The sequence below is a fragment of the Mustelus asterias genome, chromosome 6 (genome assembly GCF_964213995.1).
Source record: "Mustelus asterias chromosome 6, sMusAst1.hap1.1, whole genome shotgun sequence".
Classification (NCBI taxonomy): Eukaryota; Metazoa; Chordata; class Chondrichthyes; order Carcharhiniformes; family Triakidae; genus Mustelus; species Mustelus asterias.
In genome coordinates, this window is record NC_135806.1 from 43,203,738 (window position 1) to 43,347,916 (window position 144,179).

Below are 144,179 nucleotides of genomic sequence, written 5' to 3' on the forward strand. Positions count from 1 at the left end.
TTGCAACTCATAAAGATCTTTTTCATTATAAAAGATTGTCTTTTGGAATAACATCCACACCAGCCCTATTCCAAAGATCAATGGTGCAGATTTTAAGTGGTCCTTCTGGTGTACGATGTTACCTGGATGATATTCTAATTACAGGGTCCAGTGAACATGAGCACTTGAATCATTTTGAAGCAGCCCAGCAATGTGGAAAATTGCCCACATATGTCCTGTACACAAAGCAGGACAAATCCAACCCGGCCAATTACCATCCAATCAGTTAAGTGATGGAGGGGGTCATCAACAGTGTTATCAAGCAGCACCTGCTCAGCAATAACCTGCTCAGTGAGCCCTGTTTGGGTTTTGCCAGGGTCACTCAGCTCCTGACCTCATTACAGCCTTGGTTCAAACATGGACAAAAGAGCTGAATTGCAGAGGTGAGATGAGAGTGACAGCCCTTGACATCAAGGCTGCATTCAACCGAGTGTGGCATCAAGGAGCCCTAGTGAAGCTGGAATCAATCGGTATCGGGGGGAAAACTCTCCGCTGGTTGGGGTCATGCCTGGCACTTAGGAAGATGGTTGTAGTTGTGGGGGGTCAGTCATCTCAGCTCCACGACATCTCTACAGGAGTCCCTCAGCATAGTGTCCTAAGTCAAACCATCTTCAACTGCTTCATCAATGACCTTCTCTCCATCATAAGGTCAGAAGTGGGGATGTTCATTGATGATTGCACAATGTTCAGTGCCATTTGTGACTCCTCAGATACTGAAACAGTCCATGTTCAAATGCAACAAGATCTGGACAATATCCAGGCTTGGGCTGACAAGTGGCAAATAACATTCGCGCCACACAAATGCCAGGCAATGACCATCACCAATAAGAGACACTCTAACCACCGACCCTTGACATTCAATGGTGTAACCATCACTGAATCCCCCACTGTCAACATCCTTGGGGTTACTATTGACCAGAAACTCAACTGGACTCACCACAAAAACACAGTGGTTACAAGAACAGGTCAGAGGCTAGGAATAACTCACCTCCTGACTCCCCAAAGCCTGTCCACCATCGACAAGGCACAAGTCAGGAGTATGATGGAATACTCACCACTTGCCTGGATAGGTGCAGCTCCAACAACTCAAGAAGCTTAACATCATCCAGGGCAAAGCGGCCCGCCTGATTGGCACCGCATCCACAAACATCCACTCCCTCCATTACCGATGCTCAGTAGCAGCAGTGTGTGCTATCTACAAGATGCACTGCAGCAATTCACCAAAGATCCTGAGACAGCACCTTCCAAACCCACGACCACTTCAATATAGAAGGACAAGGGCAGCCAGATACATGGGAACACCAACACCTGCCAGTTCCCTTCCAAGCCACTCACCATCCTGACTTGGAAATATATCACTGTTCCTTCACAGTCACTGGGTCAAAATCCTGGAATTCCCTCCCTAACGGCATTGTGGGTCAACCACAGCACGTGGACTGCAATGATTCTAGAAGGCGGCTCACCACCACCTTCTCAATGGCAACTAGGAAGGGGCAGCCAGCGACGCCCATGTCCCACAAATAAAAAAAGACATTGGAACGTCTTCAAGCACATGGTTTGCGTATCAAGAAAAAAAAGGTGACTTTTCCAGAAGCCAGTCCAGTATTTGGGTCATGTTGTTGATAGAAAACGCTTACATAAAGCACCTAAAAAGATGGATGCTATTTTAGAAGCACCATTTCCAACAAATGTGATGCAGTTGAGGTCCTTTCTAGGTTTGGTACATTATTATGTACTATTCCTCCTGATCGACTCTCTTATTGAATGTGTATAATGATTAATGATGCCAGTCTTATATCTAGAGTGTTATTGAGCCTATGTATAACATCGTAGCAATTTGTTCTCATGACCACAGAAGGAAAAGGGGAGGGTTGTTATGTATTTAAGAAGGTTGCAGGTTGCTTTAAGAGCTGATCACATGATTTGATGGTGATGTAATCAGGCTGTTTGCAGAGGCTGATGTTTTGCTTTCAGTTTTGTATTCTGTCATATCAGAGAGCAGCACTTTCGATAAAACCTGTTGTGTATTAGTTTGAATCCACACGTGCAAACCATATTCTTTCCTTTCTGTTAAAACCCACAACCTCTAACATAATTAGGAAATTACAGAAGCACTGTTCTTTTGTATTATATATTCATTACCTTCTCATGTGTATGTAGGGTATAATTGTAAAGTTTGCAGATGATACAAAAGATGTGGAAAAATTGTTTCTAATTTTGTGGGTGCAGAGGACAATAATATAAGATAGCCTGAATTTCAAAGTTTGCAAATGATACATATCTTGAAAATGTAGTAAGGAGGATAGTGGAAGACAGAAAGAGGACATAGATAGGCTGCTGAAATGGGGAGACACATAGAGATGATATTTAAGGCAATAGAGTCTGAAATGATCCATTTTAGAAGGAATGATGTGGTGATGCCAGCATTGGACTGGGGTGGGCACAGTAAGAAATCTCACAACACCAGGTTAAAGTCCGAAAGGTTTATTTGTAGCACAAGCTTTCGGAGTGCTGCTCCTTCATCAGGTGAGTCACCTGATGAAGGAGCAAAGCTCCAAAAGCTCGTGCTACCAAATAAACCTGTTGGACTTTAACCTGGTGTTGTGAGACTTCTTACTTTTGGACGGAAGCCAGAAAATCAGTCATATAAATTTAATGGTGAAATGTTAAATGGGCTGCATGATCTGTGGTTCACATGTAAAAGTAGACAAATGCGGGCCTATGGGGAAAAAGCATGGAAGTGGAACTAATTGGATAACTCTTACAAAGAACCTGCACAGGCCTCTTTCTATGTTGTAGGATTCTATGATTTGATGAAGTAGGAGAAGTGGCAAGGTACATAGCCACAGGCAACATGTCACTGAAGCAGAATAGGTAAAAATTTATTTGTATAGTGCTTTTCCCCTGTTAATGAAAGTCTGTACCTGAAAATGTAATACTACTCAATTGCTCTACAAGTGAGAGGCCTACTGTAAACTACATATACAGTATAGAAGGATGTTTCTTGTTGCAGAAAATGCTTTTCTTCCATAGCTTTAAATGATGTCATGTTCTTCACCGAGTTATTACAGGTGAGGGGTCCACAGATCATCCAACCAGGTCTCTCCTCATCTCCAGACTCCTGCTTTGGGAAACACAATTTAATGAAAAGGATCGTGAAGTGATGCATTTTATTAGACAAAATGAGGAGCAGCAAGATAAACTAAACGGTACAATTTTAACGAAAACGTATGGACAGAGAGACCTGGCGATGTATTTCCACAAATCTTTGAAGATATCAGGACAAGTTGAGACAGTTGTTAAAATGAGCATTTGTGTCCTGAGCTTTATATATACAGTAGCATGGAATTCAAGTTAAGAAGGAAGCTAGTCTAAACTTTCACAGGTCATTGGTGAGTCCCCAGCTGAAGCAATGTGCTCATTTCTGACAACCACATTTTCTGAAGAACGTCAAGCTCTTACGGAAGGTGGAATGGTACAAGAATCATAGAATCATAGAAACCCTACAGTGCAGAAAGAGGCCATTTGGCCCATCAAGTCTGCACCGACCACAATCCCACCCAGGCCCTACCCCCCATATATTTACCCGCCAATCCCTCTAACCTATGCAAGTCAGGACTCTAAGGGGCAATTTTTAGCATGGCCAATCAACCTAACCCGCACATCTTTGGACTGTGGGAAGAAACCGGAGCACCCGGAGAAAACCCACGCAGACACGAGGAGAATGTGCAAACTCCACACAGACAGTGACCCAAGCCGGGAATCGAACCCAGGTCCCTGGAACTGTGAAGCAGCAGTGCTAACCACTGTGCTACCGTGCCGCCCTAATTCAAGGTTATTGCCTTCGTCAAGGATCATCCAGACTCGAAACGTTGGCTCTATTCTCTTCCCACGGATGCTGTCAGACCCACTCAGATTTTCCAGCCTTTTCTGTTTTTGTTTTGGATTCCAGCTTTTATTTAACACTGACCTCCCCACACGGATTCTGGAAATGTGTCCCTCCCTCGCGGAGATCTGCAAGGGGAGTGCAGTCACTTTCTGAATGCAAAGCTGGGCTCAGTTCAGATGGACCTTAACTAACACCATCCAAACAGATTAGCTGATCACTTACCTGAGCTGCTGTTCGGGGAGCCTTGCTGTGTGCAAATTGACTGGCGTGATTGTTTCGAAAATAGTATTCTGCTAAAATAAAATACCTAATTGGTTGGTATGTGCTGTGCTGCACCCTGAGGATGTGAAATGTGCTTTAGAAACATACATTTTTATTAAAAACTGCAGGAACAATAATCTCAATGAACAAGTGGTTTGTCTGAGGATTAATTAGATCATGGCTCTCGTGTAAGAATCAATCAAAATTGGATCATTTCTGAAAGTGGATGAGGGGCAACTGAGTGTTAACACATAGAATTGACAGCAGAAATGTTTAAAGCAAGACCCAAGCTGATTTTTTATAACCTTGTTTTATTCCTGGGAAGCAAGAATGCAGATGACCTAGCCTGAGATGCTCTGCTGTGCAGAACGCAGCAAATCTGATGACCTATATAGTAATTATATTTATAGTACGTGGACACACTACAGTTAGATCAGTTCCACCATTCACATAGGTCAATATTCATGGAACTGTCACTTCATATTGTAGCTTATTTGTCTCACTGCTCTTACATTTCAGAACATGCAAATTGCAGCACAATTAATTTGCAAATACAAATACGACACTAATTATACTCGCAATCCAGTGTAAGCCGTAACTTTACCTCAACACAAGTCAGTTCAACAAGAGTTTATTTGACATGCACACCCAAATCTAGTTTTTTCAGATTGCTGATACCTTAAATGTCATTGAGAGATCACAGGTTTTACAATCTCTGTAGAGACCAGTAATTTTTAAAAAGAGATGAATTTCCCGGCAACTGAGGAGAGAACTGAAGGGCAAGATTCCACAGTTTAAGATTTTTACTGTAACAAGCAAACTAAAATCAACATGGATGAAACATTACTTAGGCCACTAGTGCATTGAACTGAAGAACAAGGTCATTTGCATTAACTAAACAATGCTCCTGAAATATGTCTTACAAAACAGTTTTCCACAACTTCTCATTTCTGGCAAATATGAAGCACCACAGGAACTATCCTACAGTCACTCCTAGCTCGCTGGCAGGTCTGCTTCTCCCGAGCTCGCCAGGTCAAACCGTCCAGTGTCCTTTGACAATTGCTCCACCCACTGTTTGAGTTTTGTAGAACCAATTATCCCAACAAGGCGTGCTCTGGTAACTCTCCATTGTTAAACTTCAAGAACGCCGATTGCTCTGTTCCCTTCCTTCTGAACAGAATCTGAACTACACCAACATCTTGCCTGGTTGATCGCATTAAAAAAATCCACCTGTTTTCCCCACAACAGTAACTTCTTTGTTTACCCGTCTCAAATCATCGGCCCTGCTTTTACTGTGAGATACTGAGTAACGGTGTTAAAACCGGAATCCAACATTTCAGTGGGTGTGCATTCAAATTTCACTCTCCATAGCAACTGGATCACGTGGGCTTGTTTCTGAGCATTGGTGTTCACCATCCCCCTTTTAAGAACATTCTATTTACCTGAAATTAAAGGGGACATTTTCAAACATAACGTCCTGTAAAATCCAGCATTTATAACACAGGTTCATTCAGTTATCACTAAAAGGCGAATGTATGGACACAATAGTATAGACAAAATCCACACAACCCCATTAGGTTACTGAAGCATTTTAGCAGAATGGATCAGTTGCATTGCAGCTAATAGAATTGGAAATTCAGGGCTAATGGAGTAAAGCTTCCACATGGGCACAATTGAGAAATTGCACCCAGAATTGTGCTTGGTAGGTTCCACTAAGATTCTACTAAAATTCATTGACCCAATCACTAACATAAAATCTTCCATGAACTAGCGCAATCAGGCAGCATGACAAAGTGCAATAGTCTCTCTTTTCCCATTAAAATGTGCTCCTTTACATGTTTGGGTGGTAAAATGGCACACTGATGAATATAGCTGAAAATTGCTTCATCCTTCTGATATGAACATTCAGTCTCCCACAGATTTAAAATCACTGAAACAATTTAAAAATCTATACTCAATCATTTAATAGTTTTATTGGTGAACGCTAGTCAGTTTTAATGGGAAAATATTTGAACAGTGCTTACCAGTGCCTGCATAAATAAGTAAATGGGCGCAATTTGAAGAATCTGACTGAGCCAGTGCTCAGAAACTTGTAAATTTGACCTCAGGCTTGGGTGGGGGGGGCGGTTGGGGGGAGGGGCGCGGTTGGGGGGAGGGGCTGGGGTTAACAAATGGTGGAGTCTGATTCAGGCAAAGTGAACCTGGAGATAGCGTAAAAAGGTAGCGGACATGCAATTTCTGAAGAACTCATTTCACATTGAACCCCAATTTCAGAAATATCCTTACAGTTTGTAAAAAATATTCTGGGTTTGCGTCAACTCTTGACTGGCCATTGTCACATGGGCAAGCCATCCAGTCAGTGCAGGATGGAAACAAATTGATAGAAAAAGATTCCTGATATGGATAGTCGCTTGTTCCAGTAGATCATTTCTCACAAAGCTCTGGCTATCGTCTGGAGCTGCAAAAGAAAGAAATTTATATAATGTTTTTCATGACTACTGGACATCCCCAAAAGCTTTATAGCCAATGAAGGACTTTGTAATGGAGGAAACACAAGCAGCCAATATATGCACAACACACAGCAGTGAGATAATGATCTGATAATCGATCTCTCGTGTTGTTGATTGAAGAATAAATATTGACCAGTACACTACGAATAACTCCCATTCTCTTCTTCAAAATAATGCCGTTCTTTTCCATCCACCAGAGCAGACAAATGGGGCCTTGCTTTGACTCCTCATGCAATCAGCAGCACCTCGAGCAGAGCAGCACTCCCTCAGTACTGCACTGGAGTGTCACCCTCAAACAATGAAACAAAAATGATGGATTTCTTTGTAACTATTCTTCACTCTATCCCCAGTTGCATTTGGATAGGAAGATTCCAGACAGCCAGCATAATTAAGGACCCCACGCACCCCGGACATTCTCTCTTCCACCTTCTTCTGTCGGGAAAAAGATACAAAAGTCTGAGGTCACGTACTAACCGACTCAAGAACAGCTTCTTCCCTGCTGCTGTCAGACTTTTGAATGAACTTACCTTGCATTAAGTTGATCTTTCTCTACACCCTAGCTATGACTGTAACACTACATTCTGCACTCTCTCGTTTCCTTCTCTATGAACGGTATGTCTGTGTATAGCACGCAAGAAACAATACTTTTCACTGTATACTAATACATGTGACAATAATAAATCAAATCAAATCAAATATAAGAACCATAGAATCCCTACAGTGGAGAAGGAGGCCATTCGGCCCATCGAGTCTGCACCAACCACATTCCCACCCAGGCCCTATTCCCATACGTTTACCCTAGCTAGTCCCCCTGACACTAAGGGCAATTTAGCATGACCAATCTACCTAACCCGCACATCTTTGGACTGTGGGAGGAAACCGGAGCCCCGGAGGAAACCCACGCAGACACAGGGAGAATGTACAACCTCCATACAGACAGTGACCCGAGTCGGAAATCGAACCCGGGTCCCTGGCGCTGTGAGGCAGCAGTGTTAACCACTGCGCCATCCACCACGATGTAAGCACCACCATACTAACATAGTTATTTCATAGGTGAACTACATGCATCGTGCAGTTACCACTCTCAATGAGCAAGGTGTCCAAAAATAAAACTGAGCATTTTAATGAATTGTACTTGAACTGCACCATAAAACTCAAAATATACAACAATTGGCTGAGATTCAAAGGAACTAAATAGGAAAGTTGAGGAGGTTTAAATTGGTATTATGGAGCGGGATGGGGGGCGGGGGGGTGGAAGGAGACAGGGTATAGCAAAGTAAGAAAAGAGAAAATGAGGGTAAGTTTAATCATTTTACATGCCAGGCACAGAACTATGTGTGACAGGAATGGTGACTGCCAACTTGGGAGAAAGGGACAAATATTCGGTGGTTTTCATGATTTCTGACAATTAATTGTAAATGGAAGGAAAACCGGGCAAACCCTGATAGTTTATCGCGGACTTCAGTTTCTGATTCCTGAAGCCTGTTCCTCCCCCGCAAAGCTTTGCAACCAGATCGCAAAATTTATCACACAATCACATCACTGGCAGAAAGAACAAATATAAAAAGGAATGCTTTAAAATGTTTTTGTACAAACACAAGCAACTTCAGAAATAAAGTGCCGGTGTTAATGGTACATAAATGAGAACATTGATAATATTTGCATCCCTGATACAAGGCCTGCAATGATCACAGAAGATGCCAGAAGCTAAAACTGAGGACACAAAATATTTGACAGATATATCTACAAAAGTGATTTATCCTTAAGTAAGGATGTAGAAGGTGTAGAAAGATTGGACATAGCAACAAATGGGATAAAATTGTAAAAATATCAATAGAACTAAATGGTAAGGTCGCAAATGATTTGGTAGCTAGAATATAATTAGCATGATGTGAGCAGGTGGACAGGCTGTTGTTTGAGAGAACAACAAGTCAAGGCCAGAAACAGTATGATGGCGGAACACTTTGGAAGTGGGACAAAAGCCTTATGGAGAATGGGGAAACTTTAATCAAAGTCATCCTCATGTGTTCTGCCCGAATGCAGGTCCTTGGCTCACAGTCAGAAACATAAAGTGGCAGCAGGAGTAAGCCATTTGACCCTTTGAGCCTGCTCCGCCATTGGGTATGATAATGGCTGATCCTTTATCTCAACACCATACTCCTGTGTTCTCCCCACACCCCTCGACGAGTCTAGAAATCTATCTATTTCCTTCTTAAATATATTCAGTGACTTGGCCCCCATAGCTCTCTCTAGTCTCTCTGCCCCATGCCAGTCTTTTCATTTTCCATTAACTTCTTTCCGTTTCCAAGCTATCCAGCATTGACACCCTCTTCCTTCCACTTTTTCCTTGAAATCTTCCCTCCATAACTTTCCTTTCTAGTCCATTTCCTCTGAAGATGTGCCCTGCCCAGTCTCTCTGTCTTTTCCGAATCAGCTTCAGCTGATTTGTTCACTATCCTTCAGCATTTATTACTTTTTCTGCCCAGCAGATCCTTCCCATTCACTTCCAAACTCACATTTCAAAACTGTTTAGCAAGTTGGTCTCCTCTTTCGATAAGATTCAAGACTCACACTGGTCCAGATCATCTGGACTCCCAATCGCCAGCGACCTGGTGTAGTCCCCAAGATGTGCTAAGGGATCCCTCAGAAGTCCCAATGCACAGACTCTGCAGGAATTGCCTGCAAAGTTTGAACTTCTGATGGGCAATTTCCCAAGATCCTCTCTGACTCCAATCAAGGGGGCGATTTTACCGGCTCATCACACCGGTCGATCAGTGCGGCAAGCTGGTAAAATCACAAGCGAGGCGAAAAACTGGATTCGCGCCTGGTTTCTCACCTCTCATGATCTTATGGGCCCTGGATTGCCAACGTGATCAGCCTCGTGCCCAGGAAGGGTGTGAGGCTGATTTTAATATGTAATTTAAAAATATATAATTAGTGAGTCCTGGATGGAATCGTCCAGGCTCATGTGCCTAACGTCCTCATCAGTGGAGCACCTCGTCAGTGAGGATCACGTATGGCCCCCAGCAATGGGGACCTGTCGTGATGGCCTCGCTGGTGGGACCAGAGACCACTGAGGCCCCCGAGGGCCAGGGGCAGCCAGTGCACCTTGGGTAATGCCAGCCTGGCACTCTGGCACTGTCCACTGAGCACCCTGGCATGATGTGGAGATGCCGGCGTTGGACTGGGGTAAACACAGTAAGAAGTTTAACAACACCAGGTTAAAGTCCAACAGATTTATTTGGTAGCAAAAGCTTGTGTGGCTTTTGCTACCAAATAAACCTGTTGGACTTTAACCTGGTGTTGTTAAACTTCTTACCCTGGCATGGCCAACCTGGCACCCTGGCAGTGCCTACTTGGCACTGGGCACTGCCAAGGAGCAGGGCCTAATGGCAGAAGGCGGGGCCATGTTGGGGGCCATGATGGGAGTGGGACAAAGGTGGGAGAGGTAACTCTGCATCGGGGATCAGCCGGGGCAGCGATCATCCGGGGTGGGGGGGGGGCGCAGTGGTATTGGGTGCCAATTGCCAGGGAAGATATCAGGGCAGCATAAAGTCTGGGGGCGATATTGGGGTGACAATCGGCCAGGAGAGGTTTTGGGGTAGCGCAGTAGCACCCCTCACAGTTAGCAGCCGGCTTCCCAGCAACAATAGACTCTATCCACTCCACTTACTGGCGTGAATCTCACTTTGCCTCTTTTTTGGCACTAAGTGCTGTATGGTTGCATCTGAGATCTCGCCCAAAAAAAGGATGTGATTCTCTTCCATTTTCACACTTGTTCAGCACAATTGTCCCCGGAGTCTTTGGGTGCTTCCAACGTACTTTTGTGTATAATTACCCAGGAGATGTTAGATAGAAAAATCCTAGTGTACCTTATGGGCAACTATATGGGAGGTGGTGGCATTATGGTATCATCACTGGACTAGTAATCCAGAGACCCAGACTAATACCCTGGGGGCATGAATGTGAATCACACTACGGCAGATAGTGAAATTTAAATTCACTAAAAATCTGGAATTAAACGCCTAATGATAATGATGAAACCATTGTCAACTATTGTAAAAACCCATCTGGTTCACTAATGTTCACTTTAGGCAAGGAAATCTGCCATCCTTCTTGATTTGGCCTACAAGTGACTCCACATTCACAGCAATGTGGTTGATTTTTAAGAAAATGCCCTCTGAAATGGCTTAGCAAGCCAATCAGTTGAAGGGCAGTTAGGGATGGGCAATAAACGTTAGCCCAGCCAATGATGCCCACATTTCCTGGATGAATAAGAAAAAATACAACTGACCCATCTCCACCCCCTGACTCCCCTTCAACCTCCCTGACTAATCCTCAGACCTGACCTGACTACCCCCACCACCCAACTACATCCTGAGCTCTGTCGCTCCACCTAACCCCAACTCCTCCTGCCCTTTCCTAAGCTCACTATCCTGTACAGCTGTCACCCTGCCCAGCTGCCCCCTTACCCTCTTACCCACTAATCTCACCACCTGACCCACACGCACACCTGCACAATCACTAACATACTTTGAAGCTTTGGGACATAAAGTCTTACTAGAACATGGCAACTCGTGCTGCACAGCTTCTCTCCGTTGGCCCCTCCAGAGTTTCCTGTGCTGAGTGAGTTCTACAGGATCCTCCATCAGATTTATGGGTGGCATGGTGGCACAGTGGTTAGCACTGCTGCCTCACAGCGCCAGGGACCAGGTTCGATTCCTGGATTTGGGTCACTGTCTGTGTGGAGTTTGTATGTGGAGTTTGTACGTTCCCCCTGTATCTGCGTGGGTTTCCTCCAGGTGCTCCGGTTTCCTCCCACAGTCCAAAGATACACAGGTTAGGTGGATTGGCCATGCTAAATTGATCCTTAGTGTCAGGGGGGCTAGCAGGGTAAATGCATGGGGTTATGGAGATAGGGTTTGGGTGGGATTATGGTCGATGCAGACTCAATGGGCCAAATGGCCTCTTTCTGTTCTGTGGGATTCCATGATTCTATGAGAAGATTGGCCAGAAAGATTGGTAGATGGTAAGTTTTTTGCTGATCAGGGTCGGAAACGGGTTGTGACCCTGATCAGAAGTTTCGGGCTAATAGTATAAAACAACACTCCAAATCAAGCTCATTACAAGTCACTTCTTGAGTTATTTATTCCGTTTTCTGGTTAATAAACGTATCTTCTTACCAAATACAGCCTTGCCCATTGCTGTCCTTGTTCTTAGTTCTTTGCTCCATCTTTAATCTGCAGGTATTATGCTTTTTAAATACATGAATTCTTGCACCTGTTCTAGGTCTTTCCCAACTATGAACATCTGAATATTTGTTGGTGATTTTGGAATATGCATCACTTTGATTTTGGTTTTAATTCCAATAGAAATCTGCAGCTGAATGTTCGAATTTCCTTACAAGTCTTAACACACTATATCCCATGCTCAAATTCACCTTTGAAAAGGAGTAGAAATCTGCCAGGTTCTCAACTGCTGTCTATCACAAGCCAGCATCACTAGTTAATATATCTGTTGGGATTCCTACAGTTCCACACAGTATATTGGCCTTATCAGCAATTACGTAAATAAGGCCTGGGTCACTCCTCCATTTTGCTAGCTTGAAGTTGAAATAGGGATGCATCAACACTATCTTGTGAGATAATGACTATCCCAATCAAGTTAGGTAAGAAGTCTCACAACACCAGGTTAAAGTCCAACAGGACTTTAACCGGATGTTGTGAGACTTCTTACTGTGCTTACCCCAGTCCAACGCCGGCATCTCCACATCATTATCCCAATCAAACCAATGCTCACTGCATATTGGGCATACTCACAAATGGGCCTAAGGCTTTTGGACCTGGATAGTGCCCAGACCAACTCAAATTACCTTGGAAGCATAAGGAATTTTCAAAATTTGTGGGCAATTTTGTGCCCTGTATCTAAGGAAGGATGTGCTGACCCTGGAGAAGGTCCAGAGGAGGTTCACAAGAATGATCCCAGGAATGAAAAGCTTGACACAGGGAGCATTTGAGGACACTGAGTCTGTACTCGATAGAGTATAGAAGGATGAGGGGGGATATCATTGAAAGTTACAGAATATTGAAAAGCCTGGATAGAGTGGACATTGAAAAGATGTTTCCATCATTCGGCGAGACTAGGATCCGAGGGCACAGCCTCAGAATAAAGGGACGATCCCATAGAAATGAGGAGGAATTTCTTCAGCCAGAGGTGGTGAATCTATGGAATTCATTGCCACAGAAGACTGTGGAGGCCAGGTCATTGAGTGCAAGTAAGACAGAAATAGATAGGTTCTTGATTTATAAGGGGATTATAGGTTACGGGAAAAAGGCAGGAGAATGGGGTTGAGAAACTTGTCAGCCATGACTGAATGGCACAGCAGACTCAATGGGCTGAATGGCTTAATTCTGTTCCTATATCTTAAGGTCTTAAAATTTGAGCAACAGATGAAGTTAGCTGTTTCATGCTGCTGCTATTTCCCACTAACAGGGGTTGCTGTCAAGCCAAAAGGATGTTCTGCCTACCACACAAATGAGTAATGTGGCATATTACATTCAGTGCCAGGTATGTAGGCCGTTTTTCCCAATGACTGGTGGCTAATATCAAACAGCACATCCCTTAGTCTGTTTGCAATAGACAGAGCACTGACTGTACTTAACCAACCTGTGCTTGAAAAACTCAAAACATAATGTCTAATGTTAGATGTGATTCTATGATTGGACAGCACTTACTGAACAATACAGAGTGTGCTAGGAACCTACGCTAACAACCAATTGAAAGTTATCAGTCAGGTTCGCAACGTGGCTCACTTACGCTTGCTGGGAGGTATATATTCACATGCAGTGACCTGTCCTCTGCAGACCAAAGGGAACATGTCCAAGCATTGCACCTTTTCTGAATTAAACAAAAGCTTGGGGGAGACAATAGTTCCCGATGCTTTTGTTTCAGCCAATCAGAATCAACTTGTCACACAATATAAATTGCGCCCTTCAGCATAGACTTTTCCATTCTTCTATTTGAATAGTTCTTCAATTCTATCAGACATTTCTATCAATCTCCTCATTTGGATAGTAAGTAGTCTCACAGCACCAGGTTAAAGTCCAACAGGTCTATTTGGTAGCACGAGTTTTCGGAGCACTGCCCCATCATCAGGATGTGGGCATATACTTGAATGATGGCAACATCCATTGGTTTCCCCTTTTGTTTCACCAGCATCAGTCTGTCTGACTTGCATTTCACTTCACTCACACATGGTTAGCAGATTTTTATCTAGCATTATTGCTGTTCTCTGTTTCTTTCCTTCTCCTCCTGAGTTTATCTTTCTCATTGCATCATTCCTTTTCTGATCCACCTGTTCTTCACATAACTCTACAGTCTGTAATTTCTCCTTTTCCATTTGTTGCATTCGGTTCTTGAGCTTTCCTTTCCTGTTCATATATTCCACATTCCTATTCCTATGATACGGAAAAGGATATGAGAATTTTGCTGGGTGTCAATTTGGAAGGCCTCATTCCCTTCCGGGCTTGACAGCACCAGTTCTTTGTCAGGAACATCCATCCACCCTGATGGCTGGTGCCATCTGGAGCCATTTGCTTGGCTCTGGATGGCACCAGCGGTGATTCATCATTACCTTCCATTGTGGTGTTGGTTTAGTCATCAACAATTTGACCATTGTGATAGGTAGTTCTGGACTACACTGATAGGAGGAACAGAGTTCACATGATCGACCTGACGGTCAGGTAGGAGAAGAAAAAACTGGAATTTATTTAAGGTGGCTCGAAATGACTAAACAGAACCTCAGGTCAGTTGAGTGTACATTTCTGGTGAGTGGATGCTACAGTGAGGTCAGTCAGTTTAGATGCTTTGCAGGTTGCAAGCCAGATCCCAGGACGGGCTTTTTAAATTCATTCGTGGGAAATGGGCGTTGCTGGCTAGCCAACATTTATTGCCCATCCCTAGTTGCCCTTGAACTGAGTGGCTTGCTTGGCCATTTCAGAGGGCAGTTGAGAGTCAACCACATTGCTATAGCTCTGGAGTCACATGTAGGCCAGACCAGGTAAGGACGGCAAATCTTCTTCTCTAAAGGGCATGAGTGAACCAGATGGGTTTTTCTGACAATCAACAATGGTTTCATGGTCATCAGTGGATTCTTAGTTCCAGATATTTTTTATTGAATTCAAATTCCAGCAGCTGCCATGGCGGGATTCGGGTACCCAGAACATTCACTAAGTTTCTGGATTAATAGTCTAACGATAATACCACTAGGCCATCGCCTCCCCAGTGTTTGGCTTCTAAATGTTTTTTTTAAGTCACAGGCTACAGGAATTCCTGCTCCTGTGTCCTATTTAAAATGATGGTGAGGTGGCAAGCCTCTGTACATTGTAAAACATTGTTTTCAAAAAAAGAAAAACAGGCTCGAAAAAGATATTGCACATGACTCGGTGACAAAGTGTTTTCCCCAATTTGTTGACAGAAGTGTGACATAGGAAGTGTGATGCTATGGACAAGAAATGTAAAGCTACAGACTGTCTCATTTTTTAAAGAGTTACTCCAGGCACGCAAACAAGCTACACCACAACCTGCTGCAGAGACTACTCAAGATCAGATGGCAAGACAAGGTTTATTATACTGAGAGTCTCTCCGTGACCAAAATGCCTGGTATCCAGTGTACTGTAGAGAGCTCAGATAAGATGGGCAGGGCCTGTTGCCAGAATGCCTGATGAGCATTTACTAAAAAAGCTCTTCCACAGTGAGCTAATTGAAGGGAAACATTCACATAGAGGCCAGAAAAAGCACCTCAAGGACACTCTGAAGGTCTCACTTAAGAGTTTTGACCTCATCCCTTGAAGCAATTCATGTTCAAATGCAGCAAGATCTGGACAAAGCCAAGTTTAGGCCAACAAGTAGCAAGTACCATTCATGCCACACAGGTGCCAGGCAGTGACCATCTCCAACTAGAGATAATCCAACCATCACCCCTTGACATTCAATGGCATTACCATTGCTGATTTCCCCACTATCAACATCCTGGGGGTTACCATTTAACAGGAACTGAACTGTGGCCACAAGAGCAAGTCAGAGACCAGGAATCTTGCACCAAGTAATTCACCTCCTGACTCCCCAAAGCCTGTCCACCATCAAATCAGGAGCATGATGGAATGCTGTCCATTTGCCTGGATGAGTGCAGTTCCACCAACACTCAAAAAGCTTAACAATATCCAGGATAGAGCAGCCCACTTTATTGGCAGTCCACCGATGCAGTGGCAGAGTGTACACCATTAACAATATGCACTACAGTAACTCACCAAGGCTCCTTCAACAGCACACAGCTGCCAAATCATAGAATCATAGAAACCCTACAGCGCAGAAGGAGGCCATTCGGCCCATCGAGTCTGCACCGACCACAATCCCACCCCACATATTTACCCGCTAATCCCTCTAACCTACACATCCCAGGACTCTAAGGGGCAATTTTTAACCTGGCCAATCAACCTAACCCGCACATCTTTGGACTGTGGGAGGAAACCGGAGCACCCGGAGGAAACCCACGCAGACACGAGGAGAATGTGCAAACTCCACACAGACAGTGACCCGAGCCGGGAATCGAACCCGGGACCCTGGAGCTGTGAGGCAGCAGTGCTAACCACTGTGCTACCGTGCCGCCCTGCAAGGCCTACCACCTAGAAGGACAAGAGCAGCAGGTACCTGGGAACACCATCATTCAGAAGTTCCCCTCCAAGTCACACACCACCCTGACTTGGAATTATATTGCTGTTCCTTCACTAATTAGGTCAAAATCCTGGAACTCCCTCCCTAACAGCACAGTGGGTGCTCCTAAGAAGGTGGCTCACTATCAACTTCTCAAGGGCAATTAAGGATGGGCAATAAATGCTGGCCTTGTTAGCGATGCCCACATCCCTGTACAGAAACATCTACTTTCTTTAAAAAAAGTGTTGCCTACCTTTAAATGGTGTCAGAGATGCTGGATTACCACTCTCTGAAACAGGCACATAGACAGCGAAGGGCATGAATATGGCCAGCAGTACACCCAACTCATTTTTGGTCCCATACAATGTGCCATCTAGGACCACATGTCTCTGCCCAATCCCTTATGCAGCTATTTGTAGATGTGATTGAATCTCAAGGCCATTTGATTCAGATTTGGATATTATACATCCAGTACTGTATTGTAGGAATGTAAATGGGGAGAATGCAGAAGGATTCCAGTGGTACAGGACTTCAATTGTGAGGCAAGTGGAGACGTTGAGGCTTTTTCATCGACACAGACATAAATGGCAATCTGATGCAGTGATTCTTAAGTTTGGAAATTGGAAAATACTATTTTTGATTGGTGAGTGCCTCAGTAACTAAATAGCAGAAATATGTCGGGGGCAATTATGAGCCTGCACGCTTGGTTAGCAGGAATGGCAGTGCATGTTCAAAATCCGGAGAGCACTATTCGCGTCAGCAAGTTTCGTATCTTACCGGCACCTTGCTGTTGGAGTGGCTTGAAACATGTCGCAGGACTGCAGTTAGCATGGCATTAATGAGCACTCGCTCTGTGACTTCCCCCTCCCCTGATATTCAGAGAGCGTTGGTGCAACATCACACTGGCACTATTTACACCAGGTCTACATAAACGCTAACCTGGCACTTTCACCTCCGAGGGGGATTTCGGAACCAGCAGCCACCACCGCATGCACTGCTCAGGGGGCACCAGAGATGATGCGGGGCACACAGATAAGTTCAACTTGGGGCTGGGAGTCCACAGGGGGCACTTGCAGGCCTTACCTTCCCTTCATGTCAGGGCACCCCTTACTTTAAAGGGGTTGTGAAGGATGGTATACAGGCAGTGCTTCCCTTGTCCAATTTCCGGTTTCTGTCTATATAGCAGCTGAGGGAGTGCCCTTCCTTAGTGTGGACTGGCAAGAGAATGGGATGAGGTGCCAGGTGAGCATGGTGGTTCCAATGGTTTCTTAATCTTCTCAACCCTCCCACTATGTCTAGGTGTATCCCCAGAATCCACAGTTGAGGTTGAGGTGGCCTACTGACTTCCACACCCTGTTGCCTGAGATAACCTTGGCAGGTGTCCCCTGGGTGGGGGGGGGAAAGAGGAGAACCTTGAGGGTCCAGGCTTGCTTTCAGGCAGCACGGTAGCACAGTGGTTAGCACTGCTGCTTCACAGCTCCAGGGACCTGGGTTCGATTCCCGGCTTGGGTCACTGTCTGTGTGAAATTTGCACATTCTCCTCGTGTCTGCGCGGGCTCCCTCCGGGTGCTCTGGTTTCCTCCCACAGTCCAAAGATGTGCGGGTTAGGTTGATTGGCTATGCTAAAAATTGCCCTGGGATGCGTAGGTTAGAGGGATTAGTGGGTAAATATGTAGGGATATGGGGGTAAGGCCTGGGTGGGATTGTGGTTGGTGCAGACTCGATGGGCCAAATGGCCTCTTTCTGTACTGTAGGGTTTCTAAGATGGTGTGTGACTGCAGGAGATGGGAGCCATTTATATGGAGCTTCCTAGTTCTTGCAGCAGTTGAGTCATTGCAGAGTAGGCAGATCAGAGAAAAACTCATGGGGATAAAAAATTAATACTAATGAGGCATAAGATACAGCCTGAAAAACACCCCGGCGCCATTAGTGGGAATTACTTTTTCACGCCGGAACCAACAGAGTCAATTTTTGGTAAGATATCACCCATCATCTCCAAAAGTAGAGAGGGGGAAGGTTAGAATTTTATTCTGAACAGAATTGGGTAAGACATGGAATGGCCCTCCAGAGATAATGGTGGAAGCAGACTCTATATTAGGTTTAAAAAACATATGCATTGGCATATGAGAAGACACATTTTAGAAAGAATGTGGAGAAAGGAACTAGTGGATAGCTCTACTGAACAGCTGGCAAAGCTGCAAAGGGTTGAATGGATTCCTTCTGTGCAGTAAAAATCTACGATTCTAAAAAGATATCAGCACAGGATAATTAAAATGCTATTAAAAACAATTCCAGGATATTTGTGGATTAAAACCCTTTTCAGGCCTTCAAGTTTAAATAGCTGGTGTTCACAAGTGTATCATCGGTTTTCTACAGTTTAAAACGAGAAAAATTGAAGACTTTTGTAAGCACTGGATTTCATGAGAACGAGAGGAAATGCAAACTTCTCGACTAACCCAAGCTGCTGACATCAAAATTGTCACGATGCTTGATAGGTGTCAGCCGATTGTACACAAAAAGGAGGGCGAGAGAAAGGAACCAGTTTGGAAAATGTGAGTTAACCTCGGGAATAAAGTCAAATTGTTTGGGTGGGGAGAAAGAATGTGAGGAGGAGAAAGAGGGTAATCCAAATTTATACTGCATCGACCGAAATGTGCACTTTTTACCCTTGTGGAATTAATGCTACATTATGCAACACAGCATAGTCTCGAGGAACTAAATATTCAGTCCTATTGGATATTCATGCCACTGCTGGGAACTGTCACACACTAAATGGCCTTGTGCTACATGTTAAATATATGTAAATCGGTGTGCTCATTCATCACTTCATTGATTGTCATAAAAATCAGATTTATCTTAACTTTATAGATGCACGATTAGCTGAAGTGTGCTTGAGCACTGTAAACAGATCTCAACACCGTAAATTTAATCAGACACTTTGATATCCTCACCGATTGCCTCAAGATCTTAACTGTTTTCAAGAATAGTGCTCCCCCCCCCCACCCACCCAATAAGTCTGCCAATGTATTGTGCATAGTTTCATCAAAACAAAGTGAAAATATTACCAGTAACAAGGAATATTTAAACAGGCAAAATAGAAAATATTCTACAGGTAAATGTGCTACGCACATCCTTATTGTGTGACCGAATAGTTACTGTCACAACTCACTGATAAGCTGGAAACGCACATTGTTTCCAGAGGCAATTTCCTCATGTCACGTCAGTCCATTTTAGATCATTAGTTTGTAAATACAGAATTTCATTTAACATTCAGAAAGAGGCGCAAGTTATTTAAATCAACTTAATTTTATGCAACATACTGAGTGTATAGTTCAACTGTGGTAACCGCAGCTGTGACTCTTTTAACGATCCCAATAAATCCTCTTTAAATCACAGACAGGAAGAGAATTATGCAAATGATATATTAAGCAATCTTTGACTGAATGCAATGCTCTGTGAATACTGGATTCTCAAAAAAAGGATAGTCACATCTGAAAGTTAATTTTTAATTTTCTAATTAAGATTTAGAATTACAATGGTTTATTAAAACAAAAAAATATTTACAAGTTTATAAAGGAATGATACCATAGTCACTTCATACAGATGAGTGCACTATTTACAAATTACACAACAAGCTACATGATGAAAAAAGTATACTGAAATAAAAATGGAGAACTGAATGTAAACACAACTATTACAGCTATCTTATACATTTATTCATGAATTTTCTTTGTAATGAAAAGCTAATTATGGCCCAATTTTCAGACAGTGAGGTTGTAGCTATGACATTTTACAATACAAGAGAACACTCCATTCTAAACTTCTATGATGATCCCGAATTACTCCACATATAAATACTCCTATTTTATCCTTCATTATATTTTGTATAAATGAGTTCTTAAAACTTACTCACTTGTGGATAATTCTAATCTGGAAGCTACACTTTAGTACTTCAGGTTTGGAGAGCTGGGAACAGAAATATCTCAGTACCTAGCCTAACCCTTCCTTGACTTCTGTAGTTTATACATTTAAAACAGCAACTTAGCTGAGTCTCCTAAAGCTGTGTTAAAGATCTAATTAGCAGTCTGATTTTAACAGAATCACTATAAAGTGATTTCTCTCTATATATGAACACATTTCTGAAACACCATCCAACATATTCACATGGAGTCGATGCATCTTGACCTAGTCGGACCCGATTAGATTAAACATATTTTTATGTGGAAGTAAAACAGACTTTCTAAAATAGGGAATACTTTGGAGTAAAGCCATTATAACAAAGGATTCCTTCAATAACTATTAAGCTTTGTTATAAAAGCTATATTTAGGCCAGTTTAAGTTTTCAATGCAACACTGATTAGATGTGGGAACTGGATAAAATATCTTCAACCAAACGCTTGTAAACCCAGGCATCACCCTTTAGCCGCTGTCTTCTGATTCCAATCACCTCAGGCTTGCTGAGCTGACATATCTCCAGTTCAAACTGCATGGTGACCTTTCCAAAGTCTGACCTAGTCCGACATTTTAAGGTATAGCTGTTGGAAAACAAGGTCAAGATTACACAGTATGAATATGGGATCGTAAAATGCTGATTATTGTAACATTCTATTTGTTATTGCAAAACCCAGGCAGCTTAAGGAAACTGATTTTTGCACACAGTATGACAGATCACCACCCACGGTGTGAATATCAATCTTTTCTTGACTGCACATACACAAACTCGGATCTTGTATGCTATTACCATGTGAAATTTAATAAAAACTGAAGGAAGGGAGATCTTTAAAGACTGTGATCTTACCTCATGGTCCATATAACAGTAAAATTGACTGATACGGTTTGGGACTCATGAACCACTCATTAATGCTTGATGATCACTCCCCAATTAACCATACTTGCTTTAAAAAAAATCAGAATTCTCCATATTTGACATGTTAAACATGACAAACACCGAAGCCCGTTAATTGGTAAACAAGGATTCTATTTTACACATATAGATAAATTGAAGACTTGTCTAAATTAGTAAGCTAAGAGTTTTTGTTATAGGCACAATATCCAATTCTGTCACAAATCACACCCTTTTTGAAAAGTGTAGTAGTCCCCCCACAATTCCCCTGCTCAGTTGCAGCTCAAACTCATTTGCATACCAAATGCAAAATCTGCACAATTGGGGCCACCATATTAAAACAAATATATAAAGAATTTTAAAAATACATTAAGAGTGGCAATATGGTGAAGTTCGGTTAAAACAGGTTTATCACCAAAATAGCTTCTTAAATCTGTGTCAATCTGCCACCTCTGTGCAACCCAATTTAAAATAAAAAATTCACTTTTGAAACATCTGCCCAACTATTTTCTAATTATACAGGGGTACATCAATCAATTTCTCAGTAATTTAAAACACAAAAAAAAATCACACGAGAACAGCTTTTAAAACTCATATTTAGTGTCTTTGTAACCAAAAGAACAAGCTTAATTTTTAAAGCTTGTTGAAGGGCTGTAAATGAAGGCAATCTGTGGAACTTCCCAAGTGATTAATTCACTCCATGATTAAATTTGTTGTTGGGACCCTGTTTAAAGTGTGATGTTTTTAAAACTAGTATAAAAGGTTGCAAAAACTTAAAATTCCACAGTCTTTTGTGATTATTACATCAACTTTGGCCGAATTGCACAGGAGACACTAGATGAGGGACTTTTAATTGATAATTAAAGGGGAAAAGGTAGGTTAAATCTTAATGTTCATGTAGCACAAGCATATGTGCACTGGGTGGCAGAGAGAGGAGATTTCTAAAACATATTTAATAGCTGTCAGGTACTGACTGAAGATTCAAATTTAAAAGTTGCCTCTGGAAACCTGAACGTGCATGTTTGGAGTTTTGAAGTGATGTGGAGATGCTGGCGTTGGACTGGGGTAAACACAGTAAGGAGTTTTGAAAGCAGAGATAGTTTACAACTACTGGGGCACAAGTACTCCTATTCTTGAACTATGGAAGGATGAAAATTACAAATGAGCAGAATGGTGTGTAATTGGCAAATGAATTTGAATATAGATTAGTGAGAGGTTGTACATCTTGGCAAAAAGGATAAGCAGCCCACACACTGTTTGGATGAGTCTAAATGGAATAGAGGAGCAAAGTATTGAGGCAGGTTAATGAAGCCTAAAACAGCAAACCAAGTACTATGGTGCATTTCTTGGGGGAAAGGTGAGAAAGCAGAAGTTATTTTATACTTGCATAGAATCGTTTTAGGCTATGCTTGGAGTGTTGTGCACAGTTCTGATTTCTATTTTACAAAAAAAGATATAGAGGCATTGGAGAAATGTGAAACAGATTCACAAGGGTGATATCAAAACCGAGAGGATCTTCTCATCAGGAAAGACTCATCAGGCTGAAGCTCTTTTCTCTAAAATAGAGAAACGAGGAGGCAGGGCAGGTAGGACACAGAGGATTATGAAAGAGTAGATGTGTCTCGGGCAGGCTGGGGGGGGGTCTAAACTAGAACTCATAAGACAGTCACAATAAATCCGAGGAGGAATTCAGGGGAAACCTATTTATCCAAAAGAAGAATATGGAACGAGCTACCACAACGTGGTGAATAGCATAGATGCATTAAGGGAAAACCAGACAAGCATACAAGTGATAAAGAAATAAAAGACTATAGAGGGATGGGAGGAGGCTAGCGCGGAATAAACACTGGCATCAACCAGCTGACCTGAATTGCCAGTTTGTGTGTTGTAAATTCTTTGCAAGTCTGATGCTGACAGACATTCTAGAGTGTTTCTTAAAGCTGCGTCAACCACGCGTTGATGTGTAACACACAGCCAGTGCTTTAGAAAACCATTGTCAAGCAAGGAAAAGGCAATGCAATTTGCATGGGGTTCCATTTATCCAGCCAGGCATGCTAATGGTCTACCTGACAGTTTCAGCTCAGTACTTCCTCAATAACATTTGGGACATCGAAGAGCTTGCCACAAAATGTCCACAGGTAGAAGTTAATAGAAGTAACGAACATAGGCAGCAGGTATTTGGCATAAGTACTTCCAACAATGTCAGCCATTAATACAACAGCACCATCTAGAGGAAACAAATCTAACTGTATGCTGGAAAGTGGAGGAATGGAAGGGAAAATTAATGACGTTTTTAGATGGCTATGTGGTATGTTGAAATTATGCAAGCAAAAATGAAATACCAAAACATGCTTTCCAAGCATGAGCAGGTTAATATAGAATGGTCAAACTTTCCATTCTCCACAATTACTTTGCAGCGTCTATGAAACAAAGCAGCTTCAGCCTTTTCTGGATCTGTGATGCATTTTATGGTATAAATATCTTTCAACAACTTAAAATGAGCTCAAAGGAGATCTAAGAGGAGATACCAAAAGGATATTTTCTGCAGTGATTATGCTGACATTTCAGAAACATTATGTTTTAGGTTACAATCTAGATATAGTTTGAAGAAAATAACTATTCCAAGTCTTAGCTTTCCCAGTAGAGGGAGATACAATTGTGCTTTTGTCCATCTGTGAAATATGTTTATTTTAAAATGAAGCAATGACACTTAATGCCACAAAATGATGGTAATTTACCCATCATTTTTAAATGAAATAGTTGCAGGTTTTAGAGTAGAAATGAAAAGTTATGCAATCAGTTGCTTTTCATTTTTGCTAAAAATCAAAATAAATTCCTTTGTGCCTTCACCATCAGTGATTATTGATAGAGTGAATCAGGCTTATAATGTGTGACCTCTTGTGAGAGTGTAGAGAATGTATGCAAGGATGAAACAAACACACAAGGTCAGATGGAGTTGGAGCTCATGTGTTTAATACCATGTGAATCTTAGTTATACAATATCCTAAACTCCAATCTACTGAAGCAGAAAACTTTACAAAAAGCACATCAACACAGATGTCTAAATTTCTGGTGTTTAAAATAACTAGCGGAGAATAACCTACAATACCATTTAAATAGTTAAACACAATATAAAATCATGCCAAGTTGAAGACAATTCAAACTAATCACCAAAACTACACTTTGCCATCAAGTTACAAGAATCACATCAGAATTTGGAAAAGTATCAATTTTTTTTAAGTTTGGTGAACCTTTCCCTGGATGTGCTTATAATATAGGAAATTTAACTTTCAACTCCAAACCCAAGAAGAGTTCATGGCACCATGTCAAAATAAGTGACCAAAGACAATTTAGTCCTCTTCTCCACAAGTTTGCCTAACTGCTACGTCAAAGACGCTTTCATCAAGTGTTGAGGAGCCCACGTTCCATAAGGTAAAGTAGAGATGGTGCAGCAAGCAGAATTCAGAAGTAGGGATAATGAATCACTGATGTACAAAATCTTGTGCTCCCCCAGTCTTGTATGCTATTTGATAGCTCCAATTTAATTGTTTTTTAATAAAAACATAGAGGTGTCTCGGATCAGATAGTATTAACCAAGGAAACCAAGTCGTTGAAATATTATTCACTGTACTTTCTACCAAGGTCTCTTGTTACCCAAAGAGCTGGGGTGATCTCCAAAAGTGGCCATGGTATTAATCAGGCAGCAGGCAGGAGTCCATATTCAACCACAGACTTTTACAATAGGGAAGGAGGGATGCAAAAAGCTGAAGCTATCTACCAATAGCTTCAGCTGCTAGTAGATTCTTATCAACATTGTGATAATATTTTATTTTTTCCATATTAGGCCATTTGCTCTTTATTAATCTTCATATGACCCAGATGTAGGTGCTGGGATAATGAATTGCAAGCTTGTGGACAATACCAAGGTATGTGCGGCTGTCAAGCTTGGAGGATGCTCAACTCCTGCAAGAAAATCTTTTGTTTGGTGAATGGAGAGTGATTACCAACCAATAACATGTTAAAATATATTTATATCCTGCAGGGAACGGAACTGAAACTAGTTGTGAAAGTAAAAGATCTGACTGCTATATTGAATCACGCTCAAAAGATCATGGCCAATACTGTGAAGCTATAGCTAAAACAAACATGGTTCCAGGTTATATTCACAGAACAAGTCATGACAAGCTAAAGCCTATAATACTGTCCTTATATAACACCTCAGTTAAAATACTGCATCTACTTTTGGCCCACTCATATGAAACATAGAAACCCTACAGTGCAGAAGGAGGCCATTCGGCCCATCGAGTCTGCACCGACCACAATCCCACCCAGGCCCTACCCCCACATATTTACCCGCTAATCCCTCTAACCTACACATCCCAGGACTCTAAGGGGCAATTTTTAACCTGGCCAATCAACCTAACCCGCACATCTTTGGACTGTGGGAGGAAACCGGAGCACCCGGAGGAAACCCACACAGACAGTGACCCGAGCCGGGAATCGAACCCAGGACCCTGGAGCTGTGAAGCAGCAGTGCTAACCACTGTGCTACCGTGCCGCCCATGAAGATGGATATTGAGAATTTTGGAAAGGGTGCAGGGGAGATTCACAAGATTGATCCCCAGTTTAAAATAACTTACAGAATTAGAGGACTGTATAGCATGGAAAGGAGCCATTCAGCTCATTGTGTCTGTTCTAGTTCTTAGCTACAATAATATCCTCAAAGAACAGCTTTGTATACTTTACATGATAAGGCTGAAGCATTTGCAAGAATCTTCAGCCAGAAATGCCAAATCAATGATCCACCTTAACCTCCTCCAGAGCCAATTCCATTCACCCTACGGGATATCAAGAAATGGCTGAAGGCACCGGATACAGCAAAGTCCAAGGGCCTTGGTGACATTCTGGCTGTAATGCTGAAAAGACTTGTGCTCCAGGATCGAGTAATTGAGCCAGTGCAGCTTCAACACCAATATCTACTCGAAAGTGGAAAATTGCCCTGCTATGTCCTATCTATTAAGAGGACAATTCCAATTTGGCTAATTACCATTTTCTATCAGTTTACTATCAATCATCAGCAAAGTGATGGAAGGTGTTTGTTGACATTGTTTTCAAGTGCCACTTGCACAGCAATAACCTGCTCAGTGATGCTCAGTTTGAGTTCTGCAAGGAAGTTCTTGAGTTTGAACAAAAGAAGTGAGGTGAGAATCCTTGACATTGAGACAACATTGAACTGAATCAAGCAGTCCTAGCAAAATTGAAGACAATGGGACTTAATGAAGAACTATCCACTTGTTGGAGCCATATTTAGCACAAAGAAAGATGGCTATGGTTGCTGGAGGCCAATCATCTCAGCCCAAGAGCATCACTGCAGGAGTTCATCAAGGTAGTGTCCTAGGCCCAATCATTTTCAGCTTCTTCATCAATGAGCTTCCCTCCATGATCGGTGTTTGTTGATAATTGCAGTTACCATTTCCATTGTAACTGCACAGATAATGAAGCAGTCTGTGTCTGAACAAGACCTGAACAACATTTAGGCTGGGGTAATAAGTGCTAAATAACATCTGTGTCACACAAGTGCTGGGTAATGACCATCTCCAACAAGATTGAGTCTAAACACTTCCCCCCCGCTCCCCCATGACATTCATAGAACCAGAATCCCTATAGTGCAGAAAGACGCCATTTGGCCCATCATGTCTGCATCAACTTTCCAAAACAGAGTCACCCAAGGCCAGATTCGAACCCGGGTCCCTGGCACTGTAAGGCAGCAGTGCTAACCATTATGCCATCCTTACCATAGATGGCATTATCATCACGGAATTCCCCCACTATCAACATCCTGGAGGTTATCACACTGTAAGAGTTTTAACGACACCAGGTTAAAGTCCAACAGGTTTATTTGGTAGCAAATGCCATTAGCTTTCGGAGCGCTGCTCCTTCGTCAGATGGAGTGGAAATCTGCTCTCAAACAGGGCAGAGACACAAAATCAAGTTACAGAATACTCAGCGGTCACGGACATTCAGCCTCTGAACTTCGGGTAAGCGTTCTCCAAGGCGGCCTTTACAACACATGACAGCGCAGAGTCGCTGAGCAGAAACTGATAGCCAAGTTCCGCACACATGAGGACGGCTTAAACCGGGATGTTGGGTTTATGTCACACTATCTGTAACCCCCACAGCTTGCCTCCTGGACTTGCAGAATCTCAGTGGCTGTCCTGTCTGGAGACAATACACATCTCTTTAACCTGTTCTTAATGCTCCCTCCACTCACATTGTCTGTATCTTTAAAGACCTGGTTGGCTGTAGAGATTTGCATTCTAATCAGTATTCTGTAACTTGATTTTGTATCTCTGTGCCCTGTTTGAGAGCAGATTTCCACTCCATCTGACGAAGGAGCAGCGCTCCGAAAGCTAATGGCATTTGCTACCAAATAAACCTATTGGACTTTAACCTGGTGTTGTTAAAACTCTAACTGTGTTTACCCCAGTCCAACGCCGGCATCTCCACATCATGGTTATCACACTGACCAGAAACTCAACTGGATCAGCCATACAAATACAATGGCTGCAAGAGTAGGTCAGAGGCTGATAACTGTGCAGCGAACAACTCACCCCACCTCCAAAATCCTGTCTACCACCAACTAGACACAAATCAGGAATGTGATGGGACACTCTCCACTTGCCTGGACGAATGTAGTTCTAAAAACACTCAGGAAGCTTGACACTGGTGCCCCATTGATCATCTTAAACACTCACCCCCTTGACTACTGCTGCACCTTGGCTGCAGTGTAACCCACTTACAAGATGAACTGCAGAAATTCGCCAAAGTTAATTTAACAGCACTTTCCAAACTGCGACATTCATTGCTAAGACAACCAAGGGCAGCTGGAGCAAGGAAACACCACCCACCTAAATGTTCCTCTCCAAACCATATGCCCTCGTGGCTCATAAACATATCACTATTCCTTCATTGTTGTAGAGACAATATCCAGGAACTCCACCCCCCTAACAGCATTGAGTGTACCACATGAACTGCGGCTGCTCAGAAAGGCAATAAAAGTTGGTCCTGCCAGCAAAACCCACCACCCACAAACAATATGTGAACATACTAATTAGGAGTAGGACATTTGGCCCCTCGAGCCTGCCCTGACATTCGATAAGATCATGGTTGATCTGATATTGCCTCAAGTGTACTTTATCTACCCCAATACACTTCTGATTCTCTGTCAAACAAAAATCTAACTCAGCCTATTCAATGACCCTGCTTCTACTGCTTTTTTCCTTTTGCCTTCTTAATCAGTTGCTGTACCTTGCTGTATTGTGTGCAGATTTATTGTCCTTATCTAAGGAAGGATGTCCTCACTATAGAGGGAGTACAGCGAAGGTTTACCAGGCTGATTCCTGGGATGGCAGGTCTGTCATATGAGGAGAGACCAAGTTGGTTAGGATTATATTCACTGGAGTTTAGAAGAGAGAGGGAGGAGATCTCAGAAATTTATTAAATTCTCACAGGGTTAGACAGGGTAGATTCAGGAAGTATGTTCCTGATGGTGGGGTAATCCAGATCTAGGGGTCATAGTTTGAGGATAGGGGTAAACCTTTTAGAACTGAGGTGAGGAGAAATTTCTTCACCCAGAGAATGGTGAATGTGTGGAATTCACTACCACAGAAAGTAGTTGAGGCCACAAATCTAAGCTCTGCAGTCCTTCCACATCCAGTCGAGAATGGTGATAGACAATTAAACAACTCACTGGAGGAAGGCTCCACAAATATCCCTATCCTCAATGATGGAGGAGCCCAGCACATCAGTGCAAAAGATAAGGCTGAAGTATTTGTGGCAATCTTCAGCCAGAAGTGCTGAGTGGATGATCCATCTCGGCCTCCTCCAGTGGTCCCCAGCATCTCAGATGCTAGTCTCCAGCCAATTCGATTCATTCCACGTGATATCAAGAAACAACTGGAGGCGCTGGATACTGCAAAGCCAATGGGCCCTGATAACATTCCAGCAACAGTACTGAAGACTTGTGCTCCAGAACTTGCCGCTCCCCTAGCCAAGCTCTTCCAATGCAGCAACAACACTGGCATCTACCCAATAATGTGGAAAATTGCCCAGATATGTCCTGTACACAAAAAGCAGGACAAATCCAACCCAGCCAATTACTGCCCAATCAGTCAACTCTGGATCATCAGTAAAGTGATGGAGGGGGTCATCAACAGTGTTATCAAGCAGCACCTGCTCAGCAATAACCTGCTCAGTGAGCCGTTTGGGTTTCGCCAGGGTCACTCAGCTCCTGATCTCATTACAGCCTTGGTTCAAACATGGACAGAAGAGCTGAATTCCAGAGGTGAGGTGACAGTGGCAGCCCTTGATATCAAGGCCGCATTCGACCGAGTGTGGCATCAAGGAACCCTAGTGAAATTGGAATCAATGGGTATCAGGGGGCAAACTCTCCGCTGGTTGGAGTCATACCTGGTACATAGGAAGATGGTTGCTGTTGTGGAGGGTGAGTCATCTCAGTTCCACAACATCTCTGCAGGAGTCCCTCAGGTTAGTGTCCTGGGCCCAACCATCTTCAGCTGCTTCATCAATGACCTTCCCTCCATCATAAAGTCAGAAGTGGGGAAGTTCGCTGATGATTGTACAATGTTCAGCACCATTCACGACTCCTCAGATACTGAAGCAGTTCATGTTCAAATGCAACAAGATCTGGACAATATCCAGGCTCAGGCTGACAAATAGCAAATAACATTCGTGCCACACAAATGCCAAGTGATGACCATCACCAATAAGAGACACTCTAACCACCGACCCTTAGCATTCAATGGTGTAACCATCACTGAATTCCCCACCGTCAACATCCTTGGGGTTACCATTGACCAGAAACTCAACTGGACTCACCACATAAACACAGTGGCTACAAGAGCAGGTCAGAGGCTAGGAATACTGTGGTGAGTAACGCATCTCCTGACTCCCCAGAGCCTATCCACCATCTACACGGCACAAGTCAGGAGTATGATGGAACACTCCCCACTTGCCTGGATGGGCACAGCTCCAACAACACTCAAGAAGCTTGACACCATCCAGGACAAAGCAGCCCACTTGATTGGTACCACATCTACAAACATTCAATCCCTCCACCACCGACGCTCAGTAGCAGCAGTGTGTACTATCTACAAGATGCACCGCAGCAATTCACCAAAGATCCTTAGACAGCACCTTCCAAATCCACAACCACTTCCATCTTGAAGGATAAGGCCAGCAGATAAATGGAAACACCACCACCTGCAAGTTCCCCTCCAAGCCACTCACCATCCTGATTTGGAAATATATTGCCATTCCTTCGCAGTCGCGAGGTCAAAATCCTGGAATTCCCTCCCGAATAGCATTGTGGGTCAACCCATAGAACATGGATGCAGCGATTCAAGAAGGCAGCTCACCACCACCTTCTCAAGGGCAACTAGGGATGGGCAATAAATGCTGGCCAGCCAACAACACCCATGTCTCACGAATGAATAAACAAAACACCAATTTCAAGAAGAAACTAGATATAGCTCTTGAGGCTAAAGGGAACAAGGGATTTTGAGGGGGTGGGAGATCAGGATATTGAATATGATCAGTTATGATCATAATGAATGGTGGAGCAGGCTCGAAGGGCCAAATGGCCTACTCCTGCTTCTAGTTTTTATGTTACCTGCATACTAACTTTTCCTGATTCATGTTCCAGGACGGCCAGATCCTTCTGTACTGCAGAGCTCTGCAATCTTTATCTATTTAAATAATTTACTGCTTGCCAGAATGGACAAGTTCACATTTTTCCACATTATATGCCATCCATCATATTTTTGCCCACTCACTTAATCTATATATAATCCCTTTGCAGACTCCTTATGTTTTCCTCACCACTTACTCTCCTACTTATCTTTGGGTGATCTGCAAATTTAGCAACCATACATTATTCCCCCTCACCCAAGTCATTGATATAGATTGTAAATGGTTGAGGCCACAGCACTGATCAGTGACACTCTGCCAGTTATAGCTTGCCAAGCAGAAAATAGCCCAATTTATCCCTACTTACTGCTTTTTGTTAGCTAACAAATCCCCTATCCATAGCTCTTGGTGGCACCTTTTCAAATGCCTTTTGGAAATCCAAATACACTGCATCCATCCATCTTTCTTAATATTTCATCAAAGAACTCTAATTAATTAGTCAAACACGATTTCACAACACCATCTCAACTCTGCCTGAATGCATCAAGATTAAATATCTTGCTAAAACTTGCTTACTAATAGCTTCAGCATTTTCCCTATGACGGATGTTAAGCTGACCGGCCTGTAGTTTCCTGCTTTTAGGGCAGAATGGTAGCACTGTTGCCTCTCAGCACCAGGACCCGGGTTCTATTCTGGCCTTGGGGGAATGTTTAGTTCTAATTTTCTCAGTACCCCTTCCCTAGTGATTGCAATAGTTTTAAGTTCCTCCCTTCCTTTCGTCTCTTGATTTATAAGTATTTCGAGAATGTTATTTGTCTTCGACACTGAAGACAGACACAAAATACCAGTTCAGCACTTCTGTCATTTCCTTATTTCCCATAATAAATCCCCTAGATTCTCTCCAGAGGTCCCACGTTTACTTTAGTTACTCTTTTCCTTTTTTAAATACTTCTACATACTGTTATGTTTTTATATTTCTAGCTATCTTTCCCTCATACTCGAATTTTGCCCTTATTAATATTTTAGCCATTCTTTGCCGGTTTTTAAATTATGTCCAATCTTCTAACCTAACCACTAATTTTCCACACAATTGAATATTTTTTTGCTATTAATCTGTTGTTATCTTTAACTTCCTTGGTTAGCCACATGTGGTGCATCCTTCACCAGAATGCATCTTTGCCGAGTGTTGCCATAGAGGGAATGCAGCAAAGATTCACCAGACTGATTCCCGAGATGGTAGGTTTGTCATATAAGGAGAGATTGGGTCAACTGGGCCTATACTCACTGGAATTTAGAAGAATGACAGGATGGGGCGGCACAGTGGCAGTGGTTAGCACTGCTGCCTCACAGCACCAGGGACTTGGGTTCAAATCTGGCCTTGGGTCATTGTCTGTGGGGAGTTTGCATGTTCTCCCTATCTCTGCGTGGGTTTGCTCTGGATGCTCCAGTTGCCTCCCACGCTCAAAGATATGCAGGCTAGGTTAATTGACCATGTTAAATTGCCCCTTAGTGTCAGGGGGACTAGCAGCGTAAATATGTGGGGTTATGGGGATAGGGCCTGGGTGGAATTGTGGTCGGTGCAGACTCGATGGGCCAAATAGCCTCCTTCTGCACTGTAGGGATTCTATGATTCTATGACTAGACAGACTGGACTCGGCTGTTATTCCCTCTGGCTAGCAGGGTCTGGAACAAAGGGTCACAGTCTCGGAAAAAAGCTAGGCCATTTAGGCCTGAGATGAGGAGAAATTTCTTCACTCGAGGGTGATAAACTTGTAAGTTTTCTACCACAGAAGACTGTGGAGGTCAAGTCACTGAATATATTTGAGCAAATAGATAGATGTCTAGACTTTACAGGTGTCAAGGGTGTGGGAAGTATGCAGGAGTATGGTGTGGAGATAGAGGATCAGCCATGATCATATTGAATGGCAGATTCGGCTCGATGGACCGCTCCTATCTTCTATGTTATGAAATATTTATTTATTAATCACAAGTAGGCTTACATTAACACTGCAATAAAGTTACTGTGAAATTCCCCATGTCGCCACACTCCGGCACCTGTTCAGGTCAATGCACCTAACCAGCATGTCTTTCAGACTACATAGAACATAGAACAGTACAGCACAGAACAGGCCCTTCGGCCCACGATGTTGTGCCGACCTTCATCTGAAACCAAGATCAAGCTATCCCACTCCCTACCATCCTGGTGTGCTCCATGTGCCTATCCAATAACCGCTTAAATGTTCCTAAAGTGTCTGACTCCACTATCTCTGCAGGCAGTCCATTCCACACCCCAACCACTCTCTGCGTGAAGAACCTACCTCTGATATCCTTCCTATATCTCCCACCATGAACCCTATAGTTATGCCCCCTTGTAATAGCTCCATCCACCCGAGGAAATAGTCTTTGAACGTTCACTCGATCTATCCCCTTCATCATTTTATAAACCTCTATTAAGTCTCCCCTCAATCTCCTCCGCTCCAGAGAGAACAGCCCCAGCTCCCTCAACCTTTCCTCATAAGACCGACACTCCAAACCAGGCAGCATCCTGGTAAATCTCCTCTGCACTCTTTCCAGCGCTTCCACATCCTTCTTATAGTGAGGTGACCAGAACTGCACGCAATATTCCAAATGCGGTCTCACCAAGGTCCTGTACAGTTGCAGCATAACCCCACGGCTCTTAAACTCCAACCCCCTGTTAATAAAAGCTAACACACTATATGCCTTCTTCACAGCTCTATCCACTTGAGTGGCAACCTTTAGAGATCTGTGGATATGGACCCCAAGATCTCTCTGTTCCTCCACAGTCTTCAGAACCCTACCTTTGACCCTGTAATCCACATTTAAATTTGTCCTACCAGACTGTAGGAGGAAACCCACGCAGACACAGGGAGAACGTGCAAACTCCGCACAGACAGTGACCCAAGCCGGGAATTGGACCCGGGTCCCTGATGCAGCAGTGCTAACCACTGTGCCACCCAAATATCTCAAATATTTGTGGCTGGATCTCTGATGTCCTCTCTTTTAAGCTAATTTCCCAGATAATTTTAACAGACTGTGTCTTCATGCCCTTGTATTGTATTTAAATTTAAAATGCTAGCCTTAGACCCACCCTTCCCTCCCTCAAAGTGAATGCAAAATTCAAACATGTTATGATCAATGCTACCTAAAGGCTCCTTTGTGGTTCAAATCCCACCACCGCATATAGTGAAGTCTGAATTCAATAAAAATCTGGAATTAAAAATCTAATGATGACCATGAGACCATTGTCAATTGTCATTAAAATCCATCTGGTTCACTAATGTCTTTTAGGATAGGAAATCTGCCATCCTTACATGTGACTCCAGACCCACAGCAATGTGGTTGACTCTTAACTGCCCTCTGGTTAGGTGCTGAGGGCAGTTTAAAGGCAATTAGGAATGGGAAGTAAATGCTGGCCCAACCAGTGACGCCCATATCCCAGGAATAAATAAAAACACTGAAAGCAGCAATCTACAGCAGAAACAAGCATTCCTCTCACATATATAAGCAAAAAGTAACATGCTCAATGGATCTCTTATTAGCAAAATATGATTTGAAACTCAGGTAATCAACTGCAATACAAAAGCTTTCACATACTTAGATTCCTCCTGAGCCAGTGTGTCTTCTACTCAACTTTATGGGGCTGCCTTTCTTGATTTCACTTTTGTCCATTAGAGGCATCTTAACAGAACTAGTGAATTTATATTAAACCTATTTGAAGCAACAAGAATTAAACTCAGAACCCTTAAGTGTTTAGGTTACCTTGCAAATATTGCCAAGCAGAGGGAACAGCAGCTCTCTACATGTTCTCTCCCAAACTCTAAGTGGAAAGAAAAACTTTCCCACTAAAAAGGATAACCTCCTGAAACTTCTAGGTGCTCGGATATCACATTTCTATTGAGTGGATCTTACTATAACCCTTCTACATGTGGCTACAAACCATCAGCCCCCACCACCGCCCCCCCCTCCTCCCCCGCCCCACTATAAAAGTCCTTGTAACCCGGTTTGACCCGAATGCTGCAAATGGTCTCAACATCCTACATGTAGCATGACAGAAAACTGACTGTTAAATTAACTTACCCCTTTTGCACAAAGTCAACCCGTTTGGTAGGTAGAACCAGAATGATTTCTTTCAAAACTTCATCTGCATTCAGCATGGTTGTTGTAGTTACATTGTAGTGAGCCTGCAAAAAGATGAACAGAACTTTACCTCTTAATAGGGGTAACTTAATGAAGTTTTTACATTAAAATTCATTTGTATGGTACTGTTGGAGTGCTTTTATAAGTTTGTACAATGGCAATCATGTAATTGTCCACCCTTTAACCAAGTAGAGAGGCCATTTCTAAGGTTACAATCTATTTTTAAAATAATTTACAAATTAGAATTGCACCTTCAAGTTTCTACAAGCAAAGAATGAATAGTTTTGATGGATAAAGTAAATATTTGAGATCCTAGATGGGTGATACAGCTCATTAAAATTGAAAATGTTCAGGTTGGGTTTATTAGCTCACTTAAACAAAAAATTAGGATGTGTGTACACTTTGTATCAGCAGAGTGTCAGGATGGTGAGGTGCATCATTGTATATCAGATGCAGAATTGAATAACCTGACTGCATAGACTGGGGGAACCAAACAGTCTATCAGTCAGCATTTCACAGATGGAGTAGAATCATAAAATCCCTAGTGCAGAAGGCCATTCGGCCCATCGTGCCTTCATCAACAACAATCCCACCCAGGCCTTATCCCGTTAACCCCACATTTACCCTCATTCTCCTGAAGCTGAGGGGCAATTTAGCATGGCGAATCAACCTGACCTGCACATCTTTGGACTGAGAGGGGAAACTGGCGCACCCGGAGGAAACCCACCAGGTACAGGGAGAATGTGTGTGGAGTTTGCACACAGTCACCTGAGGCTGGAATTGCACCTGGGTCCCTGGCGCTGTGAGGCAGCAGTGCTAACCACAGTGGCACTGTGTCGCCCCAAGTAGTCGGTAGTCAGATAAAGCTGTGCATTTCCACTCTCATTGTCTTGAGTGTATGCAATCCTACAAAGGCTATTTTAATACTATGCACGAGTTACAATAGCATCAGATGGAGTAAGCATTATATCAAGGATATAGTGCTGTTTGTTACAAAAAGGCTACAGCTACAAACATTTACAGTTTGACTTAAGTAACTGATATGAATAATGATTCCACCTGCTCTGAAGGCAATTCAATTTTAGTTTGAATGAAACTAGGTTAACCCACATGAAAAAAGTGAAAGCTACAGGTTTTTCAACACTTGGTCATGTTGTTTACGATCCTCGCTGCCTCTCCAGTTTTCCAGCTTGCCTTTGCAAACCCTGCCACTTGAAGTTGCTCTTCCCGCCCCGTGAGCCCTTGCTCATAGCAAGCATTTGGGAGAGTCAAGTGGTGCACAGGAGGCTCGGCAAGCTGGACATTTGGGGCGCATGGGAGGCGGTAAGCCGGAGTGTTGGGCATCCAAGCATAAAGACTCAATATTTTAAAAAATTTCTTATACAAATATAATAAATTAATGTAAAATATTTCAACCTTGTGTTTAATATCTTAATTTTGTTTTGATGAGAAATTCTGCAGAACCCAACTATAGCTTTTATATTGGTTATGATGGGAAAGTCTGACGGACTTAATATTGTTTATTGCACTTTTCAGGAACGCAACCACAATGTTAAGCAAGGATGAAGTATGTCCGTTTACAGAGTCTGACATTTCTAACATCTTTCTAGGAGTTTGGAGGCTAACAGTCTATCCACCTTCATCACAGAGGCTTTGGTCATTGTTTACAGATATGAACATCAAGTATTTCTTCCCAGTAAAACAACCTGGCCCCCATTAATCTTTAACACTGTCAGCAAAACTCAGGACAGGCCACACGTTTCCCATCATTCCTCCATTTTACCCTGTATTAAGGGATAGTTCCAAAGATGAAAAAAATTATAAAACAACATGCAAGAAATCTTCCACAAATTAGAATTGCAAAATTAAATCTCCACCAGCAGACATTTCATAGCATTCCGGGCCAAGGTGAATGTTAGAATTTAGTGCACTAACACTAATGTTGACAAAGTAATATAATTTTATTATCAGCTGCGGAGATGGTCATGGACACATGGTTTGATGCAGGAATTGAATTCAGGAAATCACATGGGAAAGTAAAGGTACAGTCAGCTGGGAAAATTGCACTGAAGGGTGGGGGTGATGGCCTGAGGGCATTGTTAGGGAAGTTTTAAGCATCAAGAAGTGCCAAGAGTCCAATGAAGTTGTTGGGGAGACAGAGTCATAGAAATCATAGAAACCCTACAGTACAGAAAGAGGCCATTCGGCCCATCGAGTCTGCACCGACCACAATCCCACCCAGGCCCTGCCCCATATCCCTACATATTCTACCTGCTAATCCCTCTAAGGGGCAATTTTAGCGTGGCCAATCAACCTAACTCGCACACCTTTGGACTGTGGGAGGAAACCAGAGCACCCGGAGGAAACGCACGCAGACACGAGGAGAATGTGCAAACTCCACACAGACAGTGACCCAAGCCGGGAATCGAACCCAGGTCCCTGGAGCTGTGAAGCAGCAGTGCTAACCACTGTGCTACCATGCTGTCCTAAGTCCAGACAGAGGTTCCTAGGGCAGTCTAATCTTTATACAATATATCTTTATGATCATATACAAGGAAGCTTCTTTAAATAAAAATTTCAAATCAAAATGCACAATAGCATTCAGAATAAGGTAGATAATTATAACTGGATGCAATAACACTACTGAAACCAAACAGATATCGGTTTGCAATCATTATCCTTGAGGTCTACAAAGAAATGTCTGGCAGCTCCAAATGTCTGGGTGTGGTCAAAGAGTTGGGAGCCTGTGCTAGAAGTGGGGTCCAATTTACACCAAACTAAATTGGATTACTAAAGAGAGATGTAGAATCCTGGAGGATTGAAAGGTCAACAGACAGGGCAGGGCGAGACAGAATAAAAAGCATTAACAGCATGCAATGAGGGGCAGTTGTGTGGAGTACAGCAAAGACTAGCCCAGATTGTTAAAGCCATCAAAGTAATTTGGGGTGGGAAAAAAGGGAGAGGTTAGTTAAACTAGAATTGGATAAACACTGGTTTAGCAACATGGATTACAAATATTGCAGAGATGAAAATTGGTCTAGGCAGAATCGAGAATAACAGTGTCACTGGTAAGAACCCTTGATTGGAAACGTAACACCCAAATCATTCTTTCCTTTATTCTATAATCTAATCTGAATTTGTATCAATAATTGTTCAGTGTTAATTGTTGAAAAAACTAACAGTCTACAACAGTGGTGGGCAACCTGCTCCCCGGGGACCACATGGAGCCCATCTGGGTTGAGTGCAGCCCACGTGACATTTTGGTGATTGCGCAGGGTTGCCAAAACCTGCTGATTTCTGTCGATGCAAGTTTTTTCCTACAGTACGACTGCGTGATACGCATGTAAAGCAAGGACAAATGAGATGACTGTGAGCGCTGTGCGCTCCCTCTGCATCCCAAGTGTAAATATTTATTTTGTTTTTACCATTTCAAGTTGATGATAGTTCTATTAATACATGAATAATTGTTCGTGGAGCAAGCGGAGAGGAGGATCCAGTGAGTTAAGGTAAGCGACTGACTTTTTACAGTTTTTCGCGAGATTTTCAGTGTTTAAAAATGCTTTAAAACTTTTTAACGGAAGTGGGGCCGCGGGGTGTGCTGGGAAGGTGTGTTTTTTTTTAAGCGCGCAAAGTATAAAAGGTAGGCTGCAGTATACAGCGGGCAGCGTCGGGAGCGGGCAGCAGAGTGAGCAGGGAGCAGAGTGTGAGCTGTAAGGGCTTTGGCTCACAGGGCTTCGGCGGAGGCGAGGAAGGTTGTTTGTTTTTCTTCTGTTCCCCTCCTTTTGTTTGATCTTCCAAAAACTAAAAAGGAAATGGCAGGTATGAGTGGGAGGCCAGTATACTGCATTCGGTGTGAGATGTGGGAGTTCCTGGAGATGACTTGCCTCCCGGAAGTCCATATCTGTGCCAGATGCGTGGAACTGGAACTCCTGAGGGATCGTGTAAGGGAGCTGGAGCTGCGGCTCGATGACCTCAGTTTAGTTAGGGAACATGAGAGATTAATAGATGGAAGTTATAGTCAGGTAGTGACACCAGGGTCTCGGAAGGAAGACACGTGGGTCACAGTTAGGAGGGGTAATAGTCAGAAGAGTGATGTGCCAGAAAGTACCCCAGTGGCAGTCTCCCATAAAAGAAAGGGATGTGCAACAGATGGGAGAAGGGAAGGGAGTGAGCAGTCTGTGGAGGGATCCCCTGTGGTTGTCCCCCTCCAAAATAGGTATATTGCTTTGGATTCTGTGGAGGGGGATGACCCTCCAGGGGTAAGCCACAAGGACCAGATCACCTGCACGGAGACAGGCTCAGGGGTCCGGAAGGGAAAGAAGGGGTTTAGGAGAGTGATAGTGGTGGGGGACGCAATGGTTAGAGGCACGGACAGGCGGTTCTGTGGGAGCGAACGTGAATCCAGGATGGTAGTCTGCCTCCCTGGTGCCGGGGTACTGGATGTCTCTGAGAGGGTAGGAAGTATATTAAAAAAGGAAGGTAGTCAAACAGACGTAATTATACACATTGGTGAAAATGATGTAGGTAGGAAGAGCAGGGGGGTCATACGAGAGAAATTCAGGGAGATGGGTGCTAGGCTAAAAGGTAAGGCCTCCAGGGTAGCAATCGCTGGACTGCTCCCGGTGTCTAGTGCAAGTGAGGCTAGGAATAGGGAGATTCTACAGTTGAACGCATGGCTAAAGGACTGGTGCAAGAGGGAGGGTTTCAAATTCATAGATAACTGGGAAGTCTTCAAGTCAGGATGGCAACTGTACAGAAAGGATGGGTTACATTTTAACTGGAAGGGAGCAAATATCCTGGCTGGGAGTTTTGCTAGAGTGTTTCGGCAGGATTTAAACTAGTGTGGCAGGGGGGTGGGGAACAAAACAGTAGGTCAGTAAGTACTAAGGCTGGGGTTGAGCTCGGGGCCAGAGCAAGGCTAGCAAAGAAGAGCACTCTGGAGGAGGATGACCTGAGTGAGCCTGGAGATCTGGAGTGCATCTGCTTCAATGCGAGGAGTGTAACGGGTAAGACAGACGAACTTAGGGCCTTAATGCTTACGCGGAATTTGGATGTGGTTGCGGTGACGGAGACTTGGTTAAAAGGACAGGACTGGCAGCTGAATATTCCGGGGTATAAGTGTTTTAGGCGAGACAGAGGAGGGGCTAAACAAGGTGGGGGAGTAGCGATATTAGTTAGGGAGCATATTACCACGGTGCAGAGGGTAGACAACTTATAGGGGTCATGTACTGAGTCGCTGTGGGTGGAACTCAGAAACAGGAAGGGTGCAGTCACTATGCTGGGGGTGTACTACAGACCACCCAACAGCCCACAGGAAGTGGAGGACAGGATATGTCAGGAGATTCTGGATAGGTGCAGAAAAAATAGGGTTGTTGTAGTGGGGTACTTTAATTTCCCTGGTATAGACTGGAAAGTGCTTAGAGCTGGGGGTCCGGACGGGGAGGAATTTGTAAAATGTATACTGGAAGGTTCTTTGGAACAGCATGTAGATAGCCCGACTAGAGAGGGGGCTATACTGGACCTAATTCTGGGAAATGAGCCCGGTCGGGTCGTCAAAGTTTCGGTAGGGGAACATGTGGCAAATAGTGACCATAACTCTGTTAACTTTAGGATAGTAATGGACAAGGATGAGTGCTGTCCTACGGGCAGGGTGCTAAATTGGGGGAAGGCTAACTATAGCCGGATTAGGCAGGAATTGGTGGACGTTGATTGGGAGAGGATGTTCGAGGGCAAGTCCACGTCTGGCATGTGGGAGTCTTTTAAGGAACAATGGATAAGGCTGCAGGATAGGCATGTGCCTGTAAAAAGGAAGGATAGGAAAGGTAGGATTCGAGAGCCGTGGATAACAAGGGAAATTGAGGATCTGATTAAAATGAAAGGGAAGGTGTACGTTAAGCCCAGGCAACTGAAAACAGATGGAGCTCTGGAGGAATACAGAGAGAGTAGGAAAGAACTCAAACGGGGAGTTAGAAGGGCAAAAAGAGGTCACGAGATGTTTTTGGCAGGCAGGATTAAGGAGAATCCTAAGGCATTCTATTCATACTTTAGGAACAAAAGAGTTATCAGGGAGAAAATTGGACCCCTCAGGGACAAAGGAGGGGAATTATGCTTAGAACCCAAGGGAATAGGGGAGATCCTAAATGAATACTTTGCATTGGTATTCACGAAGGAGAGGAACGTGTTAACTGGGAGTCTCTCGGAGGGAAGTTAGAAAAAATCTCCATTACAAGGGAGGAAGTGTTAGGTTTTTTAGGGAACATTAAAACTGACAAAGCCCCAGGGCCTGATGGCATCTATCCTAGACTGCTCAGGGAGACGAGATATGAAATTTCTGGGCCTCTGACGGAAATCTTTGTCGCTTCTTTGGACACAGGTGAGGTCCCTGAGGATTGGAGGATAGCGAATGTGATCCTGTTGTTTAAGAAGGGTAGCAGGGATAACCTGGGAAATTATAGGCCGGCGAGCTTGACGTCCGTGGTAGGGAAGTTGTTGGAGAGGATTCTTAGAGACAGGATGTACATGCATTTAGAACGGAACAATCTCATTAGTGACAGACAGCATGGTTTCGTAAGAGGGAGGTCGTGCCTTACAAATTTGGTGGAGTTTTTTGAGGAAGTGACAAAAACGGTTGACGAAGGAAGGGCCGTGGATGTCGTATGGATTTCAGTAAGGCATTTGACAAAATCCCACATGGCAGGTTGGTTAAGGTTAAGGCTCATGGGATACAAGGAGAAGTGGCTAGATGGGTGGAGAAGTGGCTTGGCCATAGGAGACAGAGGGTAGCAGTCAAAGGGTCTTTTTCCGGCTGGAGGTCTGTGACCAGTGGTGTTCCGCAGGGCTCTGTACTGAAAAATGATTTGGAAGAAGGTGTAACTGGTGTTATCAGCAAGTTTGCGGATGACACGAAGATGGCTGGACTTGCGGATAGCGATGAGCATTGTCGGGCAATACAGCAGGATATAGATAGGCTGGAAAATTGGGCTGAGAAGTGGCAGATGGAATTTAATCCAGATAAATGCGAAGTGATGCATTTTGGAAGAAATAATGTAGGGAGGAGTTATACAATAAATGGCAGAGCCATCAAGAGTATAGAAACACAGAAGGACCTAGGTGTGCAAGTCCACAAATCCTTGAAGGTGGCAACACAGGTGGAGAAGGTGGTGAAGAAGGCATATGGTATGCTTGCCTTTATAGGACGGGGTATAGAGTATAAAAACTGGAGTATGATGTTGCAGCTGTATAGAACGCTGGTTAGGCCACATTTGGAGTACTGCATCCAGTTCTGGTCGCCGCACTACCAGAAGGACGTGGAGGCGTTAGAGAGAGTGCAGAGAAGGTTTACCAGGATGTTGCCCAGTATGGAGGGTCTTAGCTATGAGGAGAGATTGGGTAAACTGGGGTTGTTCTCCCTGGAAAGACGGAGAATGAGGGGAGATCTAATAGAGGTGTACAAGATTATGAAGGGGATAGATAGGGTGAACGGTGGGAAGCTTTTTCCCAGATCAGAAGTGACGATCACAAGGGGTCACGGGCTCAAGGTGAGAGGGGCAAAGTATAACTCAGATATTAGAGGGATGTTTTTTTACACAGAGGGTGGTGGGGGCCTGGAATGCGCTGCCAAGTAGGGTGGTGGAGGCAGGCACGCTGACATCGTTTAAGACTTACCTGGATAGTCACATGAGCAGCCTGGGAATGGAGGGATACAAATGATTGGTCTAGTTGGACCAAGGAGCGGCTCAGGCTTGGAGGGCCGAAGGGCCTGTTTCCTGTGCTGTACTGTTCTTTGTTCTTAATAAACATTTTCTATAAATCATTACGAAATATTCACCATATATTAAACGTATTTAATCTTATTCATGGGGTCATGGTTAGTCAATTAGCTGGATTTCAATCCAGCAGCCAACTGAGATGAAGGAGGGCCACTCATGTAGCCCACTCACTAGCCTGGGTTGCCCATTATTGGTCTACAAGGTGGACCACTATTCCTGACTGTTATTTACTAACTGATGCTGAACAGAATGTCTATGGGTCTTTGGTGAGGCCACAATTGACCTCTGGTTCAATACCCCATCCATTGTTCCAAGGTTGACCAAATCATTCACCTGGCTCACACATGAATGGGTAGTTGGGGCAAGACTTTGGAGGACTGCCAGTCAACTATACTGCGAGTTCAGTCACTGTTTTCAGTACACGCAGCGAGAGAATTAGAGTATTCTAAGTCTGCAAACTAACCATTTGTTCATATAATAACCTAAAAATATTCTGGATCATCTTCCCTACTCAGAGACTTCTATCACTGCTGACAAATATTCATCAATTTTCTCTTGGTTTGAGAACCTTATTTCAGTAGATTCTCTACAATGCAATGTTTTGACTCACTTAAAAAATATATACACATCAGATCTGAAAATTTCAGAATTGGATGTGCTGACATTTTCTACTTTCAGTTTAGAATTCATAGGTTTGCAGAAGAAGCAGATAATATAACCTCATTTAACTCCAGGCTATGCGGTGGTTGAATTTTATCACTCTCCATATAGAAGTCCGAAGTCTTAAGAGCTGAATGTCATTAATCTGGTAGATCAAAGTTCAGTAAATTCCTTTATTCAACCATTTTTTCATGGCACAGGACAAAGCTTATCTGATTATAGCATATTTGGAAAAAAATTACCTTTTGCTTTACATTCTATACTCATGTTTTTCAAATCAGAGAAACACTGGAGGTTTCACAGCTTTTGAACTAGCACAATGAAAGCTTCTAATCTTATGATGTACCATAAGCTAATCAGGACATAATTCAAATATTTGATTCAGCACTATATAAAAATTAGAAGTTTTAGAAAAGTAGAATTTTAGCAACCATCGTCACATCCTTAGCAGCAAATACAAGTTTCCTAACCAACCAGCTCTTTAGTGATAGGAGATAAACTAGAAACAAATTTAATTTTTAAAATTTAAGTTTTAAGTTAAAGTTTATTTATTAGTGTCACAAGTAGGCTTATATTAACAAAGTTACTGCGAAAATCCCCTGGTCGCCACACTCCAGCACCTGTTCGGTACACTGGGGGAGAATTTAGCATGGCCAATGCACCTAACCAGCACGTCTTTCCGATTGTGGGAGGAAACCGGAGCACCCGGAGGAAACCCATGCAAACATGGGGAGAATGTGCAGACTTCGCACAGACAGTGACCCAAGCTGGGAACCGAAATTGGGTACCTGGTGCTGAGAGGCAGCAGTGCTAACCACTATGATACTATGCCGCCAAATTGCCAAAATAGACACAGTCAAACTGCACAGTGGTTTGCAATTATCTTTAACATAGGGAAAAATGCTGATTTGAGAAAAATGAATACCAAACCAAAGTGGTGACTGAAAAGCTGGTTCAAAATGAATTTAAGGAGGGTCTCAAAGAAGGGAAGTGGAAAGGCAGACAGGGGGAAGAGAAATTATTTTGCATTTGTAGATTGCCTTTTATGCTCTCAGGTGGATGAAGCCAAAATGATGGAAGTGAAAGTAGGCAATCTTTGTAACAGAGAGGATATGGAATTAGAAACTCAGCTTAGGTCAAACAGTAAGCCAAGGTATATGGTGCAGCCACTCTGGTTCGGCGAGAGGCAGTGGCTCAAGTGTTGGTGCTATAGAGTTTGTAGCAGAGCCTGAAGCTAGCAGCTTTGGCCTTTGCAATGTGTAGCTGCAGAAGTTAAAGACATCCAAACTAGAAAGCAGCCTCACTGCAAAGAGGCAGTGGACGGAGTTGAAGGAAGTGATGTAATAGAGTTTGGAATCAGTGTGCACAAACAAGCAGATCACACAAGAAGCACAGTGGTTAGCACTGCTGCCAGGGTCCCGAGTTCAATTCCAGCCTCAGGTCACTGTCTGTGTGAAGTTTGCATATTCTCCTCCGGGTGCTCTGGTTTCCTCCCACATGCCAAAGATGTGTGGGTTAGGTTGATTAGCCATGATCAATTCCCCCTTAGTGTTGGGGGACTAGCAGGGTAAATACGTGGGGTTACAGAGTAGGGCCTGGGTGGGATTGTTGTTGGTGCGGGCTAGATAGGCTGAATAGCCCTCTTCTGCACCGTAGGGATTCTATTCTATGTTGCGAAGATAAATAGTTACATGAGGACCAAAGAGGATTTTCAATGGATTGACTTGATGGTGCAGGGATGGAAAAAGCTATCTCTGGTTACAACTGAATAATACGATTAAGGCAAAGTAAAGGCAACCCCATGGAACTAGGCAACATACATCTTAGGGGATGATATCAAAAGGCTGCACACTCTCAAAGTGGAGACAAAGAAGAGAAGAAAGGGAAGAGAGTAATGAACTACTGCCACTGGCAGGGTATGTTATTCATGACTTTGTTCACATGCAGTTCAAAACTGGTCTTAAGTCTAGGTTATCAAATGGTATTTGTAATTGTGACCAGAATAGAGCATAACAACAGCTGATTCTATACCTTAAGTATTAGATTTGATTTTTAACATATGAATTAATCATTTCTAAACTATAGACTAACCTTGATTCTTCTTGGTCCATCTTTGAAGGGTTTTTTCCGTTTGTTGGGAGTTAGCATCGTGATCATCTTGTCCAAACCCCGTTCTAAACTTCCAAATACCTTGGCTCCTTTCTTCTTCTGGCTACTTTCACCATTAGCCTGATTTAGATCCATGTCCAATGAACGGGTTCTGTAAATACCAAAACACTTAGAAATTTCTTATTCTACAGTTAGAAATCACAAGTACAATGCTTGCTTTTTCAGATAATACAAAGCTAATGAAGGTGGCATAGTCCAAAACTGAACAGGATAAGCTGCAGAAGGATTTGAATATATTTGGGAAATAGGCAAACAGGTGGCAGATGAAATTCAATGGAGAGGAATGCAAAATGCTTTAATGGTCCATGTTGGTACCAACAACATAGGCAAGTCTAGGAAAGAGGACCTGTTTAGAGATTATAAAGAGCTAGGATTCAAATTAAAAAACAGGTCCTCAAGGGTCATAATCTCCGGATTACTGCCCGAGCCACGTGCAAATTGGCATAGGGAGGCAAGAATAAGGGAAGTTAACACGTGGCTGAAAGAGTGGTGTGGGAAAGAAGGGTTCTTTTTCATGGGACACTGGCATCAGTTTTGGGGCAGGGGGGACCTATACCGTTGGGATGGTCTCCACCTGGACCGAGCTGGGATCAGTGTTCTGGCGAAGAGAGTAAATGGGGTGGTCAATAGGACTTTAAACTAGAGATTGGGGGGGAAGGGAAAGTCAGGGAACCAAGAGGTGAAGGAATCAGTGGGAAGCGTAGCTGCTTAGGATTACAAAAAATCACGAAAAGACAGCACTCAGGAGAGGTTACGATAGTCCCCATCTCACAAAATATGACACAGTGTCTGGAAAGGCTCAGTAGACCAAGGTCCACCACACTACGAAAACAAAAAGGGACGGTCAATAGGGAATTAAAGGTGCTATATTTAAATGCCCGCAGTGTCCGGAACAAGATAGATGAGCTTGTGGCCCAGATTGTGACTGGCAGGTATGATGTGGTAGGCATCACAGAGACGTGGTTGCAGGGGGTTCAGGACTGGCAGTTAAACATCCAGGGATTCACAACCTATCGAAAAGACAGAGGGGTGGGTAGAGGGGGCGGGGTTGCCTTGTTAATTAGAAATGAAATTAAATCAATAGCACTAAACGACATAGGGTCAGACGATGTGGAGTCTGTGTGGGTAGAGTTGAGGAACCACAAAGGCAAAAAAACCATAATGGGAGTTATGTACAGGCCTCCTGACAGTGGTCAGGACCAGGGGCACAAAATGCACCACGAAATAGAAAGGGCATGTCAGAAAGGCAAGGTCACAGTGATCATGGGGGATTTCAATATGCAGGTGGACTGGGTAAATAATGTTGCCAGTGGACCCAAAGAAAGGGAATTCATTGAATGTTTACAGGATGGCTTTTTGGAACAGCTTGTGATGGAGCCCACGAGGGAACAGGCTATTCTGGACTTAGTGTTATGTAATGAGCCAGACGTGATAAAAGATCTTAAAGTAAGGGAACACTTAGGAAGCAGTGATCATAATATGGTAGAATTCAGTCTGCAATTTGAAAGAAGGAAGGCAGAATCAGATGTGAAGGTTCTACAGTTAAATAAAGGTAATTACAGGCGCATGAGGGAGGAACTGACAAAAATCGACTGGAAGCAGAGCCTAATGGGAAAGACAGTAGAACAGCAATGGCAGGAGTTTCTGGGAGTAATTGAGGACACAGTGCAGAGGTTCATCCCAAACAAAAGAAAGGTTATCAGAGGGGGGATTAGGCAGCCATGGCTGACAAAGGAAGTCAGGGAATGCATCAAGGCAAAAGAGAGAGCCTATAATGTGGCAAAGAGTAGTGGGAAGTCAGAAGATTGGGAAGGCTATAAAAACAAACAGAGGATAACAAAGAGAGAAATAAGGAAGGAGAGGATCAAATATGAAGGTAGGCTAGCCAGTAACATTAGGAATGATAGTAAAAGTTTCTTTAAATACATTAAAAACAAACGGGAGGCAAAAGTAGACATTGGGCCGCTCCAAAATGACGCTGGTAATCTAGTGATGGGAGACAAGGAAATGGCTGAGGAACTTAATAAGTACTTTGCGTCAGTCTTCACAGTGGAAGACATGAGTAATATCCCAACAATTCAGGAAAGTCAGGGGGCAGAGTTGAATATGGTTGCCATCACAAAGGAGAAAGTGCTAGAGAAACTAAAAGGTCTGAAAATTGATAAATCTCCGGGCCCAGATGGGCTACATCCTAGAGTTCTAAAGGAGATAGCTGAAGAAATAGTGGAGGCGTTAGTTATGATCTTTCAAAAGTCACTGGAGTCAGGGAAAGTCCCAGAGGATTGGAAAATCGCTGTTGTAACCCCACTGTTCAAGAAGGGAACAAGAAAAAAGATGGAAAATTATAGGCCAATTAGCCTAACCTCAGTTGTTGGCAAAATTCTAGAATCCATCGTTAAGGATGAGATTTCTAAATTCTTGGAAGTGCAGGGTCGGATTAAGACAAGTCAGCATGGATTTAGTAAGGGGAGGTCGTGCCTGACAAACCTGTTAGAGTTCTTTGAAGAGATAACAAATAGGTTAGACCAAGGAGAGCCAATGGATGTTATCTATCTTGACTTCCAAAAGGCCTTTGACAAGGTGCCTCACGGGAGACTGCTGAGTAAAATAAGGGCCCATGGTATTCGAGGCAAGGTACTAACATGGATTGACGATTGGCTGTCAGACAGAAGGCAGAGAGTTGGGATAAAAGGTTCTTTCTCAGAATGGCAACCGGTGACAAGTGGTGTCCCGCAGGGTTCAGTGTTGGGGCCACAGCTGTTCTCTTTATATATTAACGATCTAGATGACGGGACTGGGAGCATTCTGGCCAAGTTTGCCGATGATACAAAGATAGGTGGAGGGGCAGGTAGTATTGAGGAGGTGGGGAGGCTGCAGAAAGATTTAGACAGTTTAGGAGAGTGGTCCAAGAAGTGGCTGATGAAATTCAACGTGGGCAAGTGCGAGGTCGTACACTTTGGAAAAAAGAATAGAGGCATGGACTATTTTCTAAACGGTGACAAAATTCATAATGCTAAAGTGCAAAGGGACTTGGGAGTCCTAGTCCAGGATTCTCTAAAGGTAAACTTGCAGGTTGAGTCCGTAATTAAGAAAGCAAATGTAATGTTGTCATTTATCTCAAGAGGCTTGGAATACAAAAGCAGGGATGTACTTCTGAGGCTTTATAAAGCACTGGTTAGGCCCCATTTGGAGTACTGTGAGCAATTTTGGGCCCCACACCTCAGGAAGGACATACTGGCACTGGAGCGGGTCCAGCGGAGATTCACACGGATGATCCCAGGAATGGTAGGCCTGACATACGATGAACGTCTGAGGATCGTGGGATTATATTCATTGGAGTTTAGGAGGTTGAGGGGAGATCTGATAGAAACTTACAAGGTAATGAACGGCTTAGATAGGATGGACGTAGGGAAGTTGTTTCCATTAACAGGGGAGACTAGGACGCGGGGGCACAGCCTTAGAATAAAAGGGAGTCACTTTAGAACAGAGATGAGGAGAAATTTCTTCAGCCAGAGAGTGGTGGGTCTGTGGAATTCATTGCCACAGAGGGCTGTGGAGGCCGAGACGTTGAGCGTCTTCAAGACAGAAATTGATAAATTCTTGATTTCTCGAGGAATTAAGGGCTATGGGGAGTGAGCGGGTAAATGGAGTTGAAATCAACCATGATTGAATGGTGGAGTGGACTCGATGGGCCGAATGGCCTTACTTCCGCTCCTATGTCTTATGGTCTTAATGGGGATAAAAATTCAGAAAGGGAATTAAATGTAAAGAAAATAATTTTACATATTTAATGAAAGGGATCTGGAAGTCCTGATTGACAATAAATTGAAGCTATTACAACAAAGTTCAGAGGCAAAGAGTAAGGAAATCAAAGGTTGAGATGAAATAATGAGGAAATCCTATACAAAGGTATGCAGAAGATATTGAGCAGAATAACTGTGGGGATGAATGGGTTATATGGTGGAGAGTGATTATGTAAACTGGCCATATTCTAATTGGAAAAGAGAAACTGGAGACATTCGTTTGATTGCTGCTTTCAGGATTCTAGAAGGAACTAGATAATGTAGATAACAAGCTACCTCTCAGTGTCCAGAACAGTGGAACCAGAGGTAACAGCCTATGCTAGACGAGAATAAATTAACATAAGAACATAAGAAATAGGAGCAGGAGTAGGCCATCTAGCCCCTCGAGCCTGCCCCACCATTCAATAAGATCATGGCTGATCTGAAGTGGATCAGTTCCACTTACCCGCCTGATCCCTATAACCCCCAATTCCCTTACTGATCAGGAATCCATCTATCCGTGATTTAAACATATTCAATGAGGTAACCTCCACTACTTCAGTGGGCAGAGAATTCCAGAGATTCACCACCCTCTGAGAGAAAAAGTTCCTCCTCAACTCTGTCCAAAACTGAACCCCCTTTATTTTGAGGCTGTGCCCTCTAGTTCTAGCTTCCTTTCTAAGTGGAAAGAATCTCTCCACCTCTACCCTATCCAGCCCCTTCATTATCTTATAGATCTCTATAAGATCCCCCCTCAACCTTCTAAATTCCAACGAGTACAAACCCAATCTGCTCAGTCTCTCCTCATAATCAACACCTCTCATCTCTGGTATCAACCTGGTGAACCTTCTCTGCACTCCCTCCAAGGCCAATATATCCTTCCGCAAATAAGGGGACCAATACTGCACACAGTATTCCAGCTGCGGCCTCACCAATGCCCTGTACAGATGCAGCAAGACATCTCTGCTTTTATATTCTATCCCCTTGCGATATAGGCCAACATCCCATTTGCCTTCTTGATCACCTGTTGCACCTGCAGACTGGGTTTTTGCGTCTCATGTACAAGGACCCCCAGGTCCCTTTGCACAGTAGCATGTTGTAATTTTTTTTCCATTTAGATAATAATCCAATTTGCTATTATTTCTTCCAAAGTGAATAACCTCGCATTTGTCAACGTTATACTCCATCTGCCAGATCCTCGCCCACTCACTCAGCCTGTCCAAATCTCTCTGCAGACCTTCTACGCCCTCCACACGATTCACTTTTCCACTTATCTTTGTGTCGTCTGCAAACTTTGTTACCCTACACTCAGTCCCCATCTCCAGATCGTCTATATAAATGGTAAATAGTTGAGGCCCCAGTACCAATTCCTGCGGCACACCACCAGTTACCATTTGCCAACCAGAAAAGCACCCATTTATTCCGAAATTCAAAACTAATCTGTGAAAATATTAATTCAATGAGTGGTCACTCTATGGAACAGACTCATTAGGGAAATGGTGGAAGCAAAGTTTTGAGTAAAATTCGATTGATTTCTTTCAGGAAATAATATTTTAGGATGCAATGCGTGAGTAATTTGAGACCCACCTCCAAGGCCAAGATATCTTTCCTGAGGTGTGTTGCCCAGAACAGAGTAATCAAAATGGGTTCAAGCAAGAGCTCTGTACATACCAAACCCTTTGTATTCTAGCTGCCTTGAGATAAAGGTTAACATTTAAGTAGTCTTAGTAATTATTTCTTGTAACTCTCCATGAGCTTGTCGTGATTTCTACATTTGCATCCCCAAAAACTCTTTTATACATAGTTTTTAGCTTCTCAACTTTTAGAAAATATTCTTATCCATCTTAGGTCCAAAATGACAAAGTGGGGAGTTGTCAAGGAAGACTGCAACCCAGAAACAGTGTGTAAAACTACTCGTGAATAATTAATACTTTCAATTCAAATGTTGACTTCTAGTTTTTGCAGATGCCATTTGGCAGTAAACAGAGAACAGATGCCTGAGCTTGATAAGAATTCAAAGTCTTCTGTGCTAGGTCCCAAACCTTCAAACTGCAGCTAACAATCAATGACTTACCAGGAGTTATATTTACTTTAGTATTCTGTTACAAAACCTATTCACCATCAGATACTTGCTGCAATCCCACAGCCACAGAATCAGGTGTCACTAGGTAATGAGGATAAATCATTGGCTTCTGATAGGGGAATCTTAGTGTTGGGGAAGTGGTGGTGTAATGGTACTATCACTGGACTAGTAATCCAGAGACCCAGGATAATGCCCTGGAGATCCAGGTTCAAATCCCATCACTGCAGAAGATAAAATTTGAATTCAATCAAAATCTGGAATCAAAAGTCTAATGATGACCATTAAATTATTGTCAATTGTTGCAAAAACCCATCCAGTTCACTAATGTCCTTTAGGGGAGGAAATTTGCTATTGTTCCCTGATCTGGTCTACATGCGACTCCAGATCCACAGCAATATGGTTGACTCTTAAACATCACCTCAATTAGGGATGGGCAATAAATGCTGGCCCAGCCAATGACGCCCACATCTCATGAACAAATATAAAAATTATATCTGCGTCGAGTCCTTCATTTGGAGCAACGAGTGGGTGCTCAAACATTCAGATAAAGTAAGAAGGTGTGCAAAAGACTACAGCCATAGGTTACAAAAAAGTAGATTTTGAGGGGCTGAGACCAGAACTTGGGAAAATAAACTTGGGCAACAACATTGCATTATTGTTTGCCAGTGGAAAACATTTAAACAGCATTGAACAGGATCCAGTAGCAATATATGTGCTAAAAAACAAGAACAAACTAATGAGACATCATGAATGAATAAAGACATGAGGGAGGGTGAGGAAAGGGACATACACTAAATACATGAACAGGGGAGAGCAAGAAAAGGGAGAACATAGATTACAAGTAAAGACAAAAACATGATGCAGAAGGCAAAGAGGAACAGTGAAATCAAATTATCAAAAATAGTCAAAATTTAACAAGCATAAATAAGAAAAGAAATTCAAATTGGGAAGAGAGTTGTTAAGGAACAGATAGGAGAAAAATCAGACAAATACCAAAACAGTAGGAATATTAAATAATTATTTTTCTTCATTATTTAACAGGAAGATGGATTGAATCTATATGAAATTGGAAATTATATAACCATATTTAAAATAAGAAACATTAGAAAATGTTAAAATTCTGGTTTGGAAAATTTGCATTCCCACATTCTAAAATAAAGAGATAGCACAGCCACGATTACAGATATTTAATAATTTATTAGAGAAAGCTGTAATGAGAGAAGAACAGCAGATAGCCAATGTTTATAGTTATATTTAAGAAGTGAGGTAAATATGTCCAGGGAACTTCAAACTAGTCAGTTTGACATCGGTACTGGAAAAATAATAGAATCCCTAGAAATTAAAAACATTATAATGAATAGTCAACATGGATTTCAAAAGGAAAAGCCTTGTTTGATCACCCTCCCGGAATATTTTCAGAGGTAAGAGAGATAGTAGGCAAGAGTCATGAAAAGATGCCGCAAATAACTAACGAGTGAGGTCACAGCATATGGAGTCAATGGACAAGTAGCAGAATGGATAACTGGCTGGAAGTCAAAGCAGAGAACAAACGTAAAGGTAGCTGTTCAGAGTGGCCATAGGTGGAAATGATTAGTGCTGAGACCATCATTGTTGATAATTTATATTAATGATTTAGACTTTGGAATCAAAAACACAATTTTTAAATTGTGAGGGATAGTCAACAGAGAAGGACTGCAATAAATTATAAGATGACTTTAATAAACTTGCAGAATAAGCATTTAAGTATAATTGAATTTCAGAGTTAAATGTGAGGTATGACATTTTGATAAGAAAAATGTGTTGATGTTACTTGAAAAATAAGAAGCTAAATGGGGTGCAGGAGCAAAGAGGTCTGGGAGAACAAACACAAATTAGAAATTGTGACCCAGGCCTATAACAAACACAAATCACACATTAGAGTTTATTTCCAGAGGGATAGAATTGAAAGATAGAATGTTAATGCTAAATTATCAAACCTGGGTATAGACCATACCTAGAGTCATGCATACAGTTCCTGTCAGCATATTTAAAAAAAATTATGTAGAGCATTAAAGAGGGTGCAACGATTTATAAGGATATCTGAACTGTGAGATTATATTAATTTGGAAAGATTGAATAGACTAAGAACAAAGAAAATTACAGCACAGGAACAGGTCCTTCGGCCCTCCAAGCCTGCACCAACTATGCTGCCCAACTGAACTAAAACCCCCTATCCTTCCGGGTACCATATCCCTCTATTCCCATCCTATTCATGTATTTGTCCAGACGCCCCTTAAAACTCACTATCGTATCTGCTTCCATTACTTCTCCCGGCAGTGAGTTCCAGGCACCTACCTCCCTCGGAGTAAAAAGCTTGCCTCGTACGTCTCCTTTAAACCTTGCCCCTCGCACCTTAAACCTATGCCCCCTAGTAATTGACTCTTCCACCCTGAGAAAAAGCTTCTGACTATCCACTCTGTCCATGCCCCTCCCAATCTTGTAGACTTCTATCAGGTCGCCCCTCAACTTCCATCGTTCCAGTGAGAACAAACCAAGTTTCTTCTACCTCTCCTAATAGCTAATGCCCTCCATACCAGGTAAATCTTTTCTGTACCCTCTCCAAAGCCTCCACATCTTTCTGGTAGCGTGGCGACCAGAATTGAACACTATATTCCAAGTGCGACCTAACTAAGGTTCTATAAAGCTGCAACATGACTTGCCAATTTTTAATCTCAATGCTCTGGCCGATGAAGGCAAGCATGCCGTATGCCTTCTTGACTACTTTCTCCACCTGCGTTGTCACTTTCAGTGACCTGTGTATCTGTACACCCAGATCTCCCTGTCTATCAATACTCTTAAGGGTTCTGCCATTTACTGTATATTATACTAGGGCTGGGATTCTCCCAAAATAAAACTAAGTGCCAAATGGGCTGGAAAACGGGAGTGTTTCCTGCCGTTTTTTGGGCGTACTTACCGCAATGAATCTCCAATCTGAGCAATGCAGAGTGCCATAGCACGATACACTCTGAAAAGTGGTGGGCGGGGGCTATTCTGGCCAAGAGGCCGGCAGCATAGTTCTGAGGACACCTGTTCACCGTTAGTGGGGAACAGTTGTAAACCCTGCTGGTGGGAATCATGATGTGGAGATGCAGGCGTTGGACTGGGGTAAACACAGTAAGATGTCTCACAACACCAGGTTAAAGTCCAACAGGTTTATTTGGTAGCAAAAGCCACTAGCTTTCGGAGCACTGCTCCTTCACCAGCAGCGCTCCGAAAGCTAGTGGCTTTTGCTACCAAATAAACCTGTTGGACTTTAACCTGGTGTTGTGAGACTTCTTACTGTGGGAGTCACTCCCAGTTTTGGGGAGGCGGGGTGAGGCTAGCAGGCCCAGAGATTATAGATTTCCAGCACGGAGCTGATTGCGCTTAAAAAAAAGAGCAGCGATTGAGAGACTTGTGATTGGGAATCTCACAAAATGCCTCCCGCTGTTGTCTCCCAGCCCACTGCTCTGCTTAAGCAGCACTAGAAGGCCAGGAGAATCTCGGCCTAGGATTCTTTCCTTTGGTTTGATTGATTGGATAGAGAAAAAGTGAAGTTCACTCCAGAAAAGTGAGAGGCAATGCGTTTTGGGAGGGCAAACAAAGCAAGGGAATACTCAATAAACGGGAAGGTGTTGAGGGGTTGAGGAAATGAGACACCTTGGAGTGCATGCCCACAGGTCCTTGAAGGTGGACAAGGTGGTCATAAGCATACGGAATACTATCCTTTATTTGATGAGCTACTGAATACAATAGCGGGAATGTAATGATGGAAATGTATGAAACACTTGTTAGGCCACAGATGGACTTTTGTGCACAGTTCCATTTACCACATTACAGGGAGAGCATAACTGCTGCAGAGTGTGCACAGAGAAAATTTACAAAAATGTTGTCAGGGCTTGAAAATTGCAGTTATGAGGAAAGATTGGACAGGCTAGGGTTGTTTTTCTTTGTAAGAAGTTTAACAACACCAGGTTAAAGTCCAACAGGTTTATTTGGTAGCAAAAGCCACACAAGCTTTCGAGGCTCTAAGCCCCTTCTTCAGGTGAGTGGGAATTCTGTTCACAAACAGAACTTAGAAAGACACAGACTCAATTTACATGAATAATGGTTGGAATGCGAATACTTACAACTAATCCAGTCTTTAAGAAACAAAACATGGGAGTGGAGAGAGCATCAAGACAGGCTAAAAAGATGTGTATTGTCTCCAGACAAGACAGCCAGTGAAGCTCTGCAGGTCCACGCAACTGTGGGAGTTACAAATAGTGTGACATGAACCCAATATCCCGGTTGAGGCCGTCCTTGTGTGTGCGGAACTTGGCTATCAGTTTCTGCTCAGCGACTCTGCGCTGTCGTGTGTCGCGAAGGCCGCCTTGGAGAACGCTTACCCGAATATCAGAGGCCGAATGCCCGTGACCGCTGAAGTGCTCCCCAACAGGAAGAGAACAGTCTTGCCTGGTGATTGTCAAGACTGGCAAAAAGATGTGTATTGTCTGGAGACAATACACATCTTTTTAGCCTGTCTTGATGCTCTCTCCACTCCCATTGTTTTGTTTCTTAAAGACTGGATTAGTTGTAAGTATTCGCATTCCAACCATTATTCATGTAAATTGAGTCTGTGTCTTTATAAGTTCTGTTTGTGAACAGAATTCCCACTCACCTGAAGAAGGGGCTTAGAGCCTCGAAAGCTTGTGTGGCTTTTGCTACCAAATAAACCTGTTGGACTTTAACCTGGTGTTGTTAAACTTCTTACTGTGTTTACCCCAGTCCAACGCCGGCATCTCCACATCATGTTTTTCTTTGTACAGAGGAGAATAAGGGATGACCGAGTTGAGGTTTACAAATTCAGGGACCTGATAGGGTACAGCGCAAAGACTGGTTTCCCCTAGCAGAGGGGTTAATTATCAGGGGGCATAAATTTTAAGGTGATTTTTAGAAGAATAAGAGGGCCATGAGGCTGGTGGGCATTTGGAATTCACTGCCTTAAGTCAGTGGTTGAGGCTTAAATGCTCAACACATTTGAAAGATATTTGAATCTGCATCTGGAGTGCTGTAACTCGCAAGGCTATGGATCAAGTGCTGGAAAATAGAATTCAAATAAGCAGCTAACTTTATTTTTCTGCTTTTTGGCTGGCACAGGCATGATGGACTGCATGGCCTCTTTCTGCACTGTAACTTTTCTATGGTTCTGAAAAGAGATGGCCAAGGGGTGACATAATAGAGGCCTTTAAAATGAAAGATTTATAGACACAAGGGGCACGATCTTATCAACCTGCCCTGCCCATTGATTAGTGCGATGAGGCTAAAAAAAGCGTGCGATGCTAAAAAATCAGATGCACATCCAGCGTCTAGCAATTTGCGATCTTCCCAATCACTTTTTCCTGGCGTGAATCGCTTCGCACCCAAAATGGATGCAAAGTTTATTAGCATGCATTTGAATGGATTTCAATATCATTGGCAAGCTCCAAATGTTTGCTTACACCCTCCCAGATGCTTGCTCCTCACTGGCAAGATGGCATGCCAGCGAGAATCACTTCTGCTCTGTAGTAGTGAGGACCAGGCGCCAATGGGGTGGGAGGGGGCAGGGGATCTGTGGCCATTGAAGGGCATGGCTGGGCAGTGTCAGCCTGGCAATGCCCATCTGAGCACCACAAGTGTGTCGAGGTTGGGGAAGGGGATCGGGATGGATGGACAGGGTGGGGCATGTCAGGCATCTGCCAAGAAACTTATCGGCGTGGTCTTGATGTCACAATGCCAGCAACCCGTATTAGTGTGGGGAGTAGCAATGCCATTGATGTCTGTGGTCTGGAAGGGTATGGGGAGGAGGTCTCCCTGTTCGCTGTCAGATTGGGGTGCCCCGCGAAATGGTGCTCAAGAGCTCTGAAGCCCCGCCCCCCCCCCCCCCCCCCCCCCCACTTTGGGAAAATCCCGCCTAATGTGTTTCCGTTTGTGGGGAAGAACAAAACTGGAGGCCTTCAATCTTTAACAGCGAAATATTCAAAGGTGTTTCATAAAGAAATTTGATATTGAGCTACATAAAGAGATATTAGGGCCAAAGAGAAAAAAGCTTAGTTCCAAGGAGTATTTTAAAGGAGAGAGGGAGAGGAAAAAGGTCCCCCCCCCCCAATTGAAAGAATGATTAAAATTGACTATGTTCAGGAGGCCAAATGCAGAGTAGCGCAGATATCTGAGAAATATAGGGCTAAAGGAAATAACAGAGATAGATAGGGAGGGGCGAGGGATTTGTAAAAAACAACAAGAACTATAAAATTGAGATGTTGTTTACCCAGAGCCAATGTCGGTCAGTGAGTCCAGGGGTGATGGCTGACTGGGACTTGGTGCGAATTTTGAATGACCTCAAGTTTACAAGGGGTAGAATCTGGGAGGCTGTCCAGGAGTGCATGGTCTACAGGTAGATGCAAAGGCACCATTGAGGGTCTCAGCAGCATTTAGGCTGAGATCAAGGTGAGGTCAGGTGATGTTCTGGAGGTTGAAACATGTAGTCTTAGTGCTGTTGTGGATGTACAGTTGAAAACCTATCTTGGGATCAAATATGACACCAAAGTTGTGAACAGTCTGGTACTCCATTAAAATTAGGCATAGCAGATAGCAGTGAAACTGCTATTTTTCACTATCATGTGGGGTGTGGTGGGATGGAGTACAAGCATCTCATGTACATAACAGAAAATAATTCTAGATGAAGAAAACATCAGAAGAGCTTGCCTAATAACTGCAATTACAACCAGGTTTTTACTACTAAATCAACTGAGCTACATACCGCCTTTCTGGACTAAATGATGTGGCTGTTAGTTCTTCTGAGAAAAGTTGATTTGCACCACGCTTTATAGGTGTCTCCTGGCTGCAGCTGATCATGGCTGACAGATAAAACAAGAAGCAAAAGCAGTTAAAATCTGACATTAAAAATTCTTACTTTATAGCATTTGCTTCAAACTCAATTTGGCTTTTGAAAGTTTTGCAGCGAACTTTGGCAATCTTGCAAAAAGCAAACTTAATCAGCAATTTAGTTCCAATACAAGATAGCAATGGAGGATATATCAGGTTTTTCTGTGATATGGATAATTATTGTTGTAACAGTTTAGTGTTAGCTATCAAGCAACCTTAGTATTTAAGCAAATTATTGGTCTATTTTTAAAAGAACACAGTATTTTCCAATATTACAATTGTGCAATTTTGCTCTGCATGTCAAATTGAAAAGGTAAGAGGGAAGCAATGCAAATTTGAGTTTGCAGGATAATCCTGAATGGAGAGTGACAACTAAGCAAGGAAACTGAGGGTGTTTGAAATGGTTCTAATATGCTTGATTTTTGTTCAAATGTAAAGGAACCCAAGATTCTCTATATTTGCTAAAAGTTCGAATTGCACAAATGGTCCAAAGTGATCTAATTACATTTTTACATATACTTTTTCCCATATATGCAAGATGTCTGATGCCATAAAAAACTTTACATTAATCAAGACTTCCTATGCTTTTATGAGAACCTTAATGGTCCAAGCCCATCCTATTTTTCACCAGTCCTATTGGTTTGACTTCTCAACATCTCAATTTCTTCGCTGTTGAAACGCCAGTAATAGTCACCGAAACCCAATTGCATTTACTATTTACTTCTTACTCCTAATCTTATTTTTAAACTATTCCATGGGATTTGAACAATGTGCTGGGATCAATTGTGTTTAAGAGCGCCTTAAGTTTCATCTTTTCCAAAGAAAATATTCCCACCCTCCCCAGTAGTTCAAAACTTAAATTTTTGATACCTGAAATCATCTGCTACTTTACTCTGCAATTTACACACAATGATGCCCTTATCATTAAATGATCATAACTACAGAGTTCCCCAGACCTGGGACAGGAGAAAATAACTATGATAACTACCAAGTTCATTTCTTATAGTGAAAGCACGTGTTCATGAATGTTTTACAATTTTGCTACAAACATCAACTGCGGGAAATCCACTAACACCACCCCGACCCCCCCAGATCTAACCAATACATTATAAAACCAAAAATACAACTTCTTTCATACATTCACCTATTAATGCAATTTGGTATCATATTTGGCTTTTCTGCATCCAAGAACAGTACTGACAGTTTGATAGCTTTACGTACAATAATTCCTAGATCATTTTCCTGATTGGCATGGTATAAGTGTTCTCTTTTTTAAGACCCTTATTTCCATACTAACTTTGTTTCTGCTCATCCTTGCTTGACTGCTCCTGTAGAGTAGGCTCCATTGACTAATGGGATTCAGCACTTCCAGCTCAAGGTCAAGTCCAGAGAAGAGGGTGGGAGGGGGCTGAAATTATTATTGGCGGTACGTGCTGCAAACACACACACAGTAGTGGGCTTTCTAGGGTCAGGCAGCTCTGGGTCAACCTCTTGTATGATTAACAGAACACGATCAGAAATGGTAAAGGTTACCATGAATTGGTTTTAATAGAGCAGGTAACTCAGATCAAAATGTGACCCAAATTCCAGGTCAACTCATTTTACTGTTATTTTATAGAATCTGTGCACTAGGCAACTGTCGCAAAATAGAGATACAATATAAAATGCAAACTTTTGATTGTGATATTGGACCTGAACGTATATCCTGACATTAAATGGTTACCCGTTAATAGTAGCTATTATGCTAAATTAAAATGAGAACCTTTACATTTTTTTAAAGTTTAAAAACATTGTGACAATCTAGCTGCGCATGAGGCTTATAAATCTTGCAATCTACAAATATGAAATTCTAAGACTTAACAACTAACAGAAGTTACCTTTACAATGAATATCTGCATTTTCTTTAGGGTTGAACAGACTTTTTTCATAGCTTTTCTTAACAACTGGTGTTTTGGCTTCAGGATGCACAAAGTGATCATCGGTTTTGACATTTATTTTCACTGGCTTTTTATTTTCTTTGTTTTCGGATTTCTTTGAAGAATGTTTTTGTTTACCTGAAGACCATATATTATCTTCTGAAGAATCTTTAAGTGATCTACACCTTGCTCGCTGAAGTACAAAGATAAAGAAAGTTTAGTCATTGGCGACATTTTCTCTTTAAAGAATGGATTTCAATGGAATAATAAGAAACATTGGCAGACCTCTGTACAGTACTAGATTTAACAAAGTGATTTAGAATGCAAGACTCCTCCCATTGATAAATAAATGCAGCAGCTGCATGCTCCCAAACAAATTTAATTAGGCTCCATTTTGTAGGCGGCAATGATATAACAATCAAAACAATAGATTTTCACATTGGAATGACCAATGGGACTGATGTTATTTGGGGTTCAATCTCAAACTAAAAAGGTTTAAATGGTCAACATTTAAAAATAATTTCAACATGAATTTGTACAGATTACTGAAGGACTCCATGACAAACACACATAACAAGAGAGCATCTAACCATCGCCCCTTGACATTCAATGGCATTGCCATCACTGATCCCCCCCACTAACATCATCCTGGGGGATTACCATTGACCAGAAATTGATCTGGACTAGCCATATAAATAGTGTGGCTACTGGAGCAGGTCAAAGGCTAGGAATTCTGTGGCCAGTAACTCACATCTGGACTCCCCAAAGCCTGTCCACCATCTACAAGGCACTAGTCAGAAGTGGAATTAAATATTCTCCGCTTGCCTGGTTGAGTGCAGCTCCAACAACTCAAGAACAATGATGGGCAACTTAGGCTAGTGAGTGGGTAGTGAGTGGCCTTCCTTCATCTTAATGGGCCGCAAGATTGAAATTGGGCATGTTCACTATGACCCTTAAATAAGATTGAGTATATTTAATATATGTCAAATATTTCATAACGAGTTACAAAAAAATGCTTAATCATTCACATATTAATCGATCCATCTTTGGCAGCAAATGGTTAAAAACAAAACAAATATTTATGCTTTGGACATAGAGGAAGTGGGCGAATCTCAGTCAATCTTATGTGCAATCAGCTTCATATGCTCATGCTTTATGGGTGTATCACTTCAGTCATTCCGGTTGGAAAAAAATTACACGGATGGAAAATCAGTGGAATGTGGGAGCCCTGTGCATGGGTAATAATCAACAAAATGTTTCATGGGCTGTACTTAGAACTCCGATGTCACATGTGGCTCCTAGGTCGCATGTTGCCCACCACTGCTCAAGAAGTTCAACATCATCCAGGACAAACATTCACTCCCTCCGCCACATCTACAAGATGCACGGCAGAAACTCACCAAGGTACCTGAGGCAACACCTTCCAAACCCACAACCACTACCATCTAGGACAAGAAACCATCTAGATTTCCCTCACCATCCTGGCTTGGAAATATATCACCGTTCCTTCACTGTCACTGGGTTAAAATCCTGGAACTCCCTCCCTAAGTGTACCTACACCTCAGGGTCTGCAGCAGTTCAAGGCAGCTCACCACCACCTACTCAAGGACAATTAGGGATGGGCAATAGGTGCTGGCCTGGCCAGTGATGCCCACATGCTGTAAATGAATAAAGCGAGGAAGAGATGTACCCAAGATTGAAAGAATGTCAATAGTGGCAGTAAAAAATAATCAAGTTGGCAGACCTTTGGCTTTTTCTGACTAGGTCAATGCTCCATGAAGCACACACTCTACAGGTTGTGGGGAAACATGCCAAAAAAGCAAATTGGCAGATATAGCACATGGCACCTGGTTTCCATGTTTTGAATAAAGCCACAGGATTTCATTCTGATCGGATGCTAGCTAATTATTTATTAACCGCAATCATATTATGCAGGAGTGAAATTATGGTGCGATTATAACATACAAAGAATGAGGGCAACTGCTGAAGGCAGTCAATTTTCATTCTATAACCTTTTGTGCATGACAGCAACCAAAAATAATGCATGTTTAAGAGGGGCAGTCCCAATAACACCAGTTGTCAGGACCAATCTCAAGCTTCTGGAGGAATGTGATGCAGTTGAATTCAGTAATGTCCCATAAACATGTGAGGATTGCTCAAATGTGTCTGTATAATGTCCAAGGGTATGAACATTTTCCATCTTTTGGCAAGATATAAGGATTGTTTCATCTTCTTAGGAACTAAAAACGGTTAGAGTAATGTGCGTAATATACATGACTCAATATTGTTAAAATGGTTGGAAGAAATGCAAGAAAGAGTTCTTCTGAGGTGGTATAGTGAATCTCAAAAACTAGGTTTTATTTTTCGTAAAGTACAGTAGTTTTGAAAGTGCAACAGTTTTGGCAAAGTGATACAACACGTTATAAAGAAACTAGAAAAATATCTGCAAACCTCTGCAACTTGGGGCGTGACTGCAAATTGCAGATGCTCAGAGATGGCACAGTCATCTGTGAATTCCATTGATCTGCATACATAGTGACCATTATCTTCCATATTTTCAAAATTTACATTCCTCGTGGGCTGGTAAAACAATTAGAGGATAAATTTGTGTCAAAAAGAATTTTATCGTCATAATTTTCAAAAATACATCTAAAGTTTCCACCTACATGATAAAACTACTATTTTCAAATCTAGCTTTTGTAATTCTTAAAATCAACAGTATAAACATCAGCTGTATTTATAACAGATTGCATTTTATGCTCTCCTCCATGGTGGGTTTGGAGGTGGGGGGTATTTAATCAGTCAGGGAGGTGTTGGATGGAGACCCTGCCACCTTCCCACCTGTACCTGGATTAAGTCCTTGGTTGGAAAGCTGTGGACAGCCTTTCCACTGCCCCACCAATTAGGCCCTTAATGGGTGAATTCGGGCAGAATAGGGGACTGTTCCTGCTGGTATTAACCCATTGGAAGGTGGGCCTGTTGCCAAATGGGGAGCACAACATGTAAACCTGTGGAGGTGCTTGTGATCTCCTGGGGAAGTGTCTGCTGAGAGCCACCCCCTGCCATTGCTGCTGAAATCCCTCCCACACAATCTCCACCCCGCAAAACCATTGGTGTCACCACTCAACTCTGGTCTCAGTCGTCTATGATCCTGGTTCTCGGTGGCCATTGTTCTGCCAATAGCCATCGTCTCCCACAGGGCATCTCTGAACATGAGCAGCCAGCCTTTGATTGCTCAGTAGGAATACCTGGATCCAGATCGAGTTCAAAGCCCACCAGTGGCCTGTTAATTGCTTGACTGACTCAATTTGGCAGCCCTTCTAAAAAGGAAGTAGTAAGGGTCCCCCCACAATGATGACAAGATCTCACGGGTAATAAGTTGAAGACATGTATTCCATCCTTCCAAAATATAATATCCTGTTCCTTGAAGGATTACATAGCCCAGATATTAATCCATTAATTTCACCCTCTAGGTAATCTCCTCCAAAAAAACTAAAGTACTGAAAACAGTAACTAAGTTTTCCTATTGGAAAATAGTAAAAGTGGAGATTGGAATTTAAACTCAAATTTGATCCAAGTGTTTTTTTTAAAGTGAAATCCAAATTAAATGTATGCTTTTTAAATTGAGCAGCAGTATGTTTACTTTTAATTATAAGAACTGAATGTCATTGTGTTAAGTTGCAAATGATAACCTTAGAGCTTAGAAAAGCTCCTTGAGTTTTGGGAGGGGGATGTAGAATGAAGGATGCAGAGCCTTAGCATTTAGTTTGTAGAGTTGACAGTTTGTTTCAATCCCTCTCCTGACATGGGAACTAAAGAGCAGATGAAAGAACCTAGCAATTTCAGCTTTTGAAAGCATTTTCTTTCTGATGCAAATCACTATAAATATTCTAGGTTGATTTAAATTGAGTGTGAAGTTTGATAAAAATTGCAACTCAATAAAATTTGCAACATGACTCTTCTGTCGATTAGGGAGCTGTACCTACAAGTTATGCATCGTCCCCTACTCCTCCTCATTTTTGTAGAAATGGATTCGGCAAGTGCTGGCTTCATCATTTCTCCTTCAAAATGCGTACATGTCTCTGAATGTGCATGTAGAGACCTCAAATTGAGAAGCAGTGACCTCAAGTCTTAAATTTGCAGGGAGGTCTTTCCTTCCAAAAATGGTGATATGCATATTTTCTTTAAAAGTTGATTTTTAAAAATGTAATGATCATATTTGCATAATGACCAAAATTAAATTGCTTTGATTAATTTATGAAGTTTGAAAAACGGATATCTTACCTTCAGTTCCCCCAAAGGTGTCGAGGGCATAGTATGCTCATCATTGCAAGAGAACAAGCGGACAGGTTTGCCATGGTTCTTTTTGTGCAACAGTAGCAGATAGGCAGCTGTTATTTTATCATATTTCCACTAAACAGAAAAATATGGAGCTAAAATTAACAGAGTAAAAATGTGCTCCATTTGAGCAAATCACAGCTTTTAATGGCACAGTTTCTTGAATATTACCTTAGACCTTTTCTTTTGAGAAACCAAGTCAAAGGATCAGTAACTGTCATGCAGGTCATCAAAGTTGAAAAGATTAAAAAAGTGTGATAAAATAGGAAGTAGAGAGTCAATAACAATCTGGCTTTAAAAGCCTATAGATTGCAAGATGATGGAGAGATTGTGAGGGGTAAAAATTTTTAGTCTTATCAGCTATAGGGAGGGATACGTTAAGGGAATCAAAAGATGAACCTGGTTTTAACTGCAGCTGAAAAAGCATCCGGGTGCACTCAGAGCTTAGAAGAAAGGATTACTAGATGATCGATGAAGATAATAAATTTGGAATTTATACATTTTGTGAAGAATAGAAAGGCTCTCTCAGGAGCAGAGGTCTTTGAAGTTCAGTGAGAAGATCCGACAGATTTTACATTCTTCTTACTGAGAAATGAAACTTGATTTGTGGCCAGTACATCAGAATGGGCTATGAAGGGAAATTATTTTGGATCACTAGCAATTGTAGCATTTGAACAGCAGACTGAGAACAATTTACTGAAGAAGCCAATACTAGGTTTTGCAAGGGACCAACAACTGAATGGACAGAAAAAAGGCACTTTTTCAATATAGTTGTACATAGCATACTTAGCAATGATGTTCTAAAAGCTACAAGCAAAGATAAAGTTACCTTAGGTTTCATGTGAAATGGGGAGACATTTTGGAAAAGAGAGGAACATCAGGTATGACTGAAGCAAGATCCAGCATTAGCTTTAATACAAGGGAAAGTGTGACATGCAAAACCTTCCATATTCGCTATAATAACATTAACTACTTCAGTGTACAGACCAAGGGTCACCAATAGTTAAAAAAAAACTGTTAGATAAGGGAAACGTATTGAACAATTCTCAAAATCCTCTGAGGAAGGATGTAGTGGCATTAGAGGCAGTTCAGAGGATGTTCACTCGATTGATTCCAGAGATGAGGGGCTTGTTTTATGAAAAGAGATTGGGCAGTTTAGGCCTTTACTGTCTAGAGTTTTGAAGAATGAAAGGAGATCTAATTGAGGTGTATATGGTGATAGAAGGTATAGACAAAATAGACATGGAGCAGATGTTTCTTCTTGTGTGGCAACCTAGAACAAGATGTCAGTTTTAGAATAAGAGGTAGCAGATTTAAAACAGAGATGAGGAGAAACTACTTCTCTCATAGGGTTGTGAATCTGTGGAATTCATTACCCCAGAGTGCAGTGGATGCTGGGACATAGAGTAAATTTGAGGAGATGACTGGTTTTTCATTAGTAATGGGTTGAAAGGTTATGGAGAATGGGAAGAAAAGTAGAGTCGAGGTCACAACGTGATCAGAAAAGTAGAGTTAAGGCCGAGATGAGATCAGCCACGATCATATTGAATGGCGGAGCAGGCTCAGGGGGCTGAATTCCCTACACTCCTGCTCCTAGTTCTTATGTTCTTAAGACCATTCCAATAAAAGCTGTGTCAAAATGCATTTTTGGAAGTCACTTTTAACATCTCATCACACTCCTGAGCAGCTTGTAATTGATTTACCATTAAATACAATAGAAGCAATTTGATCAAAACATCCAATTGGGAGCCATTATGCCCTAATAAACTGATCATTCTGTGCTATCTTCTGACCTATTGGTATTTGTGTTAGTTCTGAGTTTCAGTTCAGCATGCAAATAGAGCTAGGCCTAAATATCCTGTAGCAATTCTCCTGCTTACTAGATAGGTAGGATTTACCATCTAATTGAACCAATAAGCTGAGCCTTAAGGCATCAAGGGAAATTGATACTGAACTTCCATCTCCTTAAGCCAGATGTTTCATTATTGCATTCTCCTGAAATTACTTCTACTGTCATGCAGTCCAGCTGAACCTTCATTTACATTGGAAGTGACAACTGAATTTAGAAATTAAAAGTTTTCATTAATTTAAAAACTGTAGCTAGAAAGGTCTAAAAATGTCTCAAATTGAATGTAGACCTCGGATGGATTTGTTTTTACAAAGGCACATCTGCAATAGCTATCAGATAACACACAAGCCAGAGTAGGGTTTGAAAATGTTCACCCCACCCCTGTTCACCCACCCAACAGTACTTAAGTAGCAGAAAATATCCCAACTAAAGCTATACCCCTCAACATTTTAGTCTGAGGAGCGGGACAAGTATCTGGTTAGGAATGGCAGCGAACACTAAAGGATACATAATCTTGAATATCTAACATTGTGGTACTTGTGCAGCTGAAAGTATGGAAGTGACATTCCAAGGAATGGAACCAACTGGTTAATGATTAACATCTATGACAAACTGCAGATTAGTTATACAAGGTGGAGTTTTGACATATTTATTCTTAGGCGAACCCAGGAGGTTATTGTGCAGAGCCTTTGCACAGTTGGAGGATGGAGGCAAAATTGGGCTCAATGGTACCCGTTTTGTTGGGTGCTATGAGGTTTCTTAGTTAGAAAATAGCTTGTGGCTCATGTGGTGCACTGGAAATTATATTGGTAAAGGAGATAGTGCATGAACGCACAACACAATGTCCACTGGAAGAATGCAGAGCAAGCAGATCATAACACTCGATCCATGAGCAATGACAAAGCTGCTATTTTGAAGTCCCATGCTCCAGCCTATACCCCCTCTCAACCTCGCTGCTGGGCACAACTTTAAGCAGCATTTTGATTTTTTTTTAAAACTTGCTCAAGGGATCTGGGCATCACTAGCATCAACCCCACCCCCCATTATTATTATTAAGCAAAATAATAGATTTTAAAAGTAACAATTCTAAAGAATGGAAAATCTCCAGGACCAGATGGTTTCCGCCCCAGCGTTTTACAAGAAATAGGTGTGAAAACTGCAGATGCCCAAACTATCATCATCCAAAGCTCCCTTAATCAGGAATCCATAACTTTAGACTGGGAACATGTTGCTCCATTATATTGGAAAGATGAGATGGAAGCCAGGGATAATAGACCTGTAAAACTTGAATCAAATCTGGCAAATTTCTGGAGTTTATAATTATGAATGGGAATGACTTAACACTTTAAATTTCCAGTTGACCAGAGTAGGCCGGCATGGATTTAGAAGGCGTAAATCCTTTGTCTGACAAAGCTGTTAGAATTTTTTCAAGAGGATAGTGAACAGGGAAATATCTATGAATGTTATTCATAGAAAACATTTGGTAAAGTTTTTCATAAGGACTGTTAGCTAAAGTTGAAGCCCTGGAGTTGAAGGCAAATTATGGAACTGGTTAGATAACTGGCTAAGGCACTGGAGATTTGTGATAATGGAAGGTACCCTAACTGGCAGGACATGACTAGTAGTTTCCTGCAAGGATCTTTCAAGCACCTCTCGAGGTGCTGAATTATCTTTTGTCTGGGTATATTGCACTTTGGAGGCCAGAGGGGGTCTGAAATAGCAGAGAGTCAGGTTACTGATGTGGAGTGCACTCCTACTCTTGATAAATTTTGTACTAAAAAATTCAAATTATCTTATAATTTTAAGTGAATACAGCACAATGGGAATTCAGTGCTTAAAATTAGAGTCATCTGATCATTTGAATTAAGTGATCTTTCAACAATTAGTAAATGAGGCTGGTTTCAGTGTGGGTTTGCCAAAAATATAGTTGGAGTAGAATTGTAAATGGTCACTATCATGAAACTGCATTGAGGCAATTAACATACCACAGTAATATTGAGTGATTGCACAGAAACCAGTTTGGAGTAGAAGCAATTACATTTCAAAAATCTGCATTGGCAAATACAAAACCAGTATCAGAATGAATCAATACAATTAACAGATGCAAACAAACTTTCAATAATATGGAAGGAGTTCTCTATAGCTGACCCAGGATAATTAGCAAAACATGAGATGGAGCTTTGATTGCTGCATAAATAAATGAAACAAATATATGATAACTGAAGATATAGCCCACTGCTCCTTGCTAAAAATACAAAATTAAAACTCGGTTTTACTTGGAGTAGCTCGTAACTAACTTCCTACAGCAGACATGCTATTTCACTGTCAGCGAACATGATCACTTGAAATGTCACTATGAAACAAGATTGTGTTAAAACAAAAAGTCCTCCCTTAATATTGAACACAACATAAAAACATTGGCAAGAATAGACTGACTATAGCATGAAAAATCAATCAGTACAGGAGAATGCTTGTATTGGGACTCTAAATATCCAAGGCAACACACGGAACCATTTAGTTCACATACAAGGATTATTAACCTTGAAGGCAGATTCTTACCTCTGTCACCAAACTGGACATACTCTTTTTTGAACGTTTGAAGAACACAGACAACTCTGTGATGCAGTCCTCATCGAGATGGCCAGCCTGCAAGTTAAAACATTCAGAGAGGAAAAGATGATGAATTTAGCACAGCAGGTACTCTTTAAAGTGCGTAATGACTGAAAACATTAATACATCCTGTAATTCATAATAGCCAGATTATTAAAACATTGCTTCTTAGCAATATTACAGGATGATTGCTTAATATACCTAGCTAGTGCACTGAAAGAATGAACGTATTACAAGTAGATGTACAACTCTTTAAAAGTGGAAAAAACAGGTTGACGAAGCTGTAAATACAAATGCACATAGATCCTAGAGAGAATAAGTAGAAAAGTAGAGAGATAATTTACAGAACTATACAAACCTGTGGCAGTTAGAACATGGCTTCTAGTTTTGGTTGCTCGACCTTTAAAAATGAGGCAAAGAAAACAGTGGAGGATAGAAAGATTAAACTATGAAGATGCTAGGGATGAGATACTGTAGTTATGACTGAAACAGAGAAACTAGGGTTCCCTTTCACTAGAATAGAGGTTAACAGCAGATTGAGATCAAACTTAGAGGTTTTAATGAGGTAATTCAGAAAAAATTCCACTAATTGGTGAGCTGAGAACAACAAATTGTGTTAATATAATAGCTTTAATATAGAAAAATATCCTGAGGCACTTCAAAGTAAAATAAATGGCAGAAATTGAACAAAGGGAGAGTTTGGAACTTTTTTATTCAGAGGATTGGTTAGAATACGAAATGCCCAACCACAAACAGTGGGAGAAGCAAAATCCATAGCAGCTTTAAAATAGTTATTTAAAAATTGTAAAATGTATGTAGAAAAGACAGGAGAATGAAACGAAATGGAGGTAGTGCTTTTCAAGAGCCGATGCAGGCATAATGAACAGAATAGCTTCCACAAGATTCTTTTAATTCTATGACTTTCTCACTTATTTTAATTTTGAGTTGATCAAGAACACATTTGTGTCTGAGAAAACTGTTCACTCAGCAGAAAGCTACTGAACTCATCTTTCCATCTCAACCATTTCATTTTGCCGATAGTTGCTGTTCAAAAATTTCTTCTCCAGTAAGCTGGTATTGGTGCTGACATCACAATAGCACAGCTTTCGTATCATATTGCTGGAAATTACAACTAGGGTTGGGAACACTATACAAATTCTTTAGTTATACTCCTATAGATAATCTTGCTCTGATGACTATTCACTGGATATTAAGGACAAAAGACTCCCAAGGCTCATTGAAAGGATTTTTAAAAAACGTTTCATGGATTATATTTGTAGGTTTGTTAAGGAGCAAATCTACATTTACAATGCATCTCTCCCACAGTTTGTCCACTGAAATTTGCACTGGCTAGTCCGATTCTTCGTGGCTGTAGTGATGTGAGTTGCAGTGCTCTACCAAGTATCATAGTTCCACAGGAGCAGGGTGAAAATAGCATTTTCCTTGATGTGTTTCTAGGGTGCACAATTTATTTTCCACAGCAGCTGGAAGTTTCTTTTCATACAGTTGTTACTTATACCATCTGTTTTGCCATTAACTATTCTTTGTTTCTTTCACATTCCCAGGATCTGAGATTATTTTAAATTTATGGATGCTTTTTCTGGTCATCTCTTGCTTCTTTAGTTGTTTATGGCTTTCTTTTTTGACAAATAAAGCTCTCAGGCAAATAAACCGGTTCTGTAGAGCAATTTCATTTTGAACACCTCCAACTGATCGTTTTAAGCCATTAACAGATTTTCCTAGTTTACAGTGGATAGTTTCTGTCTCATCCTATTGAAGTCAATCTTAATCTGGAATTTTATTAGCTATTCCACTTTCTCCCTTTCAAACTATCTTGAATTCGATCATATATTGTGCTGCCATCAAGATAAATGTTCAATCATCGTAGGTTATTAACTATGTGAAGTTAGTTTACAGATCAGCTATGATCTCATTGAATGGAAGAACAGGAGAGAGGAGCTAAATTACCCACTTCTTTGCTTACTCATTGCTAAACTTGATTTTTTTTTATTCATTCGTGGGTCATGGGCATCACTGGTTTGCCAGCATTTATTGCCCATCCCTAGTTGCCCTTGTTGAGCGGACAGTTGAGAGTCAACCATATTCCAGATTGCTTCAAGGAAACTTCAGTATGTTGGATGCACAAAACCAATTTATTTCAACAGGAGGAGAGAAATAATTCATTTCAAATTCAGGCACAATGTTATTTAAGCTCCACGAGCAGAGCTAAAAACACTCGTGGTTGCAGGATTACAAATAATTATACAATTACAAAACGGTAAACTAATTTACAATCCTCATTCATTATACTAGTCCCCACTGGCCAGTGAATCTTTGAAATACAAATGCAAGGGAAATGAACAGCTTAAAGTAATCAAGTACTTCAGTGAACTTGAAGCTTGATGTTAGTTTATAAGAAGACTGTGTTCATTACGTTTTGAAATGGCAAGTGCTCCTTCCAGTGGCAGAAAAAGGTAACTTCAATAATCTGGAAAATGAAGTCTGCAAAATACTACAGTACCCATTTTGTACCAGTAAAGATGTGCTTCCCACCTGTCTCTAAAGAGCTAACTCACTACTACAATATTAGATAATGCTTGATTCTTGGGACTGGGAAGTGGGGTGGGGGGGGAAAAGAGTTACTCATTTGTATGCATTCAACTGTCATTGACTAAATTTATAATGATTACAGATTTATTTCTGATTCTGTAAAATTTCAAACTAGTCAAGCCACCGTTTGGGAAAGTTCATTTGGTGTCAGAATAACTGGACAACATTTACAGGCCATATTGTGATTTAGAGCAGGAAGTTCCTGAGTGAAGATTTTTAAATGAACTGAATCCTAGGAGACACCAATTTATAACCATTATGATTGCAATTATGGAACTTATTAAATCTCAATGTTATCCTGCAAGTCAATATTGCTGCTTCTAAATGTAGGACCAGAAAGTCAGCCAACAATTTAGTGCAGAAACTTCACTAGTTAGAAATTATACCTTTAACACAAAATACAAGTCTTGGAACACTCACTGGGTATCTGGTGTGCCAGTCAACTGGGCAGCTGTAATCTTGTATTAGCCAAGGGTGGCTTAGAAGATGTTTTACTGTGATGCGCTTCTTTGGATCTACCTGTTGAAAGGCATCAGAATACATTTCTAAACGCAAAGTAAATCAGACAGAACTCATTTAAGATCTAAATCACGAGCTTCAAAATCATGATAGCTGCTGAACATTTAGTAACATGCATACTTGAGAGGATAAATCATCCCAAGGGGCTGTGTCAGCTGGGAAACATTTCCAGTAGCTGGTGCTGGCCTATGTAACAGTCACAGAATTATTAAGGTGCAGAAGGTGGCCAATTGGCCCATCCTGTCTGCATCAGCTCTCCAAATAAATATCATGGGTGGAATTTTACTGGTTCACCCTGCCCATCGATGGTCAGAATGAGCTAGTAAAATCACGCGAGCGCTGAGTATTCAGGTTCGTGCCAGATTTCTCAGCTCTCACGATCTTACCAATACTGGATTTCCAGTGAGGTCAGCCTCTTGCCCATTTTCAGCAAGAGGCTGAATAAATTAAATTCACTTTAATCTTCATTGAATGGCATTAGTGAGCCTGACGCTCAATTGTCTCGTTAACTTGCCTTTATGGCCTTGCCAGGAGAGGTTCTCTCCGGCGAGGAAGACACCTGTTCCTCAAGAACGGCGAACTGTCGCGTTGGCCTCACCGGTAGAACCGGAAGCCATCGAAGTCCCTCGGGGAGGCCGAGGACTAGGGCGTGTGACCTATGGGGGGGGCCCGCTTCTGCTCTGATTGGTGAGGTGAGGGGGGGGGGGGGGGGGGGGGGGCTGGAGCTGTCAGATCACTGGGAGCACCGTGCTTCGTTGAGGCTGGCTGCAGAGGTCTGACAGCTCTCTCTCGGTGTCTGTCAGCCCTCTGCTCTTGCTATTGCGCATGTGCAGACACTGAGGTCTGCACATGCTCAATAGCTCCCTCAGTTGCTGGCTGGCAAATTAAGCCCTGCCCACTGCCTGTCGTAACTAGAAATGCTCTAGCCCATTTTTTCATGCACCATGTGCACAAGATTGGGTGGAAAAACTCGCCCAAAAAACAGATCTACAACTCTTCCATTTTCACGCTAGCTAGATACTTAGAATCATTCTCGCAAAATTCAGTTCCATGACTTTGTGCCATTCCCCTGCCTTTTCCCCATGCCCCTACACATTACTTGAATAGAAACAATCTAATGCCCTCTTGAATATCTCAATTGAACCCGCCTCCTTCATACTTCATTCCAGATCCAAACCACTCATTGTGTGACATCATTTTTCTCACATCATATCTGCTTCTTTTGCAAATCACTTTAAATCCATGCCCTCTCATTCTTAATCCTTGTTATGAGTGGAAACAGTTTTTCTCCTCTCTATTCTGTTCAGTCGCCCCACATGATTTTGAACATCTATTAAGTCTCCTCTGAGCCATCTTCTCTCCACGGAAAATAGTCCCAACCTATCCTCATAAGTGAAATGTCATCTCTGGGATCATTCTAATATACCTCTTAGCACTCTCACATCCTTCCTATAATGTGGTGCCCAGAACTGTACACAATACTCAATGAGGTCTCACTAGTGTCTTGTACAAGTCCAACATAACTCTATACAGTCACCAGTCCAGCTGAATTTCGCTGTGTAATTTGAGACACTTCAATGAAGGTACTACATAAATGCAAGCATTTCACTTCATTTTTCAAAATGTAACACTTTATTGATTACTTCATTTAAGGACTTTTTAGAAAATGAAGTTATACATTTTAAAGGACTGTAAAGAGAAACAAATCACCTATTTGCATTGACAGCATCAAAAGATTTACTCTTGCTCAAAATTTTGTATTGCACGATGTTGAAAATATAACAAATGTTTTGGTTGAATTAATCCATGTCTGAAACTTGCCTTTTGTTCAATCATAAGTTAGGTTTAGGCCATCACTAGATTGTCTAATTATCATGACTATTAATTCAGGTGGACGTGACTATGGCATTAATATAATATAATGACTAGGGAGACAAAACTCAAATGCCCTTACATTCATAAAGATTTTGCATTACGCAAGATTCAAATTCAATTTCACATGGAAATAATCCACTGGACGAAGTAATTGAGGTGAACCCGGACCTTCCAGTAACTCTTCAGTTCTAGGTGGGTTATTCAATCCAAGGATTGCCACAGCTAAACCCAACCCTGTCCATATACATCCAATTATTCATTTCCCCATTCAGATTCCAACTCTGACATCTACCTTGCCCAAAATCATAACTATGAATCAATTCTGGGACATTCTTCAGGTGTCACAACATGGTGCATTCACTCCTGAGCCAGGAGGAAAGCTCCAACTGCTGTTTGCAAACCGGAATTTTGGAGTGTGTTGATAATGAAAAATAGTACAAGACACAGCTTGGTTTATGATTGAGCAAATATTGTAGATAAAGAGTACCAGATTTCTGCTGAAAAGTCACAGGCCTCAAACATAAACTGGATTTCTCTCTCCAGACCTGAGGATTTCTAGCATTTTGTTTTTATGATTGATCACAGTTTCGAATTTAAAAAGTGACCTTCCTGATCTCACAAAATAAATCTGCTGCACTTAGATCTTTGGAGTAATTTACTTCTCAGAACCATATTAATTTATTATGAAGGGCAATTAGTTCTCACTTCACAATCCATTACAGCAAATCGCTGCAGGAGTCCTCGGGATAATGCCCTAGACCCAAACATCTTCAGCTGCTTCAATGACCTGCCCTACATCATAAAGTGGAGATGCCGGCGTTGGACTGGGGTAAGCACAGTAAGAAGTCTAACAACACCAGGTTAAAGTCCAACAGGTTTATTTGGTCGCAAAAAAAATTTGCTACCAAATAAACCTGTTGGACTTTAACCTGGTGTTGTTAGACTTCTCACTACATCATAAGGTCAGAAGTGGGGATGTTCATTGATGATTGCACAATGCTCAGCACCATTTGCAACTCCTCAGTTCCTGTCCATATGCAGCAAGACCTGACAAGAGTCAGGCTTGGGCTGACAAATGGCAAGTACCATTCATGCCAGACAAGTGTCAGGCAATGACCATCTCCAATTAGAGAGAATCTAACCATCGTCCCATGTTATTCAATGGCATTACCATCTCCGAATCCCTCGGTATCAACATCTTGGGGAGTTAGCACTGACCGGAAACGGAACTGGATCAGCCATATATATGCTGTGGCTAAAAGGAGTCAGAGGCTGGCAATTCTGTGGTAAATATCTCGCTTCCTGGTTCTCCAAAGCCTGTCCATTATCTACAAGGCACAAGTTAGAAGTGTGATGGAACGTAGCTCCAACAACACCAAGATCTACACTATTCAGGTCAAAGCAGCCCACTTGATCGGCAACCCATCCACCACCTTAAACATTCACTCCCTCTAACACTGACGTGCAGTGGCAGCTTCGTGCATCATCGACAAGGTATGCTGCAGCAACTCTCCAAGGTTCCTTTAGCTGCACTTTCTAAACCTGCGACCTCTACCACCGAGAAGGACAAGGGAAGCACATGCATGGGAACACCACTACCTGCAAGTTCCCCTTCAGTCCACATACCATCCTGATTTGGAACTGTATTTCCACTCCTCCACCGTCACTGGATTGAAAGCCTGGAAATCCCACCAAACAATTCTGTGGGTGTACCTACTCCACATGGACTACAGCTCTTTAAGGTTGCACTCATCACTCCTTTTTCAAGGACAATTAGGGATAAGCAATAAATGCTGGCCTAGCCAGAGAAGCACAATCCCATAAAACAATAAATTTTTAAACATCAAGTTTGTGGAATAAAGAAAGAGATTGATGGCTTCCATTCAGATTTTATTGCACTTTTGCTAAACAAAATTTTGTTCCTAAAATTTAGGATTTAAATTAACTAAACAGTAGCTGACTGTTAAACCTTGTCCATGTCAAGAAACACTCCACTTTCCACATTCATGCTAAATATCACCAGACAGAAGGTTTAGGTACTTGTGTCTCCAATTCCAATTTGAAGAGTGAAATAAAACTCTAATCCATTTATAGATATGTTGCACAATAAACATAGTACCCAACCATAGATATTATTGAATGATACTTGGAATGCGCTGGGTTATGAAATCAAGCAGGTAAATTACAGTTTCTTAGTAGTTTTTGCCCTGCATCTTCAAACACAAGCGAGTAAAGGGCGGCATGGTGGTTAGTACTGCTGTCTCACAGCACCAGGGACCTGGGTTCAATTTCCGGCTTGGGTCACTGTCTGTGTGGAGTTTGCATGTTCTCCCCATGTCTGCATGATTTCCTCCAGGTGCTCCGGTTTCCTCCCACACTTTGAAAGACATGTTGGTTAGGTGCACTGTCCATGCTAAATTCTCCCTCAGGTGTACCCCAACAGCCGCTGGAGTGTGTGGCGACTAGGGGATTTTCACAGTAACTTCATTGCAGTGTTAATGTAAGCCTATTTGTGACACTAATAAGTTTGGCATGTGGGCTTGTGTGTGCAAGTTTAAGCCTCTGAAACCTATAAATGCCTAACAATCTGAGAGAATACTGCTGAGATCATTTGAACTACTTTCTAAAAACTTTAAGAAATTGAAATCCTGGATGGGTGATTACTCTCAGAAGAACAAAGCTAACAGAACATTAGACATTCAGTGTTCCCTTAGCACAAAGATCTCTGGCCAACTGCATTAAAAATAGCAACTACCACTGAAGCAAAGATTGCCTTGATATGTGCAATGGAAAGGATAACAGAGATTAAGCAAATTATATTGAACACGGGATAACCAAGACGGGATTAAATTATGCAATAAAAGATAAAAAGATAGGTTTCAGCTCTGACGAAGGGTCATCCAGACTCGAAATGTTAGCTCTATTCTCGCTCCACAGGTGCTGTCGGATCTGCTGAGATTTTCCAGCATTTTCTGTTTTTGTTTGTGTTACATTATGCAATACCTTCTTGAATGATCAAATATCCTGGTTCACTTGGGGATCAGTTCAACATTAACAAAAAAGAAATTCCACTGTTAATCAAGATCACTGTGCATTTAAAAACAGGAGATTGAAACTGGGAGCACTTCAGTAAAGATGAATTCAAATCGGATCCCAAGGAGAATATTTTCCATCACACTCCTTAAAAATGTATGGGTCTGCAGGACCCAACAATGCTTTGAACGTTTTGGATGCAAGAACATAAAATGCATTATATACGAAATAGATCCCAATTTTACCTGCCTTTCTAGGATTACAAATGCAATCCTGCACCAGAGGTACTTGCATGCAAGTTTCCAGGTGTAGTTCAACCCTAATGCTGGATGTGTGATACCCTTCAGTGACAGGCGTCAATAATCGGGTAACATCCTTGTAAATACAATAGTTAAATAAAAGAGGAATGAAAATGCCCTCTACAAATAAGGCAGTCCAAACAGATATTGACACACGCTAAGATGGCTATTTTGGTTCTTTCTCTGTGGCCCAAACAGTCCAGTCCCCAAGGCATCTCCACACAAAAGAAAAATGGATGATCTATTAATATCTTTTACACATTATTGATGATTATAACATGATTAAGTGATCAGGGAAGTGGCTTAAGTCAGCTGTTGAATGAGATCAAATGAAATCCTGTGTTAAAAAAATCTTAGGAATGTAAAGCAGGCCAATATGGGCGGCACGGTAGCACAGTGGTTAGCACTGCTGCTTCACAGCTCCTGGGACTTGGGTTCGATTCCCGGCTTGGGTCACTGTCTGTGTGGAGTTTGCGCATTCTCCTCGTGTCTGCGTGGATTTCCTCCCACAGTCCAAAGATGTGCGGGTTAGGTTGATTGGCCATGCTAAAAATTGCCCCTTCGAGTCTTGAGATGCATAGGTTAGAGGGATTAGTGGGTAAATATGTAGGGATATGGGGGTAGGGCCTGAGTGGGATTGTGGTCAGTGCAGACTTGATGGGCCAAATGGCCTCTTTCTGCACTGGAGGGTTTCTATGATTTCTATGATTCAATACTTTAGAAATTAAGTACTAACTGATTTGTTAGAACTTATTACATTCTTGTGAACGTTAGATTTCTAACCAGACAGCTATTCTGCACAGACTGCATTTGCAAAATGTCAGTCTCTAACCATATGGAGTTCTGGAAGTTTTCTTGGCTGCAATGTGAGGGTTGTCTAATATCTGGGTTATCTTGCATACACTTATACATGGTGAAGTTCACAAGTGCCACTCCATTTGTATTTTTCTTCAAGAACACATCTTTTGGAAGGAAGGTAAAGAACTTTGGCACTGCTTGTGATAGGTAGTGTTGAGTGACTCACAATGATCATTATTATTGTCACCAAGCTACACCAACAAAAAAAAAGCCAACAACTTCATAAGTTTTAGTTAAATTAGCATCTTAGGAGAAAAACAGTTTTCAGATTCTTAAATACTTTAAAACAAAGTAACTGGTGCAAGAGAATTCTACCTGCAACATCTGATTCAAAACGAGTACACCTGTAGGTGAGAGCCATTTAGGTACATTATATTTTCCCCTCTGTAAAAAGAAAGAAATATACAGTTTTTAAAAATACTTGCATTAATATCTTCCTTAACTGGTAGCAGGTTCAATATGCCAATAAGATTAAACTCAGGAGTGACATTTATACAGCTTTCTCCTGTTTAAATGTTCACAAAATAATTAGATGATGGTAGAAATCTGAAAGCAGCTGTCAGCCTGGAGACCAGTATCTGATTATATTATTTAAGGATCAAACTTCGAAAGAATGTGACATTGGTGTTACATGTTTGTCATCTGCTGTGCTTTGAGTGCCATATACACCAAGATAAAAGTGGTCAACACAGCTCAATGCTCGAGGTAAACATCTATAAAACTGAACTCCAAGTTTCTGGATTTTAGCCGGCATTCTATTTTGCCGACTCAGATTCAGAAGGAGGGTTAAGAAATACGAGAATCTTTATGAAAAGACTTTAGGAGCAACATTCTGGCATTTGCTGAGGGCTCTTCTTGAAAGTTATGAGATTGCGATTCAAACTTAGTTTTATTTTTAAAACATTTATGCTAATTTTCAGATCTCATGACTTCTTGGTAGGATGCTGTTTCATGGTTCCTCACCCTTATTCCTGAGCATATTTTGACTGCGTCAGTGACCTATTCAACCACGTGTGCATGCACAAACAATTTCTTCAGTTCTGCTTTCAAGTTCCATCAATAGCTGCACATGTCTTTTAACATTATGGATAAACTATGCAAGCTACTGGAATTTCTAATATTATTTTGTCTTAGCAACTGAGCTGCAAATTAAATGTAGACAGCCCAAACTTGGCAATAAAGCTGCAAAACTCGGTGCATTGGCTAAAACAAAATGTTATACACATCATCAATAGAGAAAGAGAGTGAGGATAAAGCGAATGCCAGAATATGTTTATGCAAATACATACAGGCAATGCAAAAAAATCCATACCATGATTTTCTTATACAGAGTCATCACGTTATCATCATCAAATGGGAGAAATCCACAGAGAAGTGCATACAAAAGAACCCCCATGCTCCAGATATCTGCCTGTTAAAGAAAACCATAGAAAAAAATTGTGGCATATAAATATCTTAATTTGAAGCAAAGGACTCAAGCAAATATACATAATGGAGGCATTTTGTGTATTAATTGATAACTATAATATTGTATTTCCCATTAATTCACATCATGTATTAGCTTCATTCAAGAAAAATCACTAAACAAAATATTCTAGACTTCCTAACCGATAGACCGCAATCAGTAAGGATAGGCGATAACATCTCCTCTGTGATCATCCTCAACACCGGTGCCCCACAAGACTGTGTTCTCAGCCCATTACTATACTCTTTATACACCTGTGCGGCCAAATTTCCCTCCAACTCAACTTTCAAGTTTGCTGATGACACCACCATAGTGGGTCGGATCTCAAACAATGATGAGACAGAGTACAGGAAAGAGAGAATCTGGTGAACTGTTGTGACAACAATAATCTCTCCTTCAATGAAAACTTCAGGAAGCGTAGTGGAGGACATGTCCCTGTCTGGACCTCTCATAATCTTATAAACTTCTATCAAGTCGCCTCCTCCTTTCCAGGGAGAACAATCCCAGTTTATTCAATCGCTCCTCATAGCTAATACCCTCCATACCAGACAACATCCTGGTAAACCTTTTCTGTACTCTCTCCAAAGCCTCCACATCCTTCTGGTAGTGTGGTGACCAGAATTGGACACAGTATTCCAAATGTGGCCTAACTAACGTTTTATACAATTGCAACATAATTTGCCAACTTTTATACTTGATGCCCTGTCTGATCAAGGCAAGGATGCCAAATGCTTTCTTCACCACCTTTTCCACCTGTGCTGCCACTTTTTAAGGATCTGTGGACCTGTTCTCCCAGATCTCTCTGTGTCTATGCTCCTGATGGTTCTGCCATTTATTTTATAGCTCCCACCTGAATTGGACCTACCAAAATGCATCACTTTGCATTTGTCCAGATTAAATTCCATCTGCCATTTCTCCGTCCAATTTTCTAGCCTATATCCTGCTGTATTCTCTGACAATCTTCATCACTATCCACAACTCCGCCAATCTTAGTATCATCCGCAAATTTGCTAATCAGACCAGCTACGTTTTCTTCCAAGTCATTTATATATATTACAAACAGCAGAGGTCCCAGCACGGAACACCACTAGTTACAGACCTCCATTCAGAAAAACACCCTTCCATCGCTACCTTCTGTCGTCTTTGGCCAAACTAGTTCTGAATCCATCTTGCAAGTTCACCCCCGATCCCGGGAGATTTAATCTTTTGCACCAGCCTGCCATGAGGGACTTTGTCAAATGCTTTACTAAAGTCCATGTAGACAACATCCACAGCCCTTCCCTCGTCAATCATTTTTGTCACCTCCTCAAAAAACTCAATTAAATTAGAGAGACATGACCTCCCTCGTACAAAACCATGCTGTCGCTAACAAGACCATTCAGTTCCAAATATGTATAAATCCTATTCCTAAGAATCTTCTCCAACAATTTCACTATCACTGACGACAAGCTCACTGGCCTATAATTACCTGGATTATCCTTGCTACCCTTCTTAAATAACGGGACAACATTGGCTATCCTCCAATCCTCTGGAACCTCATCTGTGGCCAATGAAGAAACAGATTTCTGTTAGGGGCCCAGCAATTTCATCTCGTCTCCCTTAGTAATCTGGGGTAGATGCTATCTGGCCCTGGGGATTTGTCTATTTTAATGCTTTTTAATTTACCTCACACTTCCTCCCTCGTAATGATTACAGTTCTAAAGGGTTACACACCCCTCCAAGACACCATCAATCGACGTATCCCTCTCCTTTGTGAATACCAATGCAAAGTACTCATTAAGGATCTCACCCACTTCCTTTGGTTCGACACATAATTTCCCTCCTTTATCCTTAAGTGGACCAACTCTTTCTTTAGCTACCCTCGTGTTCCTAATATGTGCATAAAATGCCTTGGGATTCTCCTTAATCCTGTCTGCCAAGGACATTTTGTGACCTTTTTTTGCCCTCTTAACTCCGTTTGAGCTCTTTTCTACTTTCCCTGTATTCTTCAATTGCTTCATCTGTTTTTAGTTGCCTAGATCTCATGCATGCATCCTTTTCTTTTTGACTAGACTCAAAATCTCCCTGGTCAGGTTCCTGAATCCTGCCTTTCCTGTCCTTCCTTTTCATAGGCACATGCCTGTCCTGCACTCCAATCAACTGCTCCTTAAAAGACTCCCACATGCCAAATATGGATTTACCCTCAAATAGCCTCTTCCAAACAACAGCCTCCAAATCCTGCCTAATCTGGTTGTAATTAGCCTTCCCCCAATTTAGCACCTTAACCCTAGGATAATACTCGTCCTTTTCCATCAATATCTGAAAGCTTAGGGATTGTGGTCACTGTTCGCCATATGTTCCCCCGCTGAAACTTTGATGACCTGACCGGGCTCATTCTCTAGTACTAGGTCCAGTATAGCCCCCTCTCGAAAAGGACTATCCACATTGTTCCAAAAAGCCTTCCTGGACACACTTAACAAATTCCTCACCATCCAAACCCTTGGCCCTAAGGGATTCCCAGTCAATATGAGGAAAATTAAAGTCTCCCACTACAACAATCCTATTATTTCTACACCTGTCTAGAATCTGTTTACATATCCATTCCTCAACTTCCCGTGGGCTGTTGAGAGGCCTGTAGTACACCCCCATCATAGTGACTGTCCTCTTCCTGTTTGAGTTCTACCCAGTGTCTCATTGCATGATTTTTCCAAGGTGTCCTCCCTCTGTACAGCTGTAATATGTTCCCTAGCCAGTACTACCACTCCCTCCACCTCTTTTACCTTCCCTTCTGTCTCGCCTAAAACACTTATATCCCGGAATATTTAGCTGCCAGTCCTGTCCCTCTTTTAAGCAAGTCTCTGTTATCGCAACCACATCCAAGTTCCACGCAAGAATCAAGATTTAGTCTACAATAGACCCAAACACAAGGTGAGGAAAGCTCTGGTGAAGAAATTTGCAAACCATAGGTACAAAATCAGCTGTTTCATTGTGAGCACCAATTAATTTTTGTCCTCCCTCAATTTATTCCTAATCCCAAATACTTTTTGGAAATGAATTTAATTTGTATTATATGAATCAAAACTCGCAGCAAATACTATCTTCCGAGGGCACCATTATTAATAATCACACACTGAAACAACATTTCCACAAGTTAATTTGGAACTTGCCTCCCTTTGTGTGTCCTCAGATTCTAGTGTATTGGATCTTGTGTAACAACATGGCATGGTCTGCATTACGTAGTCCCTTTAGAATTCCAAATAATAGCAATCATATCACTCCGCACTTTGTGAGAATTTTATCCAAATTACACAATTGCTCCTCATAATTCAATTCCTCCATTGCAAAGCGTCGTGTTCCTCTGTATTTTAATAATGGCCAGAATTTTAAGTTTAACCCCCATCCCGTGGGATTTTATGTTGGTTGCGGGGGGGAGCAAGGTTTCTGCCCACCCTGACCTCAGTGATTTTACACTGGGGCAGGCAAGGCCTTGGTCAGGAAGTCCCTCATTGCCCCAATTGAGACCCTTAAGTGGCCAAATAGTGTACCTATTATAGCCTCAAGCACAAAGACACACAAGGTCAGATCTGGTGACGGGGAAGGTCATGGACATCATCTTGAATGGAATACCATTGGATAAACAAAGGAGAAAACACAGGAGAATTCAAGCCATACCGAACAAGGAAATTTGAATTAATCGTACAAAATGCAGTACTGCAATGGGGGACTAGAGTCATCATTCCTCTATGCTTGCAGAATCATATACCGAATCAACTTCATAAAGGATATCTAGGAGTCGTACATATGAAAGGACCTGGTGGCCAGGACTAGACTCAGATTGAAGAAAGAGTAGGACAGTGTTAGGATACAAAATATTCAACACTGCAGCCATGGATTGCCGAAACAATTATGGTAGAGTTCACATTGACTTTGTGGGACCAACCGAGGGATATATGTTTCTTGTCCTCGTGGATGCATATTTCAAATGCCCGAAATCATGATGATGAAATCAACAACAACTGAAAAGATAATTGAATGACTAAACAAGGTATTTGCACAATTTGGCAAACCGGAGCAATTAGTGATTATAGAACTCAGTTCATGTCAAGGGAATTCGTGGACTACTTCAGAAACCCTGGCATACAGCATAATCAGAACTATGCCTTATCATCCTTTCACTAATGGATTGGCAGAGGTTGGAACAACCATCGAAGAATGCCATTAAAGCATTAAGGGATGAAGGACCGTTAGCCAAAAAGAGTAAACAACTTTCTCATATCCTACAGAAACAGCCCACGCGACAACCTAAAACTCTCCAGCAATGTTGTTTCAAAGAGGAAATTGAGAACCAAATTTGATTTGCTCTTATCACCTGACATTTCAACCATGGTAGATTGACAACAACAAACCAAGTTACTTTCCATGAACAGACATTGAAATCAAGATGTTTTGATCAAGAAGAAAGTGTTTTAGCAAGAAATACTCTTCAAGTGGGAACCTGCCATAACACTCGCAAAGACGAGTGCAAACTCTTACTCGGTGCAAACCGATGATAAGAGAATTTGAAGGTGGCACACAGATCAAATTCTTGTCTCAAAAAGGAGAATTCGCTGCATCGGTAACTAACAAACCTACATCTGACATTCAAGGTTTGGAAATCCCTCAATCTATGATCACGATTGAGTCAAATTCAGATTCTACACCAGTTGAACCAACACTATCTGTAAAAGGTGAAGAACTACCAACTTTATCATGTGTCTGAGCTAGGTGGTGAACAGACTACCAAGAGCATAAAAGCAAAGACTCCTGAATGACGATTCTGCCCAAGCCAAACCTACGTCCACCTAAAAGACTCCTGTACTGATTGTGTAAATATAAAACTGTATATAATGATACTTGGCAAAATAATTATTATTCATAGTGAGTAAGAGTTTAAGTTAATGGGGGGGGAGGGACGTTATGTATTGTAAACCAATGCATCTCTGTGTAGTGTGTCACGTGATTATGTGGTGACATCAGAGGCATCTGGGAGATTTTTCCTCTCTTCCATCCTGGACTGTAAGCAAGCAACACATATTTAATAAAGCTCCACGAACGGGTTAAGTAACCCATGGTGTGGCAACCTTTTCATATTTTTTACTTTGCTGTTAAAGTGAGCTTACAACTTTAGAATACACCATGTTACCCTGAAAAGAAAATCAGTTAAATTGTCAAAGCTTCCCATCGTTAACCCAAAATGCCCATCTTATGAGTTTATTTCTATCTAGAAGCTTCTTTATCAAAGAACAAAACAGCACAGGAACAGGCCCTTCGGCCCCCCAAGCCTGCGCCGCTCATGTGCCCAACTGGAGCATTCTTTTGTATCCCTCTATTCCCAGTCTGTTCATGTGGCTATCTAGATAAGTCTTAAACGACCCCAGCGTGTCCGCCTCAATCACCTTGCTTGGCGGTGCATTCCAGGCCCCCACCACCCTCTGTGTAAAATACGTCCCCCTGACATCTGTGTTGAACTTTGCCCCTCTCACCTTGAACCCATGACCCCTTGTGTTCGTCACCTCCGACCTGGGAAAAAGCTTCCCACCGTTCACCCTATCTATGTCCTTCATAATTTTATACACCTCTATTAGGTCACCCCTCATCCTCAGTCTTTCCAGGGAGAAAAACCCCAGTTTACCCAATCTCTCCTCATAGCTAAGACCCTCCATACCAGGCAACATCCTGGTAAACTTTTTCTGTACTCTCTCCAAAGCCTCCATGTCCTTCTGGTAGTGTGGCGACCTGACTGGACGCAGTATTCCAAATGTGGCCTAACCAACGTTCTATACAGCTGCAACATCATATGCCAACTTTTATATTCTATGCCCCGTCCAATAAAGGCAAGCATGCCAAATGCCTTCTTGACCACCCTCTCCACCTGTGCTGCCACCTTTAAGGATCTGTGGACTTGTACAGTAAGAAGTTTAACAACACCAGGTTAAAGTCCAACAGGTTTATTTGGTAGCAAAAGCCACACAAGCTTTCGAGGCTCTGAGCCCCTTCTTCAGGTGAGTGGGAATTCTGTTCACAAACAGAACTTATAAGACACAGACTCAATTTACATGAATAATGGTTGGAATGCGAATACTTACAACTAATCCAGTCTTTAAGAAACAAAACAATGGGAGTGGAGAGAGCATCAAGACAGGCTAAAAAGATGTGTATTGTCTCCAGACAAGACAGCCAGTGAAACTCTGCAGGTCCACGCAACTGTGGGAGTTACAAATAGTGTGACATAAATTCTGATTCTAGGATCGCATGATAAAGACTCAGGAGGAAAAAAGCAGAAATATTTATGTGAAATAGTGTGACATAAACCCAATATCCCGGTTGAGGCCGTCCTTGTGTGTGCGGAACCTGGCTATCAGTTTCTGCTCCGCGACTCTGCGCTGTCGTGTGTCGCGAAGGCCGCCTTGGAGAACGCTTACCCGAATATCAGAGGCCGAATGCCCGTGACCGCTGAAGTGCTCCCCAACAGGAAGAGAACAGTCTTGCCTGGTGATTGTCGAGCGGTGTTCATTCATCCGTTGTCGCAGCGTCTGCATAGTTTCCCCAATGTACCATGCCTCGGGACATCCTTTCTTGCAGCGTATCAGGTAGACAACGTTGGCCGAGTTGCAAGAGTATGTACCGTGTACCTGGTGGATGGTGTTCTCACGTGAGATGATGGCATCTGTGTCGATGATCCGGCACGTCTTGCAGAGGTTGCTGTGGCAGGGTTGTGTGGTGTCTTGGTCACTGTTCTCCTGAAGGCTGGGTAGTTTGCTGCGGACAATGGTCTGTTTGAGGTTGTGCGGTTGTTTGAAGGCAAGAAGTGGGGGTGTGGGGATGGCCTTGGCGAGATGTTCGTCTTCATCAATGACATGTTGAAGGCTCCGGAGGAGATGCCGTAGCTTCTCCGCTCCGGGGAAGTACTGGACAACGAAGGGTACTCTGTCCACTGTGTCCCGTGTTTGTCTTCTGAGGAGGTCGGTGCGGTTTTTCGCTGTGGCGCGTTGGAACTGTTGATCAATGAGTCTAGCGCCATATCCTGTTCTTATGAGGGCATCTTTCAGCGTCTGGAGGTGTCTGTTGCGATCCTCCTCATCCGAGCAGATCCTGTGTATACGGAGGGCTTGTCCGTAGGGGATGGCTTCTTTAACGTGTTTAGGGTGGAAGCTGGAGAAGTGGACTTGTACACCCAGGTCCCTCTGTGTGTCTATACTCCTGATGGTTCTGCCATTTATTGTATAGCTCCCCCTTACATTAGATCTACTAAAATGCATCACTTCGCATTTATCTGGATTAAATTCCATCTGCCATTTCTCCGCCCAATGTTCCAGCCTATCTATATCCTGCTGTATTCTCTGACAATGTTCATCACTATCCGCAACTCCAGCAATCTTTGTGTCGTCCACAAACTTACTGATCACACCAGCTACATCTTCCTCCAAATCATTTATATACATCACAAACAGCAGAGGTCCCAGTACAGAGCCCTGCGGAACGCCGCTAGTCACAGACCTCCAACCGGAAAAAGACCCCTCCACTGTTACCCTCTGTCTTCTATGGCCAAGCCAGTTCTCCACCCATCTAGTTAGCTCATCTTTTATCCTGTGAGATTTAACCTTTTGCACCAGCCTGCCATGAGCCTGCCAAGTGTTTCAATAGCTTCATCAGATTCACTTGTTTTGCCAGTTTTACTTTGGCTATCTTTTAAAAAACAAGTCACATCTTTCTCTAGTCCCCAATTATTTCCAGAAGGAATGTTTCAGAATTCCTGTAACTTACTGCCTTCTTTCCTTAATAATCATCTTATATATTTATTCAGCTCCTAAGATTTATTTATCTTAACTTTACAGCTGTTTTGACAATCAAACTAATAATAATGTGAAGGGTTGCAACTTAATTCTGTAAATTTGCAAATTAATGGGAACATCCAGTGAAACTTTATTATTGTGACTGATTTGGTCAACAACCTAAATGTTGTATGTCATCAATTCCATGTTGCACTACTGCATAGCACTCAGCCATTTTAAATGGCTGTTTAGATAGTTGCTCACTCCTTGGGCGGGATTTTACAGCCACGCTCGTCCCGAAACCATAAAATCATGCTCGAGGTCAATGGACTTTTCCATGGTCTGCCCCTTGTCCACTCCGATTTTTGTGGTGGGCAGGACAGTAAACTTCTGGTCCTTGTTACTGATATATTACTCAAACTTTTAGTATAATGAAGTAGTATTAGCACTTTTATTTTATCTAATTCCACTTCCAAGTCATTCAAGTTATCTGCCTGTCTCTAGTAGGGTCGGAGTGAAAGAATGATCACTTTTGCAGTCAGTGCAGCCATCAGTTGTCATATCCTTAAACAATTCCTCTGCATTATTGTTAATATAACTAGAAAGGTTATGCTTCACTTTTGTTATCCTCAATTTGAAATTTTTCCTTGCCATTTTGATGTCTCTTTTCCACTCCAAGCATACCTGTTGGTATCGGTTACAATTTAGTGCCATTTCTCTGTATGACTTTAAAATGCCACCCCCCCCCCCCCCCCCCCCCCCACACACAATCATGAGTTGCTTGCTAACCCCATTTAACCAAGCAGATGTGCCTTCTTGTTTCTTCCCTTTGCTTTGCAATGAGCGCACATTGATCCATTGCATTCATAATCACCTCCCCCCACAAAAGAACTCCATGATTCCTCCATTTTCCAAGCCATATTCAAACCCACCTAAAGTTGATCCTCTTAACATTGGGCAATTTTGTTTTAGTTGCTTCTCCAACCTTGTAAAAAAAAAATCCAGAGCATGATTTTCAAATAAAATCATGTTGTGGTCACTCAACTTAAATAGATAAAACAGCTCATTAGCTCTTTAAGTTTCATAACAGTAAAAGGTTTAATTGATATACCTATGATCAACATTGTGAAGTCAGTTAGAAAGAAGATTTAGGACTGAGTTGAGGAGGAACTTCTTCACACAAGGGGTTGTGAATCTATGGAATTCCCTGCCCAGTGAAGCAGTTGAGGCTATCTCATTGAATGTTTTTAAGGCAAGGATAGATAAATTTTTGAACAGTAAAAGAATTAATGGTTATGGTGAGCGGGCGGGTAAGTGGAGCTGAGTCCATGAAAAGATCAGCCATGATCTTATTGAATGGCGGAGCAGGCTCAAGGGGCCAGATGGCCTACTCCTGCTCCTAGTTCTTATGTTCAAAAATAGTATAGAGGTTTTCCAGGAAGTTACAAGAGATGAGGGACATCATTTAAAATGATTTGTAATGGGTAGGTCATGCTTGATGAACCCAATTTGATTTTTCTGAAGAGAGGATTAATGCAGTAGACAGGGGAATGTCTATGGATGTGCTTTTACGGACTCCCAGAAGGTGTTCAATAAGTCCAAGGATGAGTGTGACAGAAGACAACAAAAATTCTGAATTTTGTTTGTGACAAGGAATTGTGTAATTCAGGCACTTTTTATGATCTGTACTAAATGCAAATACTTCTAAGCCACTTCAGATGGTGAATTATTAGAATTCTAGTGGGTAAAAACATTAGATTTCCCTTTCTTTACTTGTTTTTTTAAATTTAAGGAATGTGAGCATCGCAGGCTAGGCCAGCATTTATTGCCCATCCCAAATTGCCATTGACAGGGTGGTGGTGAGCTGCCTTCCTGAACCTCCATGTGGTGTAGGTACACCTACAGTGCTGTTAGGGAAGGTGTTCCAGAATTTTGACCCAGTGACAATGTGGAACAGCTGATATATTTCCACATCAAGATGGTGAGTGGCTTGGAGGGAAACTTCCAGGTGATGGTTTTCTCAAGTGCCTGTTGCCCTGGTTTTCTAGATGGTGGCAATCTTGGGTTTGGAAGGTGCTGTTGCAGACACTGCCAGCACAGCCTTCGCTTGCCTGAGGAAGAGAGTGTTTGAAGACCAGGACCTCAGACCTGGCGCCAAGCCCAATGTCTACAGAGCAGTAGTGCAAACCACCCTCCCATATGGCTCAGAGATGTGGACTATGTACAGCAGACTTCTCAAAACCCTGGAGAAGTACCACCAGCACTGCTTCCACAAGTTTCTGTAAATCCATCGGTAGGATAGGCACAACAACTTTAGTGTTCTCGCTCAGGCCAATATCCCCAACATCAAAGCGTTCCCCTGCTAGATCAGTTCTGCGGTGCAGGCCATAACATCTGCATGCCTGACACAAGTCTCCTGAAACAAGCACTCTACTCGGGAGTTTTGACACAGCAAGTGACCTCCAGAAGGAAAGGAGAAACTCTTCAAGGACACCATCAGAACCTCCTCAAAAAGGTGCAGCAGCCCCGCAGGACAACTGGGAATAGTCCTTTCGAGAGATGATACTGGCATGATGGATCAAATGGATTACACCTAATTGGGCTCCAAGGCCAAATGGTACCCACATACAAGATTAGAAGAGTGAGTCAGACAGGTTAGGATGCTATCAGTTTGTTTTCCACATCAAGGGTCTTGGTGGAGCAACACAATGCCAGATTTGTCTAAGAGTAGGAAAGATCTTTATCAATCTGAGGAAGTAGTTTGTTAATTTTGACATTTCTGATAAAAAAATATTTCAATAGAATACTTCACTTACCTCGGAGCCAATGTAAGCCTTCCCTTGAATAAGTTCAGGTGCTGCATAAGCAGGGCTACCACAGCATGTTTTTAAATGGTAATCTAAACCACCCTGCAATAGATAAAACTGAAGCTGTAATAGATTTCGACACACACCAACAGAATGCAGCAGTTCTGCAAACTCTCAAGTTAAAGAAATGTTCAGTTACTTTGCCAATTTCATCCTTTATTGTAACTTTTTTCCCTAACTTCATAAACTTCAGTTTGGATACACTGTCTTTCCTCAAATACCTCAGTTACCCTGGTCAACTTTACCTAATGTCTATTTTCCAGAGCAGTCACAGGTTAATAACCAACAGTGTAAAATCTAGTTGGTAGTTCCCCTCCGTATTCCAGAGATGCCAAGATCAATGTATTTTACTTTACTAATAGTGATACGAGCCCCATAACCCTTGCAAACTCTTATCAGTTAATGAATGTCACACCACCTTTATAGACTACAAAAAGGTGATTCAAATCAACTCATAGATGTGACAATATTAATCTATTTTGCTTGTTAGGAACTGAAGGCTGAAGCATTTCAAGATAAGTAAATTCCTTGACCGTATTGGAAGGGTTAAATTGCAATAAGCTTGATTTGCAAACAGTGGAGCAAACAAATATACGAAAACTTAAAGCACAACTGCCTTCTTAATACTAGTTTCATTAGGATCAATCTTTTCTCCTGTACTGTACTGTACATAATGTACTGAAATCCCATTAGGTTAATCTCAAGACAGAATTTACAACGACACCACACATCTCAGCACATTGCTGATGTACCTAATAACATATCCTTGTATCAGGTCCATATTAATATGGTATTCAGGGTTTATGCAAGTTATTTACCCACTATTCCTTTGGAAGAGAATAAACTTACATTTCTAGAGCAACCACAGCATGTCCCAAAGCACTCCAAAACCATTCATTGGTACAAACACGGTTATTAAGCAGGTGAATACAACAAAATTATGTACAGCAATTCTCTTAAATAGCAATTAAGATCAGTTAAATCTGTTTTTCCATCATTTTGATTGAGGAAGGAATGAAGGAGAGGACATTGGGAGGACTCCATGGCTGGGATTCTCTCAATGCCAAATGTATGTAAAAATGGGAGTAACTCCCGCTGGTTTGTTTCAGCGGGATTTTCAAAATGAATCTCCCACACTCGGAGCACTGCAAAGTGCCTCAGGGAGATTCACGCTGAAAATCCAGGGGTGGGGCCAATCCCGCTGGCGAGGCCGGCAGCATAGTGCTGAGTGGGCCACTGTGCATGCGCCGATCTGTCATAGCAGAGATTGGTGCATGTGCACTAGCCCCACACTGCCAGCCTCTCACTGGCAAGCCCAACAACACCCCCCTCCCCCCCCCCCCCCCCCCCCCCCCCCCCCAAATCGCTGCCCCTGCGACACCTCCCCACAGATCACTGGAATCCCGGACATCTCTGGGCCAACCCAATTGCTGCCCACCCCAGCTGGCACTGCCAGGCTGGCAATGCCCAGAGCACGCTCTTACTCCTGACCTCCTGGTGGGCCTCCATGATCTCCCTTCATTCCAGCGGGGTTGTGGCGCTAGCTCCCCATTAGTGAGGAGCTGTTGTAAACCCCACTGGAGTGAACCACTCCTGGCGTGTGGTGGTAATTTGGGGGGGGGGGGGGGGGGGGGGGGAGGATAGTGCTGATTTAACTTCAGATGTGGAGCTTTTTAAAAATGTATTGTTCATTTATTGACAGTTATTAGTTTCAATAATATGTAGATTCTTGGCAGATTATCACTCTTGATTCTCCCAGGATAACATTTTAAGTGTGAGCAAGATTAGAAAACTACAGCTGCATAAGTTAACCATTTGCATTAAAGGAGCTTTAGGCATGTTAAATTTGGATCAGTCTTTAAAATCAGACTCAAAATCAAGGCCCTGTCATTTCAGCCGAACATAAAAGCTGCCCTGACAGAAGAACTGGGCGATTTTCTGTGTTCTGGCCAATATTTGTTCCTCAACCAACACTCAGTACAAATGATCTTGCCACTTATTTAATTGCTGCTTGTGGAACCTAGTTGTGTGCAAATTGTCTCCCATGTTTCCCACATGGTGTGCAGGTTATGTGGATTGGCCATACTAAATTGCTACCTAGTGTCTAAGATGTTCAGATTAGGCAGATTGGGCCTGGGTGAGGTACTCTTTCAGAGGGTTGGTGTAGACTTGATGCAGCGAATGGCCTCTTCTGCACTATTGGGGTTCTATGACCACACTTTGAAAAGTGACTAATTGGCTATAAAGAGCTTTGGGATATTCAGAGGCTCTGATAGCCTTATGCAAGTTCTTTCTTCAGTATAGCAAAGCAGGAAGATTGAAGAATTAACTAATTTGATAAAGTGTTTGTTGAAATAAATACACGTTTTGCTATATTCTATCAAGGGTACAATATTTCACGCTGAAGCACAGTGACCAATAATCAAAAAAAAGCTTGCTGCTGCATGATTGTAGCTACTCCTGCCAAGAGATCTGCTGTCCTGGTAAATCATGTTTGTCTATGTTGCACCATCCTCACACGCAATGTAGCTCGTCTGTAACATCTATCATCCAAATACACCTAAGCTGGCTCATCTTTCTGCTGCCCTCCACTTTGCCCTCTAGAAGAGATCTTTGTAGCTTTTCAGCTCTGATCAAGTGGCTGAAATGCTGACATTTTCTTTTCAGCTGTCATATTATAAGAGTATTTTTTGCTCTTGAAATTTCAAACATCTCCTCATTTGTCTTATTGTCTGTATTTGGAATTTTTAACATATACCTTAGCATCCACATTTAAAAGGTTTCTATTTTCTTCCACTGTCCAGGTTTGAGACATACAGGTAAGTTGATAGAATATAGCACCTTACAATTTTTTTCCCGATTTCAAGCTTGAGCACCACAAGCACAATGTAACCAAAAGTGCAGTAGCTGCAGAAAATATGGATAATACAAAAACTTTTCAAAATGTAACAGAGAAGGTTAACTGCTGAATTTTCTGGTTACCAGGATGAGCACATAACTAGACATCTCTGTGGTACAGATTTATCAGTGCTGAAGCTTCAAAGAGCTTTGACCAAAAAAGCAATAAATCGCACCAGTTAAATTTTTAGTTCTGGGGTAAAGATTGTAGCCTAAATGTTGCCAGAATTTTGTACTTAAAATACACCAACAGCTTCACAAAACTAAGTGCATAACACAAAATTCTTGCAGGGATAGCTGTACTTGCCTTTGGTTTCGCACATAGGCCAAAATCAATTAGTTTTAAATTATGATCTTCATCTATCAGTAGATTTTCCTATGGAAGAAAAAGTTAGAATACTTAATACAAACACAGACACTGAATAGCTGGCCTTGCATCAAGACCTGGCCATCATGACTAATAAGTGCTGGAAAATCATGAACTGCATGAGAGGAGAGAAAACATCTCTCTAAATCCCAAGAGACTAAAACAGATGCACCAGAACATTGGTCCATCATTGGAGCTCCAACATATTCAACTGTTGTAAACCTTGGTTCTATTCTGCCTGTTTGGCAAGCTAATACATTCTGTTAAATGACCTTCATGTAGAGGCCACTGTTACACAATAATATAATGGGAGTTCAGAGGCTTTCCAGGAAATGACACATACTGCACACGGCTGTGAACACAGCAGAGAAACAAAGGAGGTCTTTTTCTGGTTTCCAGCCAACAGAATATCCAGCCTGGGAATTAAGATCAGGATAAAATTATCAGTACATAACTGTTGTTTTAGTTTCATACACAAACCTACACTTCCCAACTACATTCAAAAGTCACACAAGTTCTAACTAGAATTACCTCTGGGGGCTAAATTTTCCGCTCCCGCCCGCTACGGGAATTGTAGCGGTCGGGACACGGACCATGCAAGTGTCTGTTTACCTCAGATGGGATTTTCCGACCTTGGAGGGCACAGCCAGAAATTTTGCCCCAGATGTTTGCAGCTGAGCCTGCCTGGCAAATGTGTTGTATAACGTAATGAGCTATACCATATAACATTTCCAAAAGTCCAAGGGATTTAAAGAGTCAATCCAAATACACTTCACCCACAACATACCAATTAAAATTGCGATATCCAACAAAGAGTGAATTTTGCTTCCGCAGTTTCCTTCAGTAACTAAAAATAATTCGGCTGGAATCCTGCAGATCAGATTTTTCTCCCTTCTTGTGTTCCTGGAGCTCCAACATAACACAAAACTTGGAGGCTTTGTGAATGACAAAGAGGACAATATAGAATTTTGAAATGATATAGACAAGTTGGAGTAGTATGCAGATAGATGACAGATGAAGTTCCATGCGGAGAAGTGTGAGGTGATGCATTTTGGAAGTAAGAATATGGAAAGACTATAAAAAATAAGGGGCAAATTCTTAAGGGGGTGCAGGAGCAGAAGGACCTGGGCAAACATATGCATAGATCATGAAAGATGGCATGACAGGTAGAGAGCAGTTAATAAAGCATATAGTATTTAGAGCTTTATTAATAGGAGCATAGAACATAAGAGCAAGGAGGTTATGTTGAACTGATACAAGACACAAGTTAGACCTCAGCTGGAATACTGTGTACAGTTCTGGGTGCTGCACTATAGGAAGGATGGAAAATATCGGAGAGTGTGCAGAAGAGGTTTACAAGAATGATCCCTGGGATCAGAAACTTCAGTTATGAGGGTAGATTGGAGAGATTAGAATTGTTCTCCTTGGAGAGGAGAAGGTGAAGAGGAGATTTGATACAAATGTTGAAAATCATGATTTGATTTATTATTGTCACATGTACTGGGATACAGTGAAAAATATTGTTTTTTGCTATACAGGCAAAACATACCGTTCGTAAAGAACATAGGGGAAGAGAAAAGGATAGGGTGCAGAATATAGTGTTGTAGTTACAGGTAGGGTGAAGAGAAAGATCAGCTTAACATATGATAGGACCATTCAAAAGTCTGATGACAGCAGGGAAGAAGCTCTTCTTGAATCTGTTGGCAATGAAGGGCTGGACAAAGTAAATAGGTAGAAGCCATTCCCACTGGTAAAAGGATCAGGAACAAGAGAACACAGATTTAAATGATTTTCAAAAGAAGCAAAATGTGATGGGCGAAAAAAACCTTTTTCACACTAGTTCACACTGGAATGCACTGCCTGGAAGTATGGTGGAGGCAGGTTCAATTGAGGCATTTAAGAGGGCATCAGATGATTACTTGAATAGAAACAATGTGCAGGAGTACGGGGAAAAGTGAGGGGAATGGCACTAAGACATGATGCTTGTTTGGTAAGCCGGTACAGGCACGTTGGGCCAAATGGCCTCCTTCGGCACCATAACAATTTTGTGATTGTGTGATATAATAGTTGGTTGCCCTTAATGTCCTCTGATGCTTCGAAAGCCAATGCAGTATGGGGAATCAACAGTGTCTTTTCTCCACTGTAGATTTTTTTAAAGTTTGATAATATATTGACTTCAAATAACATGCACATGGCTAAATTACAAATAATTCTCTTTCTGGTGATACATACCGGTTTAAGGTCCCGATGAGCATACCCTTGGCTGTGAACATAAGCCACGGCTGATACAATTTGACGGAAAAAGATCCGAGCTTCTTCTTCTGATAATCGGTCTTTTGCAATAATGTAATCAAACAACTCTCCACCAGGACAATACTGCAATAAAAATGTTAGTGTGTACAGCATAAAAATTGATTTTTAAAAGAGAACATGCAAAGATGAAAGTTAAATGCTCTCAAAACATTGATATTGATTTGACCTCCAGTTTGTTTCATGTTAACTTTTGATAAAATTGGAATCACCACATGTAATGGAACAATAACTTGCATTTCTGGAATGTCTTTAACTTTTTAAAATATCCCAAGATGCTTCACAGGGCATTATCAATAAAAATTCAATACCAAGTCATATGTGGAGATATTATTCAAGTGACCAAAGCATCTTAATGTAGAGGTGAAGCAGTTTAAGAAGGGAATTTCAGAACCCAGGGTTCAGGCAAATGGAAGTAGAGATGCAAATAATGGACCAATTAAAACTGATGTTCAAGGAGCAGCAGATACCTCTGAAGGAGTTTACAGAGATAAGAAAAAGCAAGGCCATAGATGGATTCTAAAAACAAAGATTGAGAATGATAAAATTGTGGTGTTGCTGGATTGAAAGCCGGTGTAGGCTAGCAATGACAAGATTTTGAGACACACAATTCGGTGCAAGTTTGGATGTGTTGAAAGTTTATGAAGGGTGGAAAGTGGGAGGCCAGCCAGGAATGTATTGGAATAGCCAAATTTGGAAATAATAAAGGCATGGATGAGGGTTTCCATAGAGGAATTCAAGAAATAGAAGTGGATGATCTTGGAGATGGAATAAATGAGGTGGGAAGCTGATGCAAAGATTGCAAATAATCTGGCAGTTTTTGACAGTTGCCAAGGAGAGGGATGGAATCTGCAGGTAGAGTTTGGAATGATGACAGAACACAATGGTTATGTTTAACTGGAGGAATAGGGAGTATTTGGAGGTGAATAGTATCAACGCATTTAAGGGATGCTAGATAAGCCTGAGGTTAGGTCGATTGGCTATGCTAAATTGCCCCTTAGGTATCCTGGGATGCGTAAGTTAGAGGGATCAGTGGGGCAAATATGTGGGGTGATGGGGATAGGACCTGGGTGGGATTGTTGTTGGTGCAGAATTGATGGGCCGAATGGCCACCTTCTGAACTGTAGGGTTTCTATACTCTCCATAACTAGGAAACAAGGCTGGAACTGAAGCTAAACTAGGTGAAAATCTTCTTACTGGGAAGAACAGTTGGAAATCTTCAAAAAGGTAATCAATGGAGTTCGAAAGAAATGTATGCCACCAAAAGTTAAAAATATGCAAGCTAAGTTTGAGGCACTGTAGATGAATAAAGACAAATTAATATCTAAAGAAAGAAAAAGGCAAGAATAGGTATTTAGATACTAATAGAAAAATAAGCAATAAGTCTAAAAGGCAATTAGATATTACAGAAAATCAAATTATCAAGGAATATAAAAAGGAATGAGCGTTGGACAGATACCTAAATAAAATGGAAAATCAAAGTAAGGATATAGCCATTAAAGGATAGGCAAAGTAAACCCACAGACATCCATAGTGACTTTGCCTCAGTTTTTACTGAAGCAGATTACGAATCAACATTTCACAGGAGGTTGAACTTAAAAAGAACAAACAATTGGGGTAGAAAGGGAACAAATAATTAACACACAAGCGAAACTAAAGAATATACTTGGATGGTGTATGCCCATGTATATTCAAGAAAACTATGGAAGAGATAGCAGAGACATTGGTTGATATATAAAAAGTTATATCGAACAGAACACCCCATAGTTAATTACAGAAATATGCCATGCAATTTCATGTTTTTAAACAAAACAAAAATATTATATACAAGAATGAAACAAAGCAAGTACTATTAACTTGTAGTGTTAGGAACTTAATTCTACTTTTTTTTATTTCTTCCCAGTGATTCCCTTATACATGATAAGAATTTTAGAGGTTCATAGAAATGTAGAAACATAGAAAATAGGAGCGGGTCATTCGGCCCTCAAGCCTGCTCCATCATTCAATATGATCATGACTGATCTTCTATCTCAATGCCAGGCTCTCCCCGTACCTTTAGAGTCTAGAAATCTATTTCCATCTGACTTGGCCTCCACAGCCTTTGGTAGAGAATGTCACAGGTTCAGCAGCCTATGAATGAACAAGCCTCTCCTCATCTCAACTGCACGTTGAGTGCTGCCAGATTGTGAGGAGTGCTTTTCGAGTTGACTGAACATGGAGTTAGGTGAAATAGGCAGCAGAGGCTACGAGGGAGAGTGCTGATTGGTCAGTAAGTGTTATTTTTTTCTTTTTGCTCTTGGCATTGTAGTTGTTGTATGCTACAATAGTGTTTGTCTAATTTCTGTGGTTTATAGTTTGAAAAGATTATATTTGGTAGTAACAAGGAGCAGGAAAGAAGGGCCCCAGAAAATTGGATATAATCTGAAACAAAACATCTTTCAAAAGTTTAATTTAAAGGGGTAAAACATGACAGGAGAGCTCCAAGCCGTGGTTTGCTCCTCTTGCACCATGTGGCAGGCTGGGGACAGTTCCAGTCCCCTGGGGCAGCATGTGTGCAGGAAGTGTCTCCAGCTACAGCTCCTGGAAGCTCGAGTTTCAGAGCTGGAGTGGCGGCTGGAGACACTATGGAGCATCCGCGAGTCAGAGTGTATCATGGATAGCACGTATAGAGAGGTGGTCACACCGCAGGCTCAGACTCCGCAAGCAGGAAGGGAATGGATGACCACCAGACAGATCAAGAGAGATAGGCAGGTAGTGCGGGAATCTTCTGTGGCCATTCCCCTGCAAAACAGGCTTTAGATACTGTTGAGGGGAATGACCTCTCTAGGGAAAGCAGCAGCAGCCAAACTGGCTGCACCACGGTTGGTTCTGCTGCAGAGGGGAGGGGTAAAAAGTGTGCCAGTGCAATAGTTACAGGGGATTCAATGGTAAGGGGAATAGACAGGTGTTTCTGTGGCTGTAAACAAGACTCCAGGATGGTACGTTGTCTCCCTGGTGCTAGGGTCAAGGATATCTCAGAGCGGAGAGGGCGAACAGCCAGTGGTTGTAGTACACATTGGTACAAACGACATAGGTTAAAAAAAAAGGGATGCGGTCCTAAAGGCAGAATACAGGGAGCTAGGAAAAAAGTTAAGAAATCGGACCTCAAAAGGTAGTGATCTCAGGATTACTACCGGTGCCACGTGCTAGTCAGAGTAGAAATGACAGGATATATTGGATAAATACGCGGCTGAAGAGATGGTGTCAGGCGAAGGGTTTCAGATTCCTGGGGCATTGGGACCAGTTCTGGGAGAGATGGGACCTGTACAAATTGGATGGGTTACACCTGGGCAGGACCGGGATTGATGTCCTAGGGGACGTGTTTGCTAAAGCGGTTGGGGAAGATTTAAACTAATATGCCAGGGGGATGGGAACCTATGTAAGGAGTCCGAGAAGGAGGGAGCAAGGACAAAATGTGGGGAGAAGGTTCCAACTACATCAAAAATCAGGAAGAAAGTTAAAAGGAAGGAGAACTCAGATGTTTTTAATGGAAGTGTTAGAATTTAAAAAAGGTACAAAAACGAGCAAGGGCACGTATGCTCATAGTATTCGAAACAAGGTAAATGAGTTGATGGCACAAATCATTGCAAACGAGTATGATTTGGTGGCCATTACAGAGACATGGATGCAAGATGGTCACAACTGGGAGTTAAATATCCAGGGATCTCAGACTTTTCAGAGGGACCGACAGGAAGGTAAGAGGTGGTATAGCTCTGATATTTAAAGATGACATCAGGGCGGTAGTGAGAGATGATATAGGTTCTATGGAAAAAAAGGTTAAATCCATTTGGATGGAAATGAGAAATATTGAGAAAAAGTCACTGATAGGTATAGTCTATAGGCCACCAAATAATATCATGATGGGGCGAGAAATAAACAAAGAAGTAACTGATGCATGTAAAAATGGCACAGCAATCATCATGGGGGATTTTAATCTACATATCAATTGGTCAAACCAGGTCGGTCAAGGCAGCCTTGAGGAGGAGTTCATAGAATGTATCCGCGATAGCTTCCTTGAACAGTATGTAATGGAACCTACGAGGGAGCAAGCTATCCTAGATCTGGTCCTGTGTAATGAGACTGGAAAAATTAATGATCTTACAATTAGGGATCCTCTCGGAAGAAGTGATCACAGTATAGTTGAATTTAAAATACAGATGGAGCGTGAGAAGGTAAAATCCAATCCCAGTGTCTTGTGCTTAAACAAAGAAGACTACAATGGGATGAGGGAGGAGTTGGCTAAGGTAGACTGGGAGCAAAAACATTATGGTGGGACAATTGAGGGACAGTGGAGGACTTTGAAAGCGATCTTTCACAGTGCTCAGCAAAAGTACATACCAGTGATAAGGACGGACTATAGAAAAAGAGATAATCAGCCATGGATATCTAAGGAAATAAAGGAGGGTATCAAATTGAAAGAAAAGGCATACAAAGTGGCAAAGATTAGTGGGAAAGTAGAGGATTGGGAAATCTTTAAAGGTCAACAGAAAGCCACGAAAAAAGCTATAAAGAAAAGTAAGTTGGATTAGGAGAGTCGACTAGCTCAGAATATAAAAACAGATAGCAAAAGTTTCTACAAATATATAAAACGAAAAAGAGTGGCTAAAGTAAACATTGGTCCTTTAGAGGATGAGAAGGGGGATGTAATAACTGGAAATGAGAAAATGGCTGAGGCATTGAACAGGTATTTTGTGTCGGTCTTCACAGTGGAAGACACAAATAACATGCCCAAAATTGATCACAGGATGGCTCTGGCAGGTGAGGACCTAAAAACTATTTTCACAAAAGAGGTAGTGTTGGGCAAGCTAATGGGGCTGAAGGTAGACAAGTCTCCTGGCCCTGATGGAATGCATCCCAGGGTACTGAAAAAGATGGCGGGGGAAATAGCAAATGCACTAATGGTAATTTACCAAAATTCGCTGGACTCTGGGGTGGTTCCTGCAGATTGGAAAACAGCAAATGTGACGCCACTGTTTAAAAAAGGAGGTAGACAAAAGGCAGGTAACTATAGGCCGGTTAATTTAACTTCTGTAGTAGGGAAAATGCTTGAATCTATCAAGGAAGAAATTGCGAGACATCTGGATATAAATTGTCCCATTGGTAAGACGCAGCATGGATTCATGAAGGGCAAGTCATGTTTGACGAATTTGGTGGAATTCTTTGAGAAAATTACATGCGCAGTGGACAATGGGGAACCTGTGGATATGGTGTATCTGGATTTTCAGAAGGCATCTGACAAGGTGCCGCACCAAAGACTGCTCCATAAGATAAAGGTGCACAGTGTTACGGGTAATGTACTAGCATGGATAGAGGATTGGTTAACTAACAGAAAGCAAAGAGTGGAGGTAAATGAGTGTTTTACTGGTTGGCGATCAGTGACTAGTGGTGTGCCTCAGGGATCATGTTGGGATCACAACCGTTTACGATTTACATAGATGATTTGGAGTTGGGGACCAAGTGTAGTGTGTCAAAATTCGCAGATGACACTAAGATGAGTGGTAGAGCATGCTGAAAGTCTGCAAAGGGATATAGATAGTCTAAGTGAGTGGGCGAGGGTCTGGCGGATGGAGTACAATGTTGGTAAATGTGAGGTCATCCATTTTGGTAACAGCAGCAGCAAAATGGACTATTATTTAAATGGTAAAAAATTGCAGCATGATGCGGTGCAAAGGGACCTGGGTGTCCTTGTGCAAGAATCACATGGAGTTGGTTTGCAGGTAATTGAGGAAAATTGAATTTTGTCCTTCATTGCTAGAGGGATGGAGTTTAAAAACAGCGAGGTTATGTTGCAGCTGTATAAGGTGTTGGTGAGGCCACACCTGGAGTACTGTGTACAGTTTTGGTCTCCTTACTTGAGAAAGGATATACTGGCACTGGAAGGGGTGCAGAGGAAATTCACTAGGTTGATTCCAGAGTTGAGAGGGTTGGCTTATGAGGAGAGACTGAGTAGACTGGGCTCTACTCATTGGAATTCAGAAGAATGAGGGGAGATCTTATAGAAACATATAAGATTATGAAGGGAATAGATAAGATAGAAGCAGGGAAGTTGTTTCCACTGGCGGGTGAAACTAGAACTAGGGGGCATGGCCTCAAAATAAGGGGGAGTAGATTTAGGGCTGAGTTGAGGAGGAATTTCTTCACACAAAGGGCTGTGAATCTGTGGAATTCCCTGCCCAGTGAAGCAGTTGAGGCTATCTCATTGAATGTTTTTAAGGCAAGGATAGATAGATTTTTGAAGAGTAAAGGAATTAAGGGTTATGGTGAGCAGGTGAGTAAGTGGAGCTGAGTCCACGAGAAGATCAGCCATGATCTTATTGAATGGCGGAGCAGGCTCGAGGGGCCAGATGGCCCATTCCTGCACTTAGTTCTTATGTTCTTATCTCAGTCCTAAATGATCTTCCCTGTACCCTGAGACTGAGACCCCTTGTTCTCGACCCCTCAGCCAGAGGAAACACTATCCCTCCACCCAGCCTGTTCAACCCTGTCAGACTTTGTACATTTCAATGAAATCCCCTCTCATTCTTCGAAACTCCAGTGACTACACGCCTAGTCAACTCAATCTTTCCTCATACAACAGTCCGATGAACCTTCACTGCACTCCCTCTATGGCAAGTACATCCTTCATCAACTCATTTACTTATGTAGGAACCAACCCACAAGATATGCCACAGCCCTCTATAATTCACTAATTCTATGTCAGTGTTCCAGCTGTTCAGAGAGATAAGATTTTATGAGGTTCCTTCTGTTAGCATTACGGCTGAGGGAACCTCCAACTGTTATTTAATACCTTAAGACTGTTGATACCCAGCTCCTTATTCTGGTTGTCCGCAGATGCTTCATCCAGCTTTTCAAGTGAACTCTGCTGACTGCTTTCTGCCACTTGGCTCTGTGAGGACCATTGTAGATTTCTTCATCAAGCTATACGCTTGGCAAATCTTCCAGCTGCTTTTCCCTCATGAAATCCAAACTGAAATTTGAGCCCTTTGACATTTTTAAAATGCAGGCCAGACTAACAATACTGTTGCTGGCTCTTAAAATCATTGAGATGCAGTCTACACCAAAGCAAACCTACTGCCTGCTCTCTTAAACAAAAGAACCTTCCATCCCATACCCATCTCTAAGACAACATGGTATGCTTTTGGATGTCCTCAAATAGATATGTAAATTAATTATTTTACCTTCAACATAACTCTTGATTTTGTACCCTATAGGATTAGTGCATTTTGTTTTTCTGATTCTTTCTCCAGAATTTCTGTCTCCAGCAGGAAACTCTCTTCTTGACTAATGCCCTTAACCTCTTCACATACTTAAATAAAAGATTTAAATTACTTAAGTGGCGACCTTCTGGCTCTGCCACAAGTCTAACAATAGGTAATCTATATTCCCATTATCAATTCCAACTTGATTGAATAAACACAGACTACCTTCAAGTGTAACTAACTACGGCTTGTTTGAGTTGCACTTACCAGTTTTTCAACCAGATGGCCCCATTTATCTATAGTTAAAATTTTAAATCCCTAAAACTGAAGGTGGTTATATTCTAAAATGTATGGATTATGAATTAGATTGTTACAACAGATAAGGTACCATAAAGCATGCTCATGATAAAGATTGAGGCATGTGATGTTATGGGCAAACTGTTGAATAAACAGCCATTTAAAATATAGAAAGCAGAGAATAGAGTAGATTGGAGGAAGGTGGAAAATGGTGTTTCACATAAATCGGTGCTTTCAGAAAGACCACTGTTATTCATGACTGACACTCATGATCTGGATTTAGCAATAAGGTAAAGTCACCATAGTCCCAGATAATCATAGACTGCTCTCCCCTTTTGAGAGAGAGAGCTGACTATGGTGATTTAACCTGAGGATCATCTCACCTCAGGCAAGGGGCAAGGTTGAGAAGACAGGCCTTCATGAATAAGTAATTCAATATCAAAACTACATTATACCAAACTGGGGGGGAAGCTACAATTTGGTGAACAAGGCTTCATAATGCAAGACAACATTAAAAACTTTCAGACCACACAGTCAAGCAATTAATTTACTTGAATATAGACAAACGTGAGATGATGCACTTTGATGTAAAATCAAACCTGGGGAACAGATTAAAAGCAGCATCACAGGTCAGCAAAGCAATTAAAAATGTTAAATATGCTGGGACGTATTTCTCATAAAATTATCTAGAATTCAAAAGTAGAAGTGTTTCCTAACTTTACTCCTGAAATGCTCCTCTAATGTTGAGGCAAATTTGTTTCATCCTAGACTTCACAACCAGCAGAAATAGATTCCCTTGATCAACCCAATCAATCAGTTCCCATTAATATCTTGAAATTTTGATCAATTACCCCTTAATCTTCTAAATTTAGGAAATAAGAGTCCAAATTTGAAGTATATTTGACAGCATGTTTATGTTTTTATTTAAAATTTAGGTTTCCTGCAAAATACGTTTGGCCAGAATACTAACTGATGGCAATACATTGAAGATAATTCCTAGCCATCGCTGCTGTATTAGAACCAATTTATAACCTTATCCTGGGAGTGCTTGTGCCTTAACCAGGAAGGCAGATACTCTAAGAGCTTAATTGACTCCCATACCATTTATCATTGATACAGGTAGGGTTTTGGGATCTTTTAATGGGCAATTCCTTGCATTTAATTAAAAGCCAGCACCTAGGCGTCACAATACAATTTATGATAGATGGTTTAGACAATTCATTTAAATATGCTTTTTTAAACGTATGTACACAATTTATCTTAGCAATTTAAAAAATGCTGTACAATACTGTCTGTTCAAAAGAGGCCTTTGCTCCTTGATGATTCAATTTACCGACTATGGCAGAAATTGTCAACATAGTGATTACATCAAGCATGTACGGTAATTTGATACCAAGTTAAACAAACATCAGAAAAAGAGAGAGATGATTTATGTTAGTATTTTGGTCTGTGATAAAAATATTTGCTACCAAATAAACCTGTTGGACTTTAACCTGGTGTTGTGAGACTTCTTACCATAAAAATAATAATCAGATTGCAGGAAATTGGTCAATTTGGAGTGGCTCTAAGTAATTTTGTCCAGTAATGAATATCATACTCAAGCAACTCCATCCTGATGTGGAAATATATCACTGTTCTTTCACTGTCACTCAGTCAAAATGAGGCTATTCAAAGAAGACTGCTTACTGAACATGCTTTGAATTTAAAGACAGCAGTAGAAATCAGTGTTGATGGAACTGGCTGCTAAGAGGCTTCATAATTTGGTACAGGAAAGAAGATGCCATAAGTCAAAACAGTAACAAGCATGTCACAGATATGCCAAAAGAGGTATGTAGTGAGTGAATGCTGGAGTAAAGATAGTCAATGCAAGAATGGAGGCAAAATGGATCACATTGCACAAGCTTGTTGGGCTAGATCAGCTTCCCGAGAGGAATATTCAGAAGAATCTGGGTACCTTCAAGAAGAACAAGTTGCATTGTACAAAAATAATTTATAACAGAATTACAACTGTGAAGAGGAGAATGTCCCCACTGAACAACACATGGTGAAACACAAAGTAGACAAAAGCAAATTATTGCGGACGCTGGAATTCTGAAACCAAAAGAGAAAATGCTGGAAAATCTCAGCAGGTCTGGCAGCGTCAGTAAGCAGAGAAAAGAACTGACATTTCAAGTCCAGATGACCCTTTGGCAAAACTTTCTTACTGACTGTGTATAATGATTGATGGTGCACAGTACTGTGCCTAAAGTATTATTGATCCTATGTATAACATTGTAGTAACTTGTCATCATGACCACAGAAGTAAAGGGGAGGGATGTTATATATTTAAGAGATTGCATGATTGTTTCAAGAGTCAGTCACATGATTTAATTGAGATGTCATTGGGGTGTTTCACAGGCTTCTGTTTTAGTTTCATTTTCTATTCTGTACAGGCAACAGCTCCTATAATAAACCTGGTGTTGCTTTTTTGAATCTACATGTGCAAACCATATCTTTTTATTTTTGTTCAAAACCCACAACCCCTCCCAGTCAGGACACTACAGTTTCCAACAATTCATGATACCCTTTGAATTCCAAAGCCAGCAGGACCTCATCGCAACCCTCAGTCAGATTATCCTCACCTGTACTTGTCTCCAGAATGGAACTTCATCAAAGCCTTTACAAAGATTATATCAACTTATTATATATCTACTTATTAGCTTCCTTCCTTAAAAACGTGCAGCAAATTTGTACATGGTGATATGTCCTGCTCAATCCAAGACCATACAGATTTCCCTTTAGGATCTCATGTTTTTGAGTGAACACTAACAATATCTTCAAGCATACAAATCCCTCATACATAGATATCCAGGTAAAATAACGTACTGATAGACATCAAAGACTGAACTTTATCTGAAAATCCAGGTGAAAACCGAGTTTCAGAAATTGGTTCCCAGACCAAAACATGCCTTTAACCCTGCTATATCTGGCTTTAACAGAGGCTAAAATGTTGGTGGGCAACAAACCCGATCCATGAAGCAGGTTGGAATTTTAAATATTACAGGGCTGCAAGCCTCACAAACTGTGTTCAGCTGTGTTTTCAAGGGTCAGAAGAGGGCTTGGTGGATTCAGGAGGTTAGTGCCTTCACAAATACTTTGTGGATCCAGGTGCCTGCCTGTGAAGCTTCCACACTCAGGTACCCCACACAAGACATCCCCTCCATAAAACTTTCAATCCCACTTCGTTTCTCCGTTCCTACAGCTCCACAAGACCTCCAACCACACCCAGCACGAGGCCACCAATCTGCCCTCCACCCCACCACTAACATGCCACTCAATTGACAGCCCATCTGATTTAACTCCTTTGTCCTCTACCATAACTCTCCAATCGATTCCTGGCCTCAGCATTGACTTATCTGCTGTTTTGGTAGCCACTGATCAGTTCCCCAGCTAACTAGGAGAAAGCTTCTCAGGGTGGCACAGTGGTTAGCATTGCTGCCTCACAGCTCCAGGGACTCGGGTTTGATTCTGGCTTTGGGTGAGTGTGTGTGGAGTTTTCACATTTTCCTGTGTATGTGTGTGTTTCCTCCAGGTGCTTCGGTTTCTTCCCACAGTCCAAAGATGTGCAAGTTAGGTGGACTGGCCATGCTAAATTGTCCCTTAGCATAAAAAAGATGGGTAGGCTATGTGGGTTAGCCGTGGTAAATGTGGGTTACAGCTAGGACGGAAGGTGGGTCTGAGTAAGATGTACTTTCAGAGTCGGTGCAGGTTCAGTGCCTGAATGGTGCCCTCCTGCACTGTAGGGATTCTATGAAAACTCCGCAGCATAATTGAGGAATCCTGAATTGCAATTGCCAGACTCTCTGACCCACCTGATTGATATGGATAAATTGATAAAGGTTGATAAAAATTCTGCCTCTAATTTCCATTAACAATTCCATGATCCATTTGCATCAGTGTTACTGATCAGAGGCTAATAGCTGGAATTTGTGCTTCGACCAAGTAGAACTCAATGTATATCTAGCTGAAACTTAAATACAGCTCTCCCAGAGAGGCAATGATGTACACATTTGCACAAACACATACACCAAACAGTTAATGCAACAATTTGTACTCATACATCTTTGATTGAAGAATCCTCACTGAGACATGCTGAGTCTAAGCCAGGAAGTGTAAGTTAGAACAGTTAATTCAATATAAAATCACATCAGAAGTTAAAAAGAAGAAAAATGGGATTGAGAGAAATGAGAGACAAAGAAAAACTTTTTACATTTCCAACAATAATTAAAGGAATAGGACACCACAAGTCTGGAAATTGATAACCCATTACCTCCATAATAATTAACAGCACCGAAAGACTCACCATTATGTCTATTGTAAAATCTGAGCCAATATCTCATCCAATAGATGGCATCTTCAAGAGTGCATCAGTCATTTCATACGACACTAAAGTATCAGTCTAGATACCATGCTCAAATGTCTGGAGAGGAGCTTAATGCCACAATCTTCTGAATCATAGGCAAGAGTGCTACAACTGTGCCAAGGCCGACAGTTAGACTTTAAATGTTTGGACATCGAGGAGACACCATTCTACACTTGGAATATCTAAATGACTTGCATGTAGGTCATTTTTATACTTGGTTTGACAATAGGTTGGATTTGCTTTCAATGTGGTGTCAAACATAAGTGTTTAGGTATCTCACCCTCTGAATGTCTCAATCCAGCTAACTCTATCCAGCCCCAATCTGGATTTACTCACTACAACTTCAGTGATGGTACAAAGTGGAAAATGTGTCATGTTGGTGATCAAGCTGCAAACTGAACTCTGGCATGAACTCCATCTGGTCCAGGCAATCTGAATACACTTAAATGTTTTGGCTTATTTCAAACCTGATTATATGTAGGCTATCGACCCCAGAACTAATTCTTGCCAAATGGTTAGAAACAGAAACCGGATATATAGAAAGTACTAACTAGAATTTAGACTAGGGAAACAATGCACCAACAAAACAAGAATAGGCTGAGAAGGTAGCACATTAAGCATATTTTTTTGGTTAAAGAAAGAGGCAAAAATGCCTATACTAAACACTATACATTTTAGATTAGAATAAAAGTTCAATCACTCCCTACATTTTTCAATGTCAATAGATTAAGAAAAAAAACTTTGTTTTGCAATTTCAAGTAGAAAATGCATATAATTAATTTCAAGTGTATTTATTTGGATGGTTACCTCCAGGATGATAAAGATCTTTTGTGCTGTCTCTATAACATGGTACAAACGACAAATATGCTGATGACTCAAATTCTTCATTGCTTCTATTTCTGTTTGAACACGAGGCAAGTCGTCCTACCAGAAAAACATATATACATCAGGACAATCTACTTAGTTTGAATTCGCCACGGCCTGATGGGATGAAAAGCATTGCTTGACCAACAATTAGCATTTCAAGAGAAATAAACAGGCAATCTCAAAAGTTCTTAATGATACCTTCAAAAAATATATCTCAACACCAGTTAAATTCTCAAGACATGAGGAGCTAATTGCTTCAGGTTATATCACCCTTCCGTTATTTTTCTGTGAACTTACTCCAAGTGATTCTTTGTCCATGATCTTTACAGCAACTTTTTCCTTTGTCAGTATGTGACAAGCCAACTTTACTTTAGCAAACCCCCCTGTAGAGGAAAAGAAAATTCAAGTTACTTGATACTTCTAAAAGGACTAGCAAGTTTTACTTTCAAAGTCGCATCCTCCATCCAACAAGAACATCAGGCTTTCCCCAACTTATATGAACTAAGCCTCAGGTAATTTAGTGGATTTTTAAAAACGTGTTTGGAAATCTCCAATGGAGCACACTTAGTAAGAGATCAATGGAATTTTTGCATGTTAAAAGCGTTAGAGGGTGAGGAATAATAGAATAAATATGGGGAAATGGGGAAAGGACAGAATTCAGACCAGCAGTGGTAGCAGGAATGAGATCAAGAACAGCCAGTCACCAGGGGAAGAGAAATAGAACTCTTTCCCCACTGGCTGGATTTATTGGTGATCAGCTGGGGAAGGAAGGTTACTGCAGACAGATCGAAGTCAGGCAGTGTAGCCTCAGCAAGCTGCAGCAATATCAAAAAAAACTTTCACCTACTTTATTATTCCTTTGTCTCCCCACTTTGGGGAGTGACTGTAAACTTCAACAATAAATGTCAGCAAGCTATCTTCAGTTCAGAGAGAGTGGCCACTGGAGACCAAGTGCGTGGGAGAAGTTATCAGCTAAAAAAAAGCCAATTACATTTTGGATATCCGTAAATTATTGCCCAGTATTGAAGTATCCCAAATTGAAGTCTAATAAAATTTCCATCTTGTACTCCTTCCATATCTATCAAGATTTCCAATTGTCCGAAATCACTGATAGCTTTCGATGCTTCACCCACAACATGCTGACATCAAGTACCTACAGTCTGAAGCCTCAGAATTGTTTTTTCTTCTCCGAGTGACATGGACCAAAGGTAAATCATTCACTCAGCTGATCCCCTACATCCAGTTAGACTGCAGATAGCATAACTGGTTTGAACATCATTTTTAGGAGTTTGTTCAAATCGCTGAGATCCACAATATGTCAGAATCCAGTATCTCTGTAGGGATCCTTGGAGAATCCAGTGGGGATCCTTTGGGATTGCATAACTTATCTTTTGTATACTCTGCTATTGGTGAAAATAAATGTCAGAGAACAAATTTGAATGATAAATCTGAACTGAATATATGTTATACATCTTTAATAACATTGATGCTTTTAAGGAGTTATCTAGAGACCCTACTGTTGTACATTATCAAATATTTCCTGCATGAGTGCAGAATAATGTCTAAAGCTTTAACATCACAGCTAACTCGCATATTAAAAGCATGAGCTCATAAAAATATGCCTTATATTAGACAGAAGCACCAGATGGAACAGTTTTATGCACTTCCACTGAGACCAAATGCATAATTTTAATTGACAAGGCAGCCATTTACGAACTTTGGTTTTTCTATAAATTATCTTTTAAATTGTATAAAGCTTAACAGTTCCAGGAACTATTTCAGAAAATATTTTCTAGCAACATACAAATCAACTGGTTCGAAACTTAAGAGTAATCTATTAAATATAGGCAACTGTGTTTGGCATTACCCAATAATTTATTCAGAGTTTATCTGGTGAAAATATTAGGAAGTGAAGAAAACCATTCAGTAGCCAAGTGTCAAGAAAATGGTTCTAGCAAAATTGGTTGAGTTCTTTTAACAGAACTGAATACATTAATGGTGTGAAGGCAATATTGACCCAAAATATGCTGGAATTCCACAGCTTGACAGATATCAATTGATCACTTCTCCTCACCTTCCACATGAGAATCTTTAACATCTTATTCGTGGCTCCCAACCATTTCCAATGGGATTGTATTAATTTTTAAGGCTTTTTTCATGTTAAGTCTAGACAAGTAGAAACCATGTTTACACGTGGGGATGAAAACCTAATCAACTTCATGGTTCCAAATGATTACATAAAAAAAAGTCACTATGCTCTAAATAAACCTGTTCAAGTGATATAGCTACACCATGGCTATAGATAATACCTTTGATTTGAAGAACAGGTTTTATGGCCACTAACATTGTTTCGGGCGGCACAGTGGTTAGCATTACTGCCTCAAAGCTCCAGGGACCCGGGTTTGATTCCCAGCTTGGGTCACTGCCTGTGTGGACTTTGCACGTTCTCCCCGTGTCTGCGTGGGTTTCCTCCCGGTGCTCCAGTTTCCTCCCACAGTCCAAAAATGTGCAGGTTAGGTGAATTGGCTATGCTAAATTCTCCCTCAGAGTACCTGAACAGGCGCCGGAGTGTGGCGACTAGGGGATTTTCACAGCAACTTCATTGCAGTGTGAATGTAAGCCTACTTGTGACTAATAAATAAACTTTAACTTTATAATGGAGACAATAAATAATTTTCAACGTGCTATGGAGCTTTTTTTTAAAAAAATTACAAATGATCAACAGTCAAAAAATGGTCGTAATAATTCAGAGTTAAATCTACAGTATTTTAATTTTGTTTTTCCCTCCATAAAATTTATGTTTTTGTAATAAACACATTGCCTACATGAAAAATATATTTTATAATGCATAATACATTCCCTCCATAAAATGTATGCATGCTACAATACATAAATTCAATACACGTCTTTTTCATGTTGAAGCTTTTCATCAGGACAATGACAAAAATACCAACATCAGGGGAAACAACCACTTTATACTGCATAAGAGGGTGTTGATTCATTAGAAAGTGGACTGATTGGTAGAGGCATTGTCATGGTGAATGCGCCAGTTGGTGACTAACTGCCAAGCACTGTTTGAAATTTAAAAGGCAGCTTGACTCAATGATCAACGCATTACCCTGTGGAATGAACCAGCGAGTGGCTATCATATATTCTGTTTAGCTGAAACAGGCACAATGTGTCACTGATTTGATTTATCAATGTCACATGTATTAACATAGTGAAAAGTATTGTTTCTTGCGCGCTATACATTCATAGAGAAGGAAACGAGAGAGTGCAGAATGTAGTGTTACAGTCATAGCTAGGGTGTAGAGAAAGATCAACTTCATGCAAGGCAAGTCCATTCAAAAGTCTGACAGCAGCAGGGAAGAAGCTGTTCTTGAGTTGGTTGGCACGTTTCCTCAGACTTTTGTACCTTTTTCCCGACAGAAGAAGGTGGAAGAGAGAATGTCCAGGGTGTGTGGGGGTCCTTAATTATGCTGGCTGCTTTGCCGAGGCAGCAGGAAGTGTAGACAGAGTCAATGGGTGGGAGGCTGGTTTGCATGATGGATTGGGCTACATTCATAACCTTTTGTAGTTCCTTGCGGTCTTGGGCAGAGCAGGAGCCATACCAAGCTGAGATACAACCAGAAAGAATGCTTTTTATGGTGCACCTGAAAGTTGATGAGAGTCGCAACTGACATGCCAAATTTCCTTAGTCTGAGAACGTAGAGGTGTCGGCATAGGGGGAACCAGGACAGGTTGTCGGTGATCTGGATACCTAAAAACTTGAAGCTCTCGACCCTTTCTACTTCGTCTACGTTGATGTAGACAGGGGCATATTCTCCTTTATGCTTCCTGAAGTCGATGACAATCTCCTTCGTTTTGTTGACATTGAGGGAGAGATTTTTGTTGCCGCACATATATTATTAATACACAGGTCCCTGTTCTTTGCAGACAGAAAGAACAGGTGCACACATTGTACCTGATTCACTGGGAAGGCTTGTGGCAAGGTTACACTTGTTGCGACTAACGGCAGAGTGGCACAAATCATCCAGTGTTTAGGGAAGAACAGAGCTCATGGTATGTCGCTATTTGCATAAATTGCTAAATTAGCAGCAAACTTATAATAGTGGGCACCATTAATTCACCTTTATTTTCCAGCACATTTTGGGTCAATATTTTACTCAATAATCCTAGTTTATACACCACAGGTTTAGATTTACTAAAAATCCAAAACCATTTTGCCAGAAAGCAAGAAACTTGGAATAAAGACAGCAAGTTCTGCAAATACTCAGCAATCAGATAACAGCCATAGAAAATGTTAATGTTTCAGATCAGTATTTTAAGCTTCTTTGTGAATGCAGTTTTATTGAACTGCTGGCATTGTCCCACCTTTCAGGCAGTCACAGTATAAAAATGTCAGAAGCTTACATTTGGGAGGTGACTTCCACCTGGGGAAACTACAATTTTTTAAAAAATGGTTGAAGTTTTCTAAAGCTATGTGAAAATCTCAGGATTTTGAAAGGGAAGTATGACTACCTTCAAGCTTCTGATGGTGCCAATTCATAACCTAAAATTTCTTTCAGCAGGGCAATGCCATTGAGCAGCAAGTCTTTCTTTAAAGGAATAAAATCACCGCTATTATTTGAGTTTCCAGATTTTTGTCTGAAAACTGACAGGATGCATCAAGTACTGGGAACATGGCGAGGAAACATTACCAAGACAGGCTGTGGCAGAAGCTTAATTAACAAGGGTATGAATGACATTTATTTTTCTGCAACATTTGTACATTCCAACAATGTTAGAAATACACAGTGGTCAATGTATCTTGGAAAATTGTATTTCCGCTCTCTATACCACAGTTCAATCCATGTCCCTAATTTTCAACAGGAACAGCTACATAATTGACAGCATGTTAATTTTTCAAAAGTACACCAAAGATCTTTTGTACGTTCATCGGAATTCTGACAGAAAAGCAGCGAAATTCACGCAAAATGGTGCTAATGAAAATTCAACCCCCACATTAGCCCAAGGTCCAGACTATTCTAGTTGACGTTAAAATTCATAGAAGTTCTAACACTGAAACATACCATTCAGCCCAACCAGTCCATATTTTTGCCTCCATGTGAGCACAGGATCTATTTAAAGAAAGTCAAGGAAAGGAAATGCTGGGGGAAAAAAAGGGAGAATGTTTGCCAAACATCAGCAGCATGCTGGTAAATCTGCTTCAGAAAATTAATACTTAGTGTAAAATTGAGTGTGCAAGACAGGTACAATAACCTGGAAACAAAGTCTGAAAAATGACTGAACTGTAAACAGCACAAGACCAAACTAACAACTGAAGACCAACAATATATCACTGACAAAGGTGAAAACAGATATAAAATTACTTGCAAAAGAGGCTTTCCAAGTAAGAATATCTACAAGCACAAAAGCATCAGAGATTTGAACCGGACTAACTGGAAACATATGAAGTGAGACACAAATAGCTAGGAAGAAAGAAACTTGGTACACCGCCGTTCTGGCTAACTGAACAGCCCAGTTTTTAAAAAAATGCACAGAACCACTGCGAGTTCGCTTATATTTCAGTTCATAGAATCATAGAAACCCTACAGTACAGAAAGAGGCCATTTGGCCCATCGAGTCTGCACCGACCACAATCCCACCCAGGCCCAACCCCCATATCCCTACATATTTACCCATTAATCCCTCTAACTACGCACCTCAGGACACTAAGGGCAATTTTTAGCATGGCCAATCAACCTAACCCGCACATCTTTGGACTATGGGAGGAAACCAGAGCACCCAGAGGAAACCCACGCAGACACGAGGAGAATGTGCAAACTCCACACAGACAGTGACCCAAGCCGGGAATCGAACCCAGGTCCTGGAGCTGTGAAGCAGCAGTGCTAACCACTGTGCTACCGTGCCGCCCATTATTCAACCCATTATTTTTAAACATACCATCAGTTAACAGAAGTATATGTAATCTAGTTGGATAAAAACCTGAGAATGCCAACAATGCAATAAGTACAGAGCAGGAAAGAGGTGACAACATGCAAATAAGAAAAAGAAAAGCAAAATAAATTAAAGCAGAGAGAATATTAAGATGGGATCGCAATGCAAATAAACCTTCAGAGAGTCAGTGCCATAAATTGCAGAAAATACTTAAGAAAATTATTTAAATTGTTTAGCAATTAAGTTTGGAAATACATTGTGCTTGAAAAGTTCAGATTCAGAACAGGGCATTCAGTTACAGAGCAAAACTCTGTAAGGGTTGGACTCTCTGGGGTAAAATCATGGGGGTGATTCTCCTAGGAGATTCAAGTGGAGGGCGTGTAGCGGGCTTCTCGCTGGGCGCCAAGGTATCCGTGCATTCCCGGCTGCCAGATTTCTGGCACTGACAACGAAGCCCCCAGAGGTCAGGGGCAAGGGGGTGCCCTCTGGACACCGCCCAAGGGGCAACATGGCACCGCCCACCAGATAGTGCCAAGGCAGCAGGGTAGGGAAGAGATCGGTGAGGGTGGGGGGTCCCACTGCCACTCTGCACTGGGATCAGTGACAGAGGGAGGGAGGCCAGCGATCAGAATTGGCCATCAGGGTGGGTGGGGGGGGCGTTGCAGGGTCGCAGAGCTGGCCAGTGATCGGGAGGCCGACAGATCGGCACATGCGCAGTGGCCCACTCAGTGCTATGCTGCCAGTCTCTCCAGCAGGAATAGGCACAGCCTACAGATTTTTAATGAGATTCCCACTAGGACACACTACAGCACTCAGTGTGGGAGATTCATTTTGGAAATTCTGCTAAGAAAAAGCGGGATTTACTCATTTTAACGCAAATTCGACACTTAGAATTTTTTGGGAGAATCCCACCCCATTTTATGGCTACCCAAATTAAATCTGCAAAGTAATCAACGTTGGATTAAGGAGGAATCTGGAAATTAATCATTCTGATTGTACTGGCTTTTATAAAATATGTTCTGTACATGCATTTTTCCAAAGTTAAAGTGAAACTCTTAATGCCGCCACTGAATGTCAAGGGCATGCCACTTATCGTGTGTCTCAATTTGTGCTCCTATTGGTAAAAATATATACAGCACAATTTTACTTCCACATTTGAATAGAAAGACATACCTGCACCAATTGTTTCTTGTAATTCATAGTGTTTAAGCAGCTCTTCATAATCAACAGCCATAGTTGGCTGGCAATTCTAAGCACAATCAGCACCTGAAATATTTGGAAACATATTAGAGTTGTTCCATGCTGTAGAAATTCCACTAATTGCTCAAATTGATGTACAGTAACAAAAACATTTTTGGGAAGAATCCTTTCGGAAAAAATAAATAACTGCTAAAATAAACTAAATGATAGTTGATTATAAAGTCAGGTCTGCGATATATCTGATTTGTACTAACAGCAAGGTATCGTCCAAATAAATAAAGATGCCAGGACAAGATTATCAATATAAATGCAAGTCAATTACCACAAATGGTTATTACTCTATTTAGAAATATAAATGTTTCAATGTACTGAATCAAGTACACTTAGCATCTTACAGCACACAATGAAGCCATCCAGCCTCTCACTGCTGTGCTGATTCTTTCAAAGAGCTATCCAATAGCCTCACTCTCTGTTGTTTCCCCACAGCCCTGCAACCATTTGCTTTTGAAGTATATATGTTTTTAAAGTTATGCTCAAATCTGCTTTCATCACCTTTTCAAGCAGTGCATTCCAGTTTATAACTCTGCTTAAACAAAATCTCAGCCCTTGTTCTTTTGGCAATTATATTAAATCTACACTCACCATAAACCAGGATCATAGTATCAAGATGCTCAAAAGAAAATGGTGGTTAATATGCTAATTGGAAGTGGCTGTTCCAGAGGCTAAGCAATAGGGAATTTGTTAGCCGTCTGGGTTTTCAGAAAGATTCCTCTCACCATTGTATTGGAAAACCCTTTTAATCGCAGTCAGTCGGTGTGGGAGGGGGGGGGGGAGGGTGGTGGTACAGATAGGATTTTTTTTTAAACTCCAAAAGAGGAGACAAAGCAATCAAGCTCAGAAACATTAAATAGAGAAAGCAGAGAGAAGATTCTTCCCAGGGCTAGAGAACTGTCAAGAATAGCAATCTAATGCAGTCAGATAATGCAAGCTGTTCAGTATTATGGTTATCACAGACATAAATAGAACAATTTTGCCACTTATCAGACTCTGATCGTAACTCACTGTGGAATGAAGCCACCTAAACCAGTGTCCATTTTTTTTCAAGGAACTTGACAAATCAGTTCCCACCCTCCCAGAGCACCTTTTATCAAAATCACATTACATCTTGTGCAACCATGACTATGTTGCACAAACCCTAAACTTTCTTGACCTATTAGCACCTTTCCGCATGGTTAACCACCATGTTCCCCTTCCAATACTCTCCTCTTGTCTTGCTGAATGGGACTGCCCTCGCTTGGTTCCAATTTTTATCTATCCATCCAATCATAAACAGGGTATCTTCAGAAATGGCTTCTTTTCCAACACCCATATTGTTACCTCTGGAATTCCTCAAAGATTACTATTTGGATCCTTCGAGCTCATTTACATGCTGCATCTTGGAACATCAACTGAAGACATGATGCCAGCTTCCATACATACACTGATGACACCCAGCATCACCATCTCTACTAACTCTAGAGTGCTTGCCAGACATTCAATTCACGATGAGCTGTCATTTCCTCCAATGAAACATCGAGATGATGGAGGTCATTGACTTCATCACTTACCATGAAAACAGTTGCCACTGATCCCATCCCTCTATGTGCCCAGTCTCAGGCTGAATCAGGCTGTTTGCAACTTTAGCCTCCTATTCCATCCTGTACTGAGCAGCTGAACCCATAATCCACACCCACACAAAGACCACCTACTATGACCTACACAACATCACCTGTTCCTGCCGTTATCTTAGCTGCCAAAACCTCACTGGTCAGCATTCCATCTTTCACCCTTTATTGACCCGAGGTCATCTAAATCCTTGCTGCCTGAATCCTAATCTGCACCAACTCTGTGATGTGCCCCAAGAGCTTTAATTACATGTGAGACATTATAAATGCAAGTTATTGCTATCATTAACAGGAGGAAATAGGACAGTTGTTAACGCTGTGTCCTAAGGGAGATTGAGGAATGTTTGTGAAAATGGAGATGTCCACAGGATCAAAACAACAACTTGCATTTATATAGTGCTTTTAATGTAATGTCCCAAGATACTTCGCAGGAGAGCTAGAACAAATTTCAACACCAAACTACAATATTAAGGCAGATGGCCAAAAAACCCAATATGGACTTGGGTCAAATGGCCTCCTTCTGTGCCATAATGACACTATGAGGTAAGGTTTAAGGAACAGCTTAAAGGAATAAAAAGAGAGGGGGGGGGGTGAGGGGGTTTGAGGAAATTCCAAAGCTTAGGGCCTAGGCAGCTGGAGGACATCAATGGTGGAGTGATTCAAATTGGAGATACTCAAGAGACCAAAATCAAATGATCGAGATAGCCCGCAAGATTACGGAGGGAATCAGAGATGGGTAAGGGTGAAGCCCTGGAGCACTTTGAATACAAGGATAAGGATCTTAAAATCAAAGCATTTCTTGACCAGGAAACCACATAGGTCTGCAAGCACAGGGGTGAAGAATGAATGGGACTTTATGCAAGGAACATGGGTAGCTGCATTTTGGATGATCTCAAATTTATGACGATTAGAATGTGGGAGACCAGCAAGAAGTACCTTTGAATTGTTGAGCCTAGAGATAACAAAGGCATACACATGGACAACAAGGAGAGTGCAGATGAGAAATAGGATCAAGGCTGGATCCTTTGAAAAATCTTAAGAGGTAATGCTGCATGAATAAGAAGCTATTGCAGACAATTCTCTGGCTACATGTGGATTTCTAAGAACAGAACCAGGTTGATGCAGTCCCATCCAAATGGATGACAGTGCAGGGGCATTTGTTATGATCCAGTTAAAAACTATTAAGGCTTAAAGAAGAAATCCAAACAACAAGCGATTAACCGACAGAACTATGCCACAAAGTTATATTTTTAAAACAAACATTATTGTATCAAAAAGAAAAATAAGCATCAACTTAACACTTATAGCTTGTAAAATATTATTCTGTAAACTCAGTTCTACTTTCCATCCCCACCCCCCGAGCTCCCTCATCTTACAAAATCTTGGAAGGTTCATTCACTTTCCCTGTGTCCAATCCAAAAGGTAAATATCACCATTCTCTGGAATTCACCCAGTTTCTCTTCCGTGTTCCAGCTATTCTCCAAGGGTCAAATTTTCACAGGGGTCCTTCCATCAGCTTTTGGCCAAGCAACCCTCCAATTTTTTTATGGACCTCACAATTCTGGATTCCACAACTTCAGTACAGGCATCCCTGCGACTCCTGTGCAGTGACTTAAAACATCAGCAAACACCCTTACCGCTATGGTTTCAAACTACAATCACACCGATTGCATTCAAAACTTCAACTCTGACACGATTAACTGCCTTTTGAAGATTACTGTCAATTTCTTCCTTTAACTTCCAGCTAGACAAATCCCAGTTGTTTTACCCCTTTCTAAATTTGTCTCATACTGAATACTAGCTCCCAATCGCATGCTGCATCATGAATGATGTAGCATTTACTCTACTTCAGCTGTAGGTCTGGCTTTATCTTTTGACTTCCAAAGAGCAACATAAAACCCAAAGCTGACACTATCTCTTAGCTGCTTCTCTCAACCAGTCTTGCTGCTGGCTATGCCCTAACAGAATCACAGAGATAACTCAAACAAAAAATCTCATTAAGCTCCACCCATCTCCTTGGCAATGTGACACACGCATTCCCAGATAAAAATGCAAATCAAATGTATTTTAATTCCAAAGCTTTCCTTAACCTTGGGAAACCACATGAATAACTTATCCTATTACAGAAATAACTGCATAGGCCATGCCTCCAATTCTTTAGCTAAGTTAAGCCACCTGCTGTTTTATGATTTTATACTTCTAGCCGTTGACCTCAACATGGTTCCAATCTTTCAGTAACAGTTTGTTTGAATTTACTTCAAGGCTGATTTTACCAATTTCTCAACCAGACACACCGATTTTCCACAATTAAAACTTTTAATTCCTAAAACTAAAATGTATATTCTTAAACATGAAATAGGAACTAGACAGTCACAACATGTGAGAGGAGAATGACAGCACTCTAAAGTAGCATCAATTCGCAGTGACGTATTTTAGGGGTGTGGAAAGCAGTAAACAACAGCAAGCTATTCCCTACAGAATGAAAACAGATCCAGGTTCAGCCCACAATGCCAGCCCCTGGATCAACAGCACTTTCTTCCCTTCCTCACGAACACACAGGGCGAGAGCTGCCTTTCAATCCTGCCTCAGTTCAGACCGAATCCCCGCGGTAAGGGTGATCTTCCCGAAACACAAACCCATTCCGGCCACACCTCCCCCTCCTCAGCATTTACTGCCAGAGGGGAGCCTCCCTCCCTCCCATTCCACTCACTCCGGGGACTGTCACCTCACACCGCCCCCGGGAGCTTTCCCTGTGTCAGACCCCCGGCTCCCTTCACCCGGCTCCCTGCCCCCGGGGCCTTTACCGGCTCTCCACTTTACCTGACTCTCTATCTGCCGGCGTTGGACTGGGGTAAACACGGTAAGAAGTCTCACAACACCAGGTTAAAGTCCAACAGGTTTATTTGGAAGGAGCAGCGCTCCGAAAACTAGTGGCTTTTGCTACCAAATAAACCTGTTGGACTTTAACCTGGTGTCGTGAGACTTCTTACTGTATCTCTGCTTTACCCGGCCTCTGGGTTATCGGCTCTCCCGCTTTACTCGGCTCTCCATGTCTGCTTTACCGGCTCTCCCGCTTTACCTGACTCTCTTCACCCGGCTCACCGCGCCCCGGGGCCTTTACCTGACTCTCTCTTCACCCGGCTCACCGCGCCCCGGGGCCTTTACCTGACTCTCTTCACCCGGCTCACCGCGCCCCGGGGCCTTTACCTGACTCTCCACTTTGGTCCGTTTGATTTTTGAATTTGTTTTACTCCAACATTCGAATCTCCCTCCTTCAACAACGTCACCTCCGGTCCGCGCTACAAACTGGCCAATCAAATGGAAGCCGAGCCGCATGCTCGGTGTGGATGTGGCGGTTGGGAGCGGTTGTCAGTCAGTCAGTGTGCGGGGGATTCAGCTCAGTGAAGTAGCTCACTCGTAAACCAGCAACCCTAAAAAGAGGACAAGCAGACAGCAGAAAAACAATTGGCCGCTGATGTTTGTGTGGAAGCAACTCAGCAAGTCCAACTTCCGCATCCTTTCCCTGTGATTGTTTCCATATAATTATGCAATGTTTTTGAAGGGCTCAATTAATTCTACCTCCAGCAAAGTCAGTGAGTGTACTCCAGATCCTGTGGTATTTTAAAAAAAGGTTATGCACTGGTTTCCTCCCACAGTCCGAAAGATGTGTAGGTTAGCTGTATTGACCATGCTAAATTGCCCCGTAGTGTCCCAAGATGTGTAGGCTAGGGGGATTAGCGGGATAAATATGTGAGATTATGGGGATAGGGCCTGGGTAAAATGTTCTTGGAGAGTTGGTGCAGGCTCAATGGGCCAAATGGCCTCCTCCTGCACTGTAGGGATTCTATGATTCTATAAAGCAGTAGTTTTCAAACTTCTTTCTAGCAACCCACTTTTATAAAATGGCCACCCCTCACGACCCACTGACCACCAGGCAAGCTGCAACCCGACGATCCATTTTCAACATCCTACGACTCACATACGGGTCGTGACCTACACTTTGAAAAACCCTGCTCTATAGAGAACAGTCCCATCTTCTTCACTTTACCCACAAAATTCAAATTTTTCATCCCTAGAACCATTCTTGTGATTTTTTTCTGTGCCCCCGCAATGTCACGTTTTGAAATCAGCAATTTAACTGCAAGAACAATATAATTTAATCAGCCATGCTGGCTATTCCTTTGGTCAGGTGAGCCCATATGCAGTATGGAGAGTGCCATAGCATATCTTATCTGAGCATCGTATGGTATCTAATACTCAAGTTCACACACACTATCAGCTAACATCATGCCATTCCTTCCTATCAGATGAAAAATATTCCATGATTTTTCTGCTTGGTGTATGTAGCTTGGAATCCATCCCTTACTATACATACTACAATAAATTTTGCAAACAAACAACAAATTATTTCCCTACCTGACAGTAAATTAAAATCTTCAATTGCAAATGTCAATTAAGTTCAGTGCATCACAGTCCAAATAGTTCTGGCCTTTTGTTCAACATTTCTCTTTCTGGAACTGTTATTTCTCATTCACTATTTAACTGTGACAACCCTTGGGATAATCATTGACATGTAATGCGATTCTCAATGATCCACTCCAAATGCTTTCTCGTGTACTTGCAAACATCACAAATAGGAACTTCAAAATCACAAGCGTAGTGTTTAGCATACACCTTTTTGTTTTGAATGTTCTCACAACACATAAAACTCCACATCTAGGCACATGATTTGTGTCACGATTTACTATTTTTCGACTTAAAATTAAATAATTGTTCCAAACAGTTTCCAAATTCATGTTCTGTCACTAAATGACGCAAAATCTTCATTTCACTTTGGTGATCTCCTCTCATGGTGTGGTCATCGTGTCATGTTAGGAAGTGTGTCATCCCCTCTGTAGCCAAAGTTTTTCTCTCTGAATAACAATCATGTCTGCCTGCCACTGTATCACTATCACTTTGGATTGCTGGATGTCAGCTTTGCCTCACACCCGAGTTCATCTGCTGTTGTGTGTTCATCGCCATGATACCTTTTGACACGTGAAGAATTTCTAACATTTTCACTTTCACACTTCTAGCAAGTGGGCTCTGATGAAGGGTTATCCTGACTCAAAATGTCAGCTCTATTTTCTCTCTACAGATGCTGTCAGACCTGTTGAATTGTTCCAGTATTTGCTGTTTTTGTTTCAGATTCCAACATCCACAGTATTTTGCCTTCATCGACTGCATAGTCACATTGTTTCTCTTGTATACAACAGTGTATGGCTTGGGGGAAAATGGTGTATCCATCTTATTTAGACTCTCTCAGTCTCAGTACTTCATCACCTGGCTTCCCATCAGATTGCCTAGCTCCCTTTCTATAGTCTGCATAAACTCTGCAGCACCCTGTTTCTCTGCATCATGATCTTGAATTTCCTGATCAACACTGCTGTCCCTCAGTTCTGAATTCTTGGTGCATATTTTGCATCCAAACAGCAGCTCAGCCTTTTTCTTCCCCATTATAGTGTGTGACATTGCTCTATATGTGGCCACATATGACACAGCAATGCCTCCTTCCAATCTTTGCCCTCAGTCTGAGCAATCCTTATCTATTTCTTTAAGTTTTGTCATTCCATTTCCCATTTGCCTGTGGCCATTTAGATGGTGATTGCCTGTGGTTTGCATGTAATCTGCAAAGGTTGTGAAATAAATTGTGGCCCATTGTTTGAATACAGAGTGACTGGTAGACCATCACCTGTAAATATTTCAGTCAATGCAGGCACCATTTTCTCTTTTATAGACTTCATCACAACATGGTCACAGTAATAACTGTAGTAGTCAATCATCACTAGTATGGACCCTCCTGACAGATGTGGATCAAAGATGTCAACTGCTATATCTTCCCATGGTCCAGCCAGTAACAATGTGCTGCTTACTGGTTCTGGTGGATTGGGTGATGTATAAATAGTGATAAAATAGTGATGTATGTCTTGTCTGGGCAATTATCCCGGTTTCCAGCATGGATTCTATGTCCGGTATTATCAGATTCTGTATCCTTGTCTAACTCTGTTTCAATCGCTCTCTAGTTGTCATTGCTCTGTGTATAGCATGAACTGCCACAAACTGTACAAACAATTCCGCTTCCTTCTCTAGTGAGGATCTGTGTGTTTGACCCTCCATCAGTGGCTGTGACAGTGGGTCAGCAATTATCATCTTTCCAGCAATGTGAAGTATTTGTACTGCTGGAGACCCAAACCCCATCTTTCAATTCTGGCACATGGTTTGGACCTGAGACATTAAATCATCTCTGGTGGCTTGTGATCCATCACTAATTCAAACTTAATGTTGAACATACATGCGTGGAATCCTTCATGTGCCCACACCAATACTCGGGTTTCCTTCTGCATTTGCAAACATCTCCTCTCCCCCTCCATCCTCCTCCCCTGTAAGTTTTTGAAAAATCTTTATCTGAATTTTAATCTTTGTGATATTGTAATTCTGCAATGGGATAGATAGATTGGGTGACTGGACAAAAACCCAGCAAATGGAATTTAATGTGGGGAAGTGTGATGTCATCTACTTTGGTAGGAGGAATTAAAAGCAGATTATCATCTAAATGGAGAGAGACTGCGGGTAAGTGAAGTACAGAGGGATCTAGCTGTTCACAAAAAGCTAGCAGGCAGGTCCAACAAGTAGTTAAGAAGACAAGTGGCATGTTGACCTTTATTGCAAAGGGGTTGGAGTTTAAAAATAGGAAGGTTTGTTGCAATTGTGCAGGGTGTTGGTGAGGCCTCACATGGAATACTGTGTACAATTTTGGTGCCCTTACCTTAAAAAGAATATAATAACATTGGAGGCAGTTAAAAGGAGATTCACCAGGTTAATTCCTGGGATTAGAGGGTTGTTTTATCAAGAGAGATTAAATAGTCTGGGTCTGTATTCCTTGAGTTTAGAAGAGTGAGAGGTGACCTTATTCAAAGATCAGCCATGATCTTATTGAATGGCGGAGCAGGTTTGAGGGGCTAGATGGCCTACTCCTGCTCCTATTTCTTAAACGTATAAGATCCTGAGGGGGCTTGGCAGGATAGATGGCGAGATATTTTCACTAGTGGGAGAGTCTTGAACAAAGGGGCATAGTTACAAGGTAAGGGGCCTGTCATTTAAAACTGAGGTGCGTAAAAATTTCTTCTCATAGAGAGTGGTGATCTCTGGAATTCTCTGCCCCAAAGGGCAGTGGAGGCTGGATTATTCGAAGTATTTGAAGTGGAGGTGAATAAATATTTGATAGATTGAGGAATTGGGGCTGTGGGGAAATGGCACAGAAAAGAAGTTGAAGCTGACATAGATCAGCCATGATCGTATTGAATGTTGGAGCAAGCTTGAAGGGCCTGGTGGCGTACTCCTTCTAGTCCTTGTGTGTGTTAATTGTAAGAAGTCTCACAACACCAGGTTAAAGTCCAACAGGTTTTGGCAGCACTAGCTTTCGGAGTCCCAGGCTCCTTCATCAGGTGAGTGAGGACTTGTGTGTTCTCAAACAGGTCATATACAGATACAAACTCAATTTACAAGATAATGGTTGGAATGCGAGTCTTTACAGGTAATCAAGTCTTAAAGGTACAGACAATGTGAGTGGAGAGAGGGCCAAGCACAGGTTAAAGAGATGTGTATTGTCTCCAGCCATGTGTTAATTGTACCAGTACTTTAGTTAATAACTTTATCAGTTTTTATACTTAAATGACTTTCAGTTTTGTAATAAATCAACCTTGACCTTGTTCAAGATAATCTAAGTTATTTTTTAAATTGAACCGCTCAGAAATTACAAGGGGGCTATATACATACACAAATTCTCAGCTCACTTTAGACCACCTTAACAAAATATCTTTTACATGGTAATGACACCAATAAAAGCACGAAAAGTAGGTGCATTTCACTTCTAAAGCTTAATTTTAAACTCTTATTTTGAACATCAGGAACTTCAGTTACTGAGAAAAATTTGAAGCATTTGGAGTGGAGCATGTGGCCAGATTGCACAAACATTTTGTAATGTATTGTGTTAAAGAATGTATGACACCTCGAGCATTGAGAAGACTTATCACAGTGCCACATACATGACCAAGAAATAATTCAGGTACATACAATAAGTGAGAGAATATGCATTCCAAACGCTGAATGTAATGTATAATTGAATAAATAGTGATGGAGGAAATATTCATAACAATCTATTATAAAGTGACTTTCTGAGGAATGCTGTAGATTAGGTCATATGTCTGATAAATGTTCATAAACCTCCAGCAGTACTGTTTATTTTTTCTGAAACTGAAGTTCCCTTGGACTCATTTGGCCTTGCCCCAACAGCAATGACAGGAGAAACTGAGAATATGTGACTTGGATTCAGTTTTTAAAAATATCAGTTGTTAGATTTGATCTCTTGATATTCAGCATTATGCTATTGTCACCAGGCCCAGATACGAACATTGTGACAATAAAAATCAATCAGTGACATTCAGTTCATTAAATTCAGCATTTTCAGAACTCAAGAACTGAAAACTTTGGCTAATGATGCCATCTTCAACCATAAGGAGGTAAGCATGTAGACACTGGCTATTTGCCTCAACAAGCATATTTTCTGCTCTATCAATCATTTTCCCAATCCATTTATGGTCAGTAGTATTGACCTTGGCAGAACAATAGTACATTCACACAGTTTTACAATGACAGATGCTGCAATAGATTTATGAAGCATGACCCATTAGATGCAATTTTACCTATCCCTTGTGGTAGCAGTAAATCAAGATGTGATTATGGAATTTCCAGTTGAACCGGTGGATGAGTCTCAGTTGTGGAGAAAAAAGGCTGATCTTAAATGCAAATCTGCAGCCATCGATATCTCATTGAAAGACAGCCATATTACCATGTGTGCCAAGTACTTAACCACTACATCAAGCAGCCCTGCACTCAGATTAATTCAAACCAGCCCAACAGACCAGCCCCTGGTGACGACAGCCATGTCAGGTGTTGGAATTAATATTGCAATATTTGAATATGAACTGTGTTTTTATTGAATTTTATCTGCCCATTCCTGTTGCAAGATTGGGTCCGTAGGTTTATAGAAGCCAAATTTTGGAATCTTATGATCAGGGATACGAGCGACGTACCCCAGGCCAACATAGAACATAGAAAAACTACAGTACAAACAGGCCCTTTGGCCCACAAGTTGCGCCGGTCGTGTCCCTACCTACCTAGGCTTATAAATAGACTTACCTATAACCCTCAATCCTATTAAGTCCCATGTACTCATCCAGAAGTCTCTTAAAAGACCCTATCGAGTTTGCCTCCACCACCACTGACCGCAGCCGATTCCACTCACCCACCACCCTTTGAGTGAAAAACTTACCCCTGACATCTCCTCTGTACCTACTCCCCAGCACCTTAAACCTGTGTCCTCTCGTAGCAACCATTTCAGCCCTGGGAAAAAGCCTCTGAGAATCCACCCGATCTATACCTCTGAATACCTTGTAAACCTCTATCAGGTCACCTCTCATCCTTCGTCTCTCCAAGGAGAAAAGACCGAGCTCCCTCAACTTATCCTCATAAGGCATGCCACCCAATCCAGGCAACATCCTTGTAAATCTCCTCTGCACCCTTTCTATGGCTTCCACATCCTTTCTGTAATGAGGGCACAGTACTTCAGGTAGGGTCTGACAAGGGTCTTATAAAGCTGCATCATTATCAACATGGCTAGACTTTTAATCGTGACCTCAATTCCAGTCATATTGAAAAGCATGACGACATTAGATTTAGGTTCTCTGTCCTGCCACTTCATGCCAATAAGACTGAGTCCAGATTATGTAAAAAATGAGAAACTAGCACAAAATGAGATATTGGGAAAGAACATTTGGGCTAAAATTTCATCACCCATTTTTGGTGCAAGGGTGTCACAGATGGAATTTGTATGTTTCTTTTTTCTGCTGGTGATCAGTATGTTTGTCTGTAAGAGTGGTGTTTTCTTACCTTCAGAGTGAGTGTCCCATTTATGTATTTCTAGAAAAAAGCTTTTGTCAGTTTAAAATAAAGATTATTTATTATTACGCACATACGTAAATTTACATAAGAACATAAAAAATAGGAGTAGGTAATACAGCCCTTCAAGCTCACTCTGTCATTCAATTAGATAATCTTCTACTTCAACGCCATTTCCCTGCACTATTCCTGTATCCTTTGATGTTTTTAATATGTAGAAATCTACCGAACTCAGTCTTGAACATACTGAATGACTGAGAATCTATAGCCTTCTGGGGCAGAGAATGCCAAATATTCACCATCCTCTGAGCGAAGAAATTCCTCCTCGTTGCAGTCTTAAATTGCATGTTGCTCTCCTTATTCTGAGACTCTGTCACCTGGTTCTAGATGTGGAGATGCTGGCATTGGACTGGGGTGAACACAGTAAGAAGTCTCACGACACCAGGTTAAAATCCAACAGGTATATTTGGTAGCAAATACCATAAGCTTTCGGAGCGCTGCTCCTTCGTCAGATGGAGTGGAAATGTGCTCTCAAACAGTGCACAGAGACACAAAATCAAATTACAGAATACTGATTAGAATGCGAATCCCTACAGCCAGCCAGGTCTTAAAGGTACAGACAATGTGGGTGGAGGGAGCATTAAACACAGGTTAAAGAGATGTGTATTGTCTCCAGACAGAACACCTCAGTCACCTCAGCACCTCACTATACCGCAAGCCCACGGATAACCTCATGATGCTCCACTTCTCCAGCTTCCACCCTAAACACATTAAAGAAGCCATCCCCTACGGACAAGCCCTCCGAATACACAGGATCTGCTCGGATGAGGAGGATCGCAACAGACACCTCCAGACGCTGAAAGATGCCCTCATAAGAACAGGATATGGCGCTCGACTCATCGATCAACAGTTCCGAAAAACCGCACCGACCTCCTCAGAAGACAAACACGGGACACGGTGGACAGAGTACCCTTCGTCGTCCAGTACTTCCCCGGAGCGGAGAAGCTACGGCATCTCCTCCGGAACCTTCAACATGTCATTGATGAAGACGAACATCTTGCCAAGGCCATCCCCACATCCCCACTTCTTGCCTTCAAACAACCACGCAACCTCAAACAGACCATTGTCCGCAGCAAACTACCCAGCCTTCAGGAGAACAGTGACCACGACACCACACAACCCTGCCACAGCAACCTCTGCAAGACGTGCCGGATCATCGACACGGATGCCATCATCTCACGTGAGAACACCATCTACCAGGTACACGGTACCTACTCTTGCAACTCGGCCAACATTGTCTACCTGATACGCTGCAGGAAAGGATGTCCCGAGGCATGGTACATTGGGGAAACCATGCAGACGCTACGACAACGGATGAATGAACACCGCTCGACAATCACCAGGCAAGACTGTTCTCTTCCTGTGGGGGAGCACTTCAGCAGTCACGGGCATTCAGCCTTGGATCTTCAGGTAAACGTTCTCCACGGCGGCCTTCACGACACACGACAGCGCAGAGTCGCTGAGCAGAAACTGATAGCCAAGTTCCGCACACATGAGGACGGCCTAAACCGGGATGTTGGATTTATGTCACATGATCAGTAACCCCCACAGCTTGCCTCCTGGCCTTGCAGAATCTCACTAGCTGTTCTGTCTGGAGACAATACACATCTCTTTAACATGTGCTTAATGCTCCCTCCACCCACATTGTCTGTACCTTTAAGACCTGACTGGCTGTAGGGATTCACATTCTAATCAGTATTCTGTAACTTGATTTTGTGTCTCTGTGCACTGTTTGAGAGCACATTTCCACTCCATCTGACGAAGGAGCAGCGCTCCGAAAGCTTATGGTATTTGCTACCAAATCAACCTGTTGGACTTTAACCTGGTGTTGTGAGACTTCTTACCTGGTTCTAGAACCAGGGAAACGTCCTGCATCTACCTGTCGAGCCTGTGCAGCTGAGTACATTCTAAGCTGGAATAGGATTCAAGGAATCTGTGTAGTCCAAGTTTTGAAAACATGCATTAAATCAGCCAAAATATTTGTTTAATGTCACAATCTAAGCACTCTTGATGCATACTTGATGCTCCGGCACTTGCACCCTTCCCAACATGGGGCACCTCGCAGGCCATGCCATAAGTGGCAGAAAACACAGTGTGTGCCATTTATGGACTTCAGCACTTCTGCAGTGCTGGCTTCAGTGTTGCTTATGGAGTTTAACTGATGGCTATTATCATAGAATCATAGAATCCCTACAATGCAGAAGAGGCCATTCCGCCCATCAAGTCTGCACTAACTCTCTGAGTACCTTATCCAGGCCCTCTCCTCCGCCCTATCCCTATAACTCCACACATTTACCATGACTATTCCATCTAACCTACACATCTTGGGACACTAAGGGATAATTTAGCATGGCCAATCCACCCAACCTGTACATCTTTGGATTTATGCAGTAGCCAGTCTCATCCTGGTCTGTTTACACACTTGTCTGATGAGAGGATTGGTAGATATAGATGCCGCACATTGCAAGTAGCCTGGATGTACCAAAATGCTTTAATTTTTAAGTGCAATGTTATCATGTTATAATTTAGGGAAATTTGACAATCAGATTACGCAAAGCAAGTTTCCATAAACAGCAGTGAGATAAATAACTAGATAATCTTTTTTATTGTTGATGTTAATTGAGGGATAAATGTTAGCCAGAACATTTCAAAGGTTCACCTATAAGCGCTTAATGTCCCATCCCAAGACGATACCTTAAACAGTGCATGACTCACTCTGTCCCATGCTGAAATGTTAATGTAGTTCATATATTCAAATCTCGAGATTGGGACATGAGCTCTCAACCTTCTGACTTAGAGGTGAGGGTATTACCACTAAGCCAAAAAAGAGTTATTGAGTTTAATTGCACTTTCCAGCTCTTGGCCTTTAGCCTTGGAGGTTACAACACTTTAAGTACATTTCCAAGTATTTTAAAAAGGTATTTTTTAATTGAATGTGGAGTTGGTGTTAACAAAACTGATTACCAAAGCTACTCCCCCCCCCCCCCCCCCCCCCCTCTCATTACTGATGTTCCCAACTGCCAATTAACCAGCTGGAGCTCCCTTGCTCTGAGTCCCATTTCCTTGGTTCCAACCTTCTCTGCTCCTGGTCCCAATCACCACACCACATCTGCTGATCACAGCGCTATGATCATAGATACCCTACAGTGCAAATGGAGGCCATTCAGCCCATTGAGTCTACACCGGCAACAATCCCACCCATGCCTTATCCCCATAACCTCATGGATTTTCCCTACTAATCCCCTGACATGAAGGGACAATTTAGCATGGCCAATCCACCTAATCTGCACATCTTTGGACTGTGGGAAGAAACCCACGCAGACATGGGAGAACATGCAAACTCCACACTGATATGAGGAGGATGTTGAGGATAAGAAAAGTTAAAGTTTATTTATTAGTGTCACAAGTAGGCTTACATTCACACTGCAATGAAGTTACTATGAAAATCCCCTAGTCGCCAGTCTGGCACCTGTTCGGGTACACTGAGGCAGAATTTATCATGATCAATTCACCTAACCTGCACATCTTTGGGTTGTGGGGGGAAACCGGAGCACCTGGAGGAAACCCACGCAGAATGTGCAAACTCCACACAGACAATGACCCAAGCTGGGAATCGAACCCGGGTCCCTGTGAGGCAGCAGTGCTAACCATTGTGCCACCCCATAAATAGGAACAGGAATAGGAACAGGAGGAGGCCAATAGTAAAATCATGGCCAATCTGATTGTGGCCTCAATCCCACTTTCCTGCCAGCCCCCTATGACCTTGGACTCGCTTATAGACCCCAAATCTGTCTAAATCAACCTTGAGTATTATTAATGATACAGCCTCCACTGCTCTTAGGACAATTCCGAAGACTAAAGACTCTTTGAAAGAAGAATTTCCTCCTTATTTCTGTCTTAAATGGGAGACCCCTTATTTTTAAACTGTGCTCCCTGGTTCTAGATTCCTCCATGAGGGGAAACATTCTCTCAGCCTTTACCCTGCCAAGCTGCCTCGGAATCTTATATGTTTTTCTCATGCTTCTAAACTCCAATGAGCACAAGTCCAACCTGCTCATAAAACAAACCCAGGTTTTGCAACTCCCCCTTCAGGATTTCTTTGTCTTGACTTTTGTACAAACTGTTCACAATAGCCAGTGGATGTAGTTTAGATATTGAGACTTTAAGAAGGTTTTCGACAAGATCTCACATTTATCTTTTAAAAAGCATTTAGATAGTTACATGGGTACGATGGGTATAGAGGAATATGGGCCAAATGCGGGCAATTGGGATTAGCTTAGGGTTTTTTTTTTTAAAAGTGCGGCATGGACAAGTTGGGCCGAAGGGCCTGTTTCCATGCTGTAAACCTCTATGACTCTACAACAGACTACTATGTAAAGTTAAAGCACATGGGATTGCAGATAATGTCTTGAGACGGATAGAAAGCTGGTTAACAGACAGGAAGCAAAGAGTTGGCATAAATTGGTTAATCTCTGATTGGCAGGCAGTGACTAGTGGGGTTCTGCAGGGATCTGTGCTAGGACCTCAACTGTTCACATATATTAATGATTTGGAAGAGGGAAATGAATGTATTATCTCCAAATTTGCAGATGGTACTAAGTTGGGTGGGAGGGTGAGTTGTGAGGAGAATGCAGAGATGCTTCAGCATGATTTGGACTGAGTGTGTGGGCATGTGCATGGAGATGCAGTATAATGTGGATGAATGTGAGGTTATCCACTTTGGTAGCAATAATAGGAAGACAAATTCTTACTTGAATGGGTGTAAATTGAGAGAGGTGGATACTCAGTGGGACCTTGGATCCTCGTGAATCAGTCGCTGAAAGTAAGCGCGCAGGTACAGCAGGCAGTAAAGAAGGCAAATTAGAAGGCCTTCATAGAGAGAGGATCTGAGTATGGGGATAGGGATGTTTTGCTGCAATGTATAGGGCATTGGTGAGGCCACACCTGGAGTATTGTGTGCAGTTTTGGTGTTCTTATCTGAGGAAGGATGCCCTTGCTATAGAACGAGTACAGCAAAGGTTTACCAGGCTGATTCCTGGGATGGCAGGTCTGTCATATGAGGAGAGACTAATTCGGTTAGAATTATATTCATTAGAATTTAGAAGAGTAGGAGGGGATCTCATAGAAACCTACAAAATTCTAACAGGTTTAGAAAGGGTAGATTCAGAGAGCATGTTCCTGATGGTGGGGGAGTCCAGAACCAGAGATCATAGTTTGAGGATAAGGGATAAATGTTTTAGTCCAAAGATGTGCAGGTTAGGTTGATTGGCCAGGTTAAAAAAATTGCCCCTTAGAGTCCTGGGATGTGTAGGTTAGAGGGATTAGTGGGTAAAATATGTGGGGGTAGGGCCTGGGTGGGATTGTGGTCGGTGCAGACTCGATGGGCCGAATGGCCTCCTTCTGCACTGTAGGGTTTCTATGATTTCTATGAACGAAGGCGAGGAGAAATTTCTTCACCCAGAGAGAGGTGAATGTGTGAAATTCACTACCACAGAACGTAGTTGAGGCCAAAATCTTGTCCGATTTCAAGAAGAAATTTGATATAGCTCTTGGGACTAAAGGGATCAAGGGATATGGAGAGAAGGGGAATCAGGATATCGAATTCGATGATCAGCCATGATCAAAATGAATGGCGGAACAGGCTCGAAGGGCCGAATGGCGTACTCCTGCTTCTAGTTTCTATTTTTCTAAGTTTCTATGATTCCCAGACTATATTAAAATGGCATCAGTTTTTGACTTACCTCTGAAGTTTGCTTTCCAACTTTAATTCTGTACTGCAGCTGTCTCTTTCGCTCACGAAACTTTGTCTGCTTTTCCCTTGAATTCTCCTGAACAATACCCTGGTCTCTGTTATTAACTTCAGTCTTCTTAAATCATCCTATCTGCCCCCATTCCCTAGTTATCTGGACTGTACCTGGTTCTTTGGGAAGTCTGCCTCTTTGCAGGTCCCTTGCCCTGTCCAACTTGTCTTTTCCTGGGAGAGTTGAGAGATATTCATTCTCCAATGTCCTGTCTTCAACTGCAAACAAATCCAGCTAACACTAGATTCACAAAGCCTTTCTACCTCAAGCGGCCCCCAGTTGCTAAGTAATGGTCACATGCTCCTGCTACTAATTTTCATGCTGTAACTCTCATTAAGCCCAATAGAAGCAGTTTGAATTGAAGAACCCTCATACGTACAGACACCTTTGTCCAGCATGAATCTGACACAGGAACATTAAATTAAACCCACTTAAAACTATACCTTATTTCTAATATATGTAATATTGATAAATATGTACCTGTCAGGCAGGGAGGAAGCAGATGTGTGAGGGAACCGTGGTTTACTAAGGAGGTTGAATCTCTTGTGAAGAGGAAGAAGGAGACTTATGTTAAGATGAGACGTGAAGGCTCAGTTAGGGAGTTTGAGAGTTACAAGTTAGCCAAGAAGGACCTAAAGAAAGAGTTAAGAAGAGCCAGGAGGGGACATGAGAAGACTTTGGCAGGTAGGATCAAGGAAAACCCTAAAGCTTTCTATAGGTATGTCAAGAGTAAAAGAATGACTAGGGAAAGATTAGGGCCAGTCAAGGACAGGAGTGGGAAGTTGCGTGGAGTCTGAAAAGATAGGAGAGGCACTAAATGAATATTTTTCGTTGGTATTCACACTGGAGAGGGACAGTGTTGTTGAGGGGAGTACTGAGATGCAGGCTGTTGGACTGGATGGGATTGATGTTCATAAGGAGGAGGTGTTAGCAATTCTGGAAAGGGTAAAAATAGATAAGTCCCCTGGGCCGGATGGGATTTATCCTAGGATTCTCTGGGAGGCTAGAGAGGAGATTGCAGAGCCTTTGGCTTTGATCTTTGTGTCGTCATTGTCTACAGGAACAGTGGCAGAAGACTGGAGGATAGCAAATGTTGTCCCCTTGTTCAAGAAGGGGAGTAGGGACAACCCTGGTAATTATAGACCGGTGAGCCTTACTTCTGTTGTGGGCAAAGTATTGGAAAGGATTATAAGAGATAGGATTTATAATCACCTAGAAAGGAATAATTTGATTAGGGATAGTCAGCACGGTTTTGTGAAGGGTAGGTCGTGCCTCACAAACCTTATTGAGTTCTTTGAGAAGGTGACCAAAGAGGTGGATGAGGGTAAAGCGGTTGATGTGGTGTATATGGATTTCAGCAAAGCGTTTGATAAGGTTCCCCATGGTAAGCTTTTACAGAAAATACGGACACATGGGATTGAGGGTGATTTAGTGGTTTGGATCAAGAATTGGCTAGCTGTAAGAAAACAAAGGGTGGTGGTTGATGGGAAATATTCATCCTGGAGTTCAGTTACTAGTGGTGTACCGCAAGGATCTGTTTTGGGGCCACTGCTGTTTGTCATTTTTATTAATGACTTGGATGAGGGCGTGGAAGGATGGATTAGTAAATTTGCGGATGATACTAAAGTCGGTGGAGTTGTAGACAGTGCGGAGGGAAGTGGCAGGTTACAGAGGGACTTAGATAAGCTGCAGAGCTGGGCTGAGAGGTGGCAAATTGAGTTTAATGCGGAAAAGTGTGAGGTGATTCACTTTGGAAGGAGTAACAGGAATACAGAGTACTGGGCTAATGGTAAGATACTTGGTAGTGTGGATGAACAGAGGGATCTGGGTGTCCATGTGCATAGATCCCTGAAAGTTGGCACCCAGGTTGATAGGGTTGTTAAGAAGGCGTACGGTGTGTTAGCTTTTATTGGTAGAGGGATTGAGTTTCGGAGCCAGGAGGTCATGCTGCAACTGTACAAAACTCTGGTGCGGCCGCATTTGGAGTATTGTGTACAGTTCTGTTCACCGTATTATAGGAAAGATGTGGAAGTGTTGGAAAGGGTGCAGAGGAGATTTACCAGGATGTTGCCTGGTATGGTGGGAAAATCGTATGAGGAAAGGCTGAGGGGCTTGAGGTTGTTTTCGTTAGAGAGAAGAAGGTTAAGAGGTGACTTAATAGAGGCATACAAGATGATCAGAGGATTAGATAGGGTGGATAGTAAGAGCCTTTTTCCTTGGATGGTGTTGGCGAGCACGAAGGGACATAGCTTTAAATTGAGGGGTGAGAGATATAGGACAGATGTCAGAGATAGGTTCTTTACTCAGAGAGTAGTAAGGGCGTGGAATGCCCTGCCTGCAGCAGTGGTGGACTCGTCAACGTTGAGAGCGTTCAAGTGGTTATTGGATAAACACATGGATGATATTGGAATAGTGTAGATTAGAGGGGCTTTAGATTGGTACCACTGGTCGGCGCAACATCGAGGGCCGAAGGGCCTGTACTGTGCTGTAATGTTCTATGTTCTAATATTTAACAATAAAAATATAAATCCCTTAAAATTACCTTTGTTTTCCTGGCAGATGTTTTCCAGTGATTTCAAATCTAATTGACCCCTAGTTATTAACCCTTTAACCAGGGGGATATTTCTTCCCTATTCACTCTACCAGAACCTCATCATCTTGAAAACCCCGATTAGATCAGGCTTTAACTTTCTCTGTTTCAAGTGGAATAGTCCTACGTTTTTCAATCTCCTCTTAATTGAGGTCCACCAGCAATGGCAAACCTCTTCAGTGTCCTTTCTGATGTCTTCACATCTTTCCTGAAGAGTGGTGTCCAAAATTGTCCACAATACTCCAGCTGAGGGCTAACCACTAATGTGTAAAGTTTTAACATGATCTCTTTGCTTTTATATTCTATTCTTCTATGTATAAACCCATTTTAAGTGCCTTATCATTTTCTTCATGACGTTTAAAAATTTGTGCATTTGAACAACAAGACTCGGAACCAATGCTTCCCTCCTGTATTAACATTATCTTTACCTTCCTGCACTTTCTGTACTTCTTGATTATTAACTAGATTTTGCTCTTGACATTTGTCATAAGCCTCCTGTTTTTAAATTTGACTTTAACTTTTATTTCTTTTGTCATCTAGAAACTCTCTGATTCTATGATACATATGCTTTGGTTGATGTACCTTTTCCCTTCAAAATAAAATGTCTCGCTTGTACCTGAACTAAATCTTTTCTGAGAACCCTTGATTGCTCTGTTACTGCTTTACCCTGCAAATCTTCAATTCCAAGCAACAGGAGTTTGGTTCCTTCTCTGAAATTAGTTCTTTCCCATTTGAACATTTTTACCTTTGATAATTTCCTTTTGCAAACCAAATTCTATTGTGGTCATGGTTGACTAGGTGATCACCACTATGTAAAACATTCTACTCGACCTATTTCATTTCCCAGAACCAGATCCAAAAGTTCTTTCTTCCTTGTCGGACTGGAGACATATAGATTGAGAAAGTTCTCTTGTGCGCATATCAGAAATTCTTCTTCATCCCTACCCTTAGCACTGTTTTCCCCAATCTATCGGAGGACATTTAAGATCTCAGAATATTACTGTTCTATTTTTGTTACAAGCCTTTGAGATTTGCTGCTCACTGTTTGGAGATCTATAAAACATTCCCAGCTATGTAATGGCTCCCTCTCTATTCCTCAACATGAGATAGATTCAGCCCTGGAACCATACTTTCAGTTTAAACTGTATAATCATCCTTCGGAAGTACACACCTCCTCCTCTTTATCCTTCACGATCATTCCTGAATACTTGGTAATCAGAATTATTCCTGACCTTGTTTGAGCCATGTCTCTGTTAATGGAAACACATCTTAATCTCATGTAGCAATTTGTGCTTGCAGCTCACCAACCTTATTAGTTACACCATGGACATTGGTATACATACCAATTAAAACCTCCTTTGCCGCTTTTACAATATTGCTCAATCTGGTCCCGAAAATATTTGGGATATTTCTAATTTAACTGCTATTTTTATGTCTCTTTCCTCTGATCTCTTTTCTGGATCCCCTCCCCCTACAAAATTAATTTAAATCCCCCCGCAACACATCTAGTTAACCTCCCAATGAATTCCCAGTTTTGTTCAGGCATTACCCTACCATCGTGTAACCTTCCCTCAGAACCGTTCTCAATGCTCCAAGCACCTGAAACCTTTTCTACGGCATCACTTCTCCAATCACACATTTACCTGCACCATCATCCCTTTTCTACATTCAATAGTACATGGCACTGAGAATAATCCAGAGGCTACTCGTTTTGAAATCCTTTTAAAAAAACGTTTTCTCTATTTCCTGAAACGATGCCCGCAGCACATTAATGCTTTTTTCTATTTATATATTGGTTTCAATATGGACCATAACTTTTGGAAGTTCTCTTCTCCTCACAGAATATGCTGCATTCACCCAGTAATACCCTTTACCCCAACATGAGGAAGCAACAGATAACTGGGCAATTACATTTGTAGTTACAAAAATCTTGTCTATGCCCCTAACTATTGAATCTTGTGTGACTATTGCATTTCTGCTTTCTTTTTCCCATTTGCAGTCAGGTCTCTAGTGTTGCCAGGGGTTTGATTCTTACTGCATTCCTCTGAGGAGTAGTCATCCACTGCCCACCCCCAACCCCCCCCCCCCCCCCACCACTCCCGCTGCCCCGACAACCCCCCCCCCCCCCCCCCCCCCCCCAAGTATTCAAACTGCAAAACGCAGTGTACGCAGGATACTAGGAGATCTGACAATGCCTTCCTCCCTCATGCAGCCAGTGGTCGGGGGGGATGCGGTAATCAGGGGGATCATGATCGGGACCGGCGATTAGGGGGCCGGTGATCAGGGAGCCAGCAATCAGGGGACTGGTGGGGGGGGGGGGGGGGGGGGACTGGTGGCAATCGGGGGCCGGTATCAGGAGGTCGGCGATCAGAGATTGGGGCAGTGATCGGGGACCGGTGATATGGGGGGGAGGGGTGGCAATCAGGAGGCCAGTGATCGGAAGTTGGGGCAGTGATTGGGGGCTGGCAATCGGAGAGGTTGGCGAACAGGGTGCCAGGCTGGCAGAATCAGGGTCTCAGGCTTGCAATGCCAGGGTCCCAGGTTGGCAGTGCCTAAGAGGCACTGCCTGGCCCTGCCTCTGACCACCCAAGGGGCTTCAATGGCTTCCAGTCCCACTGGTGAAGCCATCACATCTGGTCCCCATTGGTGGGGACAATCTGTGATCCTTGCGGAGGTGAGGACCTCCACTGGTGAGGTCGGGAAGAAAATGAGCAAGAACTATTGCATCCTGGGCTCACTAATTATATTAAAATCAGATAATAAATATTTAAATCAAGGGCGCGAGGCTGTTTTAAACATTTATTAGGTTATTTTAATGTAATTAGAGGAAGGTTGATTTTGCCGGCAGAATGGGGTCAGCAATATTGGGAGAGGCGAGACTGCCTGATGTTTCACCTCTTGCTCATATTTCCCGCACCGCTAAGTGATTCAACCAGTGCAGCAGGATGGAAAAATCCTGCCCATGTCTAAAATGAGAACTTATTTTGTTCTCCCAGCCACTAATTTAAAGGTTTTCCTAGACAAACCATCACCCTGCAAAACAGATCTGAATTCCAAACATACCCTTCACAAGAAACATGATATTAATAAATTCCTTAGAGGCACAGCATCATCACAGCATCTCTGCTGAATAAAATGTTATGTTAATGTTACTTACCTCAAATAGTAGAAATGCATACCAACACCTTGCTAATTATCTTCTCATGAAAACTTCAAGCTCTGTGTCTACTGCTCAAACCAAACTATTAGAAACTCCAGGCTTGAGTCAGTGCAATCCTTTCGAGAGTCAGTAGGACTGCCAGTGTAGGAAGCTTCTGAATTCAAAGGGGAAAGTGACCATAGACACATAATAAGAAACAACTTGAATTGGCTACTTTGCCCCCCCCCCCCTGTCAGGGACAGAAATTACTATGTCAAAAGGATGTGGAATTAGACGCTGAAGATCCAGAACATTTAATGCAGAAATGTAAAGAGGATCTACATGCTCTGAATAATGACGGTCAACATCAAAGCATAGACCAAACATCAGAAAAGACTACAAATGTTCCGTTAATATTTTGCTCGGTAGCCTACATTCTTCTGAGCAGAAATTCAGTCCATTAAAGTAGACAAGTCCCCAGGACCGGATGGGATCTATCCCAGGTTACTTTGGGAGGCAAGGAATGAAATAGCTAGGGCCTAAACAGATATTTTCACTTCCTATTTGACCACTGGCGAGGTTCCAGAGGGCTGGAGAATAGCCAATGTTGCTCCATTGTTTAAGAAAGGAAGCAGGGATAATCCAGGAAATTATAGGCTGGTGAGCCTGATGTCAGTGGTGGGGAAGCTTTTGGAGAAGATACTGAGGGACAGGATATATGCACATTTGGAAGAAAATGGACTAATTAGTAACAGGCAGCACGGTTTTGTATGGGGAAGGTCATGTCCCACCAACTTGATTGAGTTTTTTGATGAGGTGACAAAGATAATTAAGACCATAAGACCATAAGACATAGGAGCGGAAGTAAGGCCATTCGGCCCATCGAGTCCACTCCACCATTCAATCATGGTTGATTTCAACTCCATTTACCCGCTCTCTCCCCATAGCCCTTAATTCCTCGAGAAATCAAGAATTTATCAATTTCTGTCTTGAAGACGCTCAACGTCTCGGCCTCCACAGCCCTCTGTGGCAATGAATTCCACAGACCCACCACTCTCTGGCTGAAGAAATTTCTCCTCATCTCTGTTCTAAAGTGACTCCCTTTTATTCTAAGGCTGTGCCCCCGCGTCCTAGTCTCCCCTGTTAATGGAAACAACTTCCCTACGTCCATCCTATCTAAGCCGTTCATTATCTTGTAAGTTTCTATCAGATCTCCCCTCAACCTCCTAAACTCCAATGAATATAATCCCACGATCCTCAGACGTTCATCGTATGTCAGGCCTACCATTCCTGGGATCATCCGTGTGAATCTCCGCTGGACCCGCTTGATGAGGGAAGGGCTGTGGATGTAATTTATATGGATTTTAGTAAGGCATTTGATAAGGTCCCACATGGCAGACTGGTACAAAAACTAAAACCACATGGGATTCGGGGTGGGCTGGCTAGATGGATACAGAACTAGCTTGGTCATGGAAGACATAGAATAGCAGTGGAGGGGTGTTTTTCAGAATGGAGTTCTGTGGCTAGTGGTGTTCCGCAGGGATCAGTGCTGGGGCCTCTGTAGTTTGTAGAAACTATAAATGATCTGGAGGAAAATGTGGGGAGTCATAGAGGTTTACAGCATGGAAACTGGCCCTTCGGCACAACTTATCCATGCCGCCCTTTATTTTTAAACCCCTAAGCTAATCCCAACTGCCTGCATTTGGCCCATGTCCCTCTATACCCATCTTACCCATGTAACTGTCGAAATGCTTTTTAAAAGACAAAATTGTACCCGCCTATGCTACTACCTCTGGCAGCTTGTTCCAGATACTCACCACCCTCTGTGTGAAAAGATTGCCCCTCCGGACACTTTTGTATCTCTCCCCTCTCACCTTAAACCTATGCCCTCTAGTTTTAGATTCGCCAACCTTTGGGAAAAGATATTGACTATCTAGCTGATCTATGCCCCTCATTATTTCATAGACCTCTATAAGATCACCCCTCAGCCTCCTACGCTCCAGAGAAAAAGTCCCAGTCTATCCAGCCTCTCCTTATAACTCAAACCATCAAGTCCTGGTAGCATCCTAGTAAATCTTTTCTGCACTCTTTCTAGTTTAATAATATCCTTCCTATAATAGAGTGACCAGAACTGTACACAGTATTCCAAGTGTGGCCTTACCAATGTCTTGTACAACTTCAACAAGACGTCCCAATTCCTGTATTCAATGTTCTAACCAATGAAACCAAGCATGCCGAATGCTTTCTTAATCCACTCTGTCCACCTGTGACTCCACTTTCAAGGAGCTATGAACATGTACCCCTAGATCTCTTTGTTCTTTAACTCTCCCCAATGCCCTACCATTAACTGAGTAAGTCCTGCCCCAGCTCAATCTACCAAAATGCATCACCTCGCATTTATTTAAATTAAGCTCCATCTGCCATTCATCAGCCCACTGGCCCAATTGATCAAGATTCTATTGCAATCCGAGATAACTTTCTTCACTGTCCACTATACCACCAATCTTGGTGTCATCTGCAAACTTGCTAACCATGCCTCCTATATTCTCGTTAATGTAAATGACAAATAACAGTGGACCCAGCACTGATCCCTGAGGCACACTGCTGGTCACAGCGGTGGTCTGATTAGTAAGTTTACAGATGACACAAAGATTGGGTGGAGTTGCTGATAGTGCTGGGGATTGTCAGAGGATACAACAGGATATAGATAGATTGGAGACTTGGGCACAGAAATGGCAGCTGGAGTTCAATCCAGACAAATGCGAGGTGATGCATTTTGGAGGATCAAATTTAGATATGAATTATACTGTAAATGGCAGAACCCTTAGGAACATTAACATACAGAGGGATCTGGGCGTGCAGGTCCACAGTTCCCTAAAAGTGGCAACACAGGTGGCCAAGGTGATTAAGAAGGCATATGGCATGCTTGCCTTCATCAGCCGGGGCATTGAGTACAAGAGTTAGGAAATCATGTTGCAGCTATATAAAACCTTGGTTAGGCTGCATTTGCAGTATTGCATGCAGTTCTGGTCACCACACTACTAGAAAGATTTGGAAGTTTTGGAGAGAGTGCAAAAAATGTTCACCAGGATGTTGCCTGGTCTCGAGTTGGCTATGAGTAATAAACTAGGATTATTTTCACCGGAAAGACAGAGGCTGAGGGGAGACCTGATAGAGGTCTACAAAATTATGAGAGGCATAGACAGAGTGGATAGTGAGCTGCTTTATCCCAGGGTGGAAGTGTCAATTATAAGGGGGCACAGGTTCAAGGTGAGAGGGGAGATGTGCGGGGGAAGTGTTTCATGCAGAGAGGGTGGGTACCTGGAACACGCTACCAGAGGAGGTGGTGGAAGCAGGCCTTTTAGAAACATTTAAGAGGCATCTGGATGGGTACATAAATAGGGAGGCAATACAGGGATATGGTCGAGTAAGGGCAGAAGATTTTATTTAGTTTAGTTAGGGCATCATGATCGGCTTGGAGGACTGACGGGCCTGTTCCTGTGCTGTACTTTTCTTTGTTCTTTTCTCTTTGTTCATTACTTAGTTTAGGTAAGTTGATTTGATCTAATAAAACCTAGTTTAAAATCTGTTCTTGCTGATGGTATGGTGTCCTCTGTACCAAGCAGAGGTTGCATTGCATTTTGGAATTTGCTGACCTGTATTTAAATCACACTGTGACATTTGCTGCACTTTTGTATGAAAATATTTTGTTTGTCATTTTAAGTCACTCATTAACCCAATCATCTTCAAGGTGCTTGTTACTAATATTTGAGAGTGCAGTGTTACATATTAGAGGCTGAATTACAACCAGCAGATGTTCAGTAAACTGACAATGGAGATGGGCTAGTCTGCTCCAGGAAGGATTGATAGATGTTTTTTAAAAGGATACTAACTGGTCTAAGGATGGACCTGAGTTTTCTGGGTGTTAGAAATCATTCTAACATCCTGTCCACTGGTGGAAGGTGGCAGAGTGTCAGAGCCAGCAATCATTAGCACAATCTCATCAATCAGTCGCTATTCACACTATCCCAGTCAGAAGTTGGTTGTGCCATGCCCTCTTGTGGCAGTCATCATTCAGAATTGAGGCTACAAAGGGAATCAGACACTGGTGATGGTGTTCAATTTCACTGCCTGTGTGACAAATTGTTGAATTCCCCACATGTTGCAGAACTCAACCAATTTTCCTCTATTGATTTCAGTGGGGTGAAAATTGACAGGGTTCAAAAGGTTGGCTGATCACCCTATCAGGTCAACACAGAAGTCATGAAAGGTGAAAATTATCATCAATAGAGTACACAGAACTCTTAATGAAGTACAGATATGAATATAGTTTAACATAGTCATGCTTGTAGCTAAGTGCCATAGAATCAAATATAATTGATAGTTTTTATATATAAAAATTATATTTCAACTAAACAACACTTCTTACACACTTCTGTATGCGAGCTGTGATATCTGAGGCAGCTGACCCAACAGAGGCCAGAATTCTCCAATGTCGTTCACCCTGCCACCGCTATTAGCGGGAATGCAGAATTTGGCGCTCAGCCAATTTTTTTTTATTCATTCGTGGGACATGGGCATTGCTGGCTGGCCAGAATGCATTGGCCATCCCTAGTTGCCCTTGAGAAGGATTTTGACCCAGCGACTATGAAGGAACAGTGATATATTTCCAAGTCAGGATGGTGAGTGGCCTGGAGGGGAACTTGCAGGTGGTGGTGTTGCCCTGTATCTGCTGCTCTTGTCCTTCTAGATGGAAGTGGTCATGGGTTTGCAAGGTGCTATCTAAGGATCTTTGGTGAATTGCTGCAGTGCATCTTGTAGATAGTGCACACTGCTGCTACTGAGCGTCGGTGATGAAGGAAGTGGATGTTTGTAGAT

The 144,179-nt window shown here is 42.0% G+C and overlaps 1 protein-coding gene across 3 annotated transcripts; it reads right to left on the reverse strand.

Moving 5' to 3' along the window:
- Window positions 1-19,903: 19,903 nt before the first annotated feature.
- On the reverse strand, window positions 19,904-121,011 carry melk (maternal embryonic leucine zipper kinase). 3 transcript variants are annotated; one of them, XM_078215361.1, is made up of 19 exons: window positions 120,923-121,011; window positions 116,025-116,117; window positions 113,984-114,061; window positions 109,209-109,294; window positions 108,852-108,968; window positions 96,030-96,173; window positions 93,738-93,806; window positions 90,482-90,574; window positions 79,723-79,821; window positions 78,726-78,794; window positions 72,247-72,345; window positions 69,166-69,252; window positions 64,704-64,832; window positions 62,871-62,999; window positions 60,381-60,612; window positions 58,379-58,475; window positions 45,640-45,808; window positions 35,060-35,163; window positions 19,904-20,945 (listed from the first exon to the last, which is right to left on the reverse strand). In XM_078215361.1, exons 4-19 carry the CDS (start codon window positions 109,227-109,229, stop codon window positions 20,768-20,770), a joined length of 1,836 nt encoding a protein of 611 aa, XP_078071487.1. In that variant the 5' UTR covers window positions 109,230-109,294; window positions 113,984-114,061; window positions 116,025-116,117; window positions 120,923-121,011; the 3' UTR covers window positions 19,904-20,767. The 3 variants fall into 3 exon arrangements, with proteins under 3 accessions (XP_078071487.1, XP_078071485.1, XP_078071486.1); XM_078215359.1 differs by lacking the exon at window positions 113,984-114,061 and having other exon boundaries at window positions 120,923-120,997; XM_078215360.1 differs by lacking the exon at window positions 113,984-114,061 and having other exon boundaries at window positions 120,837-120,944.
- Between the last annotated feature and the right edge of the window lie 23,168 nt (window positions 121,012-144,179).

What these genes read in the sequence shown, in the direction of transcription:
- melk (XM_078215359.1), bottom strand. Translation starts at nt 116,085, where the DNA reads ATGGCTGTTGATTATGAAGAGCTGCTTAAACACTATGAATTACAAGAA. An exon ending in CTCATCGGGACCTTAAACCG is followed by an intron (nt 93,807 to 96,029) that starts GTATGTATCACC and finishes TTTCTTCCATAG; the next exon opens with GAAAATCTACTGATAGATGA. An exon ending in ATGGACCAAGAAGAATCAAG is followed by an intron (nt 35,164 to 45,639) that starts GTTAGTCTATAG and finishes ATCTTTTTGCAG; the next exon opens with GCTCACTACAATGTAACTAC.